This window comes from Dipteris shenzhenensis, chromosome 32 (genome assembly GCF_047967505.1).
Source record: "Dipteris shenzhenensis isolate YYH24624 ecotype China chromosome 32, Dip_SZ_1.0, whole genome shotgun sequence".
NCBI classification, from domain to species: domain Eukaryota; kingdom Viridiplantae; phylum Streptophyta; class Polypodiopsida; order Gleicheniales; family Dipteridaceae; genus Dipteris; species Dipteris shenzhenensis.
Genome location: NC_141627.1, coordinates 6323537 through 6439586, shown reverse-complemented (window position 1 = coordinate 6439586; position 116050 = coordinate 6323537). Strand labels below are relative to the sequence as shown.

The window sequence follows — 116050 nt, the reverse complement described above, 5'->3', positions numbered from 1 at the left end:
CGTTTGCCGTTTGTAGATGGCAATGCTTTGCTCGTCTGTTGAAGTCGCCTCACTCTTGCCTCTATTTTTCTGTAGAGCATGGGAGGTGTTGATGGCCGTAAATGAGGATTGTGGGGGCATAGCCGCCTTTGTTGAAGAAGGGAGTACTGGAGTCTCTCGCCGCTTGTGAGTTGATGGAGCGAGTGGTAGTTTGCCTTGTTGATGGCGGCTGTGTGGAAGAGCTGGAGGCTTTGATGAAGCTTGCTAGTAGTAGCTTTTGCTTTGGTCAAGGCTCTTGTTTAAAGTTTGTGATAGCTTTTGCTTGGAGCTTGGCTAGAGGTTGTTATGGAGAGGAAAAGCACCAAGGGGCCAGAGGCTCAGAGCAAAAATCTAAGGCCTGGAAGCCCAAATAAACAGCCTTCCAAACAGCAAGGACAGGTCTAGTGTTAACCAGAACCAAAGAACCACAAATCACTCAAAGCAACCCACTAATCTTCTCAATACCATCTCTTGAGCTCCAGACATCAGATCTGGGAGCTTTCTGTGGAGAAGAGCTCTATGATGAGAGCTAAAGATAGAATGAAGATGCCTCAAATGGAGGGCTTACGGCTTGATGGAACAAGGGCTTACGCCTTGATGAAGCAAGGGCTTTCACTCTCTCTATCGAAAATCTCTCTCAATGGAAGATGCCTCATAGAAGGACAGCTTGACACTCATAAAAGGAGTGGGATCACCATTAGCTTTGATACCATGATAGCGGAAGTGAGAGATGGAGAGAGAGAGGAGTGCACCGATATAGCTACCTGTACACTAAGTTGTATTGAACATGACCATGAAGATATACATGTGAACCTCGTAGGGTTAGGGTTTGCTCCTATGCCCTAGAGGTATAGTGCAATTTACACCATCCTCAACATTATTCTCCATGTAGATGATCTTCTGTTGTGCTTCCATTCCTTCCTTCCTTTACGGATTTCTTCTTTTGCGTAGACATCAAAAAATGTAATGGGAAAGGTGTGGCAAATTGTAGTGACAACTCTGACCACATTATAACGAGGTTTGCTTCGCCCCTCAATCAATTGTGAGCTTGCGTTCATTAAGCAAAGAAGCCTTTGCAGCACTCATCTACATGAATTGTTGTGTTGTACATAGGAGTTGGCTCTTTCGACACGAATATGGAGCAAGTTGTTGCCGATGCAAATATGGAGCAAGCGATTGACGTGGAATGTGAGAAGTACACCGACGAATCAAAATGCTATAGCGAAGGTATACGTTAATTTCCCCAACATAGCTGTCTTTCTACATTGCCATCGCTCTTTTCATTCAACGATGTTGACCTCTATCTCTATTTTGCACATAGAAAGCAATCCTCAAGTAAAGGCCTTTCTTGAAAATTTCCTATAATTCAAGGCACAAGGAAAAAGGCATGGTGGACGTCCCAGGTAGCCACCATGGAAGCTTATGTAGAAGATATTCTTCTTTTGCCTTTCCTGTTGTGTTTTACTTTGGGTGTTTCCCCAAGCAATAGTGACCCAAGTTCTCTATCTACTCCAGTGACCAACCACACACGCAAAATAAAAGAAGCAAAAGAGGACTAGATCTCCATCGAAAAATCACAAGAATGACAATACGATAATCCTCCCCTCTAGAATATTGATCCCAACATCCGTGCATTGTTACCTCTTTTTTTTTTTGGCAAGGAAGAGGAGATAAAATTCCCTTCTTCCTTTTGTAGTTGAAAATTCTCTACTAAAGTGGCCTTGCTCGCTAGATTTACCACATTTTTTCACAAACGGTGCTTCTTGCAACATTTAGCTTCAGTATAGCCTTTCTTTTTATAGTACGAGCATTTAAGGTAAGTTGATTTAGTATACAATGCTTCATTAGATGTGATTGCACTTGATATAGATACTCCAATGGCTTAGCTTCACTTCTCCTCATCCAGAAGACAAGAGAACTGCTTTGAGTGTTAGATCAGGCACATTCTTTAAGGTCGTGACCAGATTGGGGTATGATTTGTTCATGGCCTGAAGAAGCATGGCAATTGCATCTTCTTTATCAATGGTCACTTTTACTAAGGCCAACTGTGCAAAAAGACCCTTCATGAGTGAAATGAAGGTACCAAGGTCACCTCGAGTAAACTCAAGGCTAAAGAATTCAATTTTAAGAGCTTTTTTTAATTAGTTCCCTTGGCCCCATAGAGTTTTTCCATCTCATCTCATTTTAATTTGGCAGTTTTAAGCTCATCTATATGGTGAATAAGCCCTTTGTCAATTGTGAGCATAATGATTGCTTGATCTCTCTCATCCTCCTTGACATCATCAGCCTTGGTAGGATATGGACTCGTCCTCCCGTTTACATAATGCCATAAACCCTTGAACATAAGCAAGTACTTGACTTGCATTTTCCATGAGTAGAACCTTATAAAGTGAAGCAAAGTGTTTTATAAAACTATTATGAGAGACACTTTGAAAAGATGAATTATGGCCCAAATGATCAAGAGAGTAGAACCTTATAACATTGCCAATAGGTCAAAGAAAATGGCAAGTCAATGTTATGGTTGACTGGAAAAAAGAGGACCTCAAAACCTTAATGAAAGATAATGCCACGTATCAATATCTTAGCCCTTCTTCACAACCTTAGACAAACTAAGGAAAGAGGGTCACATAATCACAGAAGTAGACTTATCACTTTTTCATCTCCTTACGGATTGCTTGATTGGAGATTCCTCCAAGAAAGCCACCAACTGTGGAAAGTATTGCTAATCATACTAGCTCCAACAATGATCTACATTGCCTGGTGGATGACAGAATCAAACCCCTAGTTGTGGCTATGACCAACGTTCTCTGGAGATGAATAAAGACTCAAAGGACCCTCTTGTGTGATGGAGAAACAATTCACAACTATTTTGAAAAAAAAAAAGCCTTTTAGATTTGCAAGTGGAAAGATCTCGTTGTGACGTGATAGAGATACCCACAAATTATTGCTGCTAGAAATTTCTTGGAAATCGACAAAATCTGCAACTGGTAGATATTCAAGCGGCAGAGCAATAACTTCTAACAGATAATGTCTTTCAAGCGGCGATATAGTGTTGTTGGATATATAACTGAACAATAGGGAAGCTCTATATATCAAGAGCTACTACAATGAAGAAGACTAAATAAAGAGCAATGAATCTCACCAGCACTTAAACAGAATTGTATTGAAAAAGCACCACAAGGAGATTGAGAGCTCAGAAATCTTCAGCCAGATAATCTTGATAGAGAAGAACATTTCTCAAAAGAAACACGGATGAACATTTGCCTCTAAAATCAGGTGCTCTAGAGGGATTAAAACCATTTTTCATAAATCAATAGCAAGAAAAACTCATAACGAGCAAAGGTATATACTCGAGCCACAAGAAAACAGTCTCCTCTTATGAAAAACCCCAGTAGTCAACTTTTGAATAGAGAAACTAGCACTCAAGGAAGCAGATTAATCGACAAGGGAACTCAAGGAGGGAAGCTCCAATATGGCAAGAGAGAAAGAGGAGGAATTGAACATGGATCTAATACCATGTCAAGAAGCGGGATGAAGTAGGAGAGAGCTAGAACCACAACATGGGATAAGGGAGAGAACAATGGAGAACCACAAGATCAAAGCCAAAGCATAAAAAATCTACATTAGCTATCAACATATAAGGCTCCTTGTGATCCACACTAAATCCACAAGGCGCTGCCTATCTTATAGGCACCCAAGCCTCTATCATCCAATCCAAATCATATTTATGATCTACACCAACCAATCACGCTAATGTAGATTTACACCCCTCTAGACACCTTGATGCATTAATCTCAACAAACGGTACTACAGCTTTATTGAGAGGGGATCTTATTCAAACGTAATGTCTGGTTTTCCCTCGAGACCACCATTGCCTGCTATGTTCCATGGGCATCAAGCATGCTTCAATCTAGCCATGGCACCATTTCAAGTGTGATGTGGACTATAGCCTTTTCCGTCGTAAAAGTTGACTCCCAAATTGGTGTTGCCAATCAACTCATAATAGTTGATGGTCCTCAAGATGAGGACAAAGATGCTATGAGTACTTGTCAAGTTCACTTTGTGTTGTTTTCAACTTTATTATGTTATGCTAACTTCGACCTCCAACGCAGTTGTCATTTGTCAATGAGCGAAAGAACATCCTAACGTGATTGGTCCAAGAATACAATGAGGAGGGGATCGTGATGTATGCATTGAAGTGATGTCCATCGTGATATACCATCCTTTTGTTTTTCCTGGCGTCATCTACTAATGTCCGCATTTTACCTGCAAACAACCATACCAATTGTTCTTCTTTGCACAAGGATGTCTTTCTCGAGACAATTGCCTAGACAGAAAGTGTAGCAAGGAGATTCCTCGTTCTGCAAAAGAGATGGTGTCTAGAAGACAAGGGAGATTTGTCTTGAAGATTCCCAAGAGAGGTGAGAGATCAACATCAAAGATGTTTTTGATACTGCTTTCCGGTTTGGCATTAATGCTATCACAATCTTGGACTGAATAATTTTGGATATTATGTGTAGTGGTATAAAGTGGTATCTATCCATATTAATCTTGGAGAGCTACCCTTCAATATGTTGTGAAGTCTATAAAGTGGTATCTATCCCTGTTAAACTTGGGAGAGCTACATTTCAATGTGGTGGATTTTGTGTAGAGGTATAAAGTGGTATCTGTCCCTATTAAACTTGTAGAGCTTCCTCCAGCAGTTCAACAATGTAAATGGTCAGTTAACTGACTTCTAATGCAACTCCTACAAAGGTGGGGTAGCTTTCGCATGATCTAGTTACACCTTATTGCTTCTCGTGCAATTCTTCAGAAATCATTAAATCTCACTGTGTGTAACTATCCTGCTGAGTCGGCATTGTAGCATTATCGCACCGATCAATTACCCTGCTGACTGATGCGTTAGCCGTATCCCACCGGTCAACCTACGTTGACTCAATGCCATAGTGATAACTTGCCAACCTAACCCGCCGACCCACGGTTTACACTGCCGCACCGAGTTAATGTGTGTCAGAGTTACTTCCACGCTGATCTGACAACCATTGATTGGCACTGTAGAGTTACCCCACCAACCGTTGCTATCATACTACTCTACTGCTGGTGCGATGAACCCACCCCCAAGCCCATGGTCATAATCATTCCCCTCCGACTGTCATGTTACTTCCATCACACCACGCGTCGCTGTTTAGAAGAAAAGATCAACTAGGAGACATTGAGAGGCTTTGATTGTGGGGTTTGCCCCCTGTGGCCATAAATGGAGCCCGATCAACCAATTGTATGGGGTAAAACAGAATGACAAGGAATCCCTGAGGGATTACATTGTGAGGATTAAGCAACTCAATGCTCGATGTGAACCATATGAGTAGATGAGCGATGAACGACTATTGCCTCGCTTCCTTATCAGATTAGCAGTTCTCATTTGAAAATTTTTTGTTGCATTGCCTATGTTCATGTGCCAGATGAGTTGAGCCTAAAAGCTTGGATGTGAGTGAGATGGCCTCCAATCTGTTGGATCAGCTAGGACAGCCTCCAAGGAGGCATCAAGCAACCCCCACTTGTTTCTATGGAGAGATAATGTCTGGTGTGGGGTATGCAATGGCAACCACCCCACCAATGAATGCCCGCGCTTGGCACTCTATTGTGCACACTGCCATAGGTGGGGAAACCATGATACCTCCCAATGTCAATTTTCGAGGTCCCTTCCCCAACCCATGTATCAAATGAGACCCCCATTAGCCCTAACGGCCCCACTAACACCCAGATCTCTCAAGGTGGTCCTGTGGCTAGCTCTAGTCAGTACCAAGCTCATCCAGCTCTGCTACCACCACCCATACTAGGTCCACAACCCCCGCTACCTCGCATTGCCCCAGTCAATCAAGTGTTGGTTAAAGAATTTTCCAATGACTCGGAGGAAACATATCATGATCATGGACCTCATGGTTACTACCCCTACAAGGAGGGAAGTGGTACCCTGATCCACTACCTCCCGCCAGAGGATCAATAAGTCCCCGTATTCCAGACTGCCCCCGTAAACGCGAAGCAAGAGATCTAAACTCAATTGCTCGGAGACCCCTGCTCCAATGTTACACCTTCTAGGGTCCCCATAGAGCAAGTGAATGCCCCTACCAAGGTACTTCAAACCCTCCAGTATCCTGTTTCAAATGCCAGGGCCCACACTTCTTGAAGGACTGTCCATACAGGGATCGTACACCCACTGCCCCAACCACAACAAATCCCACCCCTTTGTGTGCGGGATGTAGAACAGAGCACCTATTCCAAGATTGTCCCACGAGGAGACCAACCACTTCAATCACCCCGCCAAAGAGCACCAACCTCAATCTGCTTAGCATCGAACAAGGCCATGTGGCCGCAATCCCTTATGAGGATGCAAGCCAAGGCACTAGGCAAAGCAATGAGGAAGCTCAAAAAGAAGGGTAAGGTATCCCCGTTGCCTGGTCCCGAGACATTAGGAAAAAAGGGAGCTCATTTTGGGGCCTTTTAGAAGAGAGAGAAAATAGGCTCTCAACCAATTAGGAGTGGGCTAACGTAACGTTGAAAATTCAACAAAAGAAGATGAAAATAAGAAAAAGAAATAGTACTATATGTTCGTAGAAGCATGTCACCTACCTTTCTAACGGCTTTAGCTTCAGCCAATTTAGTAAAGTAATCAGTGGCCACAATGATGTAGCATACTTGTATTCCCTTTGTTGTTGGATGTATGGGACCCACAAAATCAATCCCCCATTTTTCAAATGATTTTTGTGCAACAACTGTTGTTAGGGGGTTGAAGTCCTTGTGTTGTGGTTTAGTAGTTTGTTGGCATACATCATAGCTTTTAACATATTCATTGGCATTTGCCCATAGTGTTGGCCACCAATAGCTTGCGAGGAGGATTTTTCTTGCTATTGCTTCCCCTTGGAAGTGTCCTCTTGAATGCCATCATGGACATCAATTAGGATTAGCATGATCTCATGTGGCATTACACACCTCCTTAAAACTTGGTCCTTGCCCATCTTGTATAGTTGTCCTACAATGAGTTAATAGGGTGTAGCCTTTAGAATTAGTTTTCTTCTATCCATTGATTTCATTTTAGGGGGTGGTTTACCAACCATTAAGTACCCAATGATGTCTGCACACCATTCAAGTATAGCATCAATTTAAAATAATGGGGCATCTGGTAGATAATCCTCTATTCCTTTTGGCTCTTCTCCTGTCCTCAATCGTGACATGTGATCTACAATGTAATGTTGATCTCCTTTCATCACCACTAGTTAGAAATTGAATTCTTGTAGGAGTAGAAGCCATCGAGTGATACAACCTATGGTACATAGTCAATTTACAAGATACAATAAGGCTTGATGATCTATGTAGAATACAAAGTCAGTATCCAAAAGATAGTGTCAAATTTTCTTCATGTTGTAGATCATTGCCAAAGCTTCTCTTTTGTTGTGGTGTAATTCACCTCCGCATCATTTAGCTACCTCCTTGTATGTCTTGGCTAGTCCTTCATACACTAGGGTATCCTCAATATTCTCTATTTTTGTGAACTCTAATTCCCTGACTGGCCTGGGCATTACTATTGTTGCTTCTCCTCTGGTGTAGTTTTTGAAGTAATTGGGCACTTTGAGGTGCTTTCTTGGTTGCTAGCTCCATTGGATGTTGTGGAAGAGGTTTGGTCCAATTCATATGTGTTTCCTTGCTCTTCTTTTTTGTGAGTATCCACCATTTCACTCTTCATTTTCACATTGGGTTTGAACTTACAAAGTTTTTTGCTTTGTGGGACTAGTAATGGATATTCAATAAGAGTCTCACTCCCAAGGAGTGCTTCTTCGAACAAACATGCACCTTCAAGTCCTTTAGGATCCCGTTCAAAATTTGGGACTCAAGTGCTTTTGTGGGCTTTGTCAAATACAATTCCACCACTCTGGTTTGCATTCTTTCAAATTCATTAAAGTGCTCTACCTTGGCCTTTTGACGTTGCACACTCTCCTTCTTTTTCCTTGATTGATTGCTATTGGTGGCTAGTGTTAGAGGGTCTATCTTAGGGTATTCTATGGCCATGAGCAACCTAGCCTCACCAATGACATTTTGTGCAGTCACTAGCCGCCCATAGATGTGCCTATAGGATTGCTGAGTTAGCTAATGAATGCCTACAGGATTGCGAAGTCATTGTCAAATACTTGATCTTCAAATGTCACATTATCGGCTTCTATTTCTAGGCCCCAATCAAAGTCTGCACTATAACCTTCAATTATCGCCTCTTCAGGATCATATAATTGTTTTGTGTATACTTATCTGAGTTTTCTCGAATGGACCCACAAAATCCAAGTCCAATATTGGAATGCTTCCAAAGGCTAACTCAAGTTTGAGGGGCATATTATAATGTGGCATAAGGGAGCGATCTATTGGCACACATTACATTCCAAGCAACAAGCATGAGCATCTTGGAATAGGGTGCTCCATCACAATCTTACTTGGAGTACTTTTGAGCTAAGAGTTCTCGACTAAAGTGACCAATAAATCCCATATGTGCTTCATTGGGTACAAATGCTCATTCATGAGGAAGATTCAATTTGTACAAGACTCAATGTACTCCTTGGTGATTAATTTGGCCTCTGATCTGGCTATACCTCCAAGCTTTTAGTGCAAACTCTCTATGCTTTCCTTGGGGCATATTCTCAAGAAATGTGGCATGTTATAAGTATTAGAGAATCTTCTCATACTCAATTTTAGACATGTCAACTAAGCATTTGGTAGCTTAATAGCAACTCCTAATGCTCACTCTAGTGTAGGTAGACATAAGACACAATTTGCACCCAAGTTCCACACTCCTTGATAGGTATGCACAACTCAAAGAGAATGAAAACCAAGTTAAATACCATGGCTCTGAGGTGTTTTGAATACTTTCTGCTGTTTTAGAGTATTGGTAATGTGTAAAGGTGTGCTCCAAGAGACCTTTCACATAGAGCTCTTTAGCCTCATCCACGATGTCTTTAGTCTACCACAACAAATTGTTTAGACAAAAGTCCAGCGTGCACACATACACAGACCCTAGATGAGTCCATCATCGTTGGTTTTTTGTAATTTATGAAAATTGACTCTACGCTAATTATATTTTTTTTCTCTCGGATACATTTGAAGAATCCTTCTTCATCCTTTTACGAGGGTTCAGTCATAGTGCAAGGGTTTTTTTTTTAAATTTAGAAGTTTACAGGCGATTCAAAGAAGATTGCATGTGCGCCTCCTCCACTAGACCTCCACCTCCACCTCCCTCCTAAGAGCTTCACACATTACAAAGACTATTTCTTTCTGTGTGTTGTGTGTGTATGTGTGTGGGTGAGAGAGAGAGAGAGAGAGAGAGAGAGAGAGAGAGAGAGAGAGAGAGAGAGAATCTCATACGAAATGAGGTGCCTGATGTAATTTCTCTTGGGGGCAGGAAACTTTCAAGAATACAATGGATTATAAGTTGTCTGGATTTCTTAGTTCTATGTTAGTGTTTGCTGTAGGCCATTGAGGATTCCTACACAGCCAAAACAGGAGTGAGAGGATTCAGCCATAAAAGGTAGCCTTGTGCTCCCATTTTCCATCCAACACAGCATCGACTACTTGAAGACTAAAGAGTTTGAGCTAGACTTTACAAGTTGTATGTGACCTTTTAGATTATCACTTTAGAAGCCAAACTTTGTAAGCCCCATGAATCCAAGGAAGTAGTTTACAATCGTGACCATTGGGAGGGTTCGCCATGCATTACTTAAGAGATATTAATTTTATTTTAGAAACAACGTGACCTAGGCAATCCAGATTACATCAGTAAAGGAGGACAAGGTAAAGCATTAGAGGATGTATGGTTGATTGTAGATTTCACTAATGGGTGCTTGATATCCAGAAGCTCCATGTACTATGGGAGGCTATCTAGGTTGTGAAGGCATTTTGCAAGAGATTTTTGAGTCTGTTCTCCTACCTCCTAGTGGGAACTTCAAAACACTTCAGCCTGTGTCGATCTACGCCCTCTAATAAAGTTTACCTCATGAAGAGGTTGTTTGAGCTACAAATGAAGGGGTCTCCATTGCTTCTCACTTGAATGAATTCAATATTATTTTCAACTAGCTTCAGGCTCAGAAGATGAATTTTGATGCGGAGACTAAGGCAATATTTCTCTTATGTTCATTGCCATCCTCATGGGATACCTTCCGTACAGCTATCAGTAACTCTGCACCTGGTGGAGTACTGAAATTTGATGATGTTGTGGGTAGCTTGTTGGCCGAGGAGATTAGACGGAAGTCTATAGACGGCAACAAGCAGGATGCAGCCTTAAATGTGCAAAGGGGCAGATCACAGTTCAGGGGAAAGTCCCAAGAAAGAGGGAAGTCTCGTAGCAAATCTAGGGCACGGAACATTGAGTATTGATGGGCATTGGATAGTATGCTCATTGGTCGTTCTCCCTTAAAGGCACATTGTCCTTTAAGTGGGAGGTTGTGGGGGTTAAAGGTCACTGTGCCTTTACCCCAGTTATGTACAATACTCAAACACATATATAAATGAATGAAAAAGAAGATAAGGGTGTTCCGCACCCACCAAAACTTGTGTGGCTCTCTGTCTCTCTCTCTCTCCCTCTTTCGTTCTTGCTTCCGTTGAGAGCACTCTCAGTTCCCTGCAAACACACCTTCCCCGCAATCACACCTTCCTGTTGCTCCAATGGATTGCCAAATGTAAGGTAGTCTTAGGTTGAGGGCTGCATAAAGACCCTGGCTTGGATATTTTATAGGCCTGGGAGAAACAAACCAATTGGCGATTATAACATGGCTGGTACAGCAGTCAGTCCAATCAAACTGAATGGATTGCCCCTACTTCTATTGGCTTGATTAAGGATCAGAATTGCAATAATGGCATTCTAGCAACCTGTTGCACTTACCATACATATTGCAAGGACTGATGTCCCCACCACCACATCTAACTCCCATGTGTTACCAACAATAAGATCATGGATCACTCGACCTTTCTCTAAGACTACTACATTGGACACTGAGGATGAGGATTCTGAAAATAGACAAACAATACTTGATTTTGATTTCTATGCTTACATCAGTAGAAATGGATATTATTGTACTTTATTTATTTATTTATGTAGCTTCAAGTAGTCAAGCAGTTCTTGTGCGCCAAGTTGCTCCTAAAGGTACTTGCTCTTGAAAACCTTGTAGAGGTAGCTTCATGATTTAAAGTTTTCGATTGGCATTAGCTTTACGTTCTTGTAGCTCATCCTTTTTGCTTTGATGGCCATGCTATTAATGCTCGCAATTTGAGCTGCTACCCATGGGCGATTGCCAACATCCTCAAAGTTTTTTGTAATACAAAATTGAACCATTAAATCTTCAAAAATGCAAAATACTATGTACGAAATGCAAAATCATACATTTCTAAAAACAAAGTACCATGTGGAAAATGCAAAGTGCTATGTTCTATATCCCAAACTCAAATTGCTACATACTATATGCAAAATGCTATGTACAAAATGCAAAATCATATGAACCCAAGGAAGGGCACGTTCCTTGGTCTTATAATTTTTGGAGAGGAAATGTGCCGACTCTCCCCCCACACAAATGTATGGTTAAGTGTATTTGTTTATGTGTTGGATACAAAGTGTTATTTGCTAAATGCAAAAATGCTAGTTGATCAATGCTAAGTGCTAATTCTAAATGCAAAATGATATGTACGAAATTTAGAGTGCTATATCTCAAATTCAAATTGCTACCAAATATATACAAAGTGATAAATGAAAATGGCTACATCCCAAATTCAAATAGCTACAAAAATATGCAAAAAAATATATGCTAAACACAAACTCCTATGTGCAAAAAGAAAGATCTATTTACCATGTTCGATATTCGAAATGCTATATGCTACATTTAAATTCCTATGTGCTATATTCAAATTGGTATCAACATAAACTAGAGACGTTATAACTTTTGAGTGAAAAATATAAAGTGTTAACAACCTTGATATTTTCTTTGCAGATTATTCGAATTGGTGAATTTCAAGTCATTTTTAATACTCTCATCCACAACGAGAAAATAAAGTAGGTGCTTTTACTTCAACATATAATTTACTTTACAAATATGAAAAGGTCTCTTCTTGAAAGGAGAGAATGTGCTTCCTGCATTAGCATAGAAAATAAGAAAAGACTCTTACAACCGAGTTTCTCCTCATGGCTATTCATCAATAAATTTCTAAAAGAATGGAACCAAATCACTTCTCAATATATTTCGAAGATGTAATATTGTGTATATTGTGGTAGAATAGAATTTAATACAGGTTGTTTTACAAAGTTAAAATCAGGAATATCACTACTAGATTCAAGTATAACACCATATGACTTATCCAATACGTTCATAAGTTTGCATGTAGAAAATGGCCTAGGACATAGATTAAAAATGGCTTGTAAAGCATGCATAAATAGTCCATTCAGAAAGTTGTACTCGGTTCCCTATGATTCAGACTATTTACAGAATGTATTAGGTGCGGACATATTTCAAATGCAAATTCTTTCTATAATCGATATATCCCTAAACGTTTCTAAAGGTATTACATCTTTAGCAACATGTATACCAAGAATATTTGAACAAGAGATAATTAGATGAATTCTTAAGTTTCAGATACTAAGTTCTATTCCTGGATCTCCTTCATGGCACCATAGAAACTTAACAGATCTAATGGCAATGGTTGACACATGGGGCCTTCCCAATATATTCCTTACACTTACTGCAAATGAGGTATCAACCACAAGATGGTGTAAAATCGATCAAATAGAAACCATTGCTAAACTAGAAAGCATGACATATGTTAGTCCTGGTGCAAATGATTTTTGTATTACTACAAGAGCCTTTCCTTTGAGTGTGTATCCTTGTGACTTGTGTCCCATACTTGCATATGCTAGTGTGATTGAAAAAGTTGTTTTATGATACCATATTGAGTTTAGTACCTTCCGTTTATGTTATGATCGTCTTAGTGTGATTTTTTCATTTGTTGATAAGATCTTGGCATGAATTTTTAAAATGTTATTTGTGTTATTATCTATTTCTAGTGATATGACACTTGCAATAGCGCCATTTGTAGCTCCGATTGTGAGATCTATATTTTCTATGATCATCACTTTCGCTCCTATTGCTATTTGTTATATGGAGTGAAAATCTGGATCCATTATCCATTCTTTTAATTCTAAGATTTGATTTGCATTGGATGTCACAGTGACGCTTTTAATTTGATGCTCTTTGAATTTCTTATGTACTATGAGCTCATTATAGTATCGTGTGTCTTTTTGATGGGTGCACAGTATAGTTTTGTCCTTGTCAATGAAATCGTATGCTTCACTATCACTTATGATTAAATTACCTAGGTAGTACTGAATCTCTTCTACCGTTGGTTGTCTTATTCTAATTATGTTTAAGAATTCTATGTATGTTGGATCTTCTAGGTGACGTATTGATGTTTGAAGGAATGAAAAGGTTGCAGTTGTCTAGAAACCCGAGTTTTCAATATAGCATTTTCTACAGAATTCATTTTCTTGCACCTTGCATTTGCATACTGGAGGCAACTGGGACGTATCTCCGAATAAGAGCATCTTTTTATTTTCAAAAGGCTGCAACATTGTTTGCTTGCAAGTTTCGCACAGTTGTCTGATTACCGTGTTTAATGTTTGGCATGTCATCATTGAGATCTCATCAATTATTATGATTTTTGCATTTTGCAATTCTATGTATCGTTCATCTGACACTGGTAAGGAGGCACGAAACATATCGCATCTCTTTGGTAGACCAAATTGATGATGGACAATAGTTGCTAATCGACTAAGTCTCATTGCAGCAGCTCCTGTTGTTACTGCTAGAACAATCGATTTTCCTTGTTTTACATAATTATAAGTAATGTACTTGATCATAAATGTCTTTCCTGAACTAGGAGTACCACAAATGACATGAAGTTCTGCGGGTGATCCATTTATCTTTTCGTAAATTTCTTGTTGTTCAGAAGAAAGAGTTGCATTTTCAAAATCCTTGAACTTGTTCATCATTTGGAGTAATTTTGTGCGTGTTGTGTTATGTATATTGGTATCTTCATGAAGGTTGATTGAAGCCATGAAAGAGTTCTGAATAACACGTAATGGGCTTTTTTGGAGTATCATGTTTGTTAGTTGGTGGCGATTTTGATATATTAGCAAGTACACTTTGCAATATTGATCGGTAAGAGATTTGATGTCTTCTTCTGTTTTTACGAGGTCTCAGATATGGCATTCTAAGAAGTAAGATTTCGTATGATTGTTATTAGAAATGAGCTCATTCTCATTTCTAAAATTTACGTTCTTTAGTAGAAGGTTGTAAAAAAATTCTTTAAAATGATGAGCAGGGTGGTAATCTGTGAAACGTACAATCCGTGTTGATGGATACACATAATTTTTTAAAGAATCTATGATAGTTATGTATTTTGGACATTGTATTTTTTCCAGAATTCATAGAAGGTCAAGTTCTCCATGACACTTGGACGACCGCAATATGTATCTATAGGATGCATTACAGAAACACAATGTTTACGAAGGTATTTTTGGCGCATAGATGAAGGAGAGGAGTCAATGAAATGCACAGATTTGCTTCTTTGAATGGTAGATATCTGTAAGCATGACAATGCTTCCTCTGTTGGAGATGTTAGCTTTGAAAGAATGTATGCAGATATCATTTTTAATTTAATTGGATCTAGATTATCTAGTCCTAGAAGTTTCGCATTACCAGGATTCGAGTTCCTATGTCCCATGGGTTCGGTTTTCATAGCATATTTTAGAAGGTAATATGATAGGCCTGTGTTTGTTATTTTTGAATATTCATATGTGCTTGCCACAAGAGTAATATTCCTGCATGGTATGGAATGACATTACAATGTTCTAGTGATGGATGGAAGTAGATCCATCTTTGTGTGAGAGGATCTATAGTAGGTTTAGTATCTAAATGTATTGGATATGGAAATCCGTATTTGCATTTGTGGTTTGTGCTTGAGTCAAATAGATTGCATATTGGCCTACATGTGTGGATTTGTTTTCTCTTTACCATAAGCTTTCTTTGAATTGAATTCTCTGGCCAGTTATTAAAATCATTCGTGTAAGAGATATATGCATCTATGTGGTTTGATACAATATCTATGTCTTGTTCATCTATCCATAGCATCATGTGTGCATGCATAGATCCTCTATTTTGTACCTCATATCTTATGATGTGATGGTTGACTCTACCTAGTAGTCCTTTATCGCACAAAATATATCTTGCTAAGAATTGTTGCAGTCTTACGTGGAAGAGCACTGCACATTCAACTGGACAATCTCTCCATGTGAAGTTTTCACCACTCGAAACAACTTAAGAATCTTAAATAAAATCAATCCATCTGACTTCATTCCAATGCTTACATGAACTTTAAAAAAATAGTAATCAATAGAAAATCCTTTTATTAAATATTCATCAATATAAGAGAAAAGAAACTTTTGATATACAAACTAATATGGAGGATCTATTAAAAAACTTATTTGAAGAACCACCAATAATAAAATATGGCAACATCAGACGAGGTACGTTTTCAATATCAAGAATTGTAGTATTTCTTCACATTAGTTTATATTCTAATTTATAATAGATTACTATTTCGCAAATCTTTAATTAATTCAAAAGTAAAGCTCAACAAGATCAAGAGAAATCAACAAAAAGAAAAAAGAGACAAATTTATTTCTTGTATACAGCTCAAATGCGTCTTGCAAACATGGCTGGAAAGGAACCAAATGAATACATTTATGGATGGAGCACACTGCAAGACCTTAGGAATTTCGTGGATAACAATCAACATGAAGTACAACAATGGAAGGCAGAACATGAAGACAAAGAAATGAGAGCAAACGGTTAGTAATCCAATTTTATTTATAAAAAATGATTAAATTTTAAATTTTAAAAATACAATAAATAACATATACATAACATCAATTCAAACATAATGCAAGTCTTACTAAGTACATAATTCAAAAAATCACAAAAGAGGACGATATCATTACTCCAATGATGTTGAGAATAGAAGCACAAGCTATAATAGATAAGCACTCAGAAGGAATTTCAGCTTATTGCCTTGAACTTCTACACTTTGGCTACAATGTAAGCTTAGCCGAACTCCTCAAAATAGATCGTAACACTGGAAATGTCATACTAGCGGAGTTCAACAACATGTTCCAAACAGATGATAAAAAACAAAGCTGAAGAGTTGCCATTTACCATAGAAGGTATAACTTCCATTATTGATTTAAATTTTGCAAAAGAAGCATATGGCGAACATTTTGAGTTTTTCCCGACTCCACCAAAGAACAATATATTTCAGCCCCCTACAGGTACATTCTTGACTTCATATCTTAAAATACATACAAACTCCATCTTCTAACACACAAGAAAAACTCATCGTACTTCATTTTGCTATTTCAAATAGGAAATCGTAAAGAAAACAAACAAGAAAGGCCCATATTACATATATTCTATTCTATGTATTGCTACAGAAAAAAGATATATTGGACAAACTAGAAATCTTGAAAAACGGATAGCACAGCACCAACATTAAAATTGAAACATGATGTTAACAGGTACAAACCGTTCCACTCGAACTTCAAAACAGAAATCCTAGCCATCACAAACTTTGAAAGCAAAGCGGATACACTCGAAGAGAAATACATAAGATAACTAAACACAACCGACTCGAAATATGGCTACAATAACCTCAGTGGAAATCCGGCCTCTACAAAAAAATTTTACTTTCTCAAAAATAGAGACATAATCTAATATATTTAAGTAGAAGCCCATTTTCAATACATGTAAAGTACTTCCTATTTCAAATTGTAGATAAATCATACTCTTGAAGGACTCTTAATTCATAACATATATTATTCAATTTTTTTCATTTTCAAAGGATTACTACTTTTTTTTAATACACATAAAATAATTCATGTATGAACTGTTATTAAAAAATGCTTATAAAAACGTCATGTTTTTAGTGATATATAACTCCAATTATAACAATTCCAATAACAACCACTTTTAGGTATACTAGATAAATTTTCATGTATTGTTACTCTTATAATAACATTATAGTGTATTTCAAAAAATTCTACTATTATAGTGCTCTTCTTCAAATCATAATTAATTCTTCTCAAATTGCAAGTTTACATAAATCTAATTTCTAAATTCACTTTAACAATAATGTCAAGATGAAAAATATTATTTAACAATTTTTACGAAATAGCACTAAATTCATTTATATATATTCTAGCTCAATACAGCTACCTGCCCGGATCTAGTTTGCACAATCTGCGGTGGGTGTCATTCTAACGCCACCACCGTATCCTCCCCCCCTGTGCTTTCACGCATGTGTTGGCCATGCTTGTGTATGTTGCGGCTCTGCACATCCCTCCTTCGCTTCCAAGAAGAAAGGAATGTCGTCCATGTCCTAGCCAAGATTGGCGTATGGACCAAAAGGATCTCACACTTGATGATTATGTGGCCAAGTTTTGAAAGCTTCTCAATCGACTCCCTGCCATGAATCGCCCCGCTCAGAAGTATTGAACACCTAGTTTGTTCATGATCTTAACCGAAAACTAAAACAAGCCATAGCCTCTATAGATATTGCTGCAATGACATTTTGAGATCTCGTTGATGGCGTGCGACGTGTAGAGAAAATGTTAATACACGAGCAACAAGCACAACAAATCACACTCTAGCCAAACGGATTCTGGGGCTGAAGACTCTTCATATGTATTCGACGACGATAGCTCCGACGATGAGTCAGAAAAGCAGTGGGAGACACGATGTTCGAGCAAGAAGATCAACACTACATCGTTGATTGTCTCCATAGCTAGGGCTCGCCTCCTTGAGGGTGGCACGACGGCTACTCCAAGTCTCTGCGCCGGTGTTTGGTGCACAAAGTACTCCAACAATGGACACGGACATGAAGACTATGGCCTCAACCATATTTGGTGTGCAATCTGTCAAACTATAATGCACCCTATCGACACATTTCATTGCAATGCTCGTCTGGCTCCTGAGCCTTTCGCAACCACAACCACGATCCAAACCTTTTCTATTGATCCTATTCTAGCTACAGCCACGACCGTAGCTCCCATGGCCATGATTCGCCTCTACCGCCCTCGCCAACGAGCCTCTACTAGTGGCCCCCTTGGCATGTTATTTGTCACAATCGTAATGTTGTCGGTCATTGGAAGACTGAATGTGAACTATTCAAACAACATCAAGCGGAGAAGGGACAGCTTCATGCCCAAATAGCCACAACTCCTCTTACTGCTCTTCAAGTGAATGTGGTGCATATTGTGGCTCTGGTTGAGCCGGATGGAGGGTCCACCGACAATGCTATCAAGGTCAATGTCATGGCAAGGGTGATGAACATTCTGTCAAGTCCTACATTACCAAAAGCGTGTTCCATCAAAGGAGGAAGAGCCAATCAACTGGTAGGCACAAGCAGAAGTTTGTGCCATAGTTTCGGAGTGGGTTAAATATATGCATCCTCCAGTGGGTGTGATTCTAGAATATCCAAATCTACATGATAAAGAGAATGATAAAGAGAATTTACTATTCATAGAAATGAAAATCCTCCCCAAGGGCCGGTTAATTGTGCCCAATGATGTGGCAGTACACCCCAGTCTAACCTCCACAGTCTCCTCAGATTCCTTTTTTGATGTTTTTACATTGGAGTTACACTAGCATTGATCCTCCGTTTTACCAGCATAGGATTGTGCTCAAAGGCAATGTCAAGCTGGTACCATAACAATGCTACCGGATGAACCCAAACTATGCCCAAAAGGTTGAGGAGATTGACAAGCTCTTGCAAGTGGCTTTCATATACCTATAGACCAGGCCATCTGGATTTCTCCGATCGCCATTCTCCCAAGCAGAACAAAAAGCTACATGTCTGCATGGATTACCAGTAGCTCAATGCGGCTGCAATGACCAACCCCTTTCTCATTCCCTTCCTCGATTTTGTCCTTGATGCCATCGCTGGCCACGAGATGTATTCTTTCCTCAACAGGTTTAGTGGTTACAACCAAGTCCGCATGGCGGAGTAACATCAAGAGAAGACAAAGTTCATCACTAAATGGGGCATGTTCACATCTAACGTCTTGAATTTTGGTCTCAAGAATGTGTCGGTAGCGTTCCAACGCCTAGTCCAAGAAATTTTCAATGAGCACTTAACATCCTTCATGCACATTTTCTTGAATGACTTCACTATCTTCGGCCCCTAGGCTGAGCACCCCCATCACCTCTGGATGTGCACCGGACGCAAGGCATCATTCTAGCTTGTCCCCAATTATATGTTCCAGTTCGTCAAAACGAGAATCCCCGGTCAACACTTGTCCCGCAACAAACGCAAGCGCCTCACCCTTTGCAGTTGCAACTTTAGCATTATCACCGGTTCTCTCTATCATCTTGGTCCCGACAAAGTTCTGCATCAGTGTGTACCGCCACATGAACAATCAGACATTTTGCAAGAGGCACATCAAGGGTTGGCCAGAGGACATTTTGCTGGCGTTCTAAAATTCATGGCTATTTCAAAATTTAAATAAATAATGAATTTAGTTTATTGGAAATCACGTTTCCACAAGCATTTGACATAGCAGCAACTGATATAAACACTTTCTTTGGATGCATTGTGAATTCCTTATCAGATTATAGAATAATGTACTAGATACACTTCACAAATAAAGAACTTAATTGCTGTGAAATAGAAAATCAATAAGACTTTCTTTAAAACTCTTTATGTGGAGAGTAAGAAATGCCAATATTTTCCGTAGCCCAATTTTGAATGATCTTTGATATGTATTCTGCCTGTCAAATATACAAACACAATATATGATCAAAACTAATGAAATGAACAACCTGTGTAGTTTAATTGTGAGTGAAGTCTATGTCACGTTCTGTGAGATACATAAGACACAAGTCAATTCCTCATAATATCAACATTGAGACTTGTTGAATAAATATATGCAGCATGCACTAAAATAAAAGCTGAAAGAGGCCAGAAAGCCTCCAGCATCCTGAATATGATGCACATATGGATACTCAAGCTAGAAACGGTTGTCACATAACTTTTCAATTACCCACCAAAGGAAACCTTGTTCTGTAACCTGAGGCAAAACACAATACCTGGTGATTGTTTGAACCTCTAAGCAGGATAAGGATTTCCCTGAGGTTGTCTTCTGATTCGGTCCTCGTAATGATCTTCTCAAAAACACCCACACAAGCTCCACGTAGTCCTTCCCAATGCTCTTGAGATTCATCTGACCTCATGAGTAAATCAAACGCTTTCGCTGCATATAGAAACTGACCAGTCCTGTAGCACTCGTTGGCTATTAACTGGAGAAGGCTGAAAAGAGGAAAACCCCAAAGCATATAATATCAATTCATCATACGTAAACTCATTAAAACTCCGCAGAATATGGCTAATGCAGAAGCACATCAAACATAAATTCATTGTGTGGGACAGTTTATGTTCTCCTTCAGTGGCTTTGCTCATCTTACATATTCCTCGTGGGATTTATACAATAGGGAGCAGTAGATGTCAGACTAGTCTTTTACACATTGCAAACCTAAGCTGAAAACATAAGAGGGAAATGGCACATGAGATTCTGAAATCCCTAATGATTAAGAAATGAGCTTAGAAGCTTCTAGAATGACACCTTAATGATTCATCTGAGGCCTCTGTCTGAAGATACCTCTCCCATGCCAGATAAGCCTTCCCATTCATAATAAGACAATATGAGAGCCAAGCATGATAATAATAATCATCTACAAGTTTTTCAGAACACACACGTGTGAGAATTTCTTCTGCTTCATTGTAATCTCCCAGTGATGCCTTGGCTATTCCATAATTCCACTTGAACTCCTCTAAACTTTCACAGAATCCCTTTATTGACTGCATTGGCAATTAGATCTTACAGTGTTGTGAGCATGACCAATTCTGTTACTATAGAAACTATCAATCAGGATCAAATAAAAAAATGTTGCTGAAACTTATGTCTGAAACTAAAATAATATCATGAAGGCAGCTTGAATCATAGGATATAAACAACAAACATAAAAATCTTTCTTGCAGTGATAGGAAGCCAACCTTCTAAAAAAGGTTTATAAAGTAAAAGATTTTATTATACAAGAAGACAAAAAAGATGTTATTAGGACAGTTACTCTCTAATGAGTATCGTCCCAGCCCCCTTCCTGTGGAGGGTAGAGCATGCAAGGGTCCCATTTTATTCTTTGCTTGTATGGGCCCTGTACGGCCTATATGGGTTGTGTATCGATGCTGTGTACAAGCTCGTTGAGCAGCAGGGAAGGCAGGAGCAGGTGAGAGAAGGGAAAAATGAGCGCAAGGAGGTGGAGAGGGGGCAGGATCAGTGGGCTGACAAGCAGGACAGGTAGCTGGGAGCAGCAACAACATGAGGACTCCACTAGCAGCACAAAAGGGTTTGTTTTCTTGCAAATTTATATTGATGCTGATGATGATCTACTGCCAATACAGGCTCTTCTATGCTTGCTTATGGGTTCTACTTCTATCCTGCAGATATGTGTTCTGCTGCTTGTACCCATGGTCTTCTTCAATGCAGTGATATTGTTTGTTGCTTCTGTGACCATAAGCTTAATGCTCAGAGTCCTTGCGCTTAATTCTCTCTCCTGCTAGGTCTTGCTATTGCGCAACATCTTCAGAAAATTGTATTTTTACTTGCCACCTCTTTGCTTCTGCTGCTCACTCCTCTAAAGGCTCCCAAGGAGCCTCAGTCGTCTCGTCTGAGGTCTTTTGCACTGCAAGGTGCTGCTGCTTAACTACACCAATATGAATCCGATGTGAGGGCTTCTACAGTGTGATGTGCTAATGCCACTTTGCCGCAATGTGCCATTGTCAATCACAAGTTGTCAATGCTTCTAGCCATGTGTTGTGAGATGATCACCGCCTCTAAGTACATCATTTCGTTTTCCCTTTTTCTTATAGGACCTCCCTATAGTACATTGACGCAGGCCTTGTTGTTGTTCTTGTGCTGCCACACAAGCCCTTTTTTCTTCTGGTATGCTACTCAAGTCTTAAATTGAAGCTGGCTTTTCTTCTCTGCGTTTGAGTGTACAGTGTCTTTTCCTTGCTTGCTTACTTTGCCTCGATTGCACGCTTCCTTTGATTGTAGGGTGTTTATCCAGATTGGTAACAGTTCGTCCTCCCACAACAAATCTTCTTTTGACCTTTTGATAAGTTGAATCCCAAATCACCCCAAGGGTGAATTAATGGACTATATCTATAGTTCATCACTAACTTTTCCAACATTAGCTAGCTAATTCTTCATTTGCCATCGCCTTGGTTTGCCTTTGTGGGTCAGATCCGGGTAATTAAGACAAGGGGTTCTGGCTTATGGTTATAGATGACAGACTTTCAGATTAGATCCAGCAGATCTGGAAACTCCTTTGGATCTCCACCCTGAGGAGCAGCCTCTCTCTCCGTCAGCACAGTAGCTCCTCCCTCTTAATCAAGGACCTACAATGGACCCCTCTCTAGGATCCTTTGCCACCCCCTCACAAGCAGAGATTTGACTGATTCCGGCTCTATTTTAGCTGTTCAGAGTAATACTTTATCACCTTTGATTGATTGTGGAGACCTATCCTCAAAGTTCCTACCTTCCACCTTTGTCAATGCTGCTCCTTCAAATCATGTTGACAGAGCTCGACCTCCACTAGCTTGGGGATTCTTTACCCAATGGATTTTTCCTCCCCTCAGGGCCTCTTGAAACCAGCCTCAACAATGTAAAGGGTGGTACGATCCACTTAATTACAGCATACACAGTAAATTGACAAGTAAATATGCACCATAGAACAAATCACAGGGGAGCTAGAGCGCTCCTACTCAGAAACAAGGACACCAATTGGCCCCAAACTTTGGCACCCCTTGCGGTATTTATTTAACGTTCATTTGAAGCCAAGCGGCTGATTACAAAGGTCTCTGGGAAGCTGCACCACAGGCAAACCAACGCCCGCAGACTCCCCGTCCAGCCCACCCTGTAATTCTCTGCTCAACTTCAAACGGTGAATGGCATCCAATCACTAGACAATCATGTATCCTCAGCCAACCAAAGCATGCAGCAGAGACCCCAATAGCATCCACTGTCTAAGGTCTCATTCATCTTATCCCAAAAGGGCATGCAGAAATTTGACTACCCAATGTAGGCCCATCACTCTCTTGGCCACCGCATATAAGATCTTGGTAAAGGCAATCACTTGCGGCTGCAGCCCGATCCCCCAAATCTTATTCGTGGAATGTAAACTAGTTTTGTGCATGGCTAGAGCATTTTTTATAATATGTTTTTCTTTTGGGAGGCTTGGAGTGGGCTATGCATAGCGGCTAGGGCCTGGCCCTTCTCTTTGATTTTGATAGAGTACCCTGTTGCATTTTGGTTCAGTCTGTCAGGGATGGTCTCTTGCTCCTTGTTTGTGCTAATTCATGGCTAAATCCATGAGCATCCATTTTGGGCTGAGACCTCCCCTTAGGTAGGATGAGAAGCTTCTGGATAGTGAGCTTGCAGATGATACAACAGTTTTTTTGGATCCTGCACCCCAAAATCTGCCCTCCCTGGCTATTGCTTGCCATGTTATAACAGCTTGAAGTTGGAGCATGTTCCAGTGAGCTTACCAGGCCCAATTCGAGTTTACAGCAGCTGTAATCTTCGTACTTCCAGCTGCTCCAAACACTTCCAGGATCGGCACAATCTCAGCTCCAAACTCCAGGCTTTTTGGCTCCATTTTTGTGCTTTGAACCGTTTCTTTTCCACACCATAGCTGTTCCAAATCCTCCTGCATCTCCAGTCCAGCCCAGCCTCTTCTCTCTTAGCCTCTCTTTCTACCCTATCTCAAATTCTCCCTCAGCTCCTCCCCTCCTCTCAGCCCTCCTATCTCCCCTATCACCCTTAGCCTTCCCGTAGTCCTCAGCCTCTCCACCTCCCTCCCTTAGACCCTCCCTCTCAGCTCCCTATCTCCCCTATCAACCTCAGCCTTCCCTTAGATCCTTAGCCTTTCCCCTTCCCTTCACTTAGGATTTCCAGCTCTACTTTTCTCCCTCAACCCTCTACAAACGATGGACGGATCTTTCATCAGTTTGAATCATCCTTTCACCCTTGATTGACGAATGGCAACCCATCTAGGGAATCCTCGTCCACTTCCACTAGCCAAGAGAGCATGTAGTTTGTCAAAAGATGAGCTGCTGCAGTTGCAAAAGGATGTGGAGCTTGAGAGCTCCACCACACTCTTTGCACACATCCATGGGTCCCACCCCTCCTCCAAATCACACGCTAGGGATGGATGCATGTGGCCTTATCTTTGGACCTTGCCCTGCAACTCATTGACATTCAACTTTTGGGACGAGGATTTTTTCAGATGGCTTTTGACACTCCTTGAGCTGCGAGCACTGTGCTCAATGCCAATCCCTTAGCGCTCAATTCCAGGAAGATTTTCCTCAAGCCCTTCTCTCTTGGATTCGAACCACTAGAGGAGGATAGGCAGACAACGTCTCTTTTCATCCAATTTCCAAGTCTACCCTAGGTGTACTGTCGGCTCCTTGCCACGAGCGGGGCAACACTTGGAGTGGCCTCACTAAGAATCCCCCCCTTCTCCCTCGTATTTCCTCTTAGCGGCAGAGTCGATCAGATCACATGGGGTACCTAGAGTTAGGGTCATTGTCTCTAACCCTAACATTTTGTCTGACCACATTATGCTCCAGCACCCAGATGGCTCTCTTTTTTGGCAGGGAGTTGAGATTGCAAGCAAGCAGGACCAGGGTCAAATATGCAAGATCCTTAGGCATTTCATAAGAGATTTCCCAAAGAAGAAGAAAAGACATAAGAAAGCTTTTGGTGTAGCCTCCTCTCGTACTCGATAGAGTGTACCTTTGGCACCGCCTCTCATCCAGTAGCACCATGTCTTGTACCTATTGTCCCACTTTGGATTCTGGTTAGAGTGAGAGTGGCTCCTCCACCACCTTTAAATCAGGAGGGGCCCTCATCCACCTAGGATCCGATCCCGATCAGGACATCTCGCATTCCCAATTCAGTCAGGAATGGTGATGCTCCTCACTCCTCTTACATCAGCCAGTGCGGCACCAGTTCCAGCATTAGAGGGCCACCCCTATCCAAGCTTCGCACACTCCTATTCTTGTAGCGCCTAGTGAGGCTTCGGACTCTTCTTAGGTCATGGTCAGTGCCATACTAGTTCAGTTTTGGATAGGACCAGTGATGGCTCTCATCCAGATCTTCTTTGAGGTACTAGTCCCTCATCTGAGAAGCCCCCTTCTTCATTCTTCACATTCTTTGAGTGCAAGGACTTTACATACCACAGTGTCAAACATGTTTCATAGGAACTCTTTCTCTGCCTTGATGACTTTGGCGGGGCCAAGAGGCCTACTACCGCGAAGGAATTTGTTTCCACTGCTAGGTCGGGTAAGTGAGAACATTCAAGGCCTCGGTCATCGTGGTTATAGGCAGCTGATCCGCAATCAGCTTCATCCAGGTGTTACTAGTGGTCCCATCGATATACTTTTTCTTCAAGAACATAAGCTAGATGCTAGAGATTGCTCTAAGTTAAGTAAATTACTTTCAGGTCATACATTTTAGTCACTTCCTTAGGCACCTGGGGGAATGTGCATTTCAGTATCAGACTCCTTTCTTCCCCTTCTAATCGAACACGAAATTATTTTGCCCAGTATAACACAGTGGGTCATTTTGTTGATTGGCGAACATAAGGTTGGTCTTCTCAGCCTCGATCCAACCACCAATAAAGGGGACCGTGTCCTTTTACGTAAGGAACTCTTTCTTGGGCCCTCATTGCAGAGTCATGGATTATTGGAGGTGATTTCAAAATGGTGGAGTTACCTTCAGAAAAAAGAGGGGAAGAGAAGGTGGCATTGACTTTCTGGATAGAGCAACTTGGGAACTCTTTTAGTACTATGGCGTTGAGTCTCTGAAGAGAGCAGCTTGGATGCCTTTCTCTTTCAATACTATGGCAGAGATGCTTGGACAAGTGATGCCTTTCACACTTTTCCGTATTCGCTCTAGGTCTCTGGTTGAACAGGAGGTTGCAGATGCCCATTTATGCATGGATAGATAGATTCTATTCTAATGATTGGGCACTAGACAAAGGAGGTTCAATATACATTGCACCAGGAGTTACCACCTCGGATCACTTTCTAGTGGTTCTTATGATTGCTGAGCTTCATGAGAGGCGCCGCTCTGCTAGTATCAAGATTTCATATGCATTGTATGCAAAGGATGGCCTCACGAAGGATGTTTTGCAGATATGAATTTCTCATTTGCAGGGTAGAGTGTCATCTCCTTCACATGTTGCAGCAGTCCTATCTGGTGTTAGTGATTTTTACCATACTATTGCTAACACTAGAAGGCATGAGATTCTTAGGCAAGAGTGTTGGAATGGTCACCTCCCCATCTGTAAGCCCCCATATGAGGAGAGCATGGGGGAGGGAGACCTAGGGCAGTACCCCACAGGAAAAGAGAGAAAGGGGCTGCCACATGGACAGCATCATGGCTGTCATGTGGGCAGTACATCTAGAGAAGGTACAGGAGCAAATCAGTGGCAATTTGGAACTCCAGACGGAGGTGAGAAGTGGCTGCATGATGGCGACACATGGTGGCTGACGTCAGCAGCAGTACGGATCAGTACGGCGCTGCACACGTGGCTGGAGAGAGCCTGGCAGAGGGCAGAACCAGCGGGACAGAAGGGGCAGAGGTGGAGGCTATGGTGAGCCAGCCACCTGGTCATAGATGTGCCCAAGAGTAGGGCCAAATGGGGGCTGCCCTTGGGGCCAGGCAGCAGCTCAAAAGAGCCCAGCAACAGCCCTTATATAGGGCAGTAAAGTTGGCGGCCCAGGAGGGGCCAGAAAAGTCTGCCAGGGGGGGCAGGAAGAACCGACCAGGTCGGCCAAATCTAGGGGCCTGGGTCAGTAGGTTTTCCCAGCCCCTTGGGGCCTATAAAAGCAGAGGCCCTTGGCCTTATTCGATATCACTTGGAGCAGCAATTCAGGGAGCAGAAAGAGCAGCAGAACAGCCACCTGTGGGCCTCTATCCAGGAGGATTCAAGTGGGCTGTAGAGATGCAGACCTAGCTCAGAGTGCTGCCCACCTAGGCTGGTGCAAAGACAGCAAGGTGGAAGGGATCTAGACGGATAGTCTACAGAAGCTCGAGGTGGAGCACGCGGGCTCGAGTCTAGAGATAGCCAGCAGATAGGAGAAGTACCTTGTGGTAAGATCAGAGGACCACACCATTGGTGGGACTCTGGATCTATCTCTTTTGTATTGTGTCCATAGCTTTGGACGGAAATATATTATTTTGGTGGTTTCTCTATCTGACTGGCTCATTGTCTATTGATGAGTTTGCACATCTATTTTATGCACATAAGTTAAGAAGTTTGTGATTCCACACCCAACACCACATTGTGTGAGTTCCTGGGCTATTCTATCAGTCTTCCGCTATGCGTACCCTCTGTTGAGTAATTTCTAACATGGTATCAGAGCCCAAGTAGGAGGCTCACAGGTGTGGGAGCTTGAAGGCAGGGACCTTCCTGAGGACGACCCTGATTCAAACGCTCTTGGGAATCGACTTCCACGACTAGAGGATTGTGCCCTTGCGAGAAGGAGGGTGACTCAGGTTCAGTCAGGTGCGTTCAAAGTTCTGGTCTACTAAAAGATTGAGTTTGGTCAACTTTACTGTGTGGTATAAACAAAAGAGATGTCGACCTCTACAGCCTCTTCATCCCCTGCTATCCCTTCCTCCTCCCCCAAGTTTTCTCTCATTCACTATCCCTAACTTCGGAGGGTCTGGGAAACTAGACGGGACCAACTACCCGATCTGGAGGTGAAAATCCGGAGCCATTTAGTGGCTCAAAAGTTGTGGAAGCTGACAACGGGAGTGGAGGCAAAGCCGGAGGACTTGGTGGACAGGCAAGGGGAGATAGTCATGGCAGTAGATAGAGAGGAGCTCGAAGCCTAGGAAGATAGAGATGCCCATGCCCTGGCATTAATCATAAGGGCTACGGCAGACTCTGTTCTTCCACATATCCAGATGGCCGATACATCAGTAGAGGCGTGGGTCACTCTGAAGGATCTATATAAGACAGTTCGCTTTTTCAGCATCAACTCTACAATTTTGATATGGAAGAAGGAGATATGGTACATAGCCACTTAACGAAGGTCAAGGTGGTGAGGGATCAGCTGGCAGCAGTTGGTCAGAAGACAGACTCATGCCATTTGGCCTTGATGGTACTGAGGAGACTACCTTGGAGTTTCAAGAGCTTTGTTACGACTGTGACAGCACGATAGAGGACCAAACCTCTGATGTTTGAGGAGTTGGGTCCATTACTGCTACAGGAGGAAGCTCGGGAGAAGCTCTACAACGATGACCAAGACGACAAGGCGATGCTGGCAAAGGATTACGCTGGCAAAGGAAAGGGCAAGCCTAACGGTGGCAAGTCCAAGAAAGACGACTCTGACGACGAGGAGACTTCGAAGAGGAAGCAAAAGAAGAAGTGCTTCTACTGTGATACGCCAGGACATTTTGCAAAGGACTGCAGAAATCGGAAAAACAAAAAGGAGTCCGACTCAGATTCAGAGGGAGAGGCCAAAGCAAATGTGGTAATCAAAGAGTTGTTCCTGGTGACATCACCGAGTGTTACCGAGGTCAGATATGTTGACCAAGAAATCAAAGTGAGGATGTCTGACAAAGATGATGCTAGACATAGGGTTTGGTAGAGTACTCTAGTATTGGTAAACCACATAAGACAGATTAATTTGATGACCCTTTCACTAATCCAGAATTCAGGTCCATACTTCTTGCAATTCACAAGGTCAGATGCCCACGCTGAGATGGGTGGACAGCTTCCTTTTTTATTGCTTTTTGGGTTATGATTGGGGACCATGTTACCTCAATCCTACACGGCATTTGGGACTCTGATACTATGCCCAATTCACTTACAGAGAGTCTCATTCATCTTATCCCGGTTGCAAAAGTTTCATTTTCCAATGGAGACCCATCATTTTATTGGGAACTTTTTCAAGATCTTAGCCAAAGCTATTGGCTTGCGTTTGCAGCCCTTTCTTCCAGATCTTATTCACAATACGCAGATTGGGATTCAAGCATGAGAGAAGCATTTTTTACAATATTCTTCCCTTTTTGGAAGCTTCAAATTGAGCTATGCAGAAGGGCCAACGTCTTGCCATCCTAATCTTGGATTTTGAAATGGCATATGATAGAGTAGATTGGAGTTTCTTAGAAAGTACCCTTACATGCTTTGGATTTTCAATTGCATGGATCACAAGGGTTTCCTCCTTATACAGATCAGCCCATAGCCAGGTAAATATCAGAGGAGAAAGGGAAGAGAGATTTCAGATTTTCAAATTAATACGACAGGGATGTCCTCTTGCCCCCTTCTTGTATTTATTTGTTGGCTGAACAAATGAGCAATTTTTTGAAATCCTAAGCAGACATTTTTGGGCTGAGACTTCCCCTTAGACAGAGTGAGGACTTCTTTGATGGTCAGCTGGCTGATGATACTACTGTTGTTTTGGATGCTACCACACAGAACCTCACATCTTTCAAAGCAGCCCTGGATTTGTTTTCTTTTCTTGCAATTACACACATCAATTGAAACAAATCTAATGGCTTTAGGATTAGTGATGAGGACACTCCAGCTTTGGGGGGCTGATTTTAGTTTTATTTGGATCCAGAGGGGTGTTTCCTTTAGGTACTAGATTCACGTGGGCATCTATCCTTTGCAACAATTTTCCTCTATGCTAGAGAGTGTCAGGAGGAAGCTTCTTTTTGGGAGCTCAGCCAAACATAGCCTTGCTTCTAAGGTGGTGGTGGTTAACCAAGTATGTTGGGGTTTGTTTGTTCTTGCTCGTGCCATTTTAATGATTGTATCGCTTAGCTCAAAGGACCGATAAGAAGTTTTATTTAGAGTGGTCTAGATGGTTCAGCAAATACTAGAGCCAGGGTGGCTTGGGACACTCTCATCCTACCTAGGTGGGTAGGTGGCCTCAATATAAGAGATCCAGACTTGTAGAGCAGAGCTTTATTATGTAAGGTGTTGGTCAGAGGACTCTTGTGAGGACTCAAGACAGGAACCTTGAAAGGATTTCTTCATTAGATGCACACACTCCTGCTCTCCTTTCATAGGTGGAGATTGAAATGAAGATACTAGATGGATCTTCACTTCGACCCATCCTAGGGCTCCATCCTCTCCTCTTATGGATGCTATCCTGAGAGATTGGCGACCTTCAGGAGTGCTGTTTGGAGAGTCATGCCCTCCTCTCGGGAAGAGATTGGCAAGGACCCATTCATGCGAGATGATAGTCTACTTGATAAGCATAGCAGACCACTAGCTAATTCTCACTATATGCAGTGATCTTTATGGGAGAGAGGCCCTGCTTCGTCAGTGGGTCCTTGGAGGATCTTCAAATGTCTTCCAAATGATCGCAAATTCTAGTTAGCAAGCCACTTCAATGGAAGTGCACGGAGAATCCAGCAAATTGATGCAATCATACCCTTGGATTGGATTCTCACGGGTGTCAAGTTTCACTCCATGGCCACGTGGCTAGGAGCCTTTATGAGATGAAGGATTCCACTTCAAGTTATGGGACTACGTGGATCAGATGAGGATGCCTTGGCCTTTGATATTCAGTCTGGAGACAAGTTACCTAGATCTGTGGATCATATTCTTATGCATACTGCATTTCAGCCTGTCAGGGTTGTAGGTCATGTGGAACAATGCTTTTTGGAGTTAGGATGGTATCTACAAATAGTCACGATGGTATCTAGACCCTAACCTAGGTAACATTCCCTTGGGCTCATGGAGGCTTTGGCTCTATGGAGGTGTCCCCAAATAGTATTTACGGTGGGACCCCTGCGAGTGGGAATGGATTGATGCAGGGCACCGAGAGAAGAGACACCCCTTCTTTCGATTCACAGTTAGTAATGCTTGGAGATTTAGCTCAGCCTCAGAGGTTGGAAACCCACCAGAGCCCCTCATTAGGAGATTCAGCTCAGCCTCAAAGGCTGGGAGCCCACCAGAGCCCCTCATTGGGAGAATTTTCAGATTTCTATTGATGTGCATAATTTCTTTTGGAAGAGACTTTGGAAATCCCTCAAGAATAGAAAATTCACTCTTTTCTTTTGGCTTTCTATTCATGGAGGGATTGAAATGAACCAGTTGAGGTCGAGATTTGGAACAAATTCCACAGCTACTCATTACCTCTCTGCTGATTAGTCTATTCAGCATTGCTTATGGGATTATAGACAGGCGAGGATCATTTGGGAGAGGATCACTACACATTTGAGCACCTTTATGTGTTCTCCTTTCTTCATGATCTAGGGCTCGGTAGCACGGCTCTCTCTTTCGGCAGCGCCTCAAGTCTTCTACAAGAAACATGACTCTTCGTGGGCTCTTTTAGTTCAATGACTTTTGATCGAGTCATGTTCTTTGGACGATGTTACTAACTCTGTACAGATCTGTGCATGCATATGTGGATACTTCGTGGGAGATTCTTGTGAGCATATCAGTGTGTCACATTTGGAGATTCAGATGTACATAAGTTTGAATGGTTCTCACGACCACCCTGCACATACAGTGGCTAGTATCTCGATAGACGAAATACACACCTTGGTAGCCATTTAGGGGACCATGTAGGTTCACGAGCATCCTCTACCAGAAGGAAGGCTTTCTTGAGGGATTGCAGTGGCTCCCCATTCTTCTTGAAATTCCCCACAGGGTTGAGGTGGCACTTTCACCCTCAGTCTTAGATATTTTCTACCTCCTATATAGGAGCTTGATTTGGCCTATTTGGTTTTATTTTCTCATGCCTCACATGATGTATTTCTCCCTAGAGTGTTCTCTTGGAGTTTCATTCATACTAAATGGAAGTCTCTTTTTTGCAAAAAAAAAAAGACACATCTTCTTCAAAACAACCTTCGATTTATTCTATTTGTAGTAGCAGGTGCACATATTAATTGGAATAAATCAAGCGGCTTTTAAATCAGTGAGGAGGAATTCTCTTTTTTTTGTAAAGAAAGAACTCACCTCCTTCAAAACAGCCTTTTTGTGTTTGTAGTAGGTGCATATGGCAAGCTCCATTGCTAGCATTACTAGAGTCTTTCCCCTTGGGGAAGGATGCTATCACATTTTGTTTGGCAAACACATCATTTAGAGGAGGTTCTTACACAGAGCCCTAGTTACCTATGTACTACAATTAGGTTTTTCACCAAGTGGGTATAGGGACAAACCTTCTCAAATTTGGGGGCCGTCCTAGTGGCCAACATATCCTTTCTTGGGCTTCACATAGAGTATTTACCACACATCCTTGAGATAGCACAAAGCTTCAGTCATGTGGTGGTCAAAGGGGTAGATCTTTTGCAAATGCAATTGGAGCAGATCATCCCTTTTGTTCTTTCCATCCGAGTAGTCACATGTGTTACCAGAGTGGAGGATCTACCTCACTTCATTCTGCTTCCTAGCATCCATGATGGAGAGTTCCTACAGTGGGTATAGTATCTTCCAGGCCAATGTTTTGCTTATAAACACTTGGGACATCTTGCAGCAGCATACCCCAGGAGGAGATAGACTCATGATGTGCAAGTATAGCAAGAGAGATATGGAGGACAGCAGCAGAGAGACAACAAAGGGTCTAGCAATAGGGGGCATAGCAATAGAGACAGGGGGTATGGTAGAACCCGCAACAAAAGGTCAGAGATAGAGAGGGAGGGCAAAGAGGAGACATTGCTAGGCTCAGCGCATGAGTGTTCGGATGGAGTGGTGCCCCATGCAGCATACTACTAAGGCACATGCGTTGGATGTGGTTAGACAGCTAGTGCAGTAAGAGAGAGAGGCTCACACTCACAGGAGGAAGCCTTAGGGCACTTTAGGGAGCCAGACGCATATTCAGGATGATGTTCTTCCTTGGCTCAGCTAGATTCTTTTGTTTGGTACACCCCTCAATTGGGATGTTCTAAAGGAGGGGTGTGACAAGGAGGGATGTGATGAGAGCCCAGAAGGCAAGATTGGAGTCAATTTATGATGGTGAGGCTCATGGCAAGTCGGATGGAAAGGGAGAGCCTTCTTTGGCGATAGCTCCTTCCATTTTAACACCCCACCATAGCACCTTATGTGGCAGAGGCTTGTAGTGGAGTTACTTATGGCCACAAACAACAGCATCAAGTGGTGACCCCTGAGCCTCATCGATCATTAGAATTAATCCCTCTCCATGACAATTGTCTCTTGGAATGTTCGCAGACTAGGTAGTGCTCAACTTTGCAAGGGGAGGAGCAGCATCACACTGAGCTTCATAGAGTTTTGGTCCATGGAGACATTGATTTCTTATTCTTGCAAGAGCACCATCTTTCAAAGTCTTGTACAACTAAGTGGAAGGATTCTTCAAGGACAGAGTAGGACCCACAGTAGGAGAGGGAGCGGAACAGAGTTTTATCTATTTATGCCCATGGAGCAGTAGGCAAGATAGACTTTGAAACACCATTCATCATACTCTTTCCGTAGCTGATCAATGGTGTATTGGATGTGACTTCAATATGTTAAAGACTCCAGATGATAAGAGGGGAGGAGTACATGCAAACATTCTTAGAGAGAGAAGCAAGCGGCTTGGAAGGAGCTCATTTCCCATGTGAGAGGATAGGGTCCTTGGCATCTAGCTAAGCTTCTCCGCTCACTAGGATCTCTCCTCTTCTCTAGATGGGATAGAAAAGTGGATGCCCGTAGGTTCTCAAGGCTAGACCAGTTCTATGTGGTTGAGCCGGCATGCAACATTGGAACCCCACATCCGACCCTCTCATGAGGGAAGGACCCTAAACAATAAGGGCTCCACCAATATATGGTCCCCCCGCCCCCCCCCGAAAGCATTGATAGCTAAATTGGATCTCTGTTTCGAATACCCGAAAGCAAGGGCACACTGATAGCATTATTGGAGCGACCTTGCCATTAGAGGTTACAAAGAGCAGTGATAGCTACCATGCCCAGATATGGTTTTAGTAGTCTTATTGTTTCAAATCGGTAATAGGTCAATATATGAGGCATATAATTGGCTATCGACTCTGAATCAAATCAGTAGGGGTTCGAATTGCCGAAGCAAGGAGACATGACCAGCATGGTTCTTGGTACTACTTTCTCCGATCATTCTCAAACACAGATCATACTTTTGGAGCCATAGAGAGGGGAGACTTCAGCTATCAGGATCCTAACTTCTTATGCTAGGAGGTTTCTCTCAAAGAGGCCATCGCAGAGATCTAGAGATCGATACCCTTTGAAAAGGGATCAATAGCTCAGCACCTAGACCATGTTGAGATTAGTACATCTAGGTGACTAGAGGGATGTAAATGTAAAACAGCTTGAGTCATATAGATTATGGATACGCTTAAGATTGGATGATAGAGGCTTGTGGGCCTATAAGATAGGTGGTACCTTGTGGATCTAGTGTGGATCACAAGGAACCTTGTATTGTGAGGCTGATAGCTAATGCAGATTCTCTATGCTTTGGCTTTGATCTTGTGGTTCTCCATTGTTCTCTTATCCCTCATCTTGCTCTAGCTCTCTCCTCTCACATCACTTTTTGCGACATGGTACTAGAGCACTGGGTCGCTATCTTCTCCCACCTTCATCCTTGCCTCTAGCTTAGAAGGCTCCTGCAAATCCAAGAAAAGGCGGTCAGTTCTTTCCTCTTTTGAAGGTTGTTCTGATGGATACCTGCTTACTCAGTTGCTCGTCTACAGTATTCTATTTGGCTAGTGTCTTTAGTTGCACTAAAGGCGTGATAGTGAAGTATTTCTTCTTTGTGCTGTTCAACGGATCTCTCTCCTTCAAAAGTCGCCATAATGACAGGCAATCGTTATCTCCTTTTTTGTTTACGAAGAGGCTTCCTTGGGATTCTATGTTGCCATAAGAGTACATCTACGAGAACCAACTAGATTGGTTGCCTTTTTCCTGTGAGTTTTGGTTGTTTATTACTACTGCTAAGAATCTCTGTTAGAAGGAATGATGGTTCATTACTACTCTGTTTCTAAGTTTGTCGATTCCCTAAAGCAGATGTACTAGATGGTTCTTTTGTTGTCCCATAGACTTGTTGGTCTCCCGTGGACATTAATAGAATTTCTTTCTTCTCTCTCTCTCTCTCTCTCTCCCCCACCCCCCCCCCCCCCCCCAACACACACACACCCCAATCAACTCAATAACATTATCCTCCTCTATCAATATAGTCCAATGCTCCATAAAAGCTTGAAAATTAAAAATAATGAAGACAGTCACACACGTATGCACACACACACACAAAGTTTGCACATCACTTTGCATTTGTAAGCAGTTGCATCATAGCACTCTCAAACTTTCCAATGGTTTTACACACATGCTTCCATCGCAAGTGCTACAAAGTAATCATCCATTCATCTTCACAATCATTTGCATTTTGCAAAACATAAGGCAGTGCTCACAAGTACTTGTACTCGCTTGTTTTGTTATGTAAGGTTCCAAGGTTCCTAAGAAAAGACACTTGACAGTTTTAATACTTGGCTCCTAAGTCCTCTCCCAAGGTTCAAATAGCAAGTCAACTAAAACGTTGACTATGCTTTTCTCACCCTTTGGAACTGCTTTTGAGTACTTGGTCTTTTGGTTCATTGTTCCATCTTCTACATACCAATGGATTTTGACTTCAGCTCATCTTTGGGTTTTTCCTCCCCTCTCATGGCAGCCATCCAGAAAGCTTGGGGCAGCTTTAGAAGCGATCTTTGGAGAATCCCCCCTCTTCTCTGGAAGATATTGAAAGGCAACCTATCATATGGAATGACTGCATAATTGACGATCATGGCAGACCTCTTGGTACTTTTTATTATATACACTGGTCTAGATAGGAGACAGGTCCCGCTTCCTCTCTGGGTTCTTGGTATTTCTCATTATATACATTGGTCTAGATGGGAGAGAGGTCCCACTTCCTTTGTGGGTTCTTGGAAGGATTTCAAAAACCTTTTTGAAGATCGTAGATTTTCAGTCACCTCAGAGGAAGGGAAAGGAGACTTGAGCAGATTGATGCAGCAATATCCATGTGAAGAAGTATTTCTTGACTTCAGGTTGGTATCTGGACCCTAACTCAAATCACATTCCATTAGATGCATGGAGGAGTTGGCTCAATGGGGGCCTCCCATAAAGTACTACTTGTAGTGGGACCTCGAAGACTGGGAGCGGATTGATGCAGGGAAACGAGAGATGAGCCTACCCTTCTTTCACTATGCGGTTTGTAATGCCAGGAAATTTCAGCTCAGCCCTAAGGGCTCGAAGCCAATTGGAGCTCCTCATTGGGAGAATTTTTACTGACTTGAAAAAATCAGACTCTAGAAGTCCCTCAACAATAAAAAATTCACTCTTTTCTTTCCGCTTTTTATTCACGAAGGGATTGCAGTGAACCTTGGAGGTCCAAATTTAGGGCATCTTCTACTTGCCCTTATTGCCTTTTTGCTGAGGAGTCCATTCAGCATTGTCTATGGGTTTGCAAACAAGCAAGGTTTACATGGAAGGGGATTTCTAGTCTTCTAAGCACTTTTCTCATCCCCCCTTCTTTGTGACCTAGGGTTCAATGACTTTGCTCTCTCTTTCGGGCTTCAAGTCTTTATGAGAGGCATTACTCTTATTGGGCTCTTTTGATTCGACAAATTTAGTTAAGTCATGCTCTCTAGATAATGTGCCACACTTTCCTTATAGACGGGCACATGCCTCGGTGGGAGATTCTGGTGAGCATCTCAGTGTGGCATATTTGGAGAGCCAGATGTTTAGAGGCTTTGGATGGCCCCTAGACTTGGCTAGTATTTGACCAGATATTATACACTCTTTGATGTTGACATTTCTCATGCTTTGCATGCTGTATTTCTGCCTTGAGCTTTGCTCTCGAGGTATCTTTCATAGTTAATAGAAGTCCTTTCATTGCAAAAAAAAAAAGATTGTATCCACTTGTCTTGAACACCTTGGCTGATCATCAAACTCTCTTGAAGTATCTGAAGCCTCAGATGGCATTATTCTATAGCTTCTCCCATGAAACTTTACTTTCTTCGGTACAATGGTACCTCTCATTTCCCATTCCTCTTGATCATAATCTATATGTTCCTCATCTGCATCATAATCCACATCATTTCAACAAACACTCAATTTCAGTGAAACCTTCCGTGCTGCACTGTCTTTTCTTTCCGGAGGGATTTCCCTTGACCTTCTCCTTCTCTTGCTCCCTTCATTGAGCTGAGCTTTGTCTCTTGGCTGGCTGTCCTGAATTACCTCTATTGTTTGAATTTCTGAGGGCTTCTGAGAGCACTAAACACCAACTCAAGACTTTCTTCTTCACACATCTTTTCTTCTTCATGGGCATGAACTTCTTAAGGGTAAGAGATGGCCTCTTTGAGCCCTTAGCACTACGATTCCGAGTATTCCCATGGCTACAAGGAAACGCCAGCTCAAGACTTTCTTTTTCACACAAACACAACACAAGAAATCCTATGATGATTTAAGGCTACAATTTCAAGTTTAATAAAATAAATCAACAGAGGAACTTAGGCTTTGATACCTGTCAGAACTGTGCTTTTGCAATTCCAGAAGATGCGGAAGATCAAAACTGGAATACAGGAAGCTGGAGAGAGTGGAATTTGCAAAATTAGCAACCAGATCAGCTCCCAAATGAGATTGCAATTGTTCTGAAGCAAGTTTTTAGCTTGCAGGCAATGTCGAGCAAGTCTGCTTCCAAATGGTGCTGTAACCTGGTATCGAAACAGCAGCAATAGGCTAGAGGTGTTTGGTGAATGAAAATAGGGGCCTGGAGGTTGGCAAGAAGAATCGAATGCAAATTGTTGTTCTAGTCTTCAATAGCTGGCAAATGAGGGAGCCCCAAGATCTCAACAGCAAGCATGCAAGAAGGACGTAGCCAAAAGCACCTAGCACTTGAATGGTCAGCTCTAGCCATAAAATTTGACAAAAAGCTATAAAAAGCAGTCTAAAAACAACATTACTCTTATAGGTTATTAAAATATAAATATACTCATTTAATTAAATAATTCTAGCCTATACAATGGGAAATAAATTTCATAGTTTAATAAAAAGATTTTTAATTCTCCTTTTTAAAAAAAGTGGTCCCATGACACCTCTATCCATTTGCATACCCAAGGCTTACTAAGGCCATAACTTTAGTTAGATCTATTAGAATCTACACAAATGGAAACAAACAGTTACACTATCTAATGTGCATGAGTGATTAAGGTATAGATTGTTGGAGGTAGTGGCCTTCACCCCTCACTTGAGCATGGTTTGGTTAGAGCATGGTGTATTTGCAAGGGAGCCCACGCTTGTCACACATGTACACTTGTGGGAGAAATCCCATATACAACTATGTTGGCCTAGTGGCATTGGATATAAAGGCTTTTATTTCCTCCTCTCTCTCATCTCTCATGAGACCTTTTGGGGGGGGAGAGAGGCTTGACATGGCTAGGAGGCAAGGGATTGGGACTCCCGCACTCAACGTCTCCTGGGCTGCCACTTGGCATGTCAACATGGTATCAAAGCAAGTACCAGACCTGCGGACTGTGGACAATGTTTGGCACAGCTGTTGCGTGAGCAACACCTGGCGATAACATGATTTGGACAGCGGAGTGTCGCAAACCGCTCGGCAGCTGAAAGTCCGACATTATGACCGCGGCGGTGGTTCTCATAACTCCTTGACATGTGTTCATTTGTGGAAGCAATCCCGTACACAACTTCTTAGGAAATGGAGTCAAGTTGAGTCAGTTTTGCTTTATTCTAGTGAGTCCTAGTGTGAGTTTTAGTCTAGTGTGTCCTATGGATGCCACGTGTCACATTCGGAGTTATCCCATATGCATTGGTACTCATATGTGTGTATCTGCTCTATATAAGAGCTGTACTTGTCACTTGTCACATCAATCAAGTATCAAGCCTACAAGCTCTTTGGTCTACATGTGAGTACTTTCATTTTGTTCATTACTCTTGCTATTTCCTTTCCATTTCATTATGTCTCTCTTTGAGTATCATTATCTCTCTCCCTAGCCTATCCTCTCTCTCTCTTTCCCTCTCCACCATGCACCTTCATGTGGTATCAAAGCATCCTTTCCTACCTTCATGCTCAATTTAGAGGATGAGGGAAGCCCGCAAATGGAAGCCATCCTCTCCTCCATGATTGAGCTCCCTTCCACTCCTTTCGCCCCATCTTGTTCTCTTCTCACCCTTAGCCTCTCCATGAGCTGCTCTTCTTCAACAAATTCAAGCTTGGACCTGCCATTGGTGAAGCTGCTGGTCTTGGAGATCTTCATCGCGAAAACTTCACTCTAGACCCCTTTTTCAGCAATTTAGTGGCCTCTCTACCAGCCACCACACTGTTTTAGACAATTTAGGGATTAGTTGAGGCCATTTTTCAGCTGCCGCCTACATCTCTACAGTCACCCACCTCTATTGCTGCTAGATGACACCTTGAACAGCCACTCAGTGCTGAAATATGAGAAAAACAGTCAAAACAGTGTTTTTTGACCTAAAAGTCAAGTTTTGAAATTTCAGGTTGGATACTTAATATTTTTTGGGACTTTCATGATCAGAGGGCTCTTGAGTGTTGCTACGACACTTTCCTGCAACAAATTTTGAAAAGCCCTAAATTTTTGAAACCCCTAATTTTTTAGGGAAACCTTAATTTCTAGAATTTAGGTCTTTTCTGAATTTTGCAGTCCTTTGGCATAATTGAAGCCTCTGACATATAAACTTTTTTGGGATTTCCCAAAATTGATGTAATTTCATTACTATTTGGTACATTCATTTGGGCATTTTGCCTCCTTTCGGCATAATTGCTCAAATTTGAGACTACTCTGATCTTGGTGACTCACATCGCGACATTTTGAGAGTCATCATGTGATTGTTCCTTGTAACTGCACCCATGGCTGACATCGACATATCATTCGGGGCACTCTCGTCATATTCTTCATCGACATACTTCTTCAGATCCGGATGTGCACTCTTATGTGCAGCAACTACTTGGGGTCATTTACGGTATTGATTTTCTATTTGTCATGTGTGGCTCCATGTCTCTCATTAGTCCCTGGAGCCAGGAGGGGAATGTATTGTGGGAGCCATGTATTGGCTTTGATAGGTCTATTTATCAGCCTGGCATGTGAGTTCCAGGATGTTGGTGCATTGGTCTCCTAGACCTCTGAGTTGGTCATGCATCCACGCATGATGAGCCTTGGAGCCATGCTAGGGGAGCCTCTGAGTCTATACCATGCTCACTAGCCTCTGAGCAATGCTCACTTGCCTCTGAGTTAGCATGGGAGCCATGTCTAGTTCTAGACCGTCATTGCACAGTTCGATGACAGTCGTTGTCATGTTCTATTCTTGGTTCCATTCCAGTAGTCACTCACCTTTCCTCCATGGGAGGGTGTTAGCAAATGGAGTCAAGTTGAGTCAGTTTTGGTTTGTTCTAGTGAGTTCTAGTGTGAGTTTTAGTCTAGTGTGTCCTATAGATGCCACGTGTCACATTGAGAGTTATCCCATATGCATTGGTAAAAGTAATGATATTTGATTGTAACTAATCTATGTTAAGCTGCCAAGTGGCAGACTAGGAGACATTGAGTGCGGGGGGTCCCAATCCACTGCCTCCTAGCCATATCAAGCTTCTCTCTCCCCCAAAAGGTCCCAAGACGGATCAGGGAGGGGAAAATACAAGCCTTTATATCCAAGGCCACTAGGGCCACATAGTTGTGGAGGTGCATGGTGCAGAGGGAAAGAGAGAGAGGGTACGCTAGGGAGAGATATAATGATACTCAAAGAGAGAGATAATGAAATGGAAATGTAATAGCAAGAGCAATGAACAAAATGAAAGTACTCACATGTAGACCAAAGAGCTTGTAGGTTTGATATTTGATTGATGTGACCAAGTGACAAGTACAGCTCTTATATAGAGCACACTCACACATGATAGAGTGGCACAATGTACACTCCATGCCTAACGCAAACCAGGTCCCCCATTGAAGAGATACTATTTCAAAATATAATATTAAAGAAACAAACTCACACTTCATGACAAAAGAGAAGGTGCACATTAAATCACTGGAGAACCAGAAGATAGTGGCTACTGATGCCCCAAAAAAGATGATGACCATTCAGAGGGCACAATTCTTGCAGAAAAAATCACTAGCTCTTTCACAGAGGGAGACTGTTACTCATATGCAGCATATAATTGCTCTAATGATAAAACAGTAACAGGGGAAAGTGCTGAATTAAAGAAAAAATGTGGAGCGTTGCTAGACAGTAAAATGTCTACCAAAACAGCTTGCCAGATACCATAGAGGGAGAGGAGGATGCACAGCTCCCTTTGTCTCTCATGTTGCAATGAATATGATCAGTTCGATTATTCATTCTCTTGTGACTAGAAGTACCTTTCAGCCCTTAAGTCCGATACTCTCCTTAAGTACATACAACAGGGGACCAAACAGTTTGATTACTTGGGTTTCTGCTGTATACTTTCATAGAACAGATATAACATTTACAAAAGGCGAATCCCAACATTAGTTTAAAGAAAATCAGCAGTTAAAAGGATAATCTTTACTATGAAGCAAACTAAACAAGGGTATGCATGATGCGGCACTATATTACAACATTAGAAAGCTTTCCATTTCATCAAGCTTGTATGAGGGAAAGAAAAATATAAGCTTACTTTCAAATATATGACTGCATCCTCAAACTGCTTGTTAAGGAAGAAAAATGAAGCCATACATTGACGACCTGGAATTGTGTCACATTCACTAACTGATGAGCCAATGAGTTGAAAGTAGTGTTGAGCTTGCTGTATAATGTCCTCAGAATTCAATTCTTGACCAAGACTTGCACAAGTTACAGCCTTTATAATGTACTCTTGAGGGGTTGATGGCTCCACCTTACTCACAGTCTCATACGCCTGCTGCAATTCTTTGTGCTCCATCACAAAAGTCATGCTTCATATTCAACATTCTATGATTCGGATGATAGATTCATAGAGAACATCTTTAAACTCATTTTTACAGATTTATGCATTGTCAAGCACCTAAGGATTTTTAGTTTTCATAACTCCTGCTATATATTAAGAAATTCATTACCCAAGTTTCTCCTATAAAGTCCTGATGAATTCTCTGATTCTCCATTAAGTGAAACACTCAATCCTTCACTGTCAACATCTACTGGAGGTTTCTTCCAGATGTTTGAAAAGACCAGTAAGGACATAGGTTTTCCCTAGTTCTTTTGTTAAAAATTTCCCAAACCTATAAGATTGGATCTTACCATTATGATATAGCTGGTAAATAACAAGGTTCAGCCGCGCCTCAGGGAAAATATCGAGCAGACGTGGAAGTACCTTTTTTCAGCACAAAGCACAAAGAATTAACTGATACATCTTGAAAGATTACAAATTAGAAACTAGCCAGTACTTTTCTGAAAAATCAATTTTCACATCTGTATGCAATACCATTGCAACGATGGATCACTTGGTTACCCTCTGACCAAACAGGCATGGAAGAAAGTCAACCATGGCAAAAGTCTGATTCATTGTTTTGTAGGCTTTCAAAAATCCTTTGACATGAGGCCTATGGCAGTGTATGGCTGACATTGGGGTGCCCTCAGAACTACAGCAGGCAGTCGTCAGAAATTTTGAGCACGTTTGATGCAAAGTATGCATGGTGAAGCCCAGGCAAACACACTCTTTAAGAACTTTTTAGTGACAGTGTAGTCAAGCAAGGCTATCAAGTATCTCCCACTGTGTTTGGAATATGCATTGATCAGTGACAGGAACTATGCTTGAATTTGCAACCACAAAAGGCCTCACACGACCAACAATTGGAGACAGGTCCTCTATCTATTACTCTGTGGAAACAATTTAGTAATGTGGCAAAAATCAGGCTGAAATAGAAAACTATTCATATCCTCCCCACTCTTTTCACCATGTTAGTGGATTCACATCAACATTGAAAAAACTAATGTCGGTGCTAGTCAAAACTTAGAGAGGAGAACAGCCACAATTTAGCCCCAATGGACAGCTATCTCAGGTAGTGGCATACTTGGGACTAGGAAGTCCATCACTTTTTATATGACTTCTTTGCTTTCAACAGATGACTTACAGAAGTTGAGATAGGTTTTTGATAAGTGCAAAGAGGCCCCCTTCAGCTTGAAGGAGTTCTCCTTGCCCACATTATTTCTACTGATGGAATTACTCCAGCAGTTGAAATATACAAGGATTGGGCAGCATCCCTCATCACCGTCGCAGACAGCTAATCAAGAATCAGCTCCATCCAGGTGTTTCAACTGCTTCCTTAGCATGCTTTTTCTTCAGGAACACAAATTGGATGTCAGAGATTGCTCCAAGTCAGGTAAGCTGCTTTCAAGCAGGACTTTTTGGCTTCCTGCCTTGGGAACCAGAGGAGGTACATGCATATCAGTTTCAGATTCTATTCTCCCTCTGATCATTGGACACGTCACCATAACCCCCTCCAGGGCCCAGTGGGTTTTACTTCTAATTGATGGACATAAGGTTGGTTTCCTCAACCTCTATGCTCCGAACAACAGAGGGGACCGCGTTCTGTTTTAGAAAGAGTTGCTCTCGCGGGCTGGCATTGCAGATTCGTGGATTATTGGAGGTGACTTAAACATGGTTGAGGCACCTTCTGATAAACAAGGAGGCAGAGAAGGTGGTATTCATTCCCTTGAGAGAGCAGCTTAGGATGCCTTCAGGTTTAGTGGCAGAGATGTTTGGTCACATGATGCATTTCAAGTTCAGTCTCGGTCACTTTTGTTTTCATGGTCGAACCATAGGGTGCAGATGCCTATCCATGCCCGGATTGACAGATTCTATGTGGATGACTAGGCTCTTGATAGAGGGGGGACAATTTGCATTGCACCTAGTGTTTCCACTTCCGACCATTTTCCGGTAGTTTTGTCCATCGCAGAGCCCCATCTGAGAGGACGGTCTCACAATATCAAGATCCCCGATGCCTTATACATGGATGAGACCCTCACAGAGGCAGTCTTGGAGATCTGGGTTTCTCACATGCAGGGGGGGTGGCCGGTCCCTCACATGTGGCCACAGCACTTGCCAGTATCAGCGACTTTTATCACTCCGTTCTAGTGCTCGGCGAGGTGAGGTACTCAGGCGGGAGATTGGTATCCGCTGGCAGTTGGCAGCCTTGCAGAGGGAGAAGCAGAAATGACCATCTAATGCTTGGGTACATGAGCGCCTTGCTACGGCAAGGGCTCACTTGCAGACATTACTTGATCAGAGAGCAGAGTATGCCTTCCAACCACAGGAGTCCTTTTGGATGCAGATGGGAGGGAGAGTCAATAAACACTTTTTCTCTACACTTGGTCCCAGACATAGTAGAGAGACTGTCAGGCAGCTTACTGACTCTGACGGCATTTTGCAGTCTCATCCAGATACCGTCATGCACTTAGCGACAGCTTTCTATGCCTCCCTTCTTTCCGCAGATCCTGACACACAGACCAGAGATGTGGCTAGAGATGAGATTTGGCAGAGTTTACCTGTGTTGGTCACACCAGAGATGATATGCTCACTTGATGCATGCTTTACCAACACAGAATTCAAGAATGCTCTCTCCGCCCTTCACAAGGGCAATGGTCTTACTCCTTTTTTTACAGCCTTTTGGGATATGATAGGTGATCATATTACTTCAGCCCTGCACGGCATTTGGGACTCAGGTGAGATGCCTGACTCACTGACCGAGGGACTCATACACCTTATCCCGAAAGGTGGCAACAGGAATTTTGTATCCCATTGGAGACCCATCACTCTTTTGGGCACTCTATACAAAATCCTGGCCAAGGTGATCAACATTCGGTTGCAGCCCCTTCTTCCAGACCTCATCCATGATACTCAAACAGGCTTTGTGCATGGCAGGAGCATATTTGATAATATATTTTCCTTTTGGGAAGCCACAGAGTGGGCTATGCAGAGCGGGGAGAGGCTGGCAATTCTACCCTTGGACTTTGAGAAAGCCTATGACAGAGTAGATTGGGATTTTCTTGAGGGCACTCTTCTACGGTTTGGATTTTCAAATGCATGGATTAGAGGGGTGGCCTCCCTTTACAGATCAGCCCACAGCCAGGTTTTGATTACAGATTTCCAGATCAGTTCGTCAGGGATGCCCTTTAGCTCCCTTCCTCTTTCTCTTTGTGGCAGAAGCTATGAGTATCTTCCTTAGATCTTAGGCTGAGCTTTATGGGTATTGCCCTTGAGACAGGAGCAGGAGCTTCTTGACTATGAGTTGGCTGATGACACTGCTATTTTTATTGAGGCCTCTTCGCAGCCACTTGATTCTTTCCGGACAGCCTTGGATATTTTTTGCTCAGCTGCATGGGCACACATCAATTGGCATAAATCCTTTGGCTTTTGGATCAGTGATGAGGACACTCCAGGCTGGGGAGTTGACATTGGCTTTTCTTCGATTCAGAGGGGTGTTCCTGTCAAGTATTTGGGATACTAGGTAGGATTGGGCATCTCTCCAGCACAGCAGTTTGCCCCAATATTAGAAAGTATAAGGAAAAAGCTCCTTTTTTGGAACTCAGCCAAACTCGACCTTGCCTCAGAGTTGTGGTAGTGAACCAGGTTCTTTTGGCCACCGCTTGGTTTGTGTGTTCTTGCTGGTGCCGGTCTAGGGATTGCATCACTCAGCTCATTAGACCAGTTAGGAATTTTCTATGGAGTGGACTTGATGGCACGGCAGATGTTGCAGCGAGGGTGGCCTGGGAGACCATTATTCTCCCTACATGGGAAGGGGGACTTAATATCATTGACCCGGACTTGCAGTGCACGGAATTGCTTTGTAAGGTGGTGGTGAGGGGACTCATGCCTAGGCACGAACCTTGGAAGGATTTCATTTTTGGACGCATTCAGGCTTACACACCTACCTTAGGAGATGATTGGGTGGACAGCCCTCGCTGGATTTTTTCTTCCGCCTCTCTCAGGTCTCCTACCTCTCCTTACATGACTGCCATCCTCAAAGCTTGGGGGAGCTTCAGGAACACTCTTCGAAGGGTTCCACCCTCTACCCTTGAAGAGATTGATAGGCAGCCGATCATTTGGAACGACAGTATACTTGATAGGCATGGCAGACCTCTGGGCACTTCTCGTTATATGCAGTGGTCTGGATGGGAGAGAGACCCCGCCTACACATTAGGCACTTGGACGGCTTTTATCAGGCTACCCGAGGATCAGAGACTACAGTCCATGAGTCACCTCAGAGGGGTAGCATGCAGGATTCAGCAGATAGATGCAGCCATCCCAGTGGAATGGACAATTGAGGTGCCTATTACTTCCACCACTTGGATGGGAGCTTTTTCGAGGACATCAGTTCCTCTACAGATGATCGCTCTTCGAGGTTTCGGGGAAGATGATTTAGTCTTTAATGTTGGGGATGGAGGTATACTCTATAGATCCACGGATGATATTCTTCTAGAGGTTGAATTCAGCCTGTCAGGATTGCTGGTTTTGTGGACCATGGAGCGGGCTTGAAGTGGTACTTAGACCCCGACCCTCTACTCTTGGCCTTGGGATCCTGGAGGTTGTGGTTATATGGAGGTGCACCTATCAGGTGCTTGCAGTGGGACCCAGGAGAGTGGGAGTGGATAGATCATGGGCACTGAGAGAGGGGGATTCCCTTCTTTCATTTCACGGTTGGTAATGCCAGGAGATTTCAGCCGAGCAGTAGAGATTGGATTCCCTCCAGAGCCCCCCATTGGGCTAGCTTCTTCATCACTGCAGATTTGCGTAGGAATTTCTAGAGGAGGCTCTGGAAATCCCTCAGAAATAGAAAGATCACTCTTTTCTTTTGGCTTTCTATTCATGGAGGGATTGTAGTGAATCTATGGGATCATGATTTGGGGCTGATCCCACTTGCCCTTGTTGTCATTCTACAGAGGAGTCAGTGCGACATTGCCCTTGGGATTGCAATCAAGCGAGAATTGTTTGGAAAGGAGTTGTTCGGATACTCAGCATTTTTCATACTTCCCCTTTCTTCATGACTTGGGCTCCGGTCGCATGGTTATCCCTTATTGGGCCCCAGGTGTTTTATGAGGGTGAGCCTTCTTCTTGGGCACTCTCGATCCGCTGACAGGAGATAGAGCCTTGCTCTCTTCAGGATGTACCACATATTCCTTTCAGAGCTTCACATGCTTCAGTGGACACCTCTTGGGAGATTTTGGCTAGCATTTCCTCTTGGCACATTTGGAGAGCCAGATGCACAGAGGCCTTCGATGACACCCAGATACACCCATCACAGGTGTTCACGGGTATTTGGAGTGACACGGTTCACACTTTGATAGCCATATGAGCTAGCATGCAGGGCCCTTCATGGGCAGCCTCTTCTAGGAGGACTGTATTTCTTCGAGTTTGGAGGGGTTCTCCCTTTTTCTCGGAGGTTGCTACCGGATTGAGATGGCACTATCAGCCCCAATCCTTTCTTTTTGGCTCTTAAGCTTTTCATGCATTGCATGGTGTATCCCGTATTCCTGTATGGAGCTTGCTCTAACGGTTTTCTTTAATACTTAATAGAAGTCTCTTTTTTTGGGAAAAAAAAAAGGGGTGGAAGGAGTGCCCACGTGAGTGTACTTTTGCTATTGACTCCTCTACCATGCTCATGCAATCCACAAAACCACATATGAATGCATAATTCCTCATGCACCATTCCATGCATACGAGAGGTCACAACCTCTCATGCCTCTTGGGATCCATCCCTTGGGCATACCCCATTATTCTACCCTTAGCCTATGACACTTTATGCCTACCATTTATTAATGCACCCATGCATTCTTACCCTATCCTATCGTAGGACCTACATGTGTGAGTGCACCATTTATTAATCAATTAACATATATACAATACATTATCCATATGGCATTTAGCCATTTAAACCTACCTAGCCTACCTTCTAAGTATTACATTTGATCATGCTAGCCTAATAGATTCTAGACTACAAAATCGTGTCGTGACACAAAAAGTCTACCACGGGACCGGCTTAGATAAAAGTCAAGCCCAAGCGAGAAAGGACACAGCCCAGCGCTACCTTGGCCGGCCGCCTTGTGCATCCGGATCCAAGCTAATTGCTCGCTCAATACGAGGACCGCCAGATGCAAGAATTTTTGAGCCGACAACTACGACTCTAGCAAGCGGATCCTCAAAACAAAGGCAAAAGGATTCAGCAGGAGCCCATAATCGAGAACCTCCCGAGTGACGAAACAGTTACCATTGGCCTCCACCCAGGAGCCACAGCCACGCCGGCAACTCCCGCTGCATCCTATGTCTCAGTCTCAACGACAGCCCAAGAGACCACCTCCTTCGTCACCAGCACCTCCTCTCCATGGACAAGCCTAGCAGAGGCGTTACAATTTTGTGGCGCGCCCAAGTGTCAGGCATCGGGTGGCTATAGCCACATGTCAGCCGAGCAGCTCTCACATGCAGACCTGATGGAACAAAACCTATTTGAAAACATGGCGCAGCTTCCGCAGGTTGCACAAACAATTTTGCAAAGGAAGCAAGAACATGCCTCACAGCTCTAAGCAAATCTGCTCCAGGCACAGCTCTCCGCACACGACAGCCACACAATCATGGTTGCCACCCAAGCTACAGGCCAAGCTGCCATAGACAGAGCCGAGGAATATCACACAAAAGATGAAGAGCTCGAGCTGGCTCTAACAAGGCTCAAGGATGACCTCGCCACAAGTGAATCCTTGGTCCAAACTCTCATGGACTTGGCCTACAAAGCGGAGTCTGGCCTCCGAGCAGCATTGGAGCAAAAGGTGCAAGTAGAGGCTCAACATGCCAAGACACAGGAAAACTAGGAGCGCCAGCTCCAACCACTACAGGATCTCCTGGCACAAGAGCGAGCACTGACAATGTCCCCTCAGGAAGAGAATGAACGACAATGACAATGTCCCCTCAGGAAGAGAATGAACGACAATGCATCCCCGGCCAATCAGAAGACTCAGGCCTAGAAGACTGAGAGCAACAAGAGTTTAGGATGTACAAGGAGGTCTCCGCATAGTTCGCCACTTACACACTCGCACCACGTACCATCCCCCAAACACTACAGATGCACTTCGACACACTCCTTGCACAAAACCTCATCTTCCACCTAGACCTCACAGCTCCACTCTCTCCTAACGCCCTCCAAACAATCCTCTGTCGTAACCCCAACCACAGCCGCTCCATCCTAGCCATGTCATATTTTTCTTTAGATCTCCAACCCACTTGTCTCTCTCTCCTCCGCCCGTTAGACCTCCAAACTCTAGCCGCCCATCCTATCCTTTTGAATTTCCAAGCCTGGTGCCGCATCATCACAGAGTCCACTAATTACCAAACGGACGATGAAGTGATGCAAATCACAAAGCCCGAGGAACTCAGCCCATGGGTTTGCACCCCCGAAAGTCTGCAAGCAAACATTGATTGGATGCCGACCTACGGCCGAGCCTCCGCAATCCAATCTCAAGGGCATCTTGCGACATTCCAATCCACTACTTACAACCCCCTCGGCATAATAATCCTCTTTGATCAGGTGCTACAAGCTCTCCAAGACTCACTCGAGTCCTTGGTGAGCAATTTTAAAACAATCTATGTAGCATAACCCAAGGAATTCACCGAGGAAGAAGGCCAGGAAGCCATCGCCATCTTCAATTCTACCTGCCGAAATTCCACCACCACCTCCTCTGGATCCCGCCCAACCCACCTAGCAAGCCACCCAACCTCCCCTTCCTCGGACAACACTACTCGAGCCATGCTGAGTAACAAGAGCATGCAAAACAGGCATGTGATACATGGATGTGCTGCTCTAGCCATGCCAGGCAACAAGAGCAATCCAACAGTAGCAAGGAATACTTATTCGGCAATTTACCATTCAGCCTAGAAGAGGAGACTCTCCATGTTTTGACTAATACAAAAATCAACAAAACTAGCAAGGAAGAACCATCCTGCAAATTATTATGCAAAATAAACATCCTGCAAATAACAAAGCAGCCTAGAAAGAGGAGACTTAAATTTCTGGCTATTACAATTATTCATACCAATATTACTGCTTTTTACCAAAAGAAAACAAATCTCCTAGCGTGTGTGGTTGTCCTTTTTCGCTTCTTGTGCTCCCATAGGTTGTTTCCGTTTACGCTTGGGACAATCTTTGGCCTGATGGCCCTCTTCTTTGCAAAGGAAACACTTTCCAGCTTCAAATAGGACTTGCCGTTCCTCAGGAGACAATCTCTCTCTGGTACTAGGCTTATTATCATGTCGCTGCCACATCAAACTTGACTTTGGTCATCTTGGCAAATTTTCTTTTCATGAAAGAGCCATCCTGCTGCTTACCTTTGGACCCTGGAGTCATCCCTTGCATGAGAGCATAGGCTATAGTAGCATTCTCAATCAGCTGAGATATGTTGGAGACCTTTGTCTTGGTGCAATAGTCACGAAGCTCCTTTGGTGGCCCACAACAATACTTTTCCACCTGTTCATATAGTGATATAGTCCTATACGAGCTGACTGGCAATAAGGCCTCCCAGAACTTTTTGTTATACTCTTCAAGATTCTTACAGTTTGCAGCATCCAGCTTATGCCATGCTGTCATTATATCCACTTCAAAAGTGGTGGTGAGCCAAGCGGATGAGAAAACTTGCTTGAACTCAACCCAAGTGTTAGGGGCTTTACCCTGCAAAAGCAAATTGGTCCACCATTGAAGTACTTTACCCTTTAAGAAGGTGGCTGCCTTTCGTACTTTGGAAGACTCTGTGAAATGACCACCAGAATAGGCAGCATCCAACTGTTGCACAAATGTCACAGCCTTCAATCTGTCCTGCATCCCATTGAAGGTTTCAAACTTCACAGCTGCCCCTCCCTCCTTATAATCTTTCAGCTTACCTTTGGGAGTAAGATTATCATAAACGGGGGGCTGTAAATATGGTGGAGGCATCGTGGATCCCATACTCTATACCATATTGCATGTGCCCATGGTGGGGTTGACCATTCCAGATCCCATTCCATGCATCTGTGGCATACTCCAAGTGTTGCTCATCATTCCTGGCATCCCTGTCTGCATACCGGGCTGCATCCCTATGTTTGCATACATCATATTGGCATTTGCAAGGGGCATTCCATCCTCCATATGCTGTTGCAAATTCTGCATTCCTGGCTGGAAACTACCCAAGTATGTACAAAGCATACTAAGCCCTTCGGTGGGCTGTCCCACCATTGACTGAAAAACTGATCCTCCACCAAAATATCCTGGATGCTTCATGGGCTGAGGGAGGACTTGCTGTCCTTGATTAACTAAATGAAAATTATTGACATTACCCATTACAGGGGTGACTGTGGGCATCTCTGGTGCCTGTCCACTAAAAGATACACACCTCTGAGTCTTCTTATGCTTTGTCTGCTTCTTCTCAGCTGTCTTTTTGCTTCCAGAGGGAGCATTACTACCAGGAGAAGCTTGCATAATCTCCATGAAAGTCTGTTGCAGCTGTAACAAGGCTGCCACTGCACTTTGCATTCGTAACTGAAAAAGGGCATTGGGATCAAGCTCCTCTACCTCATCTACCTCGTCCTGCGAATCCTCAGTGGCATGCTGAGGAGAAACATGCTATCCCGCCCAACCCACCTAGCAAGCCACTCAACCTCCCCTTCCTCGGACAACACTGCTCGAGCCATGCTGAGTAACAAGAGCATGCAAAATAGGCATGTGATACATGGATGTGCTGCTCTAGCCATGCCAGGCAACAAGAGCAATCCAACAGTAGCAAGGAATACTTATTTACCATTCAGCCTAGAAGAGGAGACTCTCCATGTTCTGACTGATACAAAAATCAACAAAACTAGCAAGGAAGAACCATCCTGCAAATTACCATGCAAAACTAGCAAGGAATAAACATCCTACAAATAACAAAGCAGCCTAGAAAGAGGAGACTCCAATTTCTGGCTATTACAATTATTCATACCAATATTACTGCTTTTTACCAAAAGAAAACAAATCTCCTAGCGTGTGTGGTTGTCCTTTTTCGCTTCTTGTGCTCCCATAGGTTGTTTCCGTTTACGGTTGGGACAATCTTTGGCCTGATGGCCCTCTTCTTTGCAAAGGAAACACTTTCCAGCTTCAAATAGGACTTGCCGTGTGAGAAGATGGTGAGTGAGAGAGAGCAAGAGAGAGTGAGAGCTAGAAGCTTGGAAGCTGAAAGCTTAGTTGCACTAGAAGAGTGTAAGAGTACAACACAATGAGAGAAAGATAAGGTTTTGTCCTAGTGACAAAACCTTAGTAGTCACTAACCATAGTTAGTGAACTAATTGCGGTTAGGGGGAAAAACCTCTTAAAGAGGGAAAAGTGCCCCTAACTAGCTTATTATATTACATTGGTCACTGCTGAATTATATCTATAATTCTAACACCCCCTTGCAGTGCCAATGTCATGTACAAGGCTGATCAATCACCAAACGGATATAAGTTCAGGGCACTGCGAAATGCCTCAAACTTTTCACGTGGTAGTGCTTTGGTGAAAATATCTGCAACGTTGTCATGTGTGGACACAAAGATCATACTGTTCTCTCCTGCATGCAACTTCTCTCTGACGTAGTGATAGTGAACCTCAATGTGTTTCGTGCGAGCATGAAACACTGGATTCTTTGCCACTGCAATGGCACTCTGACTATCAGTGAGAATTGGAGAGGGACCCTCCAAAGACAGATGAAGATCAGCAAATAGACGTCGCAGCCAGACACATTCAACTATTGCTGTGAAAGCTGCCCTGTACTCAGCTTCACATGATGAGGTAGCCACTGTAGATTGTTTCTTGCTCAGCCATGAAATGCAAGATTTACCCAAAAAGAAACAATTGCCACTAGTGGACTGCCTAGTGTCATAATCACCAGCCCAATCTGAATCACTGTAGGCATGCATCTGCAAGTCACCCCCCCTGGGAAATAGTAAGCCAAAAGACTTTGTGCCCTGCAAATCACGGAAGATGCGCTTAACTGCCTGCCAATGCATAGTTTTTGGGCTGTGCATGTACCTGCTCACCTGAGATACTGCAAACTGAATATCAGGTCTAGTGTTGCAGAGATATATGAGGCATCCAACAGCCTGATTGTAAAGTGTGGCATCAACTGCTTCTCCTGCATCATGCATTGAGTTTCAGCCCCGGCTCCATAGGAGTGGCTATGGGCTTACACTCTTGCATGTTAAATCTGTCCAAGAGTTTCTGAACATACTTGGACTGAGACATAACAGTGCCACGTCTCTCATGAGAGAACTGGATCCCCAAATAAAAGTGAAGCAGCCCCAAATCTGACATGTCAAAGTTGGTCTGCAAATCAGCTTTGAAATCTGCAATTTTTTCTTCATTGGACCCTGTGAGCAGTAAGTCATCGACATAAAGAAGGATATACCTAAATGAATCCAGGAACATTCCCAAACTCATCCTCTAAAAACACAACATAGTGCAGTTTCAATCTCATGATAGTCACTCACAAGGTTGAAAACCATAAACTCCATCATGCATAGCAGGGACTAGCTACTATGACATCCCCACTGACGTCATCAGCGCCCAACAGTGGGTGTAGACCATAGTATAAAAATATGCTCTCACACATACAAATCCACACACCCACACATACTTGAGCATCCATTTATACAAAGTCTCCGTACTGAGTTTCTGTCGGCACTCCGGAGGTGAAATTTCCCCCCCATCCATCTTGATGTAGAGGGTGCTCTCAGTAGGACTATTGTGCAGCCCCTTGCTGGTCAAAAAGGCATGTATCTTGGCATACCATGCACGAGGGGCCTGCTTCAGCCCATATAAAGCTTTGTTGAGCTTGCATACTTGAAGTGCATTTGCTGTAATTTCAAAGCCCGGAGGTTGTTTGACATACACCTCTTCCAACAAGTCCCCATTTAAGAAGGCTGTTTTTATGTCCAACTGATGAACATTCCACTCAAAATGTGCAGCCATTGCAATTACTGATCGGATGGTGGTCATCCGGGATGTAGGAGCGAATGTCTCCTCATAATCTATGCACTTTTTCTGAGCATAGCCTTTAGCAACCAGCCTTGCCTTATATCTGTCAATGGAGCCATCTGGCTTCCGTTTGACCTTGAAAACCCATCGTGTGCCAATGGCATGTTTACCCTGTGGCAAGTCCACAACATCCCAAGTTTGATTTTTTGCAATGGACTGCAACTCATCGTGCATGGCATTCATCCAATGCACATTATCCTTTGCCTCTTCGAATGTGGCAGGCTCCTCCTCATCAAGGAGAGTACATGCATATGCTGATTCCACTGAATTAGCACCTTCCATGTGCCTTGCTGCATTGCGAGTCCTGCCAGATAACAGAGCATCAAGTTTACTCTCCCTGAGAGTCTGTAACAGCCAGTTTGGGACTGTTTTTGCTGCATGTATGTCTGCAATTTCTTGCTGCACCACCTGTTCCACTGCCTATGGAGGAGGCAAGACATTCTGTGGCGGAACTGAAGCATTTGGAGGTTGCTGTAAATTCTGATTTGCATCAGAAAAATCAGCAGGGGAACCCAAGGCAATGGGTAGCAACCCCTCAAAGACATCCTCTGAAGACGAAGGCATTTGAAATTCAGCCTGAGTGTGAGCTGAATTTTCAGAAAATATCACATCTCTACTTACTATGATTTTGCGTGTAGCAGGATTGTAGAGACGGTACCCCTTGCTTTCTGCACTGTATCCAACAAATATGCATTTGATGGCTTTATCTGACAATTTGTGCCTAAATTCAACTGGCACATGTGCATAAGCAAGGCATCCAAAGACTCGGAAGTGATCCACTGAAGGCTTCCTGTCATTCCAGACCTCATAAGGAGTTTTTGTTTTTAAAGCCTCAGTGGGAGCCCGATTCAAAATGTAATTGGCACACATCAAACCCACTGAAGGCTTCCTGTCATTCCAGACCTCATAAGGAGTTTTTGTTTTTAAAGCCTTAGTGGGAGCCCGATTCAAAATGTAATTGGCACACATCAAACCCTCTAGCCAGAATTTATGAGGCATGTGTTTGCTTTTCAGCATACATCTGTCCATCTCCATGAGGGTTCTATTTTTCCTCTCAGCTTTGCCATTTTGCTGAGGGGTCAGCCTGACTGTGAGCTGATGCACAATACCCTTGCCTTTGAGAAAAGCATCAAATCCTGCAGATAGGTATTCCCCACCTCTATCCGTGCGCAATGTCTGTATCTTGAGTCCGGTTTCATTTTCAACCATGGCTGAAAAGTGTTTAAACACCGTGAACACTTCAGATTTCTTTTTCAGCCCATAAACCCAAGAAAAATTGGAGTAGTCATCAATAAATGTAACGAAGTAGAGATGACCACCCAACGATGGAGTCCTCATGGGACCACAGACATCACTGTGTATAAGCTGTAATTTGCGGACAGTTTTAACTGAACCATCCTTCTTGAAGGGGAATCTATGCATCTTACCTAAAATGCACCCTTCACAGGCATGTGGAGGAGGTATCTCAAGAGGTGGCAATGCATCAACCATTGAAAACTTCTGAAGTGTCATCAAGCTGTTGTAATGCATGTGGCCATATCTGGCATGCCATAATTCTGCATTTTGCATGGTAGCTGTAGGGGTAGAAACTGCAAGAGCATGGGCTGCTCTTTTCTCAAAAATATCAAGCTGAAAAAGCCCACGCAGCAGAGTACCAGATAACCTTAAGGCATAGTCAGCTTCCCTGTCTCGGATAGCATATTTGTCATCCTCAAAGATGACCTGAAATCCCCCTCTGTTAAGAGTGGACACTGAAAGGAGATTTTTGGTTATGCCAGGCACATATAAGACATCTCAAAGTCTGAAAATTGAGCCATCAATGGCAGTGAGCTCAACCTCTCCTGTGCCACGTACTGAATATGATGAGTTGTTGGCACAAGTGACTTTCTTACCAACGGGAGGTGGATGCAAGGAAGTAAAAAGACACTTCCTAGAAGTGATGTGCTTGGATGCACCGCTATCAAAATACCATGTGTTCAGTGTTTCATTAACACTGAAAGTAGATGCATCTGTAGAAGAGTCATAGCTGAAAGTCAAAAATGCATATGTATCATCACTGCAAGAGGCTGTACTATCCCGAGCATCTGGAACAGCCAACCTAGAATCTGAAATGCAAGATAAAAAGGCATAATCCTGTCCAACAAAGTTGGCTGCAGCATCCCCACTGTCAGATGCATGAGGAGCTGAATCTGAAACAGCCATACCTGAGCTGTTTTTCTTTTCTTTTGCAAGCCTTTTCCTGCATTCAGCTATGTGATGACCTGGCTTTTTGCAGTAGTGACAAAAACCCTTCTTCTTGGGCTTACTTGCATCATTTTTAGCCTTTTGTGAAGGCTGTCCTGACCCACTGGAAGGCTGATTTACTGATGTCTTTGCCTGTCCCTTTGTTTTTTATTTAAATTTTGAGAGCATGGCTTGTTCACCTGCACGTGAAGCCAAATTTTTCCTGGTCTGCTCTTCCTGAAGCAGAAGTCCTATCAACTCATGAAAAGTGAGAGGATTTGCACCCCCCCTCAATGATAAGTTCAGCGAAGTGTGAAAGCTGAGATAAGACTCAGGAAGAGAATTCAGAGTGGTTGTAATCATCTCTGAATCAGGAATAATTTCATCTATGTTTAACAATTGCTCTCTGAGATCCTGTAGCTTTGTGAGGTGGACTGACATAGAGTCACCCTCTTCCATATGTGTATTACTCAACTCTCTTTTCAAGAAAGATACCCTTGCATCATTCCGAGCTACATACATGCTTTCCAAAATATCCCACGCTGCCCTGGAGGTCTTACACGACCGGATATGCGGAATGATAAATCTTTTCACTGAAAGAGAGATGCATGACAAAGCTAAGGCATCCCGTGAATCCCATCTCTTCTGCTCTGGAGTAGTGACTGTAGCTGCACCAACAACTTGTCCTGCAGCTGCACCCTGTGCACGACCTCTTCCACCTCCTTACTGAGGAGGGGTAGCAGGTGCAATATCTGCTGGTCCGATCTCATCCCCATTGACATAATCCCATAAATTTCGAGAAATCAGAATATAACGTACCATGAAACTCCAGAGGGAGTAGTTTGTACCATCCAACTTGTCTTCTTGTGAAAGACCACTGAACTGGAACTCATTCTGATTTTGATGGGCCATATCTAAGAAAAAGATTGAAGCAGATACAAAGCTGAATTCCCTTACTGGGAATGAAATGCACAACTCCCAAAAAACACAGCCAAGCACGGGCTGTAAATGCAACTTAGATTTCTATACTTGCACTGTCAAAAATCTGTCCAAGCATCAAAAACTCTCCAAAATCTGCCAAAAGTGCTTCAAACACTCCAAGAAAGGCAGTATGAATTGAATACTCCAAAAAAAGCTCTCCCAACACAAAAGCCCCAATTTGTGGCTTGAAATTGCAACCAGAAAGGGGCAAAATTACTAAAAGCCCCAAATCTGCAATTTCTGAACAAAAGCCCCAAATTTCAGACTAGATCTGCAGATCTATCTGTAAAAGCCCCAAATTTTAAACAAAATCTGCAATTTTTGCTCCAGATGTAGCTCCGAAACTACACAATGATTGCAATGTCTGCAACATACAAAATGCCCTAAATGTACTCCCAAAAAACTGAACCAAACTATGGTTTTCTGCAAGATGTACCTGCCAAAGAACACCTGCAAATGAAGAAGCCCGTGCAAATCTGCAGATACAGATCTGAAAGTACAGATTGTACAGATGAACAGATTGTTGCCACACGTGTGGTACTGAAGAACTGCACGCAGATCTACGGAAGGTACGGTTGGTACGGTAAGTACGGACTGTACGGTACGGTACGTACGATCTAGTACGGCAAGTACGAAAGTAACGACATAGGTACGGTCAAACAAACGGGCTGTACGGCGAATCTGTACGGTGTTGTACGGGAGCTGTACGGGAGTAGTACGGAGGCTGTACGGCGCTGCACTGGAGCTGTACGGAGGCTGTACGAGAGCTGTATGGCGATGTACGTCGGGATTCCGTACAATCGTACGGACTGTACGGACGAGATGATGCAGGCTGTAGCTGGAGGCAAAGAGTAGGAGCTGAAGGGAGCAGGGAGCCCGGAGCTCTTGAACCTGCTCTGATACCAAATGTGAGAAGATGGTGAGTGAGAGAGAGCAAGAGAGAGTGAGAGCTGGAAGCTTGGAAGCTGAAAGCTTAGTTGCAATAGAAGAGTGTGAGAGTACAACACAATGAGAGAAAGATAAGGTTTTGTCCTAGTGACAAAACCTTAGTAGTCACTAACCATAGTTAGTGAACTAACTGCGGTTAGGGGGAAAAACCTCTTAAAGAGGGAAAAGTGCCCCTAACTAGCTTATTATATTACATTGGTCACTGCTGAATTATATCTATAATTCTAACATGCCGTTCCTCAGGAGACAATCTCTCTTTGGTACTTAGCTTATTATCATGTCGCTGGTCCACATCAAACTTGACTTTGGTCGTCTTGGCAAATTTCCTTTTCATGAAAGAGTCATCCTGCTGCTTACCTTTGGACCCTGGAGTCATCCCTTGCATGAGAGCATAGGCTATAGTAGCATTCTCAATCAGCTAAGATATGTTGGAGACCTTTGTCTTGGTGCAATAGTCACGAAGCTCCTTTGGTGGCCCACAACAATACTTTTCCACCTGTTCATACAGTGATATAGTTCTATATGAGCTGACTGGCAATAAGGCCTCCCAGAACTTTTTGTTATACTCTTCAAGATTCTTACAATTTGCAGCATCCAGCTTATGCCATGCTGTCATTATATCCACTTCAAAAGTGGTGGTGAGGCAAGCGGATGAGAAAACTTGCTTGAACTCAACCCAAGTGTTAGGGGCTTTACCGTGCAAAAGCAAATTGGTCCACCATTGAAGTGTGTTACCCTTTAAGAAGGTGGCTGCCTTTCGTACTTTGGAAGACTCTGTGAAATGACCACCAGAATAGGCAGCATCAAACTGTTGCACAATGGTCAGAGCCTTCAATTTGTCCTGCATCCCATTGAAGGTTTCAAACTTCACAGCTGCCCCTCCCTCCTTATAATCTTTCAGCTTACCTTTGGGAGTAAGATTATCATAAACGGGGGGCTGTAAATATGGTGGAGGCATCGTGGATCCCATATTCTATACCATATTGCATGTGCCCATGGTGGGGTTGACCATTCCATATCCCATTCCCTGCATCTGTGGCATACTCCAAGTGTTGCTCATCATTCCTGGCATCCCTGTCTGCATACCGGGCTGCATTTCTATGTTTGCATACATCATATTGGCATTTGCAAGGGGCATTCCATCCTCCATATGCTGTTGCGAATTCTGCATTCCTGGCTGGAAACTACCCAAGTATGTACAAGGCATACTAAGCCCTTCGGTGGGCTGTCCCACCATTGACTGAAAAACTGATCCTCCATCAAAATATCCTGGATGCTTCATGGGCTGAGGGAGGACTTGCTGTCCTTGATTAACTAAATGAAAATTATTGACATTACCCATTACAGGGGTGACTGTGGGCATCTCTGGTGACTGTCCACTGAAAGATACACACCTCTGAGTCTTCTTATGCTTTGTTTGCTTCTTCTCAGCTGTCTTTTTGCTTCCAGAGGGAGCATTACTACCAGGAGAAGCTTGCATAATCTCCATGAAAGTCTGTTGCAGCTGTAACCGGGCTCCCACTGCACTTTGCATTCGTAACTGAAAAAGGGCATTGGGATCAAGCTCCTCTGCCTCATCTACCTCGTCCTGCGAATCCTCAGTGGCATGCTCAGGAGAAACATGCTATCCCTCATCATTTTTCTCTTCTTCACCCTCACTGGTGTTGTGCTCCTCCTCAAAGCTGTCTGCTTCCTACTCGGAGATAGTCAGTGATCTCTTGTGGTGCGACATGATTGTTGATGATGTGCCTGTAACAAAAATGCAATGGGGCTTTCTTCACCCAACACTCCCAGGGCTCACCTCTGTAGGAAGATGGTGATGGTCCCAGCAACGGAACCACTATAACCCGCCTTTAGTTTCCTAAAGGACAGTAGACCACAACTTGCATTGCATATTCATTATTTACAGCCACATTGCATCATTTCCAACCACTTAACTTTAAACAATACCACTTAGAAACAACTGGAAAAATAACTGGATGGAGGCTACAGTGCCCTTGCTCAATGAAACCAAGTACAAGACACCACACTGGCCCCAAACACTTGGCGCCGCTTCCGGTATTTATTTATTCTTTAGGAATGAGATTGGTACATACAACAAGGGCACACCCTTGTGCTCTGCCCCATGGGCTATTCCACTGTCCAAGCCAAACCTTGGCTATAACCTGCATTCCATCCTAGTGCTCAAGCAGCCTCAAGGTTTCCAAAATGCAATACACTGCCCCTCTGGCACTCTCCAGGCACAGCCTCTGTAACTGAGTGTCTGCTTAATCCTATAAGGTCCAGAGGAAGCTCTCAACAACAGATGGAGCAACAATAAGCTTCCACAAATCACCAAATGTAGTCACATGAAAGGGATAGCGACAAGAGAACTCAAACCAACTTCAACTGTCTTCAATCCAGCTCCGAAACACCTCCAGAAGCAACACATTCAGTGTTGAGGCTAGTAGGAATAACTGGTAGCTAGGAGAGGGGAAAGAAGAAGGGATTACGGGCTGGAATCAGAGATAGAAGAGAGCAGGAGGATCACGGGAAGGAGAGAGTAGGTGAGCAGACCGTACAGCAGGGGAAAAGGGCAGTACAACAGTGAATAGACATCCGTACAGCAGCCTTGGGTATCCGTACAGCAGCAGTAATAATGGCGTCCGTACAGCCAGCGGTGGAATCCCGTAAGGTGGCAAATTAACGTCCGTACAGCCTGCCTTGGGAGTCGTACCTGCTCCATACAGCCAGCAACGGGGATTCTGTACAGCATGTATTGGATCCCATGCAACAGCCCATACAATGTTTGTTCGTTTCAATGGTTCCGTCTCTAATGATCCGAGACATCAAGGAATAGTTTATTTAAAGACGGGTGGCCTCTGAAACTTTCTCCTTACCATGCTATGACTTGCGTGGACCTTCCACTTCCTTGAGCCATGAAGAAGAAATATCAGTCAACTCCACAGTCTTGAAGGGTCTCAATCAGCAACTTGGGTACCTTCTAAGACCCCGACCCTCCCCTACCTTCTGAGGGGATAGCTCGTCATCTAGTTCACTGTTTGGATCATCTATAGAAAGCAACCGCTTCTAAAGCATGTATGCTAAAAGTTGAAACTGTCATATAGACAGGATAGTCGCAAAGGGGGGAGGGAGAGAAGTAAGCTGCGTTGAAGAACTCGTACCTCCTCAAAACCAAGGTGGAAGGAGAGCAAGGGGGGTAGGTGTGCATGAGGGGTTGCCACATGGCCCCCTCATTAATGTTCTAACCACACAAACCAATGGAACGTTGGTTTGCCCCTCACATTAAAGTCCTAACCCCTACTAACCAATGAAACGTTGGTTTCCTTGGGCCTAACTTTAAGACCTCTCTAAACCTTGCCTTGCCCCTAGCAAGTTATGTATAAGCCGTTTTTCAATCGAGGAGTATGTGTGCTTTTGTTTCAAGCAACTAACATTCTATGCTTTCATGATGACATTTGTTTTTCTAATTACTCCCTACAATTCTTAGTTGCTTCATTGCTCAGGCGTTGCATTGTTGATGCTAGTTCTGTCAATAGATATAAGAGCGAAGTTGTCATGGAACTGCAACTGTCATGGAGCTGGAAGACTCTGGTGTTAGCGATGATTTTTCTTCTCCTTTAGAGAAGTTCAACGGACACAGATTCCCTATTTAATAGGTGAATTTTTGTGTGTATCTAATGGAGAAAAACTGTTGGGGCATTGCTTTGAACAAGAGAATGGGAAGGACATTGGTGGGATGTGGAAAATCAACATCCTGTTCTGATCATCAAAAGGGACTAGAAGATATATTATGTTGTTGATTTTCCATTACTGCTTAAGAGATTTGATGAATTCTTGAGACCGCATTTTGTGAAAAATGGAGAAAAGCAAAATTTTCCTTATGAAGCGGTTATTTATTTTGCGCTTCGAACCTACAAAAACTGATGCTACCTTTCAATGCCTTCGCGCTCGTATCCACAGCTGGCAACAATTGGCGTAGATGATACAAAGAATCAAGATGGCTAACTGTGCTTTTGGGAGGTGTTACAGAGGAGTATTTAACATTTGTTGAAGCCATCCAGATGGCGGGTGAGTGTCACGGGGACGTGAAGTTATGAACCGTGACTAACTTTGGCTTAGGGGGCTAGTCCAGGGGAAGCGACACTTCCCAGAAGTCCCTACGTGCACACACTAGGCCTATTATTCAAGATAGGCTGCAGCACTGCCTCCATCTCTTGCATCGCCTATATGGGACAGCTCAGAGGTTGCATGATATTTTTCCACATTGCCACCCTAGAGCCCTCCCTAAGGTTTGTACACAAACATGTTCTTCTGAGAGTAGCCCACTGTTAGAACAACAAAAGAGGTTTAAGTCTCAGCTATAATCACCATGACATGTTCTTCTGACAGTAGCCCACTCTTGGAATAACAAAAAGAGCTTTTAGCCTCACCATATTGCCATAAGATGTTCTTCTGACAGTAGCCCACTCTTGGCACAACAAAAGAGGTTTTAGTCTCAGCAAATCACCATAAGAGAGCCTTTATCTCATTTGCCACACACCTAGCATCTACAGGTTGTGAAGAGAGTGGGAGAGAAGTAAGCAGTCTCACTTGCAGCTTTCTCACATACGCAATGGGGGAATACACACAAAGGTGGAGGCTGAAAACAATTTTCCTCTTCTTAGTTGTGAAAGCCAAAAGAACTCTCTCTAAGTATAAAAGAAATAGATGAATCCTATATGTGGGTCTCAAACCAAACTCAACTAACCTAGGTGACATACTAACTAAGCCACTAACTAGACTACATAAAGATAGCTGTCATCCAGCTATTATTCATGGGCGGTGTACCAACCGCATCTGCAGCTAACAAGTCGGTGACATAAATGCACAACGGTTACCCTGGCATATCACGAGTGGAGCTCAATATCTCAAAACTCCCCCTCGAGCTTAATCCCAATTCTTGCACACCAAGCAGGTCTCTGAACTTGCGCAGCTTCTCAGCGCCCAATGCCTTCGTGAATATGTTAGCTACCTGATCCTCTGTGCTAACATAAACTAGATTAATAAAACCTACTAGAACCTTCTCCCGTACATAGTGATAATGCACCTCAATGTGCTTTGTTCTAGCATGATAGACTGGGTTATTTGCCAAGTGTATACTGCTCATGTTGTCACAATAAATGACAACTGCCCCATCTATAGACTGATGCATATCATAAAGTAGCTTACGCAACCAAGCTACCTCACATGCAGCCATTGCTGCACCCCTGTACTCAGCCTCTGTGCTCGACAAGGCAACTGGAGGCTGTTTCTTACTGCTCTAAGTGACTGCAGCACTCCCAAAAGAGAATACATATCCACTAGTAGATCGTCTATCAGAAATACTACCAGCCCAATCAGCATCAGTGTATCCATGCAACTATATCTGAATCCCAGTCTCATAAAATAGTACATACTGCAATGTAGACTTCACATACCTCAGTATGCGTCTAGCCGCATCCAAATGTGGTTTCCTTGGAGCCTGCATAAACTGACTTACCAACCCAACAGCATAGCTCAAATCTGGCCTGGTAATAGTCATATAAATCAAACTTCCTACTATGCGTCTGTACAAGTAGGGTCTTCCAAAAGCTCACCTGCATCTGCGCTCAACTTCACATTCTGCTCCAAAGGAACTGAAATAGGCTTACAGCCTGTCATCCCATATTTGGACAGCATGTCCAATCCATACTGCCTCTGCAAGAGCCATATCCCACTTGTGGATCTAATTACCTCAATGCCCAAGAAGTAACACAGCTCTCCCCAATCCTTCATCTCAAACTTCTGCTTCAATAGCATTTTCACGTGAAGAATATCTTCATCACTATCATCTGTGATGATTAAATCATCAACATAAATGACAAGCAACATAATGCCTTTCTTTGTTTCTCTCACATAAAGTGAGAAATCTGCCTTGGAAATCTGAAAGCCAATAGTGACAAGATACTGTCCTATCTTGTCAGACCATACTCTGGATGCTTGCTTCAAGCCATACAAGGCTTTCTTCAACCTACAAACAAACTCAGGATGAACATCATACACATAACCTGGTGGTTGCTCCATATAGACCTCTTCTTGCAAATCACCATGCAAGAAGACATTCTTTACATCCATGTGATGTAAATATCATCCCTTTGATGCAGCCATAGCAATGACTGCTCTTACAGTTGTCATCCTTGCAACCGGACTGAATGTTTCTTCATAATCAATGCCATATGTTTGTGCATACCCCTTGATAACTAATCTTCCCTTGTATCTATTCACAGAACCATCTGCAATGCGCTTCACCTTATAAACCCATTTGCAGCCATGGCTTGCTTAAAAGAAGTGGGTTCTAGTTCATGTATCACTTTGACCATATAAGCATAGTGAATGGCGGTAAATCCATCATATTTCAACCTATCCACAGTATACTTAACTCTGGTAGACCTGCGCAAAATAGGCTCACTACTAGGTGCTCTCAAAACATCCCTTGTCTTCCTTACTCCAGGTGTAACAACAGAAGGAATACCCAACTCACCATCAAGGCTCTGTTCTGAGCCACTGGATTCACCATCCACATAAGAGTGACCTACATTCACATCAAACATGGGCTGATCTACTTTCTCTTTTCCTTTTTGTGATACTTACATACCACTATCTACATTTCTTTGAGGAGATCCTCCTGATCTCAATCTGCCTGTCCATGATGAAGTATGTGAACCACTACTAGAGGACACTACAGGTCCACTAATATTTTGTGATTGCTGCTGTGAATTCTGTGAATTCTGTGCAACATTACCATTTTGTGCATCTACATCATCAATTACATTTACTGGTTTATACCAGCTGCTCATCTCATCAAAAACAACATCTTTGCTTACTGTAAACTTACGAGTAGAAGGGTTATAGCATCTATACCCTTTTTGCTGCAGAGAATAACTTGTAGCTTCTCACATACACAATAGGGGAATACACACAAAGGTGGAGGCTGAAAACAGTTTTCCTCTTCTTAGTTGTGAAAGCCAAAAGAACTCTCTCTAAGTACAAAAGGAATAGGTGAACCCTATATGTGGATCTCAAACCAAACTCAGCTAACCTAAGTGGCATACTAACTGAGCCACTAACTAGAGTACATAAAGATAGCTGTCATCCAGCTATTATCATAGACGGTGTACCAATCGCATCTGCAGCTAACAAGTCGATGGCATAAATGCACAACGGTCACCCTAGCATATCACGAGTGGAGCTCGATATCTCAACACAAGTAAACGGCATGTTATTTCAAGCCATCTACCAAGCTTGTTGGCTGTATCTAGAGATCAGATGGTATTTCATCAGCAATTTATGCTAATACAAAGTTGAAATTTCATGTATTATCCTTGAATGGAAAAAATACAGGACACAAAGCAAAAAAAAATGAGCTCCAAAGTGTAATATTAGTTTTCATATTTTGAACCCCTTCAAATACTTGCTTCTATATATCCGATTAAAATAGAAAATATGGGCCAGATCTGCAAACCTGCAAAGCACCTTCCCCTTGTCTAAACACAACAAGATTATGCTGTAACAGCTCATTCTCCACAGCCCCCCTAATAGGCTCTTTCAGAACTCTCAAATCTGTAGCAGCAGCTTTGCCACTCCATAGCTTGTAACTGTTGCAAGCCTGAGTTTGCCAACTTTCAGTAAATCAATTAGTGATAATAAATCCAATACTTTGATCCAAGGCATTGCAATAAATTGAAAGAACTACATAATTCTCTTTAAATATGTACAAAGAGAATCACCATCCTACCTTCAGATTTGCAGCAATTGCACTGTCAGGATGTGCCTATTTACAAGAAACAAAAATCAGAAGCACACAAGTGGCAATCCTCAGACTCATGTTTTAACAAATAGAAGGTGAGGATTCATTGTGAGACATAAACCATTTGACTTAAGAAAAAATTCAAGGCTATTCAAGAAACTCACAAAGTGTCCACTCATCCTTGATTACAAATGAAATTTTGCACTATAACAATGTATCTTCATAAGCAAGGTTGATGTTAGTATGCAATATGGATGTTCTAGTTTCCATTCCTATCAAAATATAACATTTGTATTGCATAATTTGCATGAGATAGACAATGCAAGACTTTTCAACTTAAAGTTTATGATTATACAAGGAGGGAATGCTACAAGCTGTATTTCTGAGAAAGCCATCCAAACCAACTAGCTAGCTGTACCGCAATAATATCCACACTTCGAGAAATGAAGTGACGCAGATAGAGCAAAATATGATACTGATTGAAGAAGAAAAAGAGCTCTGCAGACATTTACACGTCAATCTTGATTTTGATACTCATACAAGTATCTTCTCAGTTCCATGATTGAAATGTAGACACCCAACGGAATATGCTTAGTTAACCTGCCTCAGCTTGGATGTCTTTAGAAGAGATTTGGCTATTCCAGTGTGGCAGCTCATACATCTTTCAACAAGGGAAGGTATCTACCCAAGACAAGTCCAAGAGTAGCAGAAGAAGAAAGGTAAAGACTGACACAGTAAAGGCAAATTGCTAGTCTACAGACCCACAAATATGTCAGGGCACCTTAGTTCATTAATTATAAGAAATATTCTAAGGGTCTAAGTTCCTTATATATGAAATACCACCTGGCACTAGTGTTGCAATGACAGAGTGACTAGATTCTGCTGAGCTAGCAACAACAGCATCAAGTCCTTACAAAACATCAGCCCCCCGCCCCAACACTGCAACAATAATATCAACCCTGATGGACATAAACCAAATTTCTCCAAAAACCGCCAGAAACCTTGAAACCATTTATTCACCATTTTCTTAGCCCTTGTTTAACTCTACCGATACCCACACACAGCAAAAGTTTGGCTTCACTACTGAAGCACACTTTTGCACCCCAAGTCCACATAATTTAATTGCATCTCACAATCCTTCTCCCACAGGGAAATTTTTCCTTGTAATTGCGAGTTCATTTTTGCTGAGTGAACCTGTTAACACCAGTCCATAAATATGTAACATTGCTCTATTTTATTTGTATTAGTGTAGCTTAAAAGATTGAACAAACGAACCTGTAGGTATGCATTCAAGATTTCCAGGCTCACATCATGAAAATCAAGGTTGTAGTAGCAGAGGGCAACATACACATTTAACGCCAGCCAATCTCTGCAGAAACAGTCGCATCCCTTAGCTTGGGCTTATATAACATCAGTATCAGTCCTTTCAGCTGAAATTTAGTTGTAGAATGATTAAATTTCCAAATTAATTCAGGACCGCAACCCTGTACTTCTTAATATTTGGAAATATCATTTTATGTTTGTTGCATCATAATTATTTTTTTTAAGCTGTGCGTCCAGAGATACAGGCTGGCTTTGCCAAGCAATCTGAATGTCTCTCTCTCTCTCTCTCTCTCTCTCTTCATGTGTGTGTGTGTGCGCACACACAAGCTTGTGCATTCATATCTATATAAAGATATGTACACACACACACACACACAGATTCTTTTTTTTGGGGGGGTGAAATCCATGTTTTTTTTTAATTATTGCAAGAGGCGGTCCCCAAAGTGTAGACTTTCAAGTACAAGATCAAAAAATTTTCATTACAAGACAAGTAAACAGTGTAATCTATCTAACGAACGAACACACACACACACACACATAGAGATGAATCTAAAAACATGCCCAAACTCATCCTCCAAAAACACAACATAGTGCAGTTTCAACCTCATGATGATAAGGTTGAAAGCCATTAACTATATCACGCATAGTAGGGACTAGCTACTATGACATCCCCACCGACATCATCAGTGCCCAACTATGGGTGTAGACCATAGTATAAGCATATGCTCTTACACATACAAATCCACACAATCACACATGCTTGAGCATCCATTTATACAAAGGTCTTCATATTGAGTTTCTATTAGTACTCTAGAGGTGAATGGAAGACACAATCATGACAAATGCTAGCACTAAAGGAGAAGGCTAATCAAAAAGTAATACACATTCTCGTCACTCAAGCTACACACTTTTCTTTTATTTGTGAAATTCTAGTTTTCATAACATAGATCCCCACAGGTAACCCCTATTCCAAGAGCAAAAAAGGTGGGCACTCCATCAAGGGAAACAACCTATGTCAATCGAAAGAGCATGCAAACAAGGATTTTGATCAGAAAGAGCTACTGGTGTAGCAAAAGAGGATAAAATGAACATGTAGCAACAACTAATATGCACGAAATGGTTTGGATCCCAAAGTAATAGTCGACGTAGTAGAGGAAAAAAGAAGCATTATCAAGTATCAAATAACTTGGTACAAAAAAAGCTCAACAAATTTGGGTACGCTCTTCAAAACCCACCCAATAAAATGTGTATAATAGAGGAACAACTCTAGTAAGACAAGGGCATGCCAAAGGACTAAGGGTACAAACTTCATCAAAACCTCGATAGTCAATGGATTGCTTCAACTAGTTGAGATTCTATGTTAGAAGACAATATTCCTTGCCCTAAACACTTGTAAGTCCATATCATTCCCTAAGGTTAGTATTGCAATTTTGACTCATTGTGGAAATGGAATTAGCCTTGATCTCAACTTAGTCTAGTTCAAGATTAAGGAACATCCCAAGAATATGCCTGACACTAATCAATCAAAGTTATGGCAAGCTATACATTAAAAGTAAAACATTAGAGATTTCCTATGATCAAATTCCAATGACTTTGACGAATGCAAATGTTCACTCAAAAAAAGGTGGTGAAAGGTATAATTAGGTCATATGTATAATTAGGCCACAAGCATGTGCATCTCACGAAAAAAAATGTTCCTACATCAATAGCATCAATGACTCAATTGAAAGTACAATCAATAGAATGAAGGTGGTAAATATAATCTATAGAAAAGCATCCATAGCATTTATAGAAGAAGAAAGAATCATGTACACTAAAATATTACAAGTATATTATGATCTTATGCCACAAGTACAATTTGTTGAAAGTACAATCAGGCCATAAGAGGAGTACTCCACAACATTAAAATGGAAGTATAAGAAGAGTAACTTACAACTCAACATGACTCATTACGGGTATACACTGTAGCCAAATGGCATCATGCTTGGAATCACAGTTAGAAACCATTTAAACACCTACTATTGCCACAATAAGAGCAATGAACAAGCTACAAGAGAAACACGTTGATTTTTCTCATGCTTCTCATCAAATTTACGTATAAATTGACTATGTATTCAATAAAAAAGATTAAATCTTTTAGTTTTTCTCTCATATCTACAGTATATCATCCTGTCTTCTTCCATCCCAAATCAATGACAACCACTTGGCATAACTAGTATTGCTCATGGTCTTTCTGAAAGTAAATCCGTAGGGGGAATTGTTGCAATGAAAGACATTGACACATATCAAGACTTGAGGAAAAGTAGTAGGGGATTGCATAACATAAACAATAATAGAATTAGCCTAAGAAAAATCTTTGTATACCACTCATACATAGAGTTCGAGCTACCGTGCTTTGGTGGGTGATCACTTTAGTTCCCATCAACAATGCTTGCATGTGTAGACCAAAAAAATTCTCTTAAAGGATTAGAGATGAGCATAGGCTTCTATTGCAAGACTCATAACAAGATATGGTTCCTTGAAGTCCATCAACAACTCTAACTACTAATCCCAAGTATGGAGCAAGTAAAGGATTTGAAACATCGAAAGAACTTAGAGTCTTGCATACTAATTCCAAGCAGTGAGGAAAAGGGGGATTGGTGCCAAAATTTTATAAACCAAAACAGTGCAAGAGATCCTCATAACAAGGATACGATGATAGAAGAAGGAGCATTATTAGTGGCCATAGCTTCAAATTTTTTTAACTCTCTAATAATTTGATGTAGTTATGAATAAGACACACAATTACAATAACAAAGGCATATACTCTGGCATCTTTAGGTAGCCTTGGATAGGAAAATCCATGCAAAGGTCATTACATTTGTAATGCATGGGACCATCTGGAAAAGGGCAGAGGAAGAAAGAGCACATGATAAAAGCATAATCTCTCCACCGATCACCATTACCATATCACAAGATTGACATTGAGAATGAAGGAAAGGTTTGTATTTTAGATGCATGATAAGAGCATAAGCTCTCTAGTATTTACCATTACCATCTATCACAAGGTTAACATTGAGAATGAAGAGAAGGGTTTTGTATCTCAAATGTATGAGAACCAAAGAAGGTCTCTATTCATGAAGATTAACAGAATTGGAATTATAAAGATCCTCCCTATCAAAGAATTATAAAATGTGTGTTTAAGAGTGAGTAAAGTGAAAAACATTTAGGGGATTCCATAGAGCAAGGGATAATAACTGAAAAAAGAAGGTTAATGGAATATGATTGTGGGGTTTAGGACATTTTCTTTAAAAAAGGTTTCAAAATATGAGATGGTTTGTTAACTAGTAGTTTGTGTGTGTGTGTGCGCGCATGCTTGTGCATGGCATGTACATTTGGGCTCTAATACTTGTGCATGGCATGCGTGTGCATGCATGCATACATATGTGCATGCGTGCTTGCACCCGCACATGTGCGTGTGTGTGTGCAAGGGAGAAAAAACTAAGAGGACTATGCCGTTGGAGCTTCACACTGCTCATGCCTAAAAAACGGCTCTTGCAAAAGCAAGAGTTCCATCCCTTCTCACTATTGGAGCCATCTCTTTTGGAATGTTTGTCGTCTTCCATCTCTACATTCTTATTGTCCCCATGATCCTGACTGCATGCTTCTTTCTTTTTCAAGGATCCCCTCGGCATTTGTATCATAGTCAATCTCCGGCCTAACATACAACTTTGAGCTAAGTGCTCTCTTGTAAAGGATACATATCACAACTGCATATACATTTCATGAAAGGTATATAAGAGGTGTAACATAGATGTCAAACTTTACTTACATCAATAAAGCAAATAATGGGCATGCCAAACTTCTCTGTTTTCTTAAACAATGCAAACATCCCATTAGTGTATGCATATTGGTGCTCCTCCTCTATGTAGTCCGTGTTCATCCGTCGGCACTAAATGTACACTACACCACACAATGTAGGCCAAATGGATGCGATTCCAAAGCATTGATATTCTCTACAAATTCAAGTAATGTATCTTTATATTACAAAGAGGCTGTCCCCAAGGTGGGATCAACAAATACAAGATCAGAAAATTTCATTGTAAGACAAGTAGACAGTGTAATCTATCTGACGAACAGAAAGGCAATCATTAAAGGATTGCCTAAGTGACATCCGAACATGGAAGAAGTAGGCTCTCGAAAGACTCGGTGGTTCCTGTCTTTCCACTGACTCCAGAGTGCCCAATATCGAACCCAAACGAAAAAAAGATCAAACTCTACTCGCCATGGGTGGATGCCAAAAATCCAAAAAATATTCCCAAAGGAAGCAGTTGGAAAGCGAGCCTGGAGGCACTACTGAAGAAATAGCAAGAAGCTACAGGTGACACGACAATACCAGAAAAGATGGAGCAAAGATTCTTTGGGAGCCAAACATCTGTGGCATAGAGCAGGAGCAATATGTCTACATGCCAAGAGTTGGCCAAAAGGAACCCCATAGAAAAACCTGTTGACGAATTGGAAGTTTGCAAAACCAGAGCTGCTGCAATCTTTTATACCACCATTTGGCATTATAGTTTCAAGATCAAAGCTGACTTGCATGATGTGATATCCAAAGAGGAGGCATCAAAACTCTATATAAACCAGCCATTGAGATATCAGCCAAGCATAATGAGCAGGTAGAAGAACCTGGCAATGCAAGGAACAATAAAAAAGCCGACACATAAGCTCCAACCTGGGTATCATGCCATTTGAGATGATAAAGAATCTCCTTCCAGACCAAGAACATTTTAGAAACAAAAGGACAACCTTTAACTATACTAACGTACCATCAATATAACCTAGAATGATATCCCATGGAGTGGGATGCCAGTGCCCAGAAGCAGTAGCAGTCAACTGCAAAAGTAAATGAGACATCATGGCAGCCCAAGGCTGATCACCCTGCAAAAATTGCAGAATCATTTTTTCCTTGTGAGCCAAAACATGGATATGAATATTCAATATGTTCAAGCCACCATGCATCTTTGGGGGACACAGATGCCCCATAGAGAGTAATCTGCTGATACTCTTATGGCCATGCTTTGAGCACCAGAAAGTCTCCATAAGAGTGGACATGAAAGAAGAAATGTATGTTTTATCAAACATCATCAAAGGCAAGAAAAACTTAATGTAAGCCATCAAAATTGATTGCACAATTCAGAGTGGAACATGAAGAGGCCAAGTGGCTAACTTTCAATATTCTAGTTTCTTCCTGAGCTTTGCAAGTACCCAATCTGTTTTTTGACGGTGAGTAATGGTCCATCCCAAAGGATAGCCAAGATGACGAAAAACCTGGTTGGGCAAAACAATTCCCCAGCCACAAAAAGCTATGCCAATCCTGAGCATGCAAAGGCAAAAGCTTGGACATTTGAAAGTTTACCTGCAAACTAGCAGCTATTCCATACAAGGATATAGCATTCATGAGTTGCAAAAGATATTTTTTTATGTTCATGGGAGTGAGGAATGAATCATCAGAACAAGCTTGCGCAATCATGGGCCCTCTTCCGTGTATCTACAGACCATGCAAGACATTTGTGGCCACAAGATGATCAATATAGCAAAGCATCGGATGAGTAGCTATTGCATAAGCAAAGCACTAATAGAGCATCCCTGTCTCACTGAACGATATAACGTCCACTGATCGAAAATCTCCCCCCATAAAATGCACGTGGCTTTACTATCACTGTAGAGCCAGTAGATAATATGTTGCATTCGATGCCCAAATCTAAGGATCGCTTTGTCTACGAGATAAAATCCCTCTACATAGTATCAAAAGCTTTAGGAATGTCCCCACTTGCAACAAGAGTACATCTTGCTAGGTATGCTTTGCATATTCTATCCCAACATAGGCATTTGCAATATTACCAGTAATGTGTCTACGAGGAATAAAGCCATATCGCGTAGGATATAGACCATCATGCAAGAAACCTTTTATTCTATCAACCAACATTTTGGCAATCATCTTATAAATGATTGGCATGAGTGTAATAGGGCTCCAATCAGCAAATGATTCACAAAGATGCTTCAGCTAAACCAACCCTTTCTTCCAAGCATCTGGCATTTGCTGATTTTACCAGACACTATTAATCATATGCATGCTTAAGGGCATCCCGGTACCACTCAAGCTACACACACACACACTTTTTTTTTTAAGTGAAAACTTTGATTGATTATATTACAAGAATAGTCACCTCAAAAAAGAGGCGCTAGAAAATACATCAATTGAAGATCTCAGTATAAGCCAAATATACATCCTGATCTATCTGGCGAGTCTGTAAGCAATCAAAGAAAGATTGCTGCAAAGAACGCTTAAAGAAAGCAAACAAAGAAAATTTGGGATCACTAAAGACTTTACAATTGCGGTCTATCCATAAAAACCAAAGTGCCTAATAGCGAGCCCAAACAAAGAAAAGATGAAACTCCGGTCGCTGTGGATGAAAACCAAAGAGCCAGAACAATTTTCCGAAGAGAAGAGTTAGGGATCTCACTCGTAGCCGCTATCAAAGAGAATCCAGCAACTGCTAAGAAGACCGGCATGCCAAAATAAATGAGGCACAATCTTCTGAGAAATCAGACACCGATGACATAAAGCAAGAGCAATGTGCCTACAAGCGAGTAACTGTCCACATGGAATAATTCCCAGAAGCACTCGCCATAAAAAAACATGTTGCCGAGTGGAACCTTGTATGCCCAAAGTTGCCACAGTCTTTTCCTCCACCACTTAGCTGGCCGATGCATTTGCCAAAGAGTATTACCCCTTTCTGAAACCCAGGGTTGAGGCAAAAGGATTTTGTATAATGCAGGCACAGTAATCTGAGATAGCCTCAAAGGAAAAGAGGAGGACCCAAGGGAAGTCATTTGGAGTCCAATCCTCTAATCGATCCTGGAGTTCCAAAGGGGGAATCGGAACCAAAGGCAAAAGCATACAAGTGATTTACTGCCACAAAGTACGATAATGAGAACCCAAACCATACTGTGTTGCTGCCAGAGAAAAGGGAAGCATAGAGCCATCATCATGAATAACATCAGCAACAATATTGATCCCTTTAAAAGAAATAAAGTAAGAACAGTGAGGTTCCTGTAAAGCAAGCAGAGGCCGAAAAACTTTGGACCAGTGAATGCTTTCAGCCTGCAAAGAACTACCCATCAGAGATTGTCGACCATGCCACTCCTGGTGAGACAGAATATGCTTCCAGTCAAGAGCAAGTTGGAGACTGTAGAGCAGCCATGCAAAGTGCCATCAATGCATCCAAACAAGAAATCCCACTGAGTGGGTTGCCAATGACCAAAGGCAGGAGTACTGATATGTGTGACGAGAGATTGAATCATGAGAGCCTGGGGCTGATCACCTTTCAGAAATTGCAGCAACATTTTCCACCTGTGAGCAAAGATGTGCACCTGGATATTAGTGATATTCAAACCTCCATGCATTTTAAGGAAACAAATTTGATGCACCGAAAGCAGTCTGAGACTTTTTCTACCATGTTTGGAACGCAAAAAGATCTCCATAATGACAGACATAAAGGAATCAAGATCTGCCTTGGTAAACATGATCAAAGGCAAATAGAATTGAATGTATGCCACAAGTATGGACTGCACTATTAGGAGGCGAACATGTAAAGGCCAGGTTGCCAGTTTCCTATATTCAAGCTTTTTCCGAAGCTTAATTAGAACCCAATCAATTTGCTGTCGACGAGTAAGTCCCCAGCCCAAAGGATAACCAAGGTGTCAAACTAACTGAGTGGGTGGGATAATCTCTCCTGGCCATAAGAGACTATGCTAGTCTTTAAGATTCAATGGGAGCAGCTTAGACTTTTGAAAGTTACCATGAAGGCTAGCTACTAAGCCATAAACTGAAAGGGCTTGCATCAAAGCAGAAAGATCAGGTGGAGTAGTCCTTGGAATAAAGAAAGAATCATCAGCATAGGCCTAAGCAACCATGCTGCAATTTTTATCCAATTCCAAACCATGGAGAGAATCTGTAGCCACTAGATGATCAATGTATTGTAGCATAGGATGAGTAGCAATAGCATACACTAAGGCACTAAGGAGGCAGCCCTGACGAACCGAACTATGAAGAGTCCATTCTTCAGAGATGTCTCCAGAAAGAATACAAGTAGCATTGCTATCCTTGTAGAGCCAATAAATAACCTGCTGCATTTTTATTCCAAAGCCCAAGGATCGCATTGTATGCGAGATGAACTCCCATTGAACTGTGTCAAAAGCTTTGGCAATGACAATCTATAAGAGCAAAACATCAATCAACTCCACGACGTTGACTTTAAGATGATGTCTATTTTAATTCCATATTTAGGGCATGTGAATTTGCAATGTAGGATTATTTTTTATATTGTCTGCATTCTTAATAGGAACTTTAAAGAAGATTACCAACTCTACTAGAAGAAAAACCAAAAAAAGTTGATGGTAGTCGGAACATTGTTTTCACCTATGCTCTAGAAGAATTCGCTTGTATATGTCTGTGGCATCTTGATAGTTCGTTTGTAAATAGTGAACCGATGCCAAACTGAGTTGATCCTCTAAGCTGTCCCCTAGCTTTTCGTGGTACTGCATCAACGCCTTTTCATCCTTCTTTCTATGCGCCACGTGGAAAAGAATTCGTACTTGGAGAGTCGATGATGAGCCTGTTTCCATTTTAGAATTAGCTTGTAAGAATCTGCTAGGCTTTGAATAATAGGTCCTAAAACTTCCAGAAACCTTAATACCGAGATGTTACGATTGGTCACTAAAGATCCCTTGGGTGCAACCGTTACTGAATGTGTATTTGGAAAATGTTGCATGTACTGTCCGGTCACACCATATCAAGGAAAAGGAATGGAAGCTGAGCTCTATTGCGTGCCATATGCAATCATACCCTTACCACTTGCAATGATGCATTTTTCTCGCAATTCATACCAGATCCTCATATGGACAAGCAATCGGTATTATTGATGATCTTTGCGGGGAGGGGGAGACTCATAACTCTGAAAAGACATGCAACGAGTAAGCCTATTAATTTTGGGGAAGTTGGCATCAGTCATAGAGAAAGGAACATTTCATCCAGATCATTCGTGACACAAGGTCAGCTTCTCTGCTCTCCTTCTCCTTCTTCTTCTCCTCCATCTCTGTTTTTTCTTCCAGAGTATGTACGTTCACGCTTCACAAGCTTCCAGCTGCGATGGTGTTTAATGATTTTCTAGAATTCATGACGTCTCTCCTCAAAAGCAGGTAATCCCATTCTCCTCGACAGGAGGAGGAGCGTTTTTTGGTTTGCAATTCTTGTTTATTTTTGCTTAGTGACCTTCCTTTCTTCTTTATTTCTTGTTATCATTCCCTTTTGTTTAATTGACGTATTTTAGTAAGCACTAGGTTTGCCCAAGAGACTCCACGGGTCTTTGGAAACCTAGTTTAGCTACTTATGCTTGGGCACTAATGTGAATCCTAGTGCCATGCTAGATTATGTAGTGTTTCATCATGGAAGAATAATTAGACTTGACACATCTTTAGATATCCTAGAAAATAAAATATAAAAGTTCTAAAATAGCAAGATTATATAGAAGCCAAGTTCCAATAGGGCATGATTGTGGGTTCAATGCTCTAGTTGAGTATACTTTGTGTCCCTTTTGGCATGCAGGAGCCTCCTTTCAAGAAATTGGGTGGGCAAATAAGGAAAGAACATTGATATTTCTTGTTATCTTTCCCTTTTGTTTAATGGATATATTTTAATAAGCATAGGGTTTGCCCAAGAGACTCCATGGTTCTTTAGAAACCTAGTATAAACTACTTAGTATAAACTACTTATGCTTGGGCACTAATGAATGACATAAGCATTGCTTTGCCTACTAGATATGTCTACTTTTTGTTTTTATTACTTATTATTATTATTTTGTTAGATTATTGTTCTTCTCTTTCTTTTTTTCTCTTTTATTTTCAGAGCAGAATTTTGGACTTTAGAACAACAAAAATATGAATTTGTAACAATTGGATATATTCTAAAGGTATATATACTACATAGCTACATCACTCATCACATATGGTGAAGTTGAACACTCATGCTTTTTCTAACTTCAAAGTTTTCAATAATACATCTTCATGCTTCTAAATCTCTAGATGTAACTCCCATTTGCTTAAGCATTGCCATTTTTATCTTCTCATTTGACATCTCATTGACAGATGACCTTATATGAGGGCGAGCTATTTGCAAACTTGTAAAGTTCTCCTTCGCCTTTGTTAGCACTACCTCATATTGAGGGTACTCCTTACTTGAGACTTGAATGCTTTATTTTGTGAATTTTCATGTTCTACTTTTTAAAAAAAATACCCTATTGAATTTGCCATGAAATGCCTTAATGGTTTCCCACTTACCCCCCATATACACATGCACGCCCATCTATGAGGGTCACAATTGTTTGTGACTTATGCTAATGACAGGTAGTAGGGGTCTTCTAGAGGAAATCAAACATGAGCAACCAGCTCAAGTGCTCGAAAGCCTGAAATGTTGTTGCTCCAATGCGTTTTTAAAGAATATGTTGCCCACCTCTTCTATTTTTAGTCTTCACAAGTGCTTGAGTCCTAGATTATTTACATGTTGCTTAAGGGTGTTTACAGACTAGAGTTGCCCATGCCCGCCCATGGTGCATTGAATGCATATGGGCTATGGTTGGGATGTGGGTAGGCAATCTTTCCCATCCATGATTGATAGGTGATGCCCATGGTGTGCTAGTTTGTAGACACCTTGAGTCACATAGTAGAGCCAGATTTTCCATGCTAATGAATAAAAGTGGACCATAGTCTCAAAGAAAGAAGGCTATGATACCAATTTTTGGATACTTGATATTGTAAACTCATTGTAATGAACACTCTTAGGATTAATTACTCACAAAGTACTCACATAAGATGTTAAAACTATGTATAAAAACTCAAGAAGAATGTTCACACGAAAATATATTGTAGAAAAGGCTCACAAACCTCCATGCATCCCTATAGGGCTTGTTGTGGAGGTGTACAATGATTGTCACAAGCCACAAAGACCTTAGAGATCCATGGGCGAGAGTCTTACAACCAAACCAAGACTGCATAAAATGATGACAATATAAGCCAACTCTATGAGATCCTACATAAACTCTGACTCATACTTGGGAATAGAGGCTATATGTTGGGCAAATATAGGGGCAATACAAAGTGGATTTTGACAAGCTACATGAGCTATCATTTTATAGCCTCTATTGTGGGATTGGGTCAATTGGTGCTTATTTATGGTTTATCTGAAGTTGCTACTTGATTAAACATTGTCACCTATCAAGAACCACTAGGACCTAGCCTCTAAACACTTGACTTCCACCCAATGTCTAAATTGGGACCTACTATGCATCTATGCAACTCAATGCCTTATCCTCATATAAAGGGGGGCTTCCAAAGTATAAGAGCTAGCCGAAACCTACATGAGAGTAGCATCGTTTGTTACACGACCTACAAAGAAAGATGTAGATAAACATAGATGGTGAGGGGAAATCTATGAAGGGGATTGGGTCTTAGTGAAAGTTAGACTAATAAAAATTTGATTAAATAAAAGGGGAATATAAATTGAAACCCCATTCTTGTGGACGCTTCTTGATTAAGTCAAGCGGTGACCAAGCTTATTATCTTGAATTACCTTCTTGTTATAAAATTCACCATGTGTTTCATGCGAGTTTGTTGAAGAAAGATGCTCCAGATGCCAATCATGTATTAAAAGTAGATGAAATTATAAAAGCTAACTATACTTTCAACTTGAGGTTTAGGAAATCTTGGAAGTGAATGAAACACATTTATAAAACTGTGCCATCCGAGAACTTTTACTTAAAAATAAGAAAAATAACCCCTTAAAGGAAGCAACTTTGCTAACAAAAGAAGAAATGAAAATAGAATACCCAACATTTCAAGAATGAGGTCATCCTCATACCTAAGCTCAGCGGGTTTGCCTAAAATATATAAGTTATTTTTAAATTCAAAAGTGAAATACATGTGCCCCACAAACAAGCCCTTCCCCCCCATCCCCCTCCTCCTCCTTAGTAAGTTTATATAAAAAAGGGGTAATTTAATTCACGAGTTTTTTAAATGCCCCTTTAGTACACATGATACATTTGGTTTCATAGTAGTGCACATCGTGAGTACCTAAAGGGGGGGAGATGCAACATAGCTTATAAAAAATAAAGGCAGGAAAACGAATCAAAGATAAGGAAAGGAATAAAAAGGAAAACTATGGGGAGGTATGCACACTTGTTAATATGTTTTATTAACAATCTATTTATAAGGATCTAAGTCAAGTCAAATGCATGTGGAGGACACCATGCAAACATGTAGCTATCGAGAGCTTCTTGGCAACTCGAAGAGGTAACACATGTAACCAAACAATTGTGATGAAAGAGTGCCCTTAAGAGGTCCTTCATGTCCACGTTGCTTGACGTTCGCATTTCTTTGATCGAGAATCGGGTAGGTATTCGAAGATTTTTAATGTGGGTAAAAACATTTTCCCTACCTCTAAGAGCGGCTGCTTCAGCGTCATTGTACAGAGCCATATAGAACAGGCAGGCGGCCGAATACGTATGATAAATTGGCTTGGCATCAGGTAGAAGCAGAAGTTGCTTGTAAATATCCAGCGCCTTATCATGCTCTCCATGATGAAAATGGCAATACGCCAACCATTCCTGAACGTCCACGTTCGAGACGTCTGCCTGAATACAAAATTGGGCGGGGAGGGTGCATGAGAAGATGCAGCTCAATGCATGCCTGCGTGCTTAGTAGGGAGGCATACCGGAATTAGGGAGGGGCGGAGTTCTTACGAGGTGTTTCAGCTGCAGCAAGGTGATGGCACCGGTGTAGTCACGGGCGTCCAAAAGCAGCTGCAGGTCCGGCACGCTGGATTTGCGTTTAGAATGAGCGCTGCTGCTGCATCTATCACCCTGTTGTGAAACGGATGCTCGAGCTTTGGACAGAATCATGGTGATGGCCAAGAAATAGAAGAGAATAGCAGAGCGAGTTTGTAGACTACGAAAGAACAAGCTGCCAAGAAGATCCAGTTTCGGAAGAAGGTGGCAAACCATAAACTTTCAAGGGCAATCGGAAAGTTTTTCGTTTAAAAAAAAAATCAATGTACAAGAGAATCGAAATGGTACTCAAGTCATGGCAATGATAAAGTATTCTTTAAGAAAAAGTTTGAGGAGATAGCATAGGATCGTAGCAAAATATGTGACAAAAGTACTCAATAGGAAGCTCGAGAGTAAAAGGTGATAGCGGTATGCTTGGAAAATGATATCGTATGGCTACTCGAAGCACCTCAAGACACATTAGTTAGTGTGTGTGTATCTCTCTCTCTCTATACTATTGTGAAACCCGTGGCAAGCCATTGAGAGTCTTTTTGTAGAGCCTTTGAGTCGATTATATTGCATCTAAGTTCTTGTGCTCAAAACCCTGAAGAAGACTGGCGGTTTGCGTCTAATTCTAAAATCTGAAGTGATGTTGAAGCCCATTCTACTCCGATTTCCTCATTAGACGCATCAATCAAGGCAGTAGAGACCTAGAAAAGACTTTCTTGATCGGGGCGACAACTTGGAGCACGCAAATGGTTAGACAAATTTGGGCAGTGCACTTTGCAATTCTGTGGAGTCATCATTATCCTCGACTGTAATGCGCCTAATAGGAATCGTGCTGTTTGGTCATCTATCTTTAAAAATGATCATCTACCATTTTGGTGCCATAGTTGTGGCACTTTGTAAACTTATCTCGAGGAATTATCTTCGAATGCCGTGACTTCTACAAAAGTTCATGAATGCTGAAGACATGTATTTACCTCCTCTATCCGATCTCATGACTTTGATCTTTCTGCCTGTCTGGTTTTCTACCATGGAGCTACCATGGCTTTGAATTCTTAAAATCTAGAAAACACGTTAGATTTCTCTTTCAGAAAGTAGACCCAACAATATCTGCTGTAGTTGTCGATGAAAGTCAAGTAGTAAAGTGAACCATTAATGCTATGGGTCTAGGCATAACCCCATACATATGTATGTATCAAATCAAGAATACATCGTGCTCGAGAGGTTCTTCTGCTAAAGTTGGTTCGCTTTTATTTGCTGAAATAGCATGCTTCACAAACTTTTCCAAGAAACTGCAAGGTCATTATCTCCAGAGATGTAATCTTTGATGAGGAATCAGAATGGAAAACCTCAAATACACAGGAGATAGAAGCACTAATTTCACAGTCATCTACAAAAAAGGTTGATGAAGAAGAGCAAGAATTGCCAATAACACCCCAAGCAAAGCCACATCAGCTCAGACGGTCTACTATGAAAAGCAAACCTCCAGCCAGATTGACATATGCTTAGAAAGGAAAATGAATTCAGGTTGAAACAACCAACTATGCTCTTATGACTACCATCATGGCTACAAAAGAGCCAGTGTACTTCGAAGATGCGGTAGACAAGCCAGAATGGCAAACTGCTATGTATGAAGAAATGGATGCTTTGTACAAGAATAATACTTGGGAATTATGCGACCTTCCACTAGGAAAGAAGGCCATAGTAAACAAATGGGTATACAAAGTGAACTACAATCCACATGGAAGTATTCAAAGATACAAAGCCAGACTAGTTGCAAAAGGATTTGCACAACACTATGGTTAGGATTATGATGAGACTTATGCTACAGTAGCAAAGATGGATTCCATACGGTTCTTGATATCACTAGGGATACTCAATAGATGGAATGTATATCAGCTCGATGTCAAGAATGCATTTCTCAATGGTTATCTAGACGAGGAAGTCTACATGCAACAACCAGCAGGTTATGTTGAACCAGGAAAGGAGAATAAGGTTTGCCATCTCAAGAAAATTCTCTACGGCTTAAAGCAAGCATCCAGAAGTTGGTATAATAGAGTCGATAAATATTTTGCTGATCTAAGATACATGAAGTCCAATGCAGATCATACTCTCTACTACAAAGTTCAAGGGGAAGATGTTACTATTGCACTTTTGTACGTCGATGATTTGATTGTGACTGGAAGCAAGGATAGCTTCATCAGAAAACTAAAACAAGAATTATCTATAGAGTTCAACATGAAAGATCTTGGACTTATGCACTATTGTCTCGGTATTGAGTTCTGGAGAGATTCAGATAGCACATTTATGAGTCAGCTCAAGTATGTTAACAACCTCTTGAAGAAGTTTCATATGGCAGATTGCAAGATTGCAACCACTCCCATGGAATAGAGCATGGATGATTTTTCCAAGTTAGTTTCGTTAAGAAGCGAAACTTTTCTATTGGCATCGAAAGATTGTATGCCCTAATTAAATTAAATGTTGGAAATATTTGCCACGATTTTAAACTTTTGTACAAAAAAATTTAAAGTTTCGCCAGGATTTACATTTTTTCCTTCAAAATTAAAAAGAAAACATATAAAAAAGTACTACATTCTACTAATATTGTGAAACTAAAAAAATGATCTTGAAAACACTTGCCAAGATTTTATATTAATAGATAATCATAGCTTCGATAAAAACCTCCCTGGAATAGAGTTTGAAACTTACAAAAGATTCAGAAAAGCCTACAGTCAATGACAGGTACTACAAGAAGCTCATTGGATCTCTTAGATATCTGACTATCACATGGCTAGATATTTATTATGCAGTAAGCTCACTAGCACAGTTTATGGCAAATCCAAGACAGGTCTCACTGGAATAAAGCCAAAAGAGTGTTGAGATACATTAGAGGTATAAGACAGTTTGGGATAGAATACAGAGGAAGTCATCCATGGTTGCATGGATACTATGACAGTGACTATGCTGGAGATCATGAGATCAAGAGATCCACACAAGGATATGCATTTTTCCTTGGTTAAGGTGCTATATCATGGCTATCAAATAAACAACCAATTGTTTCTTTGTCTTTGACTAAAGTAGAATATAGAGCACTCACTAAAGTGCATGTGAAGCTATATGGCTCAAAAAAATATTGTCAGAAATAGATTACTTTAATGAGTCAAAGCCAACAATAATATACTGTGATAATCAATCTGCTCAAACATTGGCCAAGAATCTAGTATATCACTCCAAGACAAAGCACATTGATTTTAGAGAACATTTCATTTGATATTGAGGGAAGGTGTTGAGAGATCACACTCAACATCATGTGATCATATGTGCATAACCACTTTCTCACTAGCAACTCGCATCTCTGATCTTCTTGAATCAATCCTTGTTTCTGACACTTGCACCAAAAACTCCATGGCCTTGGACTGCACCGAATGGTAAAGCTTGGAGTGAGACACTCACAACAATCTCTGCCTCCAAGCCAGTGTCGGTGAGTTGTACCTCATCCCTTGATCCTTCCAAGCCATTGAATGCCTGGAACTCTCCCACTGCTCCCCCTGGGGTTACTCCCTCTTCCACTCAATCTCTAAATGAGCTCTACTAGTTGGCCATGTTCTCAAACAAGCCTTCTATCGATATCTCCGTGATGCTTGCGATATCAAAATGGTCACTCTCTTCTGGCTTGAATTGCACACCCTCAAGCTCATTTGGTGGCACTAGAGGCCTACTGATCCCAAAGAAGTAAGCAGTTTGGGTATGGAGTTTCACCTAATGCAAAGCTATAAGGCCCTCAAAGATCTTGATCTTTCACAACTCTACTACTGGAACAAGGACATCCCCCTTGCTCTCTAGATAGAGTCTCTAGTAGCCTTCAAGAGATTCAGCAAAATGCTATTGTTTCCCACACGATTTGTTTAAGCAAAGAAATGGAGGTTGATTAGTAGACTTCCCTAAAAAGGCTTAGAGTGCCATGAGTGTAGCAGTAGACTTCTCGATTTGCTTCTTGATTCATTCCCAAAAGCCATAGAGCCATGAGCGTAGCATCAGACTTGAAGTTCCCAAAGTCCACTGCTATGATCGCAAAAGAGGAAGCATGATCAAAAATAGGGGAGTGGTTGTTGCCATCACAGAGGAGACTGGACATAGATGACTAGAGTCCAAAGATGAGCATAGAATTTAGGTTGCAGCATAGACTGAGTGCAGACTTCAGGTTGCAGCAGAGGCTGAGCATAGCAGTAGTCGCAACAAAGGCTGGAGAAGATTGTGAAAGGATGAGGATTGACTCAGGTAGACTTCTCAGCCTTATGTTCTTGCTTGATTAGACCTTAGAATTACCATTTTTTTCTTTATTAAAATTTAGGCTTTTAAGCCTTAGGTTTTTGCTTTAATTAATCCTTAAAATATGAGACACACACTTTTAGCTGGAAAAGTAATCGAGGCCAGAGGCTAGAGGCTAAGTATGGCGACGCTCAAAGGCCATAGAGAAAAGGAGGTCAAGAGGGCGAAGGGATGTCATAGGGGTGGAAAAGGAATTAGAAGTGGAGGGAAGGAAAAGGGAGACTATGACACAAGGGGAAAGGGAGAGGGGGAAGAGAAGCATGTACATGAGGAGGAGGAATGTTGAGATGTAGACATCAAGGGAAGAGAACCATACTTTATTTGAAAGAAGGGATGAGAGGGAAAAATCAAAATACTAGCTAGGTGGCTTTACAAGAATGAGCGTGTCTCATCAAAGAATAGCCCCTTCCTTTTATAGCCAAAAGAGGGGGTCTCTCCACATTAATGTATCCTCCCACATGCATGGTGTGTGTGGAAAAGTCTCCCATGTGGGCTAGGTGGTTACGCACTCTCAATTGTGTGCGACAACCCTTTGCCTCAATTTTCCACATAAATCAAGCCCCATATCTCAAGTCTATGATACTCCCTTGGTCTCTTTCCAATTTTATAATATGTTCAAACCTCTAGGAGGACAAGTGGAGGGTTGGCACAAGGAATCTTGCCACCTCATCCTACTTTCCCCATTATTTAGCTAGCTCTCTTGGTCCTTCTATACCTCCCCCACATGGGCCTATCCCTTATGGAGGGAATAACTCAATATAATAGCCATTTCCACCTATTTTATATTGCTTCTCCCATGGACTTTGAGCCATATCTCACTAAATGCAACCTAGGTGGAGGGTTGGCACGTGGAGGAGCCATGCCACCTTGCATTTTATAATATTACTATCATGGATTATGTACAACACACCTTATGGGTCCTCTTACATGGAAGGGTGGCACATGGTCATGCCCTGCCACCTCAACCTTGGGCCCTATGCACACCATATTTTATTATACTATTGCCACATATACAAACACACACAAATATTAATGCCTTTTTCCTTAGACAATTTTATCCATAACAGTTCCCCCGCCCCAGGCAGGGAATGCACAGCATTTCCATGCCTGGGACCATCACGCACAAAGAAAGGCTTGAGGTAACGCTTGTTGATCACCTTCTTGCCATATGGTTCATGCAGCTCCTGAACTTGTACAGACCCATTGCTACGTTCTTTGATGACTTTGTATGGACTAGCCCACAGTGGCAGAAACTTCTTATCCATTTGGTGGTCCAATCTGTTATCAAAGCATAGCACAACATCCCCCTCAGCAAAGTGTCTTTCCCATCCCTTGCGAATCTTAGCATCCAATCGGGCTTTTTGTCGATTCTTTTGGATCTCTGTTTCGTGTAGTGCAAGGCGTCGGGTCTCATCTAACTTCTCAAGTTGTACCAATCTGGCTTCTACATGTTCATCTTCTATCATCCTCTGTTCCTGTGCCAATCTCAAGGCCGGAATCTCTATCTCTAGTGGTAAAACTGCCTCAGTACCATACACCAACTCAAAAGGGGTGTGACCTGTAGATGTTTTATGAGTGATGTTGTAAGCCCACACGGCTTCAGTGACCTTCTGATCCCATTGGCTCCTATTCCCTGCGGCCATTTTTCCTATGGTTTTACAGAGGAGGCCATTGGTCCGCTTTGTTTGACCCATGGATGCTGGATAATAGATGCTAGAAGTGTGATGATCAATGCCCATGCGATCCATGAGTAACTCCACTACTTCATTTACGAATGGACTCCCATGGTCAGAGACTATCTCCATGGGTGTCCCAAACCTTGTGCAGATACGTTCAAATATGAAACTTGAAACTGCCTTGCCATTTGCAGCAGAGAGAGCGATAGCTTCAGCCCACTTAGTGACATACTGAGTGGCTACCAAAAGATACTTCTTTTTGCGGGCAGTCATGGGCAAGGGCCCGACAAAATCTATTCCCCACTTCTGAAACGGATGGATGGACATCACTGGGTGATGTTGCCCGGGACGCAAATCCTTCCTACCGAAGAATTGACATAGTTCACAGGTTTTGCAATACAAAGTGACATCCTTGAACAATGTCGGCCAATAGTATCCAGCATGTAAAATCTTCTTAGCTGTATAGTCACTGGCATAGTGGCCTCCACAAAATCCATCATGATGATGCTTCAATACCTTAGGCACTTCATCTGCATCAATGGCCCATCTGAGTACCCCATCCATGCCTTGACTACCGGTACAACACCCCATCAAGGAGGGTGTAGCGCCTACTATCTCTGTGGATCTTCTTTCTCTCATAGCTTGTACTTTCTGAAGGAAAGGAGAAAGCGGTCAAAAACTTATAGATACCACCATACCAAGGATCCCCAACTTCTATGGCTGCTACAAGGGTTACATCGAGGCACTCCTCTAAATCAATCAAAGCATTCTTCAAGTTGGAACAACCCCCTTTTACAATTTTGAAAGAAAAATCATATTCTTGTAGAACTGCCAACCATTTGGCCAACCGGCCCATGGGATTTGGTGATTGAAGAACCTGCTTTGCAAGACCAGTGCTAGTGAGTATAAAGAAGGACTTTCCAGCCACATAATGCTTAAATTTCTCAATGCAAAACACCAAAGATAAGGCATGCTTGTCGGCCTCTGAATAGCGTCGCTCAGTGTCGAGCAATTGTCGAGAAGCAAATCGAACGGGATGGGGAGAGTTTGAGGATGGCTTCTACCTTCTCGGGGTCAGGCTTGATGCCCTCGGATGAGACAACATGTCCCAATAACCTCCCTTGAGTGGCTCCAATGGTGCATTTCTCAGGGTTGAGACTGCCATTTGCATCATTGACCCTTTGGAAGGCCAATCTAACCTTCATGATGTGCTCCTTACGTGATGAGAATATACAGAAATCATCTATAAACACCTCCAAGAAATCCCCCAAATAAGGAGCAAACACCATCTGCATAAATCTTTGAAAGGTAGCAGGAGCATTGGTGAGGCCAAATGGCATTACTTTGAATGCAAATGTCCCCCAAGGTGTGGCAAATGTGGTTTTAAGCACATCTTCCTCGGCAATTCTGATTTGATAAAACCCAGAGTAACCATCACAGAAAGTATACATCTCATGACCACTTACCTTCTCAAGAATGAGGTCTTGAAAGGGTAGAGGATGATGATCCCTCTTGGTGGCAGCATTGAGCTTCTTATAGTCGATGCAGACCCGCCACTTGTTGTTTTTCTTTGGGATGACTACCACTGGTGAAACCCATTCAATATTGTGAACCGGAACAATAAACCCAGCCTCTACAAGCTTCTGCAACTCTGAGCGCAAAGCGTCGGTCTGCAGGGGCCCTAATCTTCGATACTTTTGAGCCACAGGCTTTGCATCAGGCTTCAGATCTATCTTGTGCTCTATGGCAGTCACATGGTGAAGGTGGTGGTAGCTAGTTGCAAAGAGGTCAGGGAAATCTTTGAACATTTCAAGAAACTCGTCTTTCTCACCTGGAGTGAGGTCTGGAGAAAGCATTGATTCGAGCTATTGAGGACTAGCTGTTATCTTTTCTGTAGGTGGCAGGGTCGGAGACACCCCCATCATGTAAACTTCCTCCTCTGAGAATTCCTCCCCCCCGTCTGATTCTTCCATGGACTCAGACACTGAGGATGAGAGAGTATCACTGTCATGCTCCTCTTCTTCTTCCGGTTTCATGGCACCAGGTTGCACTGGGATCTTCTCCTTGGAAGCACCAAAAGACATGTGTCCTGTCTTCCAATAGCTGACTGCATCACTCTTTCTCAACCATGGTCTCTCGAGTATGGCTGGGTAACTTCGGCCTGTATCTTCAATGTCCACTACATAGAAATTGACAGTGGTGGTCAACCCATTGACAGTGATGGGCAAATCCTCAATGACTCCCATGGTGGAGAGTCGTCGACCATCTGCTACCTTGATTCGAGTGGAGGAACGCCTTGTACATTTCAAATTCAATTTCTTCATGATGCGAGGCACCATGATATTACATGCAGCTCCCCCATCAAAACACACATTTTTGACACGGCAATTATCTATGATGACATCTACTGTGTGTGGGTGCCGATCAATTTCTTCAGAGATAGAAGATACCTCTCGTACCTTTCCCTTTTTCTTGCTCTTCCTTGTTGAGAGACCTTGCTGCAGCTCACGTCTCACCTTAGGGCTTAATGCTATTAGTTGAGGGAGTGTGATGCTCAAAGACCGATGAGCAAGGTCCTGAATGACCGAATAGTCCTCTTGCCCTGAGCCGATGGGAAAATCCGAGGGTGACCACTTACTCCTGCGAGATCTTTTAGTCTTCTCTGTTGGTGGGTCTGCCATCTCAGCATCTGAGGGCTCTGAGAAGGACACCTTCTTCCTGGGGTGGCCCGGTCCATGGTTTGGAGAGGGGTCCGAGGTAGCACGAGTTCTTTTCCCGAGATCAAGGATCTCCACATCAGAATCCTCAGTGCCCGACTCACTTAGAAGATTCACCCTTGGAATATTGGGGCATTCTGTGTGATAATGATCCTTCTGGTGGCACTCGTAGCATACAACATTAGCACGATCTCTTGGAGGGCGGTTGGCTTGATTTCTGATGCCCACCATCTCAAGCCGAAGATCATTCAGGGCCTTGGCTAGGTCATTGACTCCAGGTTCTGTTGCAGGGGGGGCCTCTTTAGTTGGAGGGGCCACGGGAGTAGAGAGGAGGGGAGCTCGTGGGCGAGGCTGGGGAAATCTTCGAGGCGGAGGATGAGGATATCCACCTTGTTGAGGGTAAGCATCTAAGGGAGGACCATACATTTGAGGTGGAGGCGGTGGATACATCCCTGATGAGGGGTGGGGGTATGCCCCTGAGTTAGACCCCCCAGGTTGTTGTTGCAGGAATGGAGGGAGATGCGGAGGGACAATCGTCTTCTTTGAGGCGGGGTCAGACTGAACTTTATCAAACTTTTGAGCAATCTCATGTGCTAGCACCATAGTTTCTGGATTCTCCCATTTAAGCTTGAGGCGGAATTCATCACTCGCTCCTGCTACAAGGTAGCCCAGCACATGCTGAGTCATTCCAGCCGGCATTGTCCTCCTGTGTGGCAATCAAACGGTCCAGGAGCATGGCCGCTCGATCCACATATCGACGCGCCGTCTCACCTTCTGACTGCTTCAAATTTGCCACCTGCAGGTACACATTCTCCGGCTCCTCTTCTTTGCCGAAATACTCAATCATTGCTGCTGTCAACCTTGGCCAGCTTTGGCGAACATCTTCGGCTTGCTTCTCATACCACACTTGAGCCAAACCTCCTAGAAATGTGGGAAGAACCAATAGCCATCTGTCTTCAGTAAGAAAGTTGAGAGAAACACAACGGCGCTTGAAAGCCACAAGATACTCATTTGGATTTTCTTCTACCCGTCCACAAAACACGGGAATGTTAGCCATGCTTGGAAGATGGAAAAGAGGGGCTTATCTATGGACGAACAATAGTAAGAGGAAGCTTGAACTGAAAATCGGGTGAAGATACATCCAAAAAGCACACATAGGCAGGGTAGGGTGTGACTGGTGTAGTGTGAAATATTACACGAGAAGAATCTTCAGCATAGAATAGCACATAGACAATCTTAAAAGGACCAACCCTCATGATATCACATTGATCATTACTCGCGAGGGTTAGAGGCGCGGCGTTGCATGAGGTTGTTCATCAAGGCAAACAAGAATGCCATGACAAATGTCAACAGTTGGAGAGCTTGCACATCACCTTCAGCTTCTTCCAGTTCTTGTAGTTGCCATGCTATTTCTTCAAGGGGTGTGCGGTCTGGCATCCTTCTTTTGAGCAATGTCCTTGAGAACCCTCCTGATGATCTTTCGAAGTCGGTGAACTCGTATCAAGTACGCCCAACACTTAGTTTCATGATGACCACAACCTTTGCATTCCTTACAAACGATCACCCTCCTTCATGGCTTGCGGCTTTGTTGGGGTGGCGCTTCCACTCGCGTCATGCGTGATTGAAATACAAGCTTCACGTGCCAAGAAATTAGCAACAAGATTTCAAGCTCGAGGGATATGCTGAATTTTTACCTCTTCAAATTGGTTGCAAAGTTCCAAGGCTTGTTGATGTCGTGGAACCAAGCCTTTGCTCCGCACCTTCCACCTTCCACTAACTTGTTCACACACTAGTTGAGAATCTCCTTGCACCTCCAATTGCTTGGCATGATGTTCTTGTGCCTTTTGTAGCCCAAAAATGAGCGCCGAGTACTCAGCTTGATTGCAAGTACTTGCGGGTGAAGACTTGCTGTAACAATACTCCTCACCACTCGGTGAAGTGAGCTTCACACCCACACCAGCCGCCTTGGTCGAAGGTTTGTAAGCTCCATCAAATTGAAGAATCTAAGATGTCATCACACCAGGACTAAAATTCGGACATCCCAAGTTTCTCGGTAGTCCAAGATAGGTAGGAGGAGAGGGTGGGGAGAATTCAACACTTGAGCCAAACGTTCAGCACCAAATAAACTTGCAATCCTTTGTTGATAGTTTATCTTAAGCCCAAAAAGAATTACAATTTGAAGCTCGAAATGAGGCACAAAAGGCTGATTAGGTACAAATGGATTCCTTGGTCGAAACATTACCAACCATAGCCAAGGCCTAGAAACCTTTGTAATGAGATTGTGAATAAACCATTCAGGATGAGCTTTTCCACAGGAATCAACAAGTAGATGCGCCGAATCTCCCCCCAAGCTTGGGGAGCATCCCACCCTTTGAAGAAGGACACCGTTTTAATTACCTCTGAAGCAGCAAGTAGTTCGATCACCACACAATGAGTAGAAGTAAAGTCAAAATCCTCCCAGCGTATCAGTAGTTCTTCACCATGAATCATCCATGGTGTATCATTCCACCCATCATCACCATCAATAATGCACTGGACAATCAGCCGTTGAAGGTCGACATGAAGATCAAGGAAGACATCTCATGCATTGGTAGCCGTAAGGTGCGGAGGAACATGCACCAATTCCTTAAATGCGTCGAGAAGTGACATAAATGTCCACCCTTCTCGTGAGACGTGTGTCCGTGAAGTGAGCTTGGAGAAGTTCTGAATTGGCGATCTAGCAAGAGATGTGGATAGAGCACATAAAATGAAATATTTTTGCTTTTTGCAGCAAGAGCAAACTCCTTACGGTTAGAGAGTTACAGCTCCCGCGATTTCAATATATGAACAAAAATCATTACATTTTTACCACTTCCAACTTGTTGGCCCAATGATAAGACTTTCTTTTGTGAAGGGGGATGTCTTGGGTTCCAATCCTACTCTTTAATAAAAAGAGAGGAGAGGAGAGGAGAAGGAGAAGAGAAAGAGAAGAAGAAGAAGAGAAGAGATAGGGGGGGCGCGGGATCTGCTATTACTCTTTTGCAGGGGCTCAGAAAACAGTTCGCGACCAGAGGCCGCAGCAGTCCAGAGAACTGTCGCGCAGAAAACTGTCCGCAACCCGAAGTCGCAGCAATCCAGAGAACTGGAGCACAGAAAACTGTCCACAACCAGAAGTCGCAACAGTCCAGAGAACTGTCGCGCAGGAGAGGCACGAATCGAATGCACGCACAGTAGCTTAGAAAGAGCAAAGATGGTATAGCTTTGTTGATGTAACCCGTACGAATAGAAGATTCACCACCAGCCGTGGAGATTCGGATCCCAGCAGCCACACCAAAACTTTTAGCCGGAAAAGTAATCGAGGCCAGAGGCTAGAGGCTAAGTATGGCGACGCTCAAAGGCCATAGAGAAAAGGAGGTCAAGAGGGCGAAGGGATGTCATAGGGGTGGAAAAGGAATTAGAAGTGGAGGGAAGGAAAAGGGAGACTATGACACAAGGGGAAAGGGAGAGGGGAAAGAGAAGCATGTACATGAGGAGGAGGAATGTTGAGATGTAGACATCAAGGGAAGAGAACCATACTTTATTTGAAAGAAGGGATCAGAGGGAAAAATCAAAATACTAGCTAGGTGGCTTTACAAGAATGAGCGTGTCTCATCAAGGAATAGCCCCTTCCTTTTATAGCCAAAAGAGGGGGTCTCTCCACATTAATGTATCCTCCCACATGCATGGTGTGTGTGGAAAAGTCTCCCATGTGGGCTAGGTGGTTACGCACTCTCAATTGTGTGTGACAACCCTTTGCCTCAATTTTCCACATAAATCAAGCCCCATATCTCAAGTCTATGATACTCCCTTGGTCTCTTTTCAATTTTATAATATGTTCAAACCTCTAGGAGGACAAGTGGAGGGTTGGCACAAGGAATCTTGCCACCTCATCCTACTTTCCCCATTATTTAACTAGCTCTCTTGGTCCTTCTATACCTCCCCCACATGGGCCTATCCCTTATGGAGGGAATAACTCAATATAATAGCCATTTCCACCTATTTTATATTGCTTCTCCCATGGACTTTGAGCCATATCTCACTAAATGCAACCTAGGTGGAGGGGTGGCACATGGAGGAGCCATGCCACCTTGCATTTTATAATATTACTATCATGGATTATGTACAACACACCTTATGGGTCCTCTTACATGGAAGGGTGGCACATGGTCATGCCCTGCCACCTCAACCTTGGGCCCTATATGCACACCATATTTTATTATACTATTGCCACATATACAAACACACACAAATATTAATGCCTTTTTCCTTAGACAATTTTATCCATAACAACACACACACTCTCTCTCTCTCTCTCTCTCACACACACACACACACACACACACACACACACACATGTAGCTAGTTAGTTAATTACTTAATTAATTATCCATGTTTTAGTTGATTTGCTTATATATATTAACTAATTGATTACACACACACACATGTATGTATGTATGTATTTCAACTTGAGATTGAGCCTCAACATTTAAAATGTCAACAAATTATCTATCATTTAAGTGAATATCTACATTTAAAAAATTAAAAAAATGCCTTTTATATCAGTCCATCAATATACAAAAGCATTTATATCTATAATATATATATATATATATATATATATATATATATATATAAAATAAAGCATATATGCCAAAGTCATTTCAAAATTTGCACACCAAAATCCTCTCTCTCATTGCCATCACAAACCATCATCTTGCCAAACTTCTTCACCTATCTTCGATAGCATCTCCTCCAATCAAATTGTCCCCCATTACTTGGAGATTTCAAGGAAAAATACACCAAAATATCCCCTAATAATTGTGAATTTGAAAAGAATGGGAATTTAGGAAAAGTTTTATCAAATTACCAAATAATTCATGCTTTCATGGATATTTTGTGTAGACCTATTTTTGAATTTTGGGGATTGGCACTAGTGCCATTCCCCAAAAAACCTAGATGGGGATTGGGGTTGTTGAGAATGGCATTGGTGCCATTCTCCATAAACCGACATGGAGATTTGCACCAATGCCATTCTCCATAGGAAACATGGAGATTGGCACCAGTGCTATTCTCCACAATCCCACATGGAGAATGGCACTGGTGCCATTCTCCCCCATTGCAAGGACAGACTAGCATAATTCTTTGGTTGCCTTATGAAATTATTTGGTTATAATTTGTTCATAATTTCATTTCCCATAATCGTAATGTTAGGGCATGGCTATCAGATGGAGGGACCTAATGATGGTGGGGAATGAAGTGGTTACAATTGGTGCTACTATAGTGGTGTGAAGATTGGGGCAGAAAATGTATCAATAATAGTGGAGAAGTCTATTAAATAGTGATATGCTATTGTCATTTCCCATTTAAATGGATGTAATTCTTATCGATGAGGCACTTTGGAGAATTGTTAGGTGGCCTAAGACTCTTTGAAACATGTTGGTGATTCTTTAAATGATCCGGTAACTCAAGAGGCCGCATTAAGTGAGCCTAAGCAACCTTATGTTGAGGCAATGCCAGTTTCTTCATTTGAAACTAACATTCATGAATCTTGGAAAGAGAAAAAGGTTGCCTTGTGGGATGAGAGAAAAATAAAGACCATGGGGGAAGATGTGATCTTATACGTTTCCTAGGTGACTCTATAGACTTTGGTCTATTGGGTAATGATTGCATTGGTGTGGGTATTCAAAAGAAAGAGCACATTATATGAATTGACTTAGGGTCTTCTGTGTAAGACATCCGTTCTCTTAGCCTAGTTAAGTGGCCCATCAAGTATATTACCTTACTTGATGGAATCCCATTTCAATAATATGTGGCCATGGACTCGGTTGTTAGCATAGATGAGGTGGTGTTATGGATAAATTTGTCTAAGGAAAAAGACATTAATATGTGTGTGTGTTTGTATGGGTGGCAATAGTATAATAAAATATGGTGTGCATAGGGCCTAGGGTTGAGGTGGCAGGGCATGACCATGTGCCACCCTTTCATGTAAGAGGACCCATAAGGTGTGATCCATGGTAGTAATATTATAAAAAGTAAGATGTCATGGCTCCTCCATGTGCCACCCCTCCACCTAGGCTACATTTAGAGAGATATGGCTCAAAGTCCATGGGAGAAGTACTCAAAGTCCATGGGAGAAGTAATATAAAATAGGTGGAGATTGATATTATATTGGGTTATTCCCTCCATATAGGATAGGCCCATGTGGGGGAGGTATAGAAGGTTCAAGAGAGCAAGTTAAAGTAGGATGAGGTGGCAAGATTCCTTGTGCCAACCCTCCACTTGTCCTCCTAGAGGTTTGAACATATTATAAAATTGGGAAGAGACCAAGGGAGTATCATAGACTTGAGATATGGGGCTTGATTTATGTGGAAAAATGAGGCAAAGGGTTGTCGCACATAATTGAGAGTGTGTAACCACCTAGCCCACATGGGAGACTTTTCCACACACACCAGGCATGTGAGAGGATGCATTTATTGGGAGAGACCCCCTCTCTTGGCTATAAAAGGAGGGGGCTATTCCTTGATGGAACACACTCATTCTTGTAAAGCCACCTAGCTAGTACTTTGATTTCTCCCTTTCCTTCCTTTCAAAATAAAGCATGGTCCTCTTCCCTTGATGTCTCTATCTTTACATTCCTCCTCCCATCATGTACATGCTTCTCTTCCCCCTCTCCCTTTCCCCTTGTGCCATAGTCTCCCTCTTCATTCCCTCCCCTTCTAATTCCTTTTTCCCTCCCATGATAACGTTTTGCCCTCACGTTCTCCTTTCCTCTATGGTCCTCGAGCGTCACCATCTTAGCGTCTAGCCTCTGGTCCTGATTTCTTTTTTGGCTAATAGAAATGGTGTGGCTGTTGGGAGAAAAATCTCCACGGCTAGTGGTGTAAAACCTGTTACTCCTACGACTGGGTGTGACTCTGCAGCCTCTTCCGTGTGTAGTTCTCTATTTTTGCACCTCTAAACTATGTGCCTTCCCTGTCTCTACGGCTGCAAAACCTCCCTGCTTTTGCACTTTTAGTCTGCTTGCTTTCTACTCACAGTTCCTACGTGCATTCTAGATGGCGAATCTTCTGCTCATACCGGTTGCATCTGTAGAATTGTAACATCCGTGCTCCTTCTGAGTTCCTACGCGTGTATTCACTTCGCGCATCTATTGTGCTCACCCGCATGACAGTTTTCTGAGCTCTCATGTCTTTTGGTTACGGACATTTTTTTTGGGTCTGCACGTCTACTGTGTTCACCCACGCAATAGTTTTTTGGGCTGCTGTGTCTTTTGGTCATGGACAGTTTTTTGAGTTTCTGTAAAACTGTAACAGATCCTGTGCCCCCCCTCTCTCTTCTCTTCTTCTCCTTCTCTCTCTCCTTCTCCTCTCCTCTCTTTTTATTAAAGAGTAGGATTTGAACCCAAGACCTCCCCCTTCACAAAAGGGAGACTTATCATTGGGCCAACAAGTTGGAAGTGATGAAAATGTAATGATTTTAGATTATATATTGAAATCTCAGGAATTGTAACTCTCTAACCATGGGGAGTTTACTCTTGCTGTAAAAAGCAAAAGTACTTCATTTCATGTGCTCTATTCACATCTCCTACTAGATCGCCGATTCGGAACTTTTCCAAGTCCACTTCACGGACGCACACCACATGAGGAGGGTGCATATTTATGTCACTTCTCGATGAGTTTAAGGATTTGGTGCCTGGGAGAACTTTGATTTTAATTCTACTCATTGTGCGGTGATCGAGCCACTTGCTGCTTCGGAGGTAATTAAAAGGGTGTCCTTCATCGAAGGGTGGGATGCTCCCCAAGCTTGGAGGGAGATTTGGCACATCTGCTTCCTATGGATAAGCTCGTCTTGAATGGTTTATTCTCAATCTCACTACAAAGGTTTCTAGGCCTCAGCTATGGTTGGTAATGTTTCGGCCAAGGAATCCAATTGTACCTAATCAACCTTTTGTGCCTCATTTCGAGCTTCAAATTGTAATTCTTTTTGGTCTAAAGATAAACTATCAACAAAACTTGGAATGTCCAAATTTTAGTCTTGGTATGATGACATCTTGGATCCTTCAATTTGATGACCTTCGACCAAGGCTGCTTGCATGGGTGTGAAGCTCACTTCACCAGGGGGTGAGGAGTATTATTATAGCAAGTCTGCACCTGCAAGTACATGCAACCAAGCTGAGTATTCGGCACTCATTTTTGGGCTACAAAAGGCACAAGAGCATTGCATCAAGAAACTTGAGGTGCAAGGAGATTCTCAACTAGTGTGTGAACAAGTTAGTGGAAGGTGGAAGGTGCGGAGCAAAGGCTTGGTTCCACGACATCAACAAGCATTGGAACTTTGCAACCAATTTGAAGAGGTAAAAATTCAGCATACCCCTCGAGCTCAAAATCTAGTTGCTGATTTCTTGGCACGTGAAGCTTGTACCTCAATCACGCATGATGCAAGTGGAAGCACCACCCCAACAAAGCTACAAGCCACAAAGGAGGGTGATCATTTGTAAGGAATGCAAAGGTTATGGTCATCATGAAATTAAGTGCATGAAATTAAGTGTTGGACATATTTGATATGAGTTTACCGACTTCAGAAGATCATCAGAAAGGTCCTCAAGGATATTGCTTAAAAGAAGGATGCCAAACCGCACACCCCTTAAAGAAATAGCATGGCGACTACAAGAACTGGAAGAAGCTGAAGGTGATGTGCAAGCTCTCCAACTGTTGACATTTGTCATGGCATTCTTGTTTGCCTTGATGAACAACCTCATGCAGCGCTGTGTCTCTAGCCCTCGCTTGTAAAGATGGATGTGATATCATGAGTGTTGGTCCTTTTAAGATTGTCTATGTGCTATTCTATGCTGAAGATTCTTCCCGTGTAGTATTTCACAATACACCAGTCACACCCTACCCTGCCTATGTGTGCTTTGTGGATGTATCTTCACTCGATTTTCACTTCAAGCTTCCTCTTTCTATTGTTTGTCCATAGATAAGCCTCATCTTGCCTCTCTCTTTTCCATCTTCCAAGCATGGCTGACATTCCCGTGTTTTGTGGACGGGTTGAACAAAATCCAAATGAGTATCTCCTTCAAGCGCCCTTGTGTTTCTCTCAACTTTCTTACTGAGGACAGATGGCTATTGGTTCTTCCCACATTTCTAGAGCGTTTAGCTCGTGTGGTATAAGAAGCAGGCCAAAGACGTTCGCCAAAGCTGGCCAAGGTTGACAGCAGTGATGATTGAGTATTTTGACAAGAAGAGGAGCCGAAGAATGTGTACCTGCAAGTGGCAAACTTAAAGCAGTCAGAAGGTGAGATGATGCATCGATATGTGGATCAAGCGACCGTGCTCCTGGATCGTTTAATTGCCACACAGGAGGACAATGCTGGATTTTGAGCTAGAATGACATCAGCATATTATCCAGCATCCATGGGTCAAACGGAGTGGACCAATGGCCTCCTTTGTAAAACCATGGGAAAAATGGCCGCAGGGAACAGGAGCCAGTGGGATCACAAGGTCACTGAAGCCGTGTGGGCTTACAACATCACTCATAAAACATCTATAGGTCACACTCCTTTTGATTTGGTGTATGGTACTGAGGCAGTTTTACCACTAGAGATAGAGATTCCGGCCTTGAGATTGGCACAAGAATAGAGGATGACAGAAGATGAACATGTAGAGGCCAGATTGGTACAACTTGAGAAGTTAGATGAAACCCGATGCCTTGCTCTACACCAAACAGAGATCCAAAAGAATCGACAAAAGGCCCACTTGGATGCTAAGATTCGCAAGGGACGGGAAAGACATTTTGTTGAGGGGGATGTTGTGCTATGCTTTGATAACAGATTGGACCACCAAATGGATAAGAAGTTTTTGCCACTGTGGACTGATCCATACAAAGTCATCAAGGAACATAGCAATGGGTCTGTACAAGTTCAGGAGCTGCATGAACCATGTGGCAAGAAGGTGATCAACAAGCGTTACCTCAAGCCCTTATTTGTGCATGATGGACCCAGGCATGGAAATGCTGTGCATTCCTTGCCTAGGTGGGGGAACTGTTATGGATAAATTTGTCTAAGAACAGTTGCTCTTTCTTCTATTGAGGCCGAGTACAAATCTGCATGCTTTGCTTCTTGCGAGGCAGTGTGGTTGAGGAGGATTTTGGGGGACATGGGTGCAGTGCAGAACAAGCCTACACAGTTATCATGTGATAATCAAAGTTGCATGGTGATTGCAAAGAACCCGGTGTTCCATGCTCGCACAAAACACATTGAGATTCAATATCACTTTGTACGTGAGCTCATCATGGATGGAAAGGTTGACTTGGTGTACTGTCTGACTACAAAGAATGCTGTGGACATCTTCATGAAGGCTTTTAAAAGAGACTTGGTGGAGAGGCATCTTCATCAACTTGGCATTGGGCCGAAAAAGTAAGTTCACTTGTGGGTGGACATTGACGGGGGGTGTTAGATATCAATGCTCAACACTCGTGTAACTACACAAGAACTAGCTAACTCTACTTGTAAGCCCCCCCATATGAGGAGAAGGCATTTGAGTAGCTCGGTTATCCAGTAGGTCCTAGTTTGGACACCAAATGGGGGCCATGTGTGGCCTGATGGCTGGACAGCTTCAGATAGAGTTGGCACACTACCAACTAGGCTACATGCAAGTGTGGGAAGGCATCCCTTGACTGACCACACTAAGGGTAGATGGAGCATTTCCAGGGGCAGCCCACTCTCACGTTGCGGGGCCTGTTTGGAGCCTCAGATGATCTCAGATGGCTCTGGGCCGAACGGAGGGTTAGTTGCTTTGTTTTGCACACCGGTTCTATCGTATGGTCGATGGCCTATTTCAAGACCGACCCCCAGTCAACCATTTTGGGCGGACTAGGTCAGTCACCCAATTGAGCATAACCAACTACGACTGGTGGCTATATAAGAGCAAGCCTGTGAAGCCCATTTTATCGCTGGCTACAGCAACCCTGATTCCTTAGCATCCACCCTTCGTCTTCTACTATTTCCAGTATGCCATCGAAGCTTCTTTCATAGGAGCGCACAGTTGGGAGGCAGCGCCATCTATTGCATCAGTTCTACAGTAATCAAATTTTTGATTCTCCATACTATCTTGTTTTCTCTCTTGCATACGAGATCCTGTTATCTATTGAGCACAGACATTGTATTATTTTCTTACAGGCTACAACCACATGTAGGAATTTGTTGCCGCCACATACACACAAAAACCCACCCTCTTCAGACGGAAGTGTTATTGTTGAGCCACCATACCAAAAGTTTCCAGAGAACTTGCTACTCCAACTAGATAATTGTGGATGTGAGAAAAAAAACAAATATTTGTTTGCATAGCTTTTTGTAGCAAGCGGTGTTTTTAAGGCTTCTTGATGGTAGGTCACACACATGAGGACATTGATGCAATGTTCAATAGGTTCTTTGAGATTTTGTGAGTGGGAAAAACGTTCCCTTTTCCTCATATAATGGATACATGCAGAAAACATACATGATCTTCACCAACACCATTTCTTCTTACATGGACTTCTAACTTCAAGGATTATGTGGATGGCTGCAAAGCGGCTACCTATGTGCTGGGCATGAAATGCTAGTTGGTCAAGCAAATCCATTATAATTGTGATTTTTCATGCAAGGTGATAGACCTATGATGCAGTATAATGTGCATCCAAAATCACCAAACTGGATGCCCATTGAAGGGGGAATTGAATTGTGGAAGAAAGATAGCGAGAGACTATCATTGTTGCCAACGGGTTGTCTAGATATACTACCAATGGCTAAATTTGTAAGAACCACTTGCAAGTAATATCAGGGATAAAGGATTACATTATGTTTTGGGAGATGTGCAAATGGAAAGAATGCACCGTATGAGTCCTACATAAGGCCAGTGATGGACTATTGGAAAAACATGATGGTGAGCTCAAAGAGATAGGACTGTACAGAGATAGGCTATTGGAAAACATCTCAGAGATAGGACTGTACAAAGATTTATGGCTAAGAACACAGCCGCCTGATGAGGAGGATGATATAGATGCTTACTTTAATGACTTCCAAGGCTATGAGGAATTGCATGATCACTATTGTGGGCCTATAAAAGGTAAGCTGGGGAAGAGTTTAGACCAATGGTGGATGTTAAGCAAGGTGACTTTGTCTTGGTGAGGCCATCAAACCCTGTATACCCATATGGCTTGGGGTTTATGTATCAAGTGTCAAGATAGTTGTTGCATCTCCTAACTTCAAGAAATTATCAATGGAAAGTGCTTGAGTGATGTAGATGCCTATGTTGACTACTGGGACAAGTATTGGGCTAAGAATAGGTAGGATTCGCAACAGGTAATGGGAGCGTATTGATGGGGTGGTCTGGTCATGGACATCAAAAGCCATAAATCAAGCTAAGAAGATTAAAATTCCATAGAGTGTATGTATCAAAGAACATGATATCTTGCTTGGTAATGGAGCATAGAAAATTGTGATAATTTTCTCCTTGTTGATCTCCCTAGACTTCCAGTGTAATATGTTCTCTCATGTGATGTTTCTCAATTATTGTGATCTTATCGCTTCATATTTGCGTACTATTAATATGACAATATTTAGACTTGTCTTTCACCACCAACTACTTTGTTTCTAGTGGTTCAATTTGCACGGTATTTGTTAACACCATCAACTGGTGTTTATTAACCCCTTAAGTAAAATATCCGTGTCATCCCAAACAGTGTCTATTAACACCTATTAACACCATCAACTACATAATTTTCAAACTTTGTCACACTACCAAAAGCTCTACTCCAGTTCTTATAGCCAATGAAAGGTTTTACAACTAGTGAAGTTTTCCAAAATCATTGGAATTTCAATATTGGTATATTCTCCAAATTAATACAATTTTCCAAATTAAATGAAACCTTTCCCAAATTTAATGAAATCCACCCAATTTCAAAATTCCCAAAATGCAACTTTTCTCCCACTTTATCTAATATGGTGTTTTTATTGTTATTTATATTTGTTTTATAACATTCCCCCCTCAAGATTCTCAGTTCCAACCACTAATTTGCATGGATTCATACCGCTCTCAATCCCTCCTAGCATAATTTTTGAAAACTTAGACTTCTCCCACATAGAAGGGGAAACAACATTGTTTTTACAACAATTGATAGACCATGATGTCACTTCAAGTGACAAATTTGCATACACATAGAGAACAAAAAATAACTTGTGATTGTCACAATCTCTCCCCAATCTCTTTACCAAAGGTATACATGCAACTGTTTGCCTCAACTTTGAGTGGCACAATGAAGCATTGTCCAAAATGGCCACTTCTCCTTAAGTGTCCATAGAAACATTGTGACACAAAAATGGCATCCAAAATGGCCCTAAAATATGATTTTTGGTGACATAGTTATGATCTGGTGGGGGGATGGGGGTACTTAGTAATTTTTAAGAGTTATATCCGTAAAAGTAGTTTTAAGAATTTAAGTCACAAGTTTAATAACAATAGTTATCCTATAAGTGCTTTTCTTATTTCCACCTTAAATGCAAAAAAATGGTACAACCTAACCATGCTTTCATCTAGAATCGAGGAGTGCAGAAAGCTTAGCTCCTCTTGCGTTATTATAGCTTGGCATAACTACATTCTAATACTATCATAAGTTGGCCTTTATAACATTAGTATAAGACTGAGAGTCCTTTGGTTTGAATTTAAAGTCTCTGATCAATGCTTTCCCATCTCGATAGATTGCCCATTTACTTTCTTTGTGTACTTCCTTTACTTTGGTGAGTTCACAATTTCTGTGTTTGAGTTGGATCAGAGTGAGCCCTTCAAATATCCAAATCCTTAGCCTATGTATTTGTCTTGAGGATCATAATTCTTACAAGCCTCCCTCTGAAGATGTGTGTATGTGTGTGTGTGTTTGTTTAGAATTAATAATCCCATCAATGATTGAACCATACAATTAATTCAATCATTTGGATAATAATAAAAAGTTGCATATAATAAATGGATTGAAATTTTTAAGAATTTGACCTGAGTTATAGGATCGGCAATAGAATTTTCACTATATTGAGGTTGCAAATTTAAGCAAAGAAATAGTACAAATGTGTCAAATCCATCGGGTAGTCCAAGCTCTGAGGTCAGGCTCTACTTAACCTGCCACCATCCAAACCAACCCTTTGTTAGAACAATCAAGTTGAATCTGGGTAGATAGGTAATGCTTTTATTCCCTGGCTTATTATTGCTTTACCTAAGAACTTGCCCTAACCTTTCAGATTCTATAAGAAAAATCAATCAAGTCCACCAGAACATTTTAAATGAGTTTAGAATGAAAAAAATGGTTTTTTGTTCATAGAGAGAGGAGAATGAGATAGAAATGGCTTTGACTAATTAAGTAAATTGTACAAAAATTTCTTGAATGGGAAATTTTCATTTAGAGAAAAAAATTTCCAAGGGGGGTAGTCCCCTCCCTTAACAAAAAAATTAAACAAAGAATTAGCTACGGAGGATATTCCACACCCTTTGACAATAAGATTGACACATATTCATAAAATGAGTAAAAGCAATGCATTAAATATAAGCAAATGAATTAATGCTTAAATGAATGTGCTTTTGAATAAATGGAGACAAATATAAATTTAATCTAAAGCAAGTATGTAAAAATTAATCTAAACATTCTAGTAAAGCATATAAATGGGTCGTTAAGTAAAGCTATAGCAAGTGATCATCAAAACGTATGCCAGGCATAACGTAACAATAGAAAAATGTAGAAGAAAGGCATGGTTTGATAGAAATCTGAAAGCTAAAGACATCAAGGAAGGCGACTTAGTCCTGTTATACAATGCCAAAGTACATAAGGGGAAACTAAAGTATCCAGGTCAAGGACTGTATCGAGTACAAAAGATGAATCCCATCGGAGTTGTGCTGCTAGAAACATTGGATGGAGTCCAATTCAACACAAAAATAAACGAGAGCCGATTGAAGTGCTACTACATCAACACGCAAGCCATCCCCGACAAAAATGAAGATTTGGGAAACCAAGTCTTCCTTAGTTAGGATTAGATTGTATCACAAGCACTCACTTGCATATGCACGTTTTTGCACATATAGTTTGCACTAGATTGTTACACGCACACAGAAACAATGCATGACAAAGGAGGTTTGTCGTGCTAAAACGTGAGCTTAGAGCTCATAAGAGTAGCATAAAACGATGGCACACAACCAAGTTTAATGCAATCAGACTCTACTTCGAATGGAGGAGGGCTACGTTGCAAGCAAGGCCTAAGTAGTGAACAAGGTAGCCAGGAAGTATGTAAGAGTAGTGGAAGGATTTCTTACTATAAGCACCAACTATAAGGAACCAGAGGAGAAGTATAAGTCGTAAGAGACCTATAAATAACAGAGGCAGCAAGAGCTAGAAAGGGTCATGATGAAAGTCAGAGGAGCAACATGAGCCATGTAGTCCAAGCCAACTAAGGTAGCAAAACATTTGTACCTTGGGCAATTTAGACAAGAACTGCAAGTGGCATCCCACCATGAAGAGCTTTCAGTGGCTACCTTCCATGAATAGCCATCTAAAGAGTAGTGAGTGGCTCAGCGGGACAAGGTTGTGAGAAGGCATACTAGATGAAGAGGGAGAGAGCAAGGCTTGCTACAAAGTGGAGGTGCAAATGAAGAAGAAGGAAAAAGCTTAAAAGACGGTAAGCTCATGATCACATGTATTGATTAAAGGAAGGGAAGGAAGTGGCGGCGGCCGTTAGATAGGGAGGGTGGTTTGGTATAATGACATAAGGGGTAAGGTGGTCACCTACAACTTAGGTAGATTTTTAATATGATAGTATGGTGGGGGGGTTTGGGCCCCAAGTTTTTAAGAGAGTCATAACGGATTAGAATACTGGGAAGTAAGTAAGACAAGGGGGTACATTAGGTAGGAAAATTAGTTAGAAAGTGGAAAAAAAGTAAGAGAATTAGTTAGAGACTACTAAGGGTTGGCTAAAAGAGGAAAAGAGAAGGGGGGGATAAGGTATCTAATTAATAAATTAAAAAATTCCCAGAAAGGCACAAGGAAAATAGCGAGAGGGGGGAAAATTAAAAAGGGTATAGTAGATATAAGAATTAAAAGAGAGACAAAACTTTAAAAAATGGGGGGTTTTGGGGATTACTAGATTACACCATAAGGCGACTATGTCTCAATACCATAACCTTCCAAAGAATAATCACAAGTAGTCAATCATCAATTAAGGTAATGGTCCCTAACAAAATAGAATTTGTTGAGAAAGTGTAACTTTATGAAACTCTTATAAATTGGATATGTGTGCATGTGTGTGCATATGTGTGAGAGAGAGTGGGAGTTCAGGAGGGCGCAAGTTTTGTGGGCATCAAGAGTGTGCATGTATAGGACATGGAAAAAGTGTGTGGGTGTGTGAGTGAAGGAAGCAAGAGAATTGAGTATAAAGTAGGAAAGAGCCCTACCAATAAGTGCATCACATGAGAGGATGGTACTTATAAATCTACTTTTGATCCTCTTATATTGCAAACACCCCCAAGTACCGATAACCCTAACCTCCACTTACTTGACCAACACTTGGCCTTCAGTATAACCATCTTGGATCAATTTAATTTGTCCTCAAAATTGCAAATGCTTTTGAAACTCCAAAACTCCTTATTTTAAAATAAACATGCCCTAAGATGCATGTAGGAGTGTACCTTGTGCTAGATGTTGTGGCACCTTTTGGGTCGTAAGTATTTATTTCTCAAGAAGCTTCACAATCATATAGTTGTTTCCTATCTCCATAGAGTCTACTTTGCAATTTGTGGCATGACTTGTTGTCCTATTTTTTAAACTTGACAAGACAAATTAGCACTGACCTTAGAGGGTATGCCCATGTATGCATGGTGCAAATTCGACAAGGCAATACCAATTTCCCATTCTCTCTATAAAACCATGTGCATCTTAAGCATATGAAATTCTTTCATGTAAATATATGTAGGTTGCATGTAAGGTGTTCTTAACTCTAGCAGTACCTCCTAGTCTAGGACATTATGAATGTGTATCAACTAATGAGTGAAGATTTGAATAAGGGACTAAAAGTTTCTTTAAAAAAATGTGAATTTTCGCATGTGAAGCCAAATAAGGACATGAAGTAGTGGCTAAAGGGTCAACATCTATTGCAGAACTATTTTCGGGGCCATTTGGGGCCGTGATGCGATGTACTCTTGGGTGAGATTTTGAATTTGGGGCGGACCCACGCTCTCGTCAAAAATTTTCTCAGCATCATGAAGCCACACTAGTGTAATATTGAGATGCAATCTATCATTATGAACATTGCAGAGCTTGGCATATGGTAGCTCTACCCTATTTTGCATAGCATAGTCATCTTGACTACGTCGTGCAGCTCTGTCCAGCTTTGTGCAGCATAGTCTTTGGCTTGACCAATTGGCATCATGTAGCGTTTTGCCGCAGCTTTGCCACATGTCATTGGGCATCGCGCCCATGCAGACCATGAAAATTAAAGATTGGCTCGGAGGGACCACCATGCTAGTTCTTAGCATAATAATAGCTCAACACATGATGGCAGCTCTATCCTTCTTCATGTAGCACAATCTCTGGCTTCAAAACATCGTGCAACTCTGCCTTGCTTCACGTAGCATAGTTTTTACTTATTACAGAAGGAGATCTATGACAACCATTGCATTGGCAAATAGAAGAACCACCATGCTGGTTCTTGGAATTATATATAAGTGAGCCAAGAAAAATGTATTTTCTTATGCAACCAAGGAAAATGTAATTGTTGATATGGCCCTTGAGGGGTCCCCTTTAGGGACAAGGTTTATATCAACATGCCATATCTATCTAGTGGCATCCTGCATATTGTATAATGCATGCCAATATGGATCTTGCCCCTAGAGGGGACCCCTTAAGGCCCATATCATCAATTGCATTTCCTAAAAGTTTAATTTTATGTAGTGTTTTTAGAGGATGAGTTTCAAAATGTTCCTAGATTCATCTAGGTATATACGTGCCATAGGCCATGCATTATTAGCAACTAATCTTCTTCTTGGTCATAGGCCTCATTGGATCTAGAGCCACCATCATACGAGCTCTAGTCTCCTCAATCGTTTAGTGGAGTCAGTCCCACAAACAACATACATAGGTCTAGTCATTCGGATGGATAGCTGACCGATTTGTAGCTTTCCCTTGTTTTTCCTTTTTGTTGGGTTTTCCCTCTCTTGCAGTGACAACATGATGTATCTATTTTTCCTCATCATAGACATCAACCTTGGCTATTCGTGTGCTTGTATGGTGACCACCTCAATGCTTTATTTTTGTGTAGTAATGCATAATTGTCCACCCAAAGCTATTGTTTCTCCTCTCTAGTAGCTCAAATGACTTGTTAACTAGCTTGATGGTGATTAAGCTATAGAACTCATCATTCTCAATCTCTTGTGATGTAATAGATCCCCCGCCATTAATGGCCCCACCATTTGGATGAACATAGCACTCAACGTTGCAAAATAAAATGCACAACACTTCATGTATGACTCATCCTTTAGAATCTCAACCATCATAGTAACATAGTGAGGCTTGCACTAATCAAACGGTTTCAAATACAAAATAATATCAGCATGAAACATCACTAGCAATATATTCACATCTTGTTTCACCTACTTTTTCCTAAACTCTCAACTTGGACCTATCTTGCATCAAAGCATTACCCCTTCTTTATTGCATTTGTTATGTGATGCTCTCCACTGAAATGTATGATTGTTGACATCCTTTTAAAGCAGACAACATTCTTCTTTTGCTTTGAAAGTCATTCTAGACTCCCAAGATTTGAGTCTTTACACACATGCTTTCCAAATCTACTCAACAATTGACTCCAATTTTAGCATATTCAATCCCTGCATGATGGAACTAATCTCAATACCTTCTCTGTATATCAATGACTCAATCAGGATTGTAAATGTAGAGGGCTTTGAGTTTTAGAGCAAGAATATTACATTTCCAAGTCTTGTCTTGGAGTAAAAGACTCCCAAGATTTTTGAAAGAGATTGTACCACAAAAAATAATCATTGCTTCAGCTTGTCACTTAGATTGTCACCACCATTTGTTCATTCTGTTGTTCTTTTTTTCTTTCTCATGTGCATTTTGAGATGGTTCAATTGGGATTCCTTATGGTACGACACACACATGAAGTTTAGTTGACTATCAGAATGTCTCAGAACAAGTTGCACATTCACATTCAAGGATCTAAGCCATAGCTTCAATGAGTGTACAAGTGCAAAAGCTACACCATTCTTGGTTTGAGATGTTTTGGACTTGAACGGTTTTGTGGCGGATGATTTTGTGTGTGATAAGAATGATGGATTGGTTGGACACTCTAAACCATTGCAATTTTGATTCTTCATGCAAGAAGGTTTGCCATTGATGCAATACAAGATGCACCCCAAGGCAACCATCTAGACTCCACAAGAAGGGATAGAACTTTGGAAACATGATCTACAAGGCCAAACAATGATTCGAGAGGGAACATTGTAGTCTATGAGTACATCAAGGATAGTGATCAAGTCTTGTTAGGTTTGAAGAGTAATGTGTAATTTTGGAAACAAGGTGTGGATGCTTAAGCTTGTGAGTTAAACTATTCTTGGTGGATTTAGCCAGTCTTTGAATCTTGGGATAATGTGATTAATTTCCTTATGACACTAAACCCAGAAGATGTTAATACTTGCAAGGCATTTTGGCCACAAAGTCCATCTTCATGGATGACAAAAATAACAGTTATGATGATGATAGAAACATGGAAGGATTGGAAGATCCTAATGATCATTATAGTGGTCCAACATGCAATAAGACAAAGGAAGCTTTTGAGCCTAAGATTGATGTCAAAAAGGATGAGTTCATTCTTGTAAGGCTGAATGACAAAATTTATCCAATATGGTTAGGATTTGCAATGCCTAAAATTGTTCAAGATAAAGAGTCTACAATTATATGAAAGTGAAGATACAATATCGGGCTCCCATAACAAAAAGAAAAGATGACACCATTGAAAACGTGTATATGAACTATTGGAAAAAGGATTGGCTATGTAACAAAAAGGCTCCATAGTGATGGGAGCATGTTAACACAATTGTTTGCATAGAAAGAGGCAAATTGCACCTATGAGAATACCTGCTAGCATATGGTAGAAAGCACAAGAAAATATCTTATTGTAAGGGAATGTTGATTGTGACATGACAATGTAATATGATCCATTTTGGCATCCCTTTATTGGCATGTTCATTACAAAATTCATTTGGAAAATTCCTTTTGATTCTATTTGAAAGATTCATTTTATGCTGTGAAAGATTGAGGAGTGGTAGGCTGAGGGGGGATGGGATTTGGAGGTAGGGTTTGGAGGAGATGGCATGCATGACCAACCCTTTAAAAAAACTGGCTTGTTAGGCACAAGGAAAACTGCAAACAAATTCAATCTTGGATATGAAATTTAATATCACTTGAAATAATTTTAATTCAATCAACTTTAATAATATTAATTCATTCCAAGTATGATGTAATAATTAATTAATTAATCAATTAATCAATATATTATTGATTAATTGTAATCGAGATGTAGTTCAATAATTGAAAAAAATGTTGTCCTTCTTTAAGGAGATAGGAACAAGATCTAGGACTTGTTTTTTGTGGTATGGGTGGGAGTGAGAGAGAGAGGGATTTCTAGGTTGTGAACTTAACTTTGAGCATTGATGTCATGAAAGGCCATGCAAGAATGGGAGGGGGGGAAGGGTGAATAAAAGGGGAAAAAAGTGCAAGGATGAGAGTGCAAGATAGGGTGGCAAAAGAGCAAAATAAGAAGAGAGAGTGTGTAGAAAGAGATGATCAAATTCATCCCAAAATTGAGGGATTGTCCCACAATTACTAAAATGGCCTTTAGCCCACCATTGATATTACTTTATGGGCTAATAATCTCAACATTCTTCTTGTACATAGGAGAGAAGACTTCAACTTTGCCAGCTATATATTAAGAGTGTGTGCAGCCCAAAAATGAAGAACAAATGGTTTTATACATGAACCCTCAAGTATATTAGGGATTTTATTTCCTTGTGCATTATATTCATGATTTTGAGGTTGCTATCCTTAGAGCAATCCCTCAAGCTCACCATCATTCCTGAAAGATAATAAACGTGGGATTAAAGAATGATTTCTCATTATAGTGTCATCACTCGACCCCCTTTAATGGGAATTTTCTTCCTCTCTATCAAATCAAGCACTTGTTAGAGGGCATGGGTCGGATATCTTTGCAACAACATAAGAGAGGATTGTACCTACAACATAGGTGCCTTTCATGCCCAATTTATACATTCAACTTGGTAACTTACATTGATCTAATGAAGCGTGCCCTCTTTTGCCAGGGTTTATACTTGTGCCTTTGAAGGTCTAGCCTTGTGATTCATCATATGCATCATTTGTATCTTTGGTGATTTATTACATGTGTTAGAGAGAATGAAAAACTAAGAGGAAAATTATGTGTAGATTTGAGGTAGAGGGCATCATTTTCAACACCCATAAATGTTCTATCTTTGATGGTAGCAAGTAGCGAAGTCTCTAGACAAGATAATGCGAGGCACATATTCTATCATGTTAGTTTTTATATTAGGACTTGAATTTATTCTATTGGTTAGAGAGTGGGGGTTGTTACAATTTGAGACTATAATATCTGAAGTGTAGGCCTGCTTGCCTCACCTTTGACCTCTTGTTTGATTATTCAATATTTCAAAGATACCCTACCATTTCGGTTATAGATCTTGGTCAAAAGGCAAACTAAAGCCCTAGGCTATTGGCAACATTTGGCATTGGTCCAACACTAGATATTGCTACATACTTGGTTTATATTCTTGTAGCATATACCTTTTGTTGGGGAGTGGAAGAGATGATGGTCTGAGGCCTGGCATAAGTTAGATGTGCTATTATTGTGTTGTGACGACCTTGAAGAATCTTCCCCAACCCACACTAGAGGGCATCATCAGTGCTCTACAAGAGGAAGAGATAAAGAAGACTTCAAGAAAGGATGAAGAACACACACAAGCACTTGCAGTGAAGTTTACATCAAAGAGCAAGTACAAGGAATGCAAGGGTTGTGACAAGACCAATCATCTTGAAAAATATTGCTACAAGAACAATCCTTGCACTTATTGTCGCAAGAACAATCATTCAAAGACATTTTGCAATGGAAAAGAATGGCAAATTTGGTTGAAGAGAGAACTCCATCAACAAATGAAGTTACAAACTTTGTGGTAGAAGAACTTTATCTTTTGAAGCTTTTTATCATCACTTGGTCAATTTTGGGGTTCTGTACCTGGAGTAGTACTCCTAAAAGAATGTTGTGTGTTTTGTGTTTTGTCTGTAAATCACCTCTGGTCACCATATGATGTAGCCCATATGATATGTTTTTTCCTCCATGGTACCTCTTGTAGACATGTGAAACTAGGTCCACACGAAGGCCTAAGATTAATCCTTGTACATGCAAGGGAGATAACCATTTTGGGGGGGTCTATCCCATTTTGTAAACCTTGACCCTTGGGCCATAGATTTATCCTCGACCACCATGAGATGGCATGTGAAACTATGTGACTAGATGTATCATTGACATAGCAAGAGGCAAACCTTGAGGGGGGTGATATTGGGAATTGTGTGATCAAGAGTTTTTCCTATGATCGTGTGTGTGTGTGTGTGTGTGTAGAACACTAAGTGCTATGTTGTGTCTAGACTATGAGATAAGTGATGATGTAATGCAAAGGCCCCCACATGGGGAGGTGCCTTTGATTTAGGAGTCCCTATGATGTAGGGAATGATTTCCTTTAATGTACGAGAGGTGCCTATGTTTTGGGCCACCCTCTCTCACATTCTATAAAAGAGAGGACTTCCTCTCAACTCAATGGAACAGTTTTCCCTTTGGTTCCCACACTCTTCTCCATGATGTCAATGTCCATCATTTCTTCTCATAGATAAATCACATGGGTCACAATGAAACAATGAACTACACCCTATAGAAGAAAGCAACATCTCAAATCTATGGGGATGCATTCTTGACATTTGACCAACCATGGTAGAGAGAGTTTCTTACTTCCTTATTAGTTACTGACATTGCAATTTCATAGTTATGAAATAAGAAGCAAAGAAGCACATGTGGCAGTTGTAACCTCAACATTGGCAAAATACTTTCATCACAAAGGAAATTCACATTATCAAGTTAAGCCTCATCATGATCTTATGTTGGCAAAGAACCAAATAACCAAAAGTACTTGTAGAACATGTAACTCACTAGCAAGAGTAATGTAAGCGCTTTCACATTGGCAATGTAGCAATTTGAGGAGAGAGAGAGAGAGAGAGAGAGAGAGAGAGAGAGAGAGAGAGAGAGAGTTTAAAAAAGTTTGCTGAAGACCGATGGGTCTATGAGATTGATAGAAAACCTGATACAATGAGCAAAAGGGTAGAGCTACTAAGTGAGCATCCTAACCCATGCTAGATAAAACTATGTAGACATAGTCAATGATATCATCATACATGTCAACATAGTCATATACATCCATCTTTGATGGATACTAGCATCTCTAATCACCTTGAGTTTCTAATGCCATAGAAGATGCTAATGCCAACCAAGGTAGCATGTGTCACCCTGTAGTATAGGAGCCATAAGATCACACATGGTATATATAAGTATTAGTTTGGAATGCCGCATCTAACTGCAATGGAGATGCCCCGAACTCAGCCTGAATGATCTGATGAGGAACAGATGGATTGCTACAGGTCATCCTTGATAATAAGAGAATCTATAATCTCTCCAATCAAGTCCACTCAAGTGCTTCCGTATAGGCCTGCAGGTTGGATCAAGGAGTTAAAAAGGAGAACCTTGGTCTGTGGATCCTAAAAATGCAAATGGAAGCATTGTCTCTCCAATCAGGCAAGTGATGTGTATCCTCTACTCAGGCAGGCCTACATCATGAGTCTTAAGTGTTGCACACTTTAATTCATCCTCTAGGAATTGCTTTACAGTTTATCCGCCTAGCTAAAGGATCTTGATGAAAAAGTTAGCAAAACTATAACACATAAATAACTCTCCAATGTCTAATAGTTTTGGGGTGTTCATTTCTTTGTTTCTAATGGTGCAAATCCATTTGTCATGCTCACACACACATAAATAAACTTCTATAATGTCCAATATTCAATGGTGATGAAGCCAATGATTGTCTTATAATATGGTTTAGGATTCATTGTTAGTCGTTCTCCATTAGAAAAGAAACTAATATTACATTCCTCAAGAGCAAAAACATTAGCTTTGTTGATATGATTGAGAAGAATAAAAACATAGATAGATATTTGGCTTTTGTTTTGTAACTTCATCATTTGATTTTACTTTTAATGTTGAGAGGGCCATGATGGCCAAGGTTCCTTATGCATCAGCAGTTGGGAGTCTTATGTATGCTATGATAGCTACTAGACCATCATTGCATTTGCAGTGGGAGTTGTTAGCCGGTATATGGCTAATCCAGGAAAGAGGCATTGGGAGGCAGTTAAGTGCATCATGAGGTACATGAAGCCGGTACCAAGGAGATGTGCATCTACTTTGGCAAAGGAGACATGCGTGTACTTGGGTGCATAGATTCAGACTATGCAGGGCATGTGGATAGTGGGAGATCCACTTCTAGTTATGTGTTCACCTTTGCAGGTGGTGCAGTGTTGTGGATGTCTCGTGCACAGAAGTGCATTGCCTTGTCTACCACAGAGGCTGAGTATGGTTGCAGCCACAAAGGGTTGCAAGGAGGCTATATGGCTTGATCAGCTAGTGGGAAATTTGGGGATTCATACAAGTGTATCGACATTGCATAGTGATTCCATGAGTGCGATTTAGATCAAGTCATATCTCTTGATGTAGGAAGAATTTGAGGGCACTCCAAAAAGGAAAGTCACTCATTTTTTTGTGCACTATGTGCTCGTCACATCACACACACATTTCGGTGCAAGTTACACTCACATTTGAGCCTCGCTCGCAAAACCACTTCCTTCACGCACATTTACCTCTACATCGATGCATCTGACCCAGCACTTAAAAAGAACAAAAGAAAAGGAATTATTTGCCGTTCTTTCATCAATCGACGGTTGGTTTCGATCTAGATCAGAGTAGACTAGATCGCCATAGAGGGGACGCTTTGAATTTCTCCAAATTGCCAATCTAAGCCATGCCCGAAATTCCCGACTAGTACCTACTCGGAGTGAGTCCATACGCTCACATATGGTTTCACATCATTACATTACCTAAAACCTTATGTTCATTAGTTCAGTGAGCAGACTGTAGAGTTCAGAGGCATTGTAGATTAATTCAGTGGGCAAATAGCATTTGATTTCACACACACACGCCACCATTGTAAAGCCTATTCGACTATCTCATGGCATCGTGCACATCATTTCAGCCTTGTAAAGCCTCTTGGCTATTCTCGGCATCATTGCCACAAGCCTTGTAATACATATCAAATCTTACATATTGCAGTTCTATCTTCACCGACAGTTCAAAGATTTCACTTGGCATATTCAGTGTATTTGCAGTTGATTCATACAGAGATCTTCACGACACTTTTGGTACATTTCTTGCACCATGTCGACTAGCAACCTCAATCTGGAGGCATCTGCTAAGTTAGACAACTCCAATTACAGTACATGGAAATACCGAATGGAGACCATTCTTGTGCTTCAGGACAAATGGGAGTATGTCGATGGGTCTATACCTAGACCATTGGCCGATCCAACTACCAATAGCTCTACTCCATCTGTTGTCATAGCACCAGCAACGGGATCTACATCTACACAAATAGTTTCCACACCAGTAGCAGATCTTGCCATTGCTCGAGCTCAAGCAGAATGGGATAAGAAAGACAAGTATGTATATCGCCTGATCAAGTAGAATGTGCAAGATGTCATGCTAGGATAACTCAACATAGTCAAGACATCAAAAGTGTTAGATATCAATGCTCCACTCTCATGTAACTACGTGGGAACCAGCTAACTCTACTTGTCCACCCCCCATATGAGGAGAAGGCATTTGAGTAGCTCAGTTATCCAGTAGGTGCTAGTTTGGACACCAGATGGGGACCATGTGTGGCCTGATGGCTGGACGGCTTCAGATAGAGTTGGCACACCGCCAACTAGGCTACATGCAAGTGTGGGAAGGCATCCCTTCACTGATCGCACTGAGGGTAGATGGAGCATTTTTTGGGGGAGCCCACTCTCACATTGCGAGGCCCGTTTGGAGCCTCAGATGATCTCGGATGGCTGTGGGCCAAACGAAGAACGTAGGTTAGTTGCTCTATTTTGCGCACTGGTTCTATCATATGGTTGGTGGCCTATATTTCAGGACCGACCCCCAGTCGACCGTTTTGGGCAGACTGGGTCGGCCACCCAATTGAGCTTAACCGACTATGACTGGTGGCTATATAAGAGCAAGTTCATGAAGCCCATTTTATGATTGGCTACAACAACCTTGATTCCTTAGCATTCAGCCTCCGTCTTCTACTGTTTCCAGCATGCCATCGAAGCTTCTTTCATAGGAGCACACGGTTGGGAGGCAGCACCATCTATTGTATCAATTCTAAAGTAATCAAATTTTTGATTCTCCATGCTATCTTGTTTTCTCTCTTGCATACGAGATCCTATTATTTGTTGAGCATAGACGTTGTATTATTTTCTTACATGGTATCAGAGCCTGGACTCTAGCAAGAAGATTTGGTAGTGTGTTAGTGTTTGTGAGCAGATTGTGAGAGATGGCCCAGCCTGCAAGACTGCAAATCCCACCGTTCGGCGAAAGAGAAAAGTTGGATGGCTCTAACTATATTCTCTAGAAGTCCAAGATAAAGACCATCCTAAGCGCATATGAGCTTTGGGACACTGCTATTGGGGTGGACGTGGGCTTGTTCCGA

General features: G+C 42.0%; 1 protein-coding gene across 3 annotated transcripts; it reads right to left on the bottom strand.

Annotated features, from left to right (window-relative positions):
* Positions 1–19802: 19802 nt before the first annotated feature.
* LOC147880236 (uncharacterized) lies at positions 19803–80485 on the bottom strand. 3 transcript variants are annotated; one of them, XM_087371181.1, is made up of 11 exons: positions 80327–80485; positions 80023–80218; positions 75955–76150; positions 67446–67539; positions 66159–66194; positions 65886–66029; positions 42450–42522; positions 41851–42101; positions 20765–21000; positions 20232–20451; positions 19803–19913 (listed from the first exon to the last, which is right to left on the bottom strand). In XM_087371181.1, the coding sequence occupies exons 1-11, from the start codon at positions 80483–80485 to the stop codon at positions 19833–19835; spliced, it is 1686 nt and encodes a 561-aa protein (XP_087227307.1). In that variant the 3' UTR covers positions 19803–19832. The 3 variants fall into 3 exon arrangements, with proteins under 3 accessions (XP_087227307.1, XP_087227308.1, XP_087227309.1); XM_087371182.1 differs by lacking the exons at positions 80023–80218; positions 80327–80485 and adding an exon at positions 76387–76609; XM_087371183.1 differs by lacking the exons at positions 80023–80218; positions 80327–80485 and adding an exon at positions 76387–76609 and having other exon boundaries at positions 20765–20820.
* Between the last annotated feature and the right edge of the window lie 35565 nt (positions 80486–116050).

What these genes read in the sequence shown, in the direction of transcription:
- LOC147880236 (XM_087371181.1), bottom strand. Translation starts at nt 80,485, where the DNA reads ATGATTCTGTCCAAAGCTCGAGCATCCGTTTCACAACAGGGTGATAGA. An exon ending in ATGCAGTCATATATTTGAAA is followed by an intron (nt 21,001 to 41,850) that starts GTAAGCTTATAT and finishes TTGCCAATGCAG; the next exon opens with TCAATAAAGGGATTCTGTGA. An exon ending in GAGGTTCAAACAATCACCAG is followed by an intron (nt 19,914 to 20,231) that starts GTATTGTGTTTT and finishes TATATTTGACAG; the next exon opens with GCAGAATACATATCAAAGAT.